At 36.3% G+C, this 118,087-nt stretch overlaps 4 protein-coding genes across 4 annotated transcripts; 1 reads left to right on the top strand and 3 right to left on the bottom strand.

The window, feature by feature from the left end:
* Positions 1-222: 222 nt before the first annotated feature.
* On the bottom strand, positions 223-12,630 carry LOC140165926 (proteasome subunit alpha type-1-like). The gene is made up of 9 exons (XM_072189269.1): positions 12,496-12,630; positions 8,126-8,272; positions 7,459-7,562; positions 6,457-6,545; positions 5,221-5,291; positions 4,712-4,841; positions 2,875-2,954; positions 1,739-1,810; positions 223-1,044 (listed from the first exon to the last, which is right to left on the bottom strand). Exons 1-9 carry the CDS (start codon positions 12,496-12,498, stop codon positions 877-879), a joined length of 864 nt encoding a protein of 287 aa, XP_072045370.1. The 5' UTR covers positions 12,499-12,630; the 3' UTR covers positions 223-876.
* Positions 12,631-16,163: 3,533 nt separating this feature from the next.
* LOC140165924 (small ribosomal subunit protein mS35-like) lies at positions 16,164-39,992 on the top strand. The gene is given in 10 exon segments (XM_072189268.1): positions 16,164-16,357; positions 21,461-21,531; positions 22,624-22,744; positions 22,747-22,790; positions 23,384-23,444; positions 24,667-24,806; positions 25,733-25,842; positions 26,923-26,992; positions 35,371-35,484; positions 37,634-39,992. Coding segments are annotated over 10 exon segments (1,092 nt in total). The 5' UTR covers positions 16,164-16,182; the 3' UTR covers positions 37,820-39,992.
* A 192-nt stretch (positions 39,993-40,184) lies between these two features.
* On the bottom strand, positions 40,185-70,616 carry LOC140165923 (sodium/glucose cotransporter 4-like). Its single transcript, XM_072189267.1, has 14 exons — positions 70,269-70,616; positions 68,553-68,624; positions 65,841-65,945; positions 64,698-64,862; positions 60,391-60,496; positions 58,014-58,094; positions 56,710-56,933; positions 54,463-54,598; positions 50,353-50,460; positions 48,200-48,398; positions 46,765-46,936; positions 44,266-44,487; positions 41,244-42,862; positions 40,185-40,949 (listed from the first exon to the last, which is right to left on the bottom strand). Exons 1-13 carry the CDS (start codon positions 70,353-70,355, stop codon positions 42,572-42,574), a joined length of 1,968 nt encoding a protein of 655 aa, XP_072045368.1. The 5' UTR covers positions 70,356-70,616; the 3' UTR covers positions 40,185-40,949; positions 41,244-42,571.
* A 14,352-nt stretch (positions 70,617-84,968) lies between these two features.
* On the bottom strand, positions 84,969-109,296 carry LOC140166694 (sodium/mannose cotransporter SLC5A10-like). Its single transcript, XM_072190193.1, has 14 exons — positions 109,035-109,296; positions 106,471-106,568; positions 101,097-101,168; positions 100,226-100,330; positions 99,313-99,477; positions 98,545-98,650; positions 97,342-97,422; positions 96,482-96,687; positions 94,838-94,973; positions 93,852-93,959; positions 91,953-92,148; positions 89,470-89,641; positions 88,425-88,646; positions 84,969-87,537 (listed from the first exon to the last, which is right to left on the bottom strand). Exons 1-14 carry the CDS (start codon positions 109,294-109,296, stop codon positions 86,944-86,946), a joined length of 2,523 nt encoding a protein of 840 aa, XP_072046294.1. The 3' UTR covers positions 84,969-86,943.
* Positions 109,297-118,087: the final 8,791 nt, after the last annotated feature.

The following is a 118,087-nucleotide window of genomic DNA, read 5'->3' as shown; positions in this document are numbered from 1 at the left end:
CTAGCATGATGAATCCCCTTCAATGGCACTGTCTCTGGGAATGGTCTTTCTTTGAAGCCTTCTTGTATCCTCATACCCATGATTTCCCCAATGCCTAATCTGAGCTGCTATGCACTCAAAATAACTGAACATTCCCATGTGGTATTTTGCTCTAGAGTCAGTGACATCAGCACTTTACTAATTGCCAGAAAAATATACTTGTATTGTTTCCCCCAAAAAAACTTGTTAAAATTATAATTTCTTTTTATTTAAAGCAGACATTTTGTTTGCACATTTTGGACTTTCAGCTGTACAATCTTTGAATTTACCTTACAATTAAAGTACTAAACACCCTCATTTAACTCAATAATCAGTTTGTAAACCCCATGTTTAGAACTATCTTTTTTATTGAACCAGTCTTCGAAAGACCCCTTCTGTTCTAAATCAGTTATCTCTTTGTTTAGTTTGTATTTTGTAAGTCCAAAATGGTTCCCTATGATGCCACTTAAGTTCCAAATTGGTTCATATGACCACATTCCAAAATCAGTTCCCAAGGAATCGCCATCCAGTAATTTTTTTTATAGATTCAGTTCCCTCAAGACCCTTTCTGTTCCCCAAGAGCCACATTTTGGGCTTTTAGGCTGCTTATCCCACATATCCAAAATGAGAGGCCTTCCCCTACAATTTATAAATGTGGGAGATTATTCCCCCCCCCCATCCCTTTCCACCCAGAATTTTTTTTTCCTGATGCCGCCAGCCCGCCACTGCAGACAGCATGTTATTCCACATACTGATGTCCCTGACTCAAGCTATTTATATTCAAGTGAAATATTGACAACGCAATAAACCGGCGTCTGTACACAACTAAATCCTTCCCTATTTGACAGTAGTCTATGGTCATTGCTGATCCATGGGCTGTTCAACCTGGGGCTCTGCTGGGGCTGGATCTGGTGCTGCTGCTGGGGCGGCATCAGCGGCCTCTGTGTCCATGGGAGCTGGTGCCCCACCTTCGGCTGGTGGTGGTCCTCCTCGTCGGCTTCTTGGCACTGACTCGATACCAGCCAGCTGTGTGACGGTACGTTAAGGAAACTACTACTTATGATCAGTGTTTTAAATATGCCTTAAAAAGTTACCGGCCAGCCGGGCCGGCAACTAGATGCCAGTCAGAAAAGTTACCGCCAGGCCAAAAGTTACAGGCCAATGGCCGGCTGACCGGCCCTATTTCGAACGCTGCTTATGATACCGATTTTTTCTAATACCAAAATATCATCCTTGTGGTTGTGTATCCACCAGCAATGGACAGAAATACAAAATGGGCTATTCTCGTTGAAATCATGGAAGACATAACCTTCAAATTCCACTCAGGGACTGTGAATTTCAAAGGGAGTCACCCATTCAGGTAACCCCATTTGAAATTTACACTCCATATGTGGAAGATCAAGGTCATGTCTTCCATAGAGGGGGTGTGGATTTCAATTTGAATAGACCAAGTGTGGTTTTTATGCTCAGTGCATACATAATCATGATAATACTTATTTGCGTACAAGTACTCTTTCAAAATACAGGTGAAATTTACTCGCAGTCTATTCAGCCATTGTTTACAATTGGGAGTAATTGATGATCGGATCGGCTGATCAAATTGGCCAATTCAGAACTTGACCTGACCGGTCAGATACTAGTGTTTACAAACACAACCAGGGCCGTACACACCAAACACTCACCCATCAGGTAATAATATGAAGCGAATAGAAAAGGATACAAATTTGGCAACATCTTCATCTTCAAAGACGGTGAACTTGTCGTCTTTTCCAACGATGCCTACTGAGCAATTCTGTCACAAATAAAAGACACAATAGACACTTGGTTAAATGTGTGGTTCCAATAATTGTTTCAAACCCAAAAAAGTTTGGCATGTCTGTGTTGAGCTCTTAGACAAGGAACTGTATAATTATAGAATACCTACCGCACCTGGTCTGCTTAGGTTTAAGGTTTTTGGTTTAGGGGTTAGGGTTCGATTTAGATTTGGTGTGGTAGGTATTCTATAGTTATTCCCAAGGAACTTAATATTACATGCTTCTCTCCACTCTTTGATTTATAGAATAACAATTTTATTGAGGGTTAATTTCAGGTTTGTAGGGCCAAATCATACTTTGCCCTTGTATTCTTGGAACCCTATGAACCATTTCAGAAAAAACACTGATCATGCGCCATCATCAAAACATTTTCAACCAATCAAATACTAGTGATTTGAATGTGCATTCTCTCACATATTCAATATGCTGTGTCAAGGAAGAGCAAGGAAGAGATTATTGTGAACAATTATACCAATTTGTTTACCACCGCAACATCTTTCCGAGCAAATTTCTGACGATTTCAAAACAGATGCTGAAAAGGTCAATTCCCAGGACAAACATACACTCACACACACTTATAATTGAGCCCCGCCCCCAGCACACAATTACCAGAAAAGGCAGTCTGATAAGCAGAGTGTGCAGGTTTTGCCACAGATGAAAAAAAATATGTGGTTTTAACCGTGGTTTTAAATGCTTGGCAAAACAGTTTTTGGCAAAAACTAAATAAGTGATAAATAGTTCACTTTTTTCATCTCAAAACAAATTATTAAGTTACAAAAATACTTTCCTGAGTGTAACAAGGCCAGATTTTGTAATTATATATTGAGAAATAAAAAAAATATGCTGAATGATTCATTGAAAGTTGTGTGTGACAGATTATGTGCTTTTCTGTGTTACTTTTTAATATTTGACTAACTATATGCAAGATCTTGCCAGTTTTCGCCAAACAGGTTTCTGCCTGTTTTTGCCACTTTGCCTGCAAAAACAGGTTTTTGCCGGCAAAAACCAAACCCTGCTCATAAGTCACTATCCTTATTCCTACCTTTGTGGTGAGTTCTGTTTCATTTGGTAGAGTATCCCTGAGAGCTCTTAAACCATGTTTTACCAACTCTTCCATCGTACCTAAAAAATAATCAACACAGATGGATTAGGCATGGCAATCATTTGCTACATTTCTCATCACATATTTCATTATCTTATGGATCTCTAATCTGGCCATTCTCTCGGTCGGGGCTGTTCCATCTATTGCACTTACCCACTTCTCACGTTTTTGTTTGTACAGGGGCTTTCAATTCAAGTCAATTTTCTCAGCACAGAAAATACCAATTTGCTTTTTCTGTGGTAATTATTTAAAGTTGATTTCCCTGATAAGAAATCAAACTTTTGGAACTGTGTCATCAAGAGGCATTTATTTTATGACATGTTTTGTGATTTCCCCTATTGAGTGCAATGGTAAGTGTCCCCTTCGTGTCCGAGGGGGCGAGATGGAACAGCCAAATATCTGCAAAAGCAACCAATAGGAAGATGCAATGTATCGCAAGTGATGTCATGCAGACTGACAGAATGGGATTTACATGGGCTTGATACTTTGACAGCTTAGTTTATTTATTATTTATTTATTTATTTATTTATTTATTCTTTCTTTATTGAGGGTAATACTGCTTCAGTGACAAGTACTGCTTTTCAAGCAGGCCCTCATTGTATACATGTTATAGCAACAAAATATATTACGATACACAATATTTACAAAAATAGCATACAGTATTAACAATGTATTTACAATATACTAGTATTACAAATAAGTATAATGGTATCATCAACTACAAGATACTTATAAAAAGTTTCACGCATTGAAGCATTTGACAGGACAAATTTATGTTGCATACAGCACTCAAATACCATAACTCATATTGAGTCATCTTTCTTGTCCCATTCACAGCACTTCAGATATTCAATGCAGAATTACACATAATTTACATATCTTGAATTGTCACTTATTCTGCCAGTGCTTGGCCCCTTGGCCAAATAAAAAGGTTGGACTGTGTTCCTGAAAGAACTGTTTCATCGGAAAATTGTTTGGGTATTTTAACGCACAAACCACACATAACTAAATAACTGATGTGATTGAGGAATATATCAGCTATCACATACTTATTTTGACAATTGACAGCTCCGTTTTTGAAATAAAAGAATTTTACGAAACTACCTCATTTTCTGCCCGTTCTTCGGTGTCAAATATCTAATGACAATAGACGCCTCATGCGCTGATGATGTGCAGTGATTAGTTCTCCAAATACAGATCATCGATTGATATTTGAATCCGTGGAAAGGTTTGAAAATGAGGGAGTTTCGTAAAATTCTTATTATTAACGAAAGGGGTGGTCAATTGTCAAAATTCAAAATGTATGTGATAGCTGATTTATTCCTCAACCGCACCAGTTATTTATTTGTGGCGTTAAAATACCCAAACAATTAAGTTTCCGACGATACAGTTCTTTCAGGAACACCCTGTATTGACCCTTTACACGGCCATCTCAAAACAAGGGCCAACCCGTAAAGTGCATTTTGTGTGTGCATACGCCTGTCAAACACATGCTTTAATTACCGTGTACGCTTTGCAAAAGCCTTCTGGCGCATTGCTAGAAAAGCACGAGAAACAAAAATGCACTTTTTACGCATGCATTTGCAGGGAGGATCCCGTTTTGGTAGCGAGATGACATATCCTTACAAAGAGCGAATAGGATGCATCAAATCTATCTTACATTAACTCCTCCATTCAATTTGAAACACAATATGTAGTTTGGGGGCTATTAATAAAACTTTGTTTAACAGAAATGTTACCACGCTCAAAATGTGATTTGTGTCAATGTCCGACTTACTCTCTGAGAATTCATTCATGTGTTTCTCCAAGTAGGTCCTGGCTGATTGCGAACGTGCTCCTATGGCCATACACTTGCAGTCAAAGAAGTTGGATGACGGACATGTCTGGTAAATATGGGGTCCCATCTCCTGTATAAATATGGATGAAACAAATATGTCTGCATTACTTTTCAAAAACTTTCATTCATACTAGTTCATTTAAATTTATGAAATAGCCAACCAATTTATTCAATATGCAATTACTATGAACTATAACTTAAATCATCATGTTTTTAGGTTTTATCATTGAGAATACATTCACAGGAAAATACAAACAAGCAATAAACCTCCTTCCGGTACCCTTAATTTTGCCTTGGTGGGTTAAAATTACTTTCCTATAAAAAATAAATTAAAGGGGTATTTTGTGATTTTAGCATCCTCTTTTATGAGCTCTCCCAGGAAAACTAAATGGAAAAGGTTAATCAAAACTAAAAAATTAAAACATACTTTAGAAAGTTTTTATACTTACATCAAAACCTGCAACTAAAAGCCCGATACCAAATGGTCGTCTACCATATCGCTGTGTATTGATTTGAGATTCTGAAGTATTCCGTTAAGAAAAAGAATTTCTATTTTATTTTACTAAATCTTATTCAACTGCTCTAAAGCAAGCCATCTAATCTGCTTTTATCTGCAACCAAAATTTTCTCCAACGCAACATAATAACTTTTGTGAAAAACCTTTTAAACATATGCTGTGCAACGTAGCAAAGTTGCAAAAAGTAAGTTCCAGTATTAGATTTATTTCCAGAACTCTATTATGCTGTGCAACCACTTTACAGGTGTAATTAGTGAGAGCATGATTTCACTCTATGTCTTATATACTAACACTTTAGTTCTAATTTCAGTCAGAATGCATAAACTTGTACTAAGGCTGGGATTTTCCGGTTATTTTGTGCTATATGCAATTTACAGGCTGGTACCCGGATCCCCAGAGACCAAGTCAAAGTGGAGTGCACGGCTTATATAAGGTAGAAATTATGTGGCTTTTGTTACTGCGCGAGTCAATATAGTCACAACTCACGCTCACATAAATTCACATAAGCGTGCACCAGTCACGCATTACGCAACGCACAACTAGCGTAAGCATTGCGCCCAGCTGCATGCATGCCATTCTATATCAATACAGTCTTATATGAGTCATATTTTCCCGCTTTATATAAACCGAACAACTTTAGCAATGATATTTATTGAAAATATATACCAGCAAAATATTTAATGCAACAAGTTAAACAACAGCTTCGTTTGACATACTCTTGTAATTGACCTTTTCGGTAAATCCCATAAGCCTCTGCGAGTAAACCTGAGGTGTCATCATCTGACGTCACACCGACTTGCAATGCGCAGTAACTATGTTCACTAAACAATTGGCATGACGCTGCACTGACGCCAAATGACGACATCTCAGGTCTACTCAAAAGGCTTATGGGATTTACGAAAAAGGTCAATTGGGTTTTGTGGATAGATACCAAGTTTATCAACTCACCAATGCCATTGAACTTTTCAGTTCAATTTCTGTTCTTTTACACAAATTTGGCCAGGGCGAGGCTTGTAAATATAGTAAATAATGACCATTGGGTAGCCCGGGCCAGAAATCCCAACCTGGGTACCATAGTGATGGGTGGGTACCAAAATATCCCAGTCTTAATTTTAAATGCTGTAGATCAAACAATACCATAAATCAATCATTTATCAAAAAAGGATACTGCTTCCAATACTTGCTACCAGCCTGGTGACAGGTAGTGCTGTGTCGTAGGCGTAACGAGAGTTGAGACATTCAGTACGCATGAATTTACTGCAAGAAAAACAAATGTGATGAGACATGTTACTTTAAGTAATATTACCGTATGCTGGCAAACTTGAAATACTTAAAAGAGATCGCTGCAACACTATCCAGTTTCTCATGGCAGAACCAGTTTCTATGGTGTATTTGACATGTGCTCAGGGAGGAGAGATTCTTGGTAGATTCTAGGCACTGATGTTGCTATCAACCCTGGATCACAACTGGTGCGAAGTTGTTGCAGGCTTAATCTTGCTATCTACTGAAGATAGCATCAGTAGTACTATATAATTGAAGACACAATTAAAAAGACTAGTTTGGGTCTGATGTCAGGGTAAATTCCCAGCATGATTGGTTGCTGACCTGCACAGTACGGCATTTTTGGTCTGGTTAACAGGACGTCATACGCAAACTAATCTTTTTAATTCGGTCTTCAATTATAATTCCTATTCAAACAAAATCAGAGAATCAATCAATTTTTGTGATGATAATGCAAGAGTCAATATTGCTTCCCATAAAACCAAGCACGTTATTTTACACACATTCTTGCCAGAATCAATTGTTTTTGGAAAATACTGTCAATTTCAGCCCCATCAGCAACAATGGGTTATTCTATTTAAAATCCTCACTTTCTGTGGAAGATTTTGGAAATATCTTCCACAGTGGGAGTATGAATTTCAAATGGAATAAACACATTAGCAGCTCCAGTTGAAACACACTCTCCCTCAGTGGAAGATTCAGGTTGAATCTTTCTCAGAGGGTGTATGAAATTCAAATAGAGCTGGTTATGTGTTCATTCCATTTGAAATTCATACTCCCCCTGTGGAACATATTTTCAAAATCTTCCACAGACGTAGTGTGGATTTTAAATGGAACAGCCCAATACCTAATGTGATGTGATGCTGAAAGTCTCAAAAAATTTGCTTACCTTAAAAGTCTTGCGTCTGAAGTGAGTCCTGCTATTGATATGCCGACATGGTCGTCAATGGGAATGATCTTTTTCTGATGAGCTGACAGCTCTGATGAAGCTCTCTGCACAAAGACAGGTCAAATGTAATAGGAAATTATCAATCATATATTTAGTTACCAAGACTTTGTGATATCCACGACTGAACAAGCACACCAAACTTGAAACGTATGGCATCATAGAATGCTAAAATTGCTGCAAAATATGGCGTATGTGCAAACCACATGCATGTGAAGCAACAACTCTGTGAGCTAGTACTCTGGCATATTGCCATCCCGGGATTGCCATAGGACACCCATATTGATCTCTCAGGGTTAAAATTATGCTGCGTAATGAAGACCTGGTTTTGATTTTTTTTCAAAGGAACTTTGCAGGAATCAATTGATTCTTGCTTCTTCTCTATAAAACTTCACTTTGAAACAAGTTCTATGATTTCTCCAAAACTGTTGACAAGAATGTTATAAAAATCTTTTTTGGATCCTCACCAGAATTCATAGTTGATACTCAACAGTAAACTGTATTATACCATACCAGAAAGAAGAAAAATGGCTTGTATACCTGCAAAACCTACAAAATGTATTAATTATCATTTTAAACACTACCCTAGTGTTAATGTTTGTTCACTCACCTTCAATGCAACAAGCACAGCATGTGTTTTGGATTTGAGACCTACAGTAGCTGAGCCCTGCTTCACTGCTTCCATAGCATACTCAATTTGATGTATCCTACCCTGGGGGCTCCATACCGTCACATCGTTGTCATACTGGTTACGAAACTAGAATAATAAAAACATTTTGCATAAATGAAACAAATGTTAATAAAATTCAGTCATTTTATTTCAGCTAGTAATTCAATAAATCAACATGCAGTAGGCCCTACCTTTTGAGAGGCCTCAGCAAGAACAATTTCAGAGGTGAAACAGAAGAGTGATTGTCAGTTTGTGACCCACACAGGGTAGGAGGAGTGTTGAATCTATGTTGAATACAGGGACGTGCCACCCAATTGGTCTATTTGACCCTGGAACTTATTTGACCACTTCCAGTTAATATTAAGTACCGGTACTGCACCTCTTTAAAATTAATCGATTTATTTAATTTAGGGTTTATATAATCATCAAATTCATGAGCATTGTTCCAACTCTTGTGGTCGAAGTCGTGGTTGATAAGTCTATAGTAAGACAATCTAAGGCTGGCTCGGTGACACAGGACGGTGTTGTTGTGGCATTAATCAGAAATGATGAACAGATCTTGTCTTCACCTATCTCAGATTCTATTTCAGACCATTGCTTTTTTATTACGCAATTGAATCGGGTGCACGTTGCGGAATAAGTGGTCTGGAACATGTTCACTTTGTAGTTTTGATGCAACTCTTTCATTCACAATTAGTGGGTTTTTAGCGGGTTCGCCGTCGGACAAGTTTATTCATTCACATTAAAGTTATGAGCTGTTTGGTCTGTTACCACAAAATCAATTTTCTCAAAAAGTGATCTTTATTCTTAAATCTAAACCACTAGCTGATGCAAGCATATTCAGCACAGTTATTTTTTAAGTCTGCTAGTTTCTGTTGTCAGTCGCTTTTGGTTTTCAGTGGTAAAATCTTTAGGGGTTATCCACAGGGTGGTTAGGGGCCCTAAATATAGAGATACCCCTAACTTAGGGGTATCTCTATATTTTGCGCTGGGGGGTAAAAATTGTACTTGCAACTTTGTAAAATAACATCCCCTGTTAAGAATCGAGCAAGCTGGCTGGCTTAGCAATTGTCCAATTACCATAGTTTTTTTTAACCAATCAGGTTAGACGTACTTCGCTTTTCGTGGTTGGGTATATACTACCGAAGAAGGCCGTCGCATTCATTGATTGGCTTACGATTGCGGAGAATGGTAAATGCAACCAATAACAAAACACAATATTTTGTTAATAAAATTGGTACCGTACTGTGTACCCTGAACCAGATAGGCCTAGGCATCTCAGACCTGCGTACGGAGAGTCAGTGGAAATCATAGGGACGGAGGTGTGAGTACCTTGGGTAGGCATGTCCACATTGCTTATTATAGAGGGCGACATTCAACTCAAAAAGTTGCGACCACAGTAAATGGCTTAACTGTGTAAATCCCCATCTAGGGAAATACAAAATTTGAACACCAGAAACTTGGAGACATAGTCTTAAAAAGTGCTGGTACTTTATCCTTGATACAAAAGTCATCATGCAGTGATAGTTAGATTTCATAAAATAAATTGCCTAGGCTTTGTGTAAAACGGATCGCCGTATTGAAAAATGATGCATTACTTGCTTTTTTGTACAGAAAGTCATTGTAAGGTATTGCAAATGATGGCCGCAGAAAAATGCAGAATTTTAAAAACAGATATTTGCCCATAACTTTGCTGATTTTTGTCTTTTTTTGACCTACAGTACAAATCTATATGGTTGACACATAAATATACCTGGTCTCATGTACCCATACCTAGTGTATGGGTACATGGTATAACCAGGCATTCAAACAGGCACGGAGAGAGCTGTCAAAGAGTGTATATTTCAAAACATGATAACTGCACCAGTTATAAAAATTCCCACACACATACCACTTTCAAAATGCACTCAAAGTCCTTATTCCATATCTGAAAAATATGATCCCCAATTTGTACTTACTTTATTGATAAAAGTCTAAATATCCACATGACAAATTCAGCTGTACATGTCCATTGTATATGTTCACAACATGACCCAAAATCATAACCTTTCAGACCTTAGACACATGCACAAGGCCTTGATAGCACTGCCATGTGTAGTCAATAGCCCAATTCATGCTGAACAAGAGACTGGTTGAGAGTCCACATGTTCATTCACCTGCACTGGCTGCACATGGTCAGCACATGCTGATGTGTCATATTTAGCAAGTCATGATATCAACCTCATAGTCACAGTCTCTGTTCTGTGGGGTATTGGTAGAATAACACATGTCTTTATGAAAGGTCAAAAGTTAGGGATTGTTTTGTCAGACATTTTGAGAGGCAAGAGAGCCAGATTTGATCAACACCATTTGAAGCTAGTCACTAACTATAGAAGCCATTTTCCGAGGCGCGGAAAGACACAAAATTTGTGTCGTATGACCTATGACCCTGATAAACAACACGAATTACTCCATGTGGAAGTTGTTGAGATTGCTTGTGAGTTTTGTTAATGAAATTCCTATTTTGTAACAACATGTAACACACCAAAACATAAAGATCGACTATCTAATGACTTCATAGTCTACAATGATCCTAAATTTACCATTATCTGCGGAATCCTTTCTGTTCAAAGACTAATTTGTAGTTTCATATTTTTGCCGTGATCGCAGTGTTCGCGAAGCTGCCAAATAATTCAACACTGATGGTCATGTGATGACCTTCTTCAATCCGGGTCTCTGTGGACCCTACCACTTCTTAATAGGTATGCTACATGCTTTTGCGGCAATGGGGGCTGGCTGCGATTTTCTAACAGATCTTTTAATTTTGAAAATTTTTGCTCGATTAAGGAAAAATTGAGCTATTTTCCGAAAAAAATTGAGAAAATTTTGAAAAAAGGACCCATTTATATACCAAAATAGGCTTTGAAAAAGGGGTCATTGATATACCAAAAGGCTGAAAATGCTACCCATATTTATGCACGCCCCCGTATGGCATTTGTACTGAGAACCCCCGGTGTCAAATATTTCGGATCCCAATTTGCAAACCTGAAAATATTCTCGATAGACCTATTATAGGCTACATCTTGCGAGCAGGAAAATCTGTATAATTGGGACGCGCCTCACGCCTGCCTGGGTGATTTGTCAATCAAGTCAATTAAATCCCCTACAGACAAGTGGAATTAGTAATATCATGAATATGCTAATTCTGACCTGTTGTGACCTCCCCCTCCTTCCCATATTGCATTGCGCGATAAACATGGACGATCATGAGTGAAAAATTCGAGCGTGCTCACCGATTTCATGCCTAAAATGTGTAAGAAATAATCATCTGATTTCAATATGGAATCAACAAGAAGAAACCGTAATCACCTCATATACGACTAGAGACAATTTCAGTACAATAGTAAGTGTGCGTAATTGCTAACGAAGATGAATTAAAAACCGGTAACCAACACGTTAAGGATGCACCTCCGTGTACATTACATAACCACTCAGTCTCTCCCTGATAGTCATATAACGACCAAATGATAAATGACGACTATCATGGAAGACTGAGTTCCGCAGTCTAATTTGAAGCATGGTGTAGCTTACAAGCAGGACACATAATTTCAGGATTACATGTATTGACTACAAATTTGGACCAATAAATTTCCAGAGACATAATACAACCAAGGAAGCTTACTTCAAAGATGTTTAGGGCAACAGTGACATGGTAAGTGAAATAGTTAGGGAAGAATACCTTGGTGTACATTTGAAATGTAATTCTGGTCTTTGTACATGGACTTCATGTCTCCCTATTTAACACATTAACACATAGTGACAATAAAAACATTCAGTACTCAACACACAATATTCAAAATTCCCGGCGCCGAAATTGTTGTGTGCAATGATGTCCCAGTAATACAATGAAGGCTGACGACAATTGAGCACAAACAACCATTATGACGTCATTGCACTTGACTTAGCATGCTTAGTCTAGTCAATTTCAGCGCTGGAATTTTGAATGAATGTCGCCTGTTGAGAATCGACTATTTTATTCGTTGGTCAATTGATATGAGTTTGTTTTATTTACAACCATGTGATTTGTGCTTGATAATTATTTTTCTAACATAATGTTATGATTGCCGGAGAACCCCTTTAATTTTTAGAAACTGCAAAATAGTATAGTTTATGAATCATAGTTAAGCTTAAATTTTGAATCAAAGTTTTTAATTCATGAATTATAACAAAAATTAAAATAAAGATTGTTCATACTATGACGTGTCCCTAATAATCAGAGATTCTCAGTCTTTAGGTAGATACGATGCTCATTTATTTTTAAGAATACTTACCATCTTTGATGCTTAGAAAATTGGCACAAAAGACAAATTACAGGTCGCATTCACTTGCCATAGAAAAACACACACACATATGAACTCAGCAGAAAATGTGTATCCAATAGAGTTGAGCGGTATATTAGATATCTATTTTCGATACTTCCGTCGGTACATTAAATGTAAAGCCCTTGTGGGCGCACACCACTAAATCGCTCCGCTCAGGGCACCGATTCCGCTCGCGATCGGGGTACTTTAAGGGGGCTGGTATTTCCTTCGGAAGGGGGTGGGGTCATACATTTTTGGAAAGAAAAACATGGGGGGGGGGGGGAGGTCATGTGTTTATTTTATTCAAAAAGACTGATTTCAATACAATTTTAGCCAAATGTGTATCGGTGGTAGTGATAGTGGTGGTGGTGTGTGTGTGTGGGGGGGGGGGGGGGGGTGTCATAAAATTTCTGTTGCCAAAATATGGGGTCGCAATTTTGTTGACGCCGACTTTTTGTAAATTTGGGACCCATATCAATTTGTAAGCACTCTTTAGCAAATTGAATTTATAACCGATATGACAGGTGAAAATATTTTGTACAAGATTTGCAATTTAAAGAGAATTGGCCATTACTCATTCTAATGACGCTAGTATATTGACAATATAAGTGTGCTTTTTCATTCCATGACTTAAAATTTGAAAAATATTGTAAGGAACACTTGAGGTTTTGACCGTTAAAACCTACATTTTGGTCAAAAATGTGCTTGGATGGGTAGTTTTCAACATATTTACCATGCTATAACATTGAATTGCGGTATCTGTTGACCTAGTGACGAAAAGTGTTTTTAGGGGGAAGTGTTATAGCTTTCGCTTGATATAAAAAAATTCTGATTGGATGAAGGAAACACTTGAGGTTTCGACAAAAACCAATCACAGAGGCCCATTTTTCAGCTATAGAAGCTCCACAGCTCTGTTGATCATGCATGCATTCAATAGTGTAATCAAAGACTGTGATGAGACAATTCACTGCTTGCTGTTCTCTGCTTGGAAGCTCTTGGACGAAAATGTGTGCTCAGGTGTATCGAGGTTATCTACTTTGCGTAGATGGTTTATTTAAAGAGAATCGTTTTTGTATAGAAACATGTCCATATGCCCCCCCCCCCGAAGAAAATGCCAGCCCCTTAGATTAGATTACAGGGTTACTATGGTGTTGATTAAATCGAAATAGGCCTATTACAAACGTTAAAATAATAAAATGGCTGTGGTCATTACTGGTCAACATAAAGGTTTATCAATCATCTCGGCCCACTTCATGTGACCCGACGTCCTGGCATTATTGGTTTAAAATACAATTTTGATGGGTAAAAAACAATTTCACACTGCTATTTTAAAGAAATTTTGTCAAGCTTTAGCAATCCAAAGGCTATCAGGTCGATTCGGACCTAAACCAACTCGGCTACATGGCACACACCGACATCGCTTGGCTAATAATTATTTGGTGCATCAGAGACACTAAAATGAATACACGGGATCGATACACGTGAATTGCTATGCACGATTTTGATATCAGACGAAAATCTTCGGATACCGGGTTAGAAAATGATGAATATCTCCCGTAAATGATTTTTTATCAAGAAACCAGATGTGGTCTCATACACTTGAAAATACGTGTTGAACAGATATGAAAGTCGTTAGTTTGCGCTTTGACAAACGGCCATGCATCTTGACCTCAAAATCTGACCAAAATTCTAATTTTATATTGCGTTGGTCCTGTATGGACTACAGCGTGTAGTACAGCTGCACTCACTACTAGGCAGTATAAAAGTCGATGACCATTGACCTCAATGGGGTATACAAGCTTATTCACGCACAACCAAGATCAATTGCCCGGCTATTGTGAGTAGCCTTAGTCATGTCCCTCGACTAATTATTCGTCTCAAAGAGCTTCAAAGGTCTGAACCAAATGGCCAATCGTGGCTGTGGATTCAACCTACCATGGCGATTTCTGCCATGAAGATATAGGGTCGATGACACTGTGTGGCATTCGGTAGTTCATCAATTACTGCTCATATCAAGTAATTAATCAATGCTCTACATTGTATGCAGACTGATAGCAAGTAGTTCATCAATCGCCATCTCAGTACTGCTGATAGCAACTTGAGTAGTTCATCAATGAGCTATCTACTGCTGATAGCAAGTAGTTTTTCACTGCGCCATCTACTGCTGATATAAACTTGAGAAGTTCATCAATGCGCCATATACTGCTGATAGCAAGAAATTCGTCAATGCCCTATCTACTGCTGATAGCAAGTAGTTCATCAATCGCCTTCTACAGCTGATAGCAAGACTTATATAGTAATAGTTCATTGAGCATCTACCATACTGCTGATAACATATTTAGTTCTTCACTGTGCCATCTACTGCATGCTTTCGAATACCTACTATGCTGTTATCATCCCAGCAAACACAAAACGTTTTCGACATCATTCGCAAAAGGTTATAAAAGGTTGTCAGAAAACGTTTAAATGTCGGGTTATATAAAGGGTATATTAAGAGTATAAAACGTTTTCATAACCTTAAAAAACATTTTTGATAATCTACTGCTCAGCAAATAAAAAGTTTTACAGAAAACGTTTAAATGTCGGGTTATATAAAGGGTATAAAAACGTTTTAATAACATTCCAAAAACATTCTTGAAAACGTGATACAAAACATTCTAAACAAAATGTTATTTTGGGGTTGAAAAAATATTTTGCGAAAAATGTTTGCCCAAAATATTTTCAATAACGTTTTAAAAACGTTGTCATGACCTTTATATAACTCGACATTTAAATGTTATTAAAAGGTTTTGAAATAAACATTTTAAGAACATTTCTGTTTTTGCTGTGTTCAAATATTTTAACATAATGTTATTTAAGTATTGACACAATATTTGTCAAAAATGTTTGCGAAAATAGTTTACAATAACATTTTTTGAAAACATTTAAAAATATTATTGTAGTGTGTTTTCATACAAAACGTTTTAAAACGTTATCATGACCTTTATATAACCCGACATTTTAATGTTATTAAAACGTTTTTACCTAAACCAAAAGCCAAAATATAACTTATTTAAAACGTTTTTAAAACGTTTTTGTGTTTGCTGGGATCTGATCTCCGTTAAAAAATTGATGATGCTGCCCTCTATTATGTACAGCATTGATCCCTTGTTCTCAAATTCAAAAGTAATGCATGCGTAAAATGAATTTACCAAAAGACGAGTCCGGATTCGACCGTCTGCCGAATTCATAACGATATGTAGCCTGAATTAAAGTTTTTAAACTTTGTGTACTTTAAAAAAGACTTACACACTATGCAATTGGATCGCCAAAAAAATTGCATGACTTTTGACACAATTCTTGAAAAAGTACTCGGATTGAAAAAGGACCTGAAATGAAATGGTTGTCAGTGTAGATAACATGTCTGAAATAGTGAAGGCGCTGTTTAAACGCCCATATCTCGAAATTTGAAGACTATCCGTACATTGAAACATATATTAAATTTGTATCGATTTGTAAACAATTTGTTGCCGAAAAGAAAAAACGCATTTTCACTTGTGTTTCAATGGGACGCTTATTTGGTGGTGTGCGCCCTTGTGGATATACTGAACTTCGATACTTGAAGCAATAATTGATTTATCATTATCGCCCATCACTAAATTAATTGGACATGTGAAAATGGCTGCCGAATTAGGAAGGCTTCGCTCAACTTGTGCCGTTTGTCGTCAATTATTTTTTAGAAAAAGGTTGTTTCCCGAGTTCAATGGGGCTATTTCCAGATGTTACAGTAGTAGTCCTGAGTATGGCTCACTTGTGTCAACTTCATTACCTGATGTAGAATCTGAAATTGAAAGTGAGTTGTTAAGCTTACCTAGTCTAGACCTAGTCCTAGACAGTCCACCGTCGTAGTCGTTCGGGCCGGGCACTGCCTATTTATTATTTAATTAAAGGAAATCTGTACCATAAACTAATCAATGGCTATATAGTTGCAGTAATAATAAAAACGACAAACAGTAAAAGTCCCAAGCTTATATACGTCCAAATAAAGGAGAAATTCTTAATTCCTTACGACAATCAGCGATCACTAGTTTATCAGTTTGTAATCCATGGTGGCGGACATATTGATACCCGATGTATTTTATTACGCTGTAACGGTACCCCGATTTTGAAACCAGCGAAATCCGTGCCACCAGCCTCGTCCCTCGTGAACTTTGGTGACACGGCTTAATACTACCGAAGTTCAGATTCAACATTCGTTCAAAAGAAAACGCGACAATTTTTACCCATAAAACTACAGAAAAAAAAAAAAAATGTATTTTAAGTAATATTTATGATCAACAATGTCTTTTGAGAACGAAAAGTAAAAACAGCACTAAAAACCAAAATTAAGCTGTGGGGGTCGCGAATGCCATAGCAACTACTACGCCGCTGGTCTGTGTGAAAGGTTACACTACCGCTTGTGGCAGAAAGGATTCGCAAGCTTTGCAGCTATCATGGCGGCTTCCATGAATCGCAGAAACGAAGGATTAAAAGTGCTTTTTTCTTTGTTAGGAATATTCCGAAATTCATATCTAGACCGTCTGGTATGTTTAATTTAGGGATATAACTATATAGCCATTGATTAGTTTATGGTACAGATTTCCTTTAAGTAAATTTTTTCTTACTTCCGTGGTACAAGCTGTGCGCCAAGCGTAGACGAGCGTTCACACAGAAAAAATAAACAATCATGCTGATGCCGGTTGACCCATTGGTCGTCGGCGCGGCGCGTAGTAAGCGACCTTGTCACTTCTAGTTCTACGTGATCGCAATTCACCAGCGTGTACCCGGACCACGGAAGTAATAACAAATTTACTTTAGTCCGAATAATTAGACCTATAACAAAATATTAATTTCTGACATGATCGTGTTCTGGGTCTGAACTGCACTGTTTCCATTCCAAATTCGAAAAAGAAGCACATGGTCCTGGTCCTACTTCACAGTTTTTTAATCCCCTATTCATGTTGCGTGAATCACTCTATTGTATTGTGGACCATCCTTTTGATACTTGAGTATTTGGACAAGCGGAACAGTTTTGACAGGCCTTTGTCTACCTCTCTGTTTGTAAACAAACGAGGAGGTCGAAATTGTCCTCCTCGCCGAATCACGAAAGTCAGCGTAATAGTACAGCACTAGGCACTGCCTAGTCCAAATCATGGAATAATCTATGCCAGGTGAATTTAAATTTGCCATCAAACTGCATCATCAAATTAAAGCCCTTGAGTAAAGAAAGCCACAACTGAAAACCTTTTTGTCATAGCACAATCCGTGGCAAAGTTATGTCTTTTCAAAGATCGACTTTCATCAAAAAGATTCTGCTAGCAAAATTCCCCAAAACAGCATTACGGGGTGTTTCTAGATCTTAGTCTCATGATGATAGCAGCTTTTTTTAATGGAACTGCTATCAAAATCCCTCTAAAATTCCATGTGTGAGTGTCTCATCACCAGGGCATGAATTTTAAAAAACAGCAGGTGTGCTACAAATCGCACTCCTGGAAATAGTCAGGCGAGCTACAGGTGTGCTGTTAATTGCACTCGGTGAGGATTTTAGGTGTGCTATCATTTGCACTCGGTAAGAAGTTTAGGTTGGCTATTTGAATTATTGCACTTGATATTCAGATAAGAAGCATTGGTGTTGAATGTGGGACTACAATGTACAGAAAGACAGGGAAGGGAGAAAGAAAGAAAAGAAAGAAAAAAGAAAAGGAGAAAAAAAGGGAAGGAGAAAGAAAAGGAATAAAAGGAAAAAAAAAACCAAGGGCCTAAATAAAACATAAATACACTGCTTAAATACATAAAATTATTTATTATTTCAGACATAATCATAAACCCCATAGCCCTCCCCCAACAATTACTATGCAAACCACGCCCAGTAAAACAAGTTTACTATATTCACCCATTGCAAAAGTCGCCAAATTCAGTATTACACAAAGTGCCACTTCACTCACTTTTTATGCAAGGCACCCCTCCAATCTCATCTAACCAAACATTTTTATGTACAAAAAACTACATTTATTCACCGTGTGCACAATTTAACTCACCGTTAAACTCTGTTAGTTAGATATTTGGAGAGTAGTTTCGAAAAATCAGTTCGAAATCGCCACTTTCAAATTCACTAGAAAGTCGTCAAAATTTGCCGCGAACAAGTGCCAATCATGTGTGTTGGTACCATGCGCAATGGAGCTTCAGTTTTCACTAGACTTGGAAACCTACGGCATGGAAACACCGTGGTTATCAGCGAATCGCAAATTGCCCTTTTCATTGTTGACCTGCTTGTGAACTACGACCTGACAGTAAAACATGTGACTTTTTTTAATTACGTTATAGGAACACGGTCATCAGTACTATTTTCGTTACATATTTTATGCATGTGAAGAATATTACGGGGATGAATTTGAAGGCTGAATTTGAAGGCTGCAACTTTGGAAACTCCTTCAGGTGACTTCGACAAGGTGCGCTTATAAATCGCACTCGGTAAAGTGATTTAAGGTGGGCTCTATGCGCGCGATCGCACTCGCGCGCCTTAAAATGCATGGCCTGCATCACCATAAAAAATCATATATTTGGGTCAAGTGAAGTATAGCAAACATATTTATGTAGGTTTCCTTTCAAGACCGACCTGTTCTTGAAAAAAAATTGAAATTTCTATGTAAATATGTATTGTGTTTGGTCCCCGGTCTAGGCGAATTTCGCTGACTAGCAAATGTGTTAACTAAGATTTGCCTGGCATACCTAAATAATCAATCCCAGGCTAACAAAATATTAATTTCTAACATGATCCTGCCATTAAAGAAATGGAGCTCAGACAAACTGGCATTATAAAGGGAGAGAAAAAATCAGAACCGTTCGGATTCGAACCAGCGTGCACAGAAGATTACATGTCGATCAGCTCACCACCACACGCCACAACAGCTCATGGCGGATCTACCGGCGAATAGAACATGTAATGATTTTATACTCTCGTAAATGTCGCACGGCCAATGTAAATTAATTATAATTAGAGAGGGCGGCCTATCTGCTGTGTCCTGGCAGAACATCAGTCAATATGAGACATTAAATATTAAATGCGAGGATCCAGAGGATACATGCCTGAGAAAATATATAATAATTAAAGAAATGGAGCTCAGACAAACTGGCATTATAATAAAGGAGAGAAAAAATCAGAACCGTTCGGATTCCTCTCTAATTATAATTAATTTACATTGGCCGTGGGACATTTACGAGAGAATAAAATCATTACATGTTCTATTCGCCGGTAGATCCGCCATGAGCTGTTGTGGCGTGTGGTGGTGAGCTGATCGACATGTAATCGTCAGTGTACGCTGGTTCGAATCCGAACGGTTCTGATTTTTCAAATTTTGTTATCTTTAGCCTGCACCCCCTACTACTCACACACAAAAGAAAGAGCCAATTCCAACTTGTTCAACTGAGTTACAGGTCTTCAAAAATGAACGAACTTAATTTTGGCCCTAAATAGACCCCCCTGAAAGTCCGCATCAGACACCTCGAACCAACTTCTGCTTGATATATGTTTGAGATATATGCCATACAATGTAGCCCGAGAAGTTTCAATCTGGTTTCTCGATTCCTTCACTCTGAATCAACGGCATCCTTATTCCCATTGCTCTCTATTGTGAAAAGTGCGTTGACCCCATTTACTTAACTGTTGAAGTCTATGATGAGAATAATACCAGTGATTCATAGTGAAGGAATTGAGAAACCAAAATGCCTCTTTCAAGGCTTAGTTATATGGCATGTAGCTCAAACATATCTCCAAGAGAAGTTGGTTCGAGGTGTCTGATGTGGATTTCCAGGGGGGTCAATTTAGGGCCAAAATTTGTTTTGTTCATTTTTGAAGGCCTGTAACTCAGTTGAACAATTTGGAATTGGCCCCTTCTTTTGTGTTAGAGTAGTAGGGGGGTGCAGGCTAAAGATGACAAAATTTGAACCCTAATAATATTTGGGGTTTTGGTGATACGACCCCCCTGAAGTGGGTCCAGCTTTGATTTTTGGCTATGTTTAGACCATCATATCTTTAATATGGTATATCCTATGAACTTCTAAGTTGCATATTTGGATTCTACACAAAAAGTTAGCCCAGAATACAAATTATCAGGGGTGTGGGATATATAAATTACACCACCTTGAAAATCAAAGTAGACCTCGCGACGCGTTGTTTTCGCGTGGCCCCCCTAAATTTCAAATTGTTGTAGCGCGGAAACGAAAGGGAGTAACGACCTCAAATTTTCAGGTTTTTCATTTCTCAATAATATCTACCAGCACACAAAATAAGAAAAAAATCCATGAGTATGGGTTAACTTTCATGTTGAGTTGGCATGGAATGACTCACATCAAGAGTTGAAATAAACATCTAAGTTCCCAACAACAACTTTGTCATTCCCAAAACAACATATAACTTCATTAATAAAAAATTGAAATCCTACTATTTCAAGTTATTGAAAATTTTGTTTTAAAATACACATTGTACATGTATGTCAACCAAAATGAAATTTTCAAACCGCTTATCTAGCAAGTAGAACACACGAGCAAGTATCACGCATGCGCACCATGACGTCAGTATCAAGCTGCTCATTAAATATTTATGAACCCGATCACATGGTCTCAATCGGTAGATTCTAGTGGTTGGAATTGTCGCGATGTGCTTACAGGGGTCAGAGATATGTATTCATGTTTTTCATGGCGTTCAATGGCTACTGGCTAAACCAGCCGGCACTAAAATTTGGCTAGCTACAACCCTGATCGTAAGTTATCAGTGGCCTGGATTGAGGATAGACTTTTCGATCAACATTGTGATTGGATCACACTTGCTGCGTATTAAATGAATGAGGTTGTGAATAATGTGTAAATATCCCAAATAGTGTGGTCTCAATGTTACACATGTTTCTTTTAATTTTTTCAGATGTTTCTCTTCATTCTGCACGTGGTAAAGCTATGAGAAATCTCCAGGAACGCTTAAAAAGGCATAGACCGGTAAGAAAGATGGAAGTAGACATCACCTTCTTTTCTGCATGATATTTGGACATATAATTTACCATACTGTCTGAAATTTAAATCGTAATCCTTGTGTTATATTAAATCTTTCTAAAGAGCTACCATACCAGATCTACAGCAGTCATCATGTGGCCCGCTCTAACAAAACCACGCAGGAACAAGTCAGGTTTTTTACTATTTTATGATTTGAATATTTATGGAAGCACTAGACAATAAGCTTAACAAAATTATACGAACAGCATGATACCTTGAGATTTTTGCATCATTGCTATTTTGAGAAATGGGCCAGTAAATGCATTAGTTTTCAGCTATACACAAAATTAAATGGGTGGATCAACATAAACAGTTAATTATGATTAAGTAAATGAAAGTCCCAGTTAAACACCATGAAATTAAGAATTTGAAATTTTTTATTTTTTATGGGAATGTCATCTGTAATGTTGGGCGACTAAGTCAAAGTCGTGACTGGTTAGTGATAACAACAGTCGGCGACCCAACTTCTGCTATCGTCAAAGTCGACTTTTTCCCAGCTTATAAAATGCCTATTTTATGCCATAAAAATCTCCATTGCCTTGAAAAAGAAAAATGTTCAAATCATCTAACTATGCCTACAGTAGAATTTGTTTAAAGTTTATCATACATGAACAATTAGTGATACATGTAAACCTTGGTGCATAAATTGTTTTTTATGGAAATACATATTTACAAAAATCCAACTGAATATGCTACTTTCAAGCTACATACTAGTCGACTCCAGGAAAGTGCATGACGCCTAGCACTTAATAAGTCAAAACATGTATGTTGACTTTTTCCGAGTGGGTCATATTTGTAGATAAATATTCATGTTTGTTTGTTGTGCTAAGTACATGGATGAGAAGGAAGGGCTTCACAGTCAATGGATTATTGTCTAAATATGAGAAAACTAAATTTGTCAAGTTACTGCTTTTAGTGTTAAATTTTTTTTTTTTTTTTTTGTGGTGGTCTCAAAACTTGAGAACCTGGGTATTCAAGTTGTTTAATATCAAGTCTGTGCATGTATGTCTCAATCACATTACATTGTATCATCTACAGGGGAACCCTCCTAGAGAATTCAAAATGAAAGAAGATCAGGACTGGAGTACTGTATACCCGACGGCAGCAACCTTCAAGTGGAGCGCTGTTCCCTTGCCAGTTCGTATGGGGCTACCGGCTAAAAGGGTCTACCACCACACAAATATGGCAATCTGGAATTACTCAAGGTTGGTATTATGGAAAAAGCAGGGACTGCCTTTTGAAGAGAGCGAGAGCAATCACTCTCTACTGCTCTCCTTAAATCTGATATAGGAGAGTGATTTTTAGCTCTCCTTAGTTAACCATTCCCTCCTTACATTCTATTGTAAATGCTCTAAACAGCTATCCTTGAAAGCTCCAGAAGAGCTATTTAATGCTCTCCTGCAAATTCCAAAAGACAGTCCCTGAAAAGGGGGTAAACATCATTTAGCATTTGAAAGCAGATTTCAAGCCAATAAATGTTACAATATACAATATACAATGGCATGATTAGATTAAGCAATACTTCTGAAAACTTTGCACAAAAAAATCACACAAAACCCCGAGGCTTAGGCAAGATTCATTGGGATGTAAAGTGGTCCTTTTTTCTCAAGTCTGCACTACCAATTTTCTGTTTGCAGATGTTTACAACATAAAGCTTTAGAAACCCCCAGTTACTATGATCAAAATTGACAGGTCAACTGCATTTTGTAGTTTCTGGTGTCTGAAGGTCTTTTTGTTTAGTATTTTATATCTGATGTATGGGTTGGTATCTTACTATGTGATTCATTTTTTATTTCAGATCCCAAATTTCTTGCATCTAACACCACCAGCTATAAAGAAGCAATGTGCAGCACTGAAAGGTAAGGGTTAATTCATCTGAATTGATTGTGTGCATGATTGTTAATCAGTTTAGTTCATTTCAGTTCAGTTCAGTTTTATTTCATCCTAATACAAACTTTATTGCAAAAATATATGATACAACATAGTGAGAAACATGATTAAAATATGACCAAGTATATATGAGGAGCAGTGGCACACGATCTGGTTCACAGAGGCCAAAGGTGGCAAATTTGAAATGGAGATAAAGGCAAAAATATGGAGTAAAAAACAATAAAATACATAAGAAAATAGACATCACAGAGCTTCAAAACTTTAGAACCAAGTAGAATAGACCTTTGGTGTTTTCAGTATATGATACATGTAGCTTAAATGTTTGTATAAGATAATAATTATAGTAACTCAATTTTCAAAAATGCCTCCTTTGGCCTCCATGAACCGGATTGTGTCACATATATAGTTTAAGTAAAATACAATTATACTAAATTAAGCAAAAAGAAGACATGTGTAATTTACTACATACCATAATAAGGAAAACAAGTCTTGTAAGTTGAAAATACAACATTTATAATAATTGTAAGATTCAACAAAAATATACAGTTGCATACAATATTAAACATTTTTATAGCCAGTTGGCTTTGATATGAACGTTTTTTTCCCATACTTAACTAATAATACCAAGGTAACTCTTTGTGAGTTTAAGTAAATTGGCCATGAACTATGAACTATACTGCTTGTCAGCTTGAGATGGATAGTGATATAAAAATTTGTTTCTGTGTGTAGGAGGGCATTGCAATTGTGCCGCCTGTACATGCATGCATATTATGCTGTGATTTAGAGAACAGTGCACACATTTCAAGGTTATCCAACCTAAAGCATGCTGTGGCATCACTGCCAATCTCGATGAGACAAGCAGTATAGTTATATTCAGGTCATGGGTCATCTTACTGAGTGCTCTGTATGTTACTGTTGATCCCATACCGTGGAAGGTAAACATGTTGCCTATGGGGGTCGATGATAACTAGGGGTGTATTAGCGAACTCAAAAATAGCGCAAAAGAGAGTTTGCGTGTACAAGTTGAGTGCTGTACGCGATGTCACCAGGTCCGAACACTGTTCCAGCTTCAGCTGAATTCAAGTACACTTAAAAGGCAGAGGCATGGAATATTCATATCTATGTGTTATTAATCTATGGTTGATCCATCATTGATGCATCATTACTTCTAATGCTTCTGTCTCCTTTCAGAACTGTGTACTGAGTGGCCAGAAGGTCTCGAGACTGATGAGCAGTGTGAGAAGCATTTCCCTTTTGAAGTTGAATCCTCTGACTACTTATTCTCAGGCCCTTCTATGAGGCATCCAGATGCCAGGGTGGTAACTATTAGGGTAAGTCTACAAGATGGAATAGCATCAAATTAGGAAGGTAGAGAGCTTAGACTAGGAAAGTTGATATTTTGCCCTGGGGATGGGTGCTCAACTTTGGTTTGGGTAGGGATGTGCTGCTGAGAATTTGAAAGTGGACCCATCCATATACAAATTTTCCAAGAAATTTGGACCCATCGCTATACGAAAAGTCAAAATTTTCGGCCAAAATTAATGCAAATTACCAAAATATTTTGGCAAATTTGAACAATTTTAGTTAGAGTTAAGCAAAATTGGGCTTTTTTGTGGGGAAAAATTGGGAAAATGTTAACAATGACCCTCCATATATATATTAAAATATTGGCCTAAGAAAAAGGAGGTCATTGATATACCAAATAGTGGGAAAATGTGACCTATGTATGTGGCACATCTTATAGCTAGGGTTCAACATTTTGCACTGAAAAAAGGGATTTGTGTTGAGGCTTGGCAGATTACTGATAACAGGAAATTTTGGTGAGGTTTTCATTTTTACAGTTTTTGTGCTTGATTTCAGAACTCGGCGAAAAGCCAGCGAAAATATTTTTGACACATTAAATGTATACAGTGGGAATTCCAATTGAATGAACACAGCTTTCAACAGCTGTATTCGATCCAACCGCGATTGTATTTTGCGTATTTCAAACTACAACGTGAACACACGATACAATACAATACCTTGGATACAATACTAACCAATCACAAGTGTGTTGGCATGGTTGGATTGGATTGTGGATTGGTTGGCGTACATCACGCAGTGTACACAAAAATCGTCACAATGCTTTACAGTAGATGGAACTGCATTGAAAAGTTGAGCAAATTTCTTTGGAAAATGGCATTTTCTGCAGAATTAAGCAATGAAATCGTCTGCTTGAATTGTAAAAAGAACCACTGTTTATTTTCTTGGTATGCAGGTCAAATTAAGCAGTCTTGAATTAGACAAGCATGCAAGATGGAAATTGATACAGCTACTTGGAGGAAGATATGACAAACAAACAGACATGATCGCCATAACAACAGACAGGTAAGTGGTTGAGAATCAATTCACCTTTTTCGGTAAATCCCATAAGCCTTTGCGAGTACACCCGAGATGACGTCATTTGAAGTCATGCTGATCTGCGCCGATGTGCACATCGTTTATTGAACATCGTAACTGCGCATTGGAAGTCGGTGTGACGTAAAATGACGAGTTCTCAGGTGTATTCGCAAAGGCTTATGGGATTTGCTTAAAAGGTAAATCCCGTTGCGCACATTGTTATTATGCAGTGTTACTATACAGTATACAATTCACAGTGGTGGAATGCACAGTTCCGATGTTCGCTAGTGATATGTGCAGTCAGTTGAGGACATCAGGGGTCCAAATATACAAAGGCTTATGGGATATACCCAAAATTAAAATCTCAGTTGGATATTCTATTAAAAATTCACACTCCCACCGTGGAAAATGTAGCTATTTTTTCAGAGGGAGTATATGTTTCAATTAGAATAGACAGTTAGGTAACTTCCATTATAAATACTTCAGTTGTGGAAGATAAGGTAAAGCCAGATGTGGCAGTGACGTCAGTAAGCATTTCGCTCAAAGTGCTGGCATACACATGCACACGCTTAAAGATGCCACGTAGATGCGTGCGTGAAACAGCTGCCTCAACGCTTTGATGTCACTGCCACATCAGGGTGGAAAATGCTTTAGTCATGATTTCATACTCTCATACTATGTCTTAGCAACTAATTATTAAATAATGGGAGCAATTACTGAATAGGGTGCAACTCTGCTAATCTTATTACAAGACTACCCTATCCCAACCCTAAACCCTAACCCTAAACTACGTAAACGAGGACTGGACTCAAGTCTAGCTAGTTGCACCCTATTTGGTAATTGTACCAAATAAAGAAGAAAGGAGGCCTTCACCCTAGCAGGGCGTAAGACAATGCGAGACACAAAATAAATGAAAGAGAGATGTCGAGTTGTATTCTTTTCCATGGATACAAACACTTGGTTATTACAACTGAACTCACAATTCACATATTGATAGTAGACAGTAATATTTTTAAGACTCGTTATTTACAAAAATTTTAATTTGTACTGTACTGCTTATTTTCATAGATGTCCTGTGAGGAGGCAGAATTACGATTATGCTGTGTATCTACTAACAGTTCTTTTCCATGAATCATGGGTACGTATGTAATTTTAAAACATCACCATATTGAGGGCTCGGAAACACAAGGCCGCATGAGTTATATTGCTGATAGCGATCGATGGGCAAACGTGGTGCATGTTGGGAATGAAAATGCTCAAAAGCTATAGAATTTGTTACCTGAGATCGCGAATTTGAGCCAGTTTCCTTCCCAGCATGCATCACTTTTGCCTATTGATCGCTATCAGCAATATACCTTATGAGATTTTGGTATCAAAAATCTTTCCAGTAACACAAAGCCTCATCGCCATGACATCTTTTAATAAGTCAGTATAAGAAGTTCTCATCATGCAGTTAAACAGATAAACCAAATCTTCAAGCACCTTTTTCTCAAAATGGTCAAACTGGACGTGGGGCTGTGTGTTTCTGAACCCTTGGTTTTATAAATGCTACATAAAAAAGAAAGTCCATACTTCACAGAGTGGTCATAATTAAAAATGTTTGATTACAAAGATTGAAATTGGTTAGAAGTATTTGACAAGTTGCAGTCTGATACATCCCTTGGGTAAAAGGAATTTCAAATTGTCCAGGTTTTAAATAATATGATTTTTGTGTTACATTGCTGCGATTTGAAACTTGCAACATCTACTGCTGTGTACAAGGCTTTGTTTTATGGGGGAATCAACCACACACAAATGCTCTGCAAATTAAAAAGAATGCTTTGACGGCAAGTAGAACAGGCAAGTAGAACATCTCAGGCTAAGCAGTTATACACCATGCAGTGTTGCCAAAACTTTTCAGTGTCAAGGCGCGGCGCATTGACTCGCCAGGCCGCGGTAAAGGATTCTGAAGTAGCCCAATTTTTTAAGCTTCCAAAAAAGCGCCCAATACCGGATATTTGGGCGGATTTACCTGAATTTAGAATGCAAAACACCCAATTGGGCGTAAAAGCACTTGACTTTAAAACTTCCTGTACTTACTGGGAAGTTACTGACCGATCAATAAATGGTCACAAAACCCATTGTAATTTCAATTTGGAGCTTCAAAGACTCAAAACCTTTACAAATCGGGTAAATTGAAAGGAAAATACATCAAATTACTGCCGCGGCCTGAGACTGGCAAAAGTAGCCCAATTTTAGACAAGTTGCGGCATGCAGTTTTGAGTAGTGGCAAGTGATCGCCAAGTAGCCCAATTGTGTGCCTAAGGCGTGGCGTTGGCATCACTGACACCATGTGATCTGATTGTATTGGCAACTTCTCAAGTCGCACCAATATTCACAAAATCAGTAAAATCGGGAGATTTGAAATTCAAAATAATATACAAGAACAGTAGTAAACTGAAGCTGACAAAATTCTCAACACGTTCAAATCAATGTCAATGTTATTAATCATTCATGACCAGGGACAGGCGATTTGCACGGAACTTTTTTTCCGCGCAATTCTGCGCAATTGGCCATTTTTTTTCCTATGGGCAGGTATACATGATTTTCACTGAAAAATGAGTTCGCGCAATTTGCTATTTTTTTCCGCGCAAATCGCCTGTCCCTGTTCATGACCTCATGATTATATGTGATGCAGGTGATTATTAGCCCAATCACAAACGCGAGGTGCGATTACTAATAAACAACAGTGTACCTCTGTGTAGCATTGATGAAATATAATGACTTTCACACAAGTGTGTCCTATGCAAATGAACAATTTACGCACACACAATTACTTGAACATGGCGACATTAAGACCGTTCAGCCATTTGATTTAAGGGAAAACAAAAGTTAGTTAAAATTGTACTTTGTTTTCCAAAAAAATTATGATAATATTATACAGATGGAATCAAATAAATTAAAAAGTGACGGTTTCGAATGAGGTTAATGACTTTGCATTAGTTATTTTACAGGTATTGTGAATTGCTTTGACCTCGGAATATTCTTTGGTTGCAAAGTAAAATGTTTAGATTTTTCACAATGCCCTCAAAACAACTGATGCCCAGTCATTAACCTCTAAATCAAGTTAATAATAAATATAACCACTGACTTTATGTGTGCACTTTTTGTTGTTGCTGAATAGCGTCGCTATTTGGTAAAAAAGCCATTTATGGTACTGTACCACAAGTTGTTGACAGAATCTGTTATATGCATTACTACCATTTGGACAATACTAACTGCGCGCTATCTGTTTTGAGGACTCATTGTGTGAAATTGGAGGGGCTTGTTTTGGGCCCAGGTATTTTCTGAGAGAGATACCGAGACCCTCCTGGGGGCCGAAAACAAACCTCAACGATTTCACGCAATGACTGTAAATCAGATGGCGCAAAGTTATTATTGTCATTCATTACCGCCATTTTACAAATTTGTTTCAAGAAAATAACTTAATCTTTTGCTTAAAAGACTATTGAGAATGTATCTTCCATTCTCTGTTTTAATGCGCATTTAATAAGCGATCAACAAGTATGTATGCTTACTCATGATGATTATGTGTGCTTATTTAAATATGATTGGATCACACTTATTGCTTATATTCATGAATATACATCAAAATGTTTGCATCACAATCAGTAACAAACATTCTTGTGTATGTGCCATTATATAACCCTTACATAATTGTTTATATTTAGCTGCATAAAACTGAAGATAATTTCCTTTATTTGAGAAAATTAAATCTCTGCTGTACATCGGCTCCTGTGACTGTTTGAATTATATTTACAGTTTTGTTTACAGTTTGAAACATGACCACTTTTGATAATGGTCAGACTTTCAACTGTCAGTTCACAAAGTCAATGATTTGTTTGCATAGACAAGCACCCTACCATCACATGCCACTAGTAGTTTACAGTTATCTTTTGCAATGGTCACAGCCCGTGGTCTATTTCTAACAGCAATAGACCCCAGGTATTCAGCAGACACAGAGAAGCATGAGATCTCATGAGTGTTACTCCTATCACTGTTGCAAACAAATATGATGTCATTATAGCAGCACACTCCATAAGGAGACCAGAATGACACCGGTCTATTGGTGTTGAGAGTATGCAACACTTGTCCTGTGTTGTCTACTATCTCTACAGTGTTAATCCTATCACTGATGACAATTGTGTCATGAGATGTAGCAGCCAGGTAGTAGGGTTGAATGTTTACCTTGATACTGGCAATGTAAGATCTATCTTGTCTGTGTTTGCTGATATACGTATTAGGCAACTCTACTTGGCCTACTAGCAGCTGACCATTACTATCTATTGTCAGACCACGTAGCCTTGTGTCCTCAGAGTCAGAGGGTTTGTTATCAGGAGACATGGCTACCCATCTACCTTTATACACACTTTGTGCAGTATACATGAGTACATAACAACTACAAGTCACATAGATGATACCATCAGCATTGACAGTGATATTCCAAGGAAGTGGTGTCTCTCCAGGATTCATCCCTTGCTGGAGGTCCAGATGAGATTTGTATAACCCTCCATTACTATACCTACATACTCTATGGCCGCTGTGGGACACTACCATAATATCTGCATTGGGACAGACTGCAATATCTATTGCACTTTGCAACCTACCATCTTGATGACCAAATTCATTCTCAAGCTCCCAGGGACCAGCAATGACTTGTAACTGTTCAGCAGATGCCAGCTAAAAGAGAAGGAAATAAAATTAAGGGTGGGAAAAAAATTTCACTGTCACTTTTGTTAATTTAATTGTGAACAGTAACAACCAATAGAATAACTATAGATTTTTATCATATATCCCTTATCAATTTGTGCAGCTCCATGCAGCAGCTAGATAGGCACACTGATCTTAACTACAGTGCAACCTCATTGGGCAATCATATTGACATGTAATTTTGAGTGTCAATATGTGCAGTTAATTTTATCTTTGCTAATTTTTTTTTTATGTATGTTGTATGGCATCACCATTTAGTTCTTAATTATTCACACCATTATAATAATAATAATAACAACAAAAAAGCGCAGTGATTTATAGTGCGCTACGCACAGGCACAATGCCTAGACATTGATCCACGAGCCTCAGCACACCATTCAGTGTTCTAAATCACTACCGTATTTCGTCAAATAGTCGCCCCCTCAAATAAACGCCCCCACCACTTTTTTCAACCAAGATGTTTCAAAAATTCAGATATTTCTATGCTATCTTGTGTAGTAAGCTTACCAAGTTGCTCACACGGTCGGTAATAGCAGCAATAAATGGCGAAAATCTGCATCAGAAACCCGGAAGTGAACCAAAAGTCAGTGTCAAAAGTTCATAGTTCGTCATTTTAGCGTGACTTTTAAGCTTACCTAATGATTTTAACGGGAATTGTCGTGCTAAAATGACCTCTAATAAACGCCCCCCCTTGGGAAAATGTAACGCCCCCAGGGGCGTTTATTTGACGAAATACGGTAATTAGGTTCACAACATATTTGTATTGCCCAAACTTTCAGGGTGTGGGTTTTCTATAATTAATCGTGCAAGACCTGTGTAAATCTGTTACCCACATAGGAATGTAACTTGGTCAACACATAATAACTTGGAGAAAGATGCAAATTCAGTATGGAGGGGGATGGGGAGAATGTGATGCCTAAACTTTTGAGCAAGTTCCCTCCAAATTTGGAGTGTGTATGGTATATTTATGAAACCTTGTGGAAGGAGGATATCCATGTGACTCACATCTGACTCTAGATATGCAAAGTCAGCAGATAATTTGCATAATTTATGCAAATGTCCTTGCAACTTTACGATATCAAACCATTGTGATGAGTTGCATCCGGAATTCAGCTTGGCAGGTTAAAAATAAATAATGAAAAATCCCACATACTAATATCTGAATACCACTTTATATGATGTAGAATGTTCTATTTGCAGTATCTGTTTGAACTATCACTAACACATATTTACCTGGGGCCACTCAACCATAATAGCGTACACACGTAATGTGACAAACAGTTTACTGGTTTTTTTTAAATACCCCCAAAGTCATATATATGCTTGGTTTGTTGGCCGGGCCAGCGAAACACCTGTGGCTACTGGTCGCTGATGGTGTGCTTGGCACCCAAAGGGTCTGGGGTTTGAATACAAAGGGAAACAAACAACTTCTTTACTCATTTTCTTCCTTTATTTCCTTTCTCAGCACCAAAGAGCCCTGTCAGTGTTAGGGTTAAAATGGTTGAGAACATTATTTTTTACCTGCTAATACAAGTTTTGATGATTTAGCATAATTTTGGACCAAATTTTCCCCCAAACAAATTTGAACCAAAATATGACTGCCAGTCAGCTGATGAAACACTTAAACCAATATCATGTCAGATACTTTCTGAAATTCAACATGGTTTCCGGAGAAGGTGACCTTGCGACAGTCAATTCATCTTATTAAAAACATTCCATGATTTTGCTCATCATCACGCAACCTCCTAGTAAAGCTCCCAAGGGGAAGATTCAGGAGGAAACCAGCCAAGTACAAAGTACGACCACATAAAAGAGGTTTACATGTACAACTTGTAACATGTAGCTTAAAAAACACAACCTTTCCTTGAAAATGGATGTTTGAAGAACCCTTTCACAAAAACAAACAAACAAACTAGAAAACCATTCCTTTTAACATCTATTTTTGGTCATACATGTGTAGCAATATAGCTGAGTGCCCTGGGTATATTTGCTAGGTTTTGTGCATCTAAAGTTAAACCAAAGCAGTAAAGGAAGGTTTTATTTCAAACTCTAATGGTGACCCGCAGGTCAAATTGCTTAGAATTTTACATTAAATACAACTAAACAGACACAATGCAATTTGCAGGCAGCAGCTTAATCAGCGCCAATATTGTAACATTGAAACAAACAACTATACAAACATCCAATCCAACCCAACTCCACCCCATCCCCCAGTAGGCAATGAGGATAAAGTGCCTTGCCCAAGGACACAACACGTTGGCACGAGCGGGGCTCGAACTCGCAACCTATGGATTATGAGTCGGGCGCCTTATCCACTCGGCCACACATGCTACCTGAACAACTTGGACATTTTAAAAACGTTTATGCTGTCATTACATCCCTAAATGGTAATTTGAAATGAGCAGACAACTGGCTTTCTATATCCCTGGCTAAGTGGTATTCATAGAATTGGGCTCTTGAGCCATTTATCCAAAAGTATGAACTTTTATGGCCAAGTGTGCATTTAAACCTATGTCCCTAATTTGTAGGAATGATCTTTTTTTAGTTTTATTTTTAGATTATCTCATGATATTTCCCTTTATATTCACGTAAGCTTAAAACAATAAAATTAAAATCATCTCACCATCAACATCACTTGCTCCATACTTGGTCTTTTCTTCCAATCAATTTCCCAGCATTGTTTCATCAAATCAGCAATCGGCTTGGGGCAGTTAGGGGGCATTGGGGGTCGTTCGTTGTTGTTACATATCCTCCAAATAAGATGTGCAGGTACATCGTTATCTTCAAACGGAATATCTGTCGTCCAAAGTTCCCAAACTACCACTCCGTATGCATAGATATCATATGTAGGGGAAAGGGTGTTTTCTCGCAAAAGTTCTGGAGCCATCCATGGATAGGATGCAGATTCTGTTGCACTGGTTATAGTAACATCTAGCTCTTTGGCCAAGCCAAAATCGCACAACTTCAAGATGTTGCCATTTGTGATCAAGTAGTTCGGCGATTTAATGTCTTTATGCACGACACGCATCGTCTTAAGGTACGCAATCGGTCTTCCCGCTTGCTTTGCCCAGTCATAAAACCGAGGACCTAAGTGCTTACCGCGATGTGCATTGAGATATGATCGAAGTGACCCACCAGCACAGAGCTCAAGAACTATGTAGAAATCCACATCATCATCAACAGAACCAAGTAGCTTCACAATATGTGGATGGTCCAGTTCGGAGAGAAATCTCAGCTCGCGTTGTCCTTCTTCTAATTCAACTCTTTTAACCGCGACCTCTTGGTTTGACCATAATGCTCTGTATACAGTACCAAAGCTTCCTTGTGCAATCCGTTTCACAAGTTTCAGTTTATCTCTTGGTATTGACGCATATGCCATGATGCAGTCTCATATATTGGCAAAGTAACTGTAGTTTAAAGTTTTAAAATCAGTTTGGGTCTGTCCAAAAGGGGACAAACAGATTGTGCTCTTTTATGTTTTGAATCATACCCTGTGAAAAGATTTACTGGTTGATCTGCAAAAACATCACATGATTCAGTCAAATATATTATGCATTTGTACAGCTTGTGACGCAGCTCAAACCTTATCGCAACTGTTTACCCATTATTAATATGAAATTTGCCATTATGTTTACTTACATATAGATATTGTAGTATTTTGTGTCCTTTGTACCCTTGTGTATACTACATGTCTGGTGCAAAGAAGGAAAATCTTTTGATTGATCTGCTAAATCAGTTGATAAGCAAATTATTTTAGTTCACTGACGTGTAGACCAATTTGTTTAGATTGGAAGCGGCAATTGATTCATTGGCTGATTAATTGAGGACCCTGGATCTGAAAGGGGTTTAAGGGTATACGATGTATTGTTGGTCGAAGCAGCAAAAAAAAACCCACAAAGTTCACAGCATCTTGCGAATGGTAGTGAGCTTTAGCAAAATTACATAGCATAATTCATAGCGAGCGTGTAGAAGAATTCAAATATCACAGATATACTTTTTGTAGGTCCTGTGGTTCTTGAGTTATATTGTAAAGAGGGCTGAAACAACAGCACTTTTGTAAAATGTACATAACTCATTAACAACAATAAATTAAGCAAGTTTTCAAAGTACATGATTTGAAGAATGAACTTTTTCAATAATATATTGATTCAGATAATGAAAATCGATTTTTTTTTTGGGCTGCTTAGACCATCAATACCTCGTATACCCTTAAGTCACAAAATCCTGAATAATAAGTTTTCGTTACAAGGGGGTTCTCTACATCCTCTATATGCAAGTTTTATAGTGAAGTAATGTGGTACATGTGTGGAGAGAGTCAACAGGTGAAGAGTTCAAACAGTGCATGGTGTTGGTGGGGGATCAGAGGGGGGCAACATGCCCCGGGCGCCACCCTTAGGGGGGCGCCAAATTGACCAATTCAGCATCGATCCACCATTCTGAACTCAAACAACTGCACACTATCTTAGCCGATAAACAATTCTCCTTTGGAGGTCTGTTAGGGCACTCATTTAGCTACAAACTGACACCAAACACACTACAATACCTTTTGTTTAAGCAGAGATATAACAATTTGAACGAGTCTCGATTTGGAAAAGCGTAACAAAACCACCATTTTTGGGTGGTGAGTTCAAAACGCATGGCCATAAGGCTTTGTTGATCTTTTGGTGTGATCCATTATATTGGCCATGATATATTTAGATCCTTTTGTGTTGGTGTGAATCTCTTACTTAACACTTGTACCACTTCATTGACTCTACCCATTATTAGGTGACAGAGCCGTGGGAAGCAAGCATCACCGAAGCAGATATGGAGTATTTTGTATGGGACTTAAACCAATCCAAGACAAATGTGTTAAAAACAATTGCTAGAATGGAAAACAAGGTGAGCAACTTACTATTATATACCGTCGTCATATCGGCAAACTGACAAGTGCCATATTGGGCAGTTCCAGTTAAAAATCACACCCCACTGTCAAAGATTTTGGAATTCCGACAGAATGCAATAATTATAATTATTCTAGATCTAATCCACAGGCATGAGAATTTTCAGTTTTAAAACTGAATTTTTTATTCAAAATTTCCGCAACTTTATTTAATTTCAGTCTGTTTTTGGTACTTTTTGCCAAATTTCATGCGCATTTTCAGTTTTTTGGGAAAGTACAATCCCATGCCTGTAATCATTTTCATCCATAAAAGTCGAAAAGGTGCGTAAGATTTTGAAATTCCAAACAAAATTGAACAAATTTTAATCTTTCCCCAGAGTAGGCCAGTGCACATAAACGTTGAAAAAACAAACAAAAACCAGTGCATCCGGCCGGATTCTAACCGGCGACCTTTGTATTGCTAGCACGACGCTCTAACCAACTGAGCTAAAGAGGCACGTTGGAGAAGAGCGGACGATATAAAGGTATTAGGTTCGAATGGAAACAAAATTGTCTAATTTTAGGCCTAAAATTCAGCTGAAATTCATATAAAACTAGCACATATTTCCAGCTGGATTGACTGTAAAAGTACAAATGGAATTATACTGAAATCTTCCACAGGGGGTGTGTGGATTCTAAATGGAACAGCCATTACTGTAAACCGCTTGCCCTTTTCTGCAAGCGGAGTGACACGCTACTGAGTGGCAGCTGCATGACTATGAAATCCAATGTTGCCACTCAGCGCCACCCTGTGCTCATTGGCCAAAAATTGTATCCTGTTCTTATACATCAGAGTGGAGCCACTCCCGAGTTGACTTGAATTCAACTCGTAGCATATCTGCCGCTTTGGGCAAAGCGGTGGAGTGATCGATATAATCGGCTTGCCGCTGGTCACCGCTAGCGAAGGAAATTCTTCATCAGAGCAGCAAAGTTGCAGGAAATATGAAACCAGTATAATGTGAAGTGAGCTATTTGAGGTTTTGAGTATGTGAAAAACATGATTATTGGCATCACTCAGATGATCAGACATAACTAGAAATTAGAGTGCACCATGTTTGTGTGCCACTCATGATAGTGAAAATATTGTACCTAAGGATTGTTTTGACAAGCACCTGGCAAACTTTGATTTAGGGAACAAACCAAAATTTTGATGATGTCCTACAAATCAAAAAGTCTGATTTTGTTGGTAAAAAACAAGTTGAAATATTGTTTGAGATTGGAATTTTCAATATTTCACGCTTATCATACAGGGAGGGAGGGAGGGAGGGAGGGGGTCAGCCTTGTAATGAAAGCACCTTCATTTATAGGACATTATCAAACTTTTGGGTTGTTCCCTTAAATGCTGGATTCATACTTTCATGTTGCTTGCCGCTCAGCGGCATGATGTATGAGCAGTGCAGCTAAATGGACACAATCAAGGCTTATGATTGGCTGATACGTCATGCCGCTTGCCGCAGTGGCATGCAAGTATGACAGGGGCATTAAAGTTTGTGCGTGTATACCTTCTCCTGTAATATACGGCGTATATATTGTTCCAATATCATTCACTTCCAAGCTTTACATGCCCAAACCCTTGTAACATCCAAGCTTCAAAGTGCCAATTATTATGCCATATAGTTTAAATTTACATTATTTTGGTCAGTCTGGGCTCTTTAACTCTCTTTGGATATAACTTCAACTGAGTTTAATAGCAGTCTTGCATGAATTCAGTCCTTTGTTATGAGCGTGTTCTCTATGTATTACATACCAATATGTGACACAATCTGGTCCATGGGGGCCAAAGGAGGTATTTTTGAAAATTAAGTTACTAATACTATTATTATTACCTTACACAAACATTAGGCTATCATATAACGAAAACACAAAAGGCCTAGCATACTTAGTTCTAAAGTTCTGAAGTTTTGTAATGTGTATTTTTGTATGTATTTTATTGTTTTTTACTCCATATGTTGCCTTTATCTCAATTTCAAATTTGCCGCCTTTGGCCCCTATGGACCAGATCGTGTCACATATGAACATTTTGTCATAGGGTCAGACATGGCTGTATACAAATTCTGTCATGCAACATAAGCTGTTACTTAATGATTTTTGTTCCATTCTGCTTTGCAGGAAAATGGGTCTGCAGAACTCAGTACAGAAGAAGAATCAGAGATTCTAAAGAGGCCAGAAGTTGAAGAATTCAAACAAGTAGTCACCAAGTTAAGAAATGAAGAGGAAAATATTGAACTTTTAGAGCAATATAAGCAGGCAGTCTTGAACATTGTAAATAAAAATGTTGAGCCTCTGAAGGCATAACATACAATAAGCTGCTACCTTAATTCTGTCCAGAAAGATTTGAAAACCAAGCAACTGTTACATGAAGCCCCCGTAACTGAGAGACGAAAACAAGAAGGCCTATGACATAAACTACAATGGTTCTGATCAGGTGCTTACTCCTCCCAGTCAATGTTGAATCCTACAATTTTGCACCTAGTGGCACCCCACAATGGGTGCTGGGGGTAGAGGAAGTGTTGGAGTGTAATGGCTAATTGACACCAAATAAAACACCATTTCATCATATTAAAATAACGCACATAATGCTGGTTTCATACTTCAGCGGCATGATGCATGAGCATTGCAGCCAATCGGACACAATCAAGGCTTATCATTGGCGGATACGTCACAGCATGCAAGTATGCAAGTATTTACAGGGGCATAAGATGATGATATATTGCATGTTTTCCATAGGTGTCCCAACAATTTTGACGAACATGGGGTTATTCTAGTTGAAATCCATACATCCCATAATTATGTAAGACATGAACTCAATCTTCCCCACAGGGGGTGTAGATTTCAAATGGGGTTACTTGAATGGGTGACTCCATTTATAATCTACACCCAGGGTTCGAACTCGTTAAAAAAGTTTGTGTAGCAGTTTTTGGCTAATTCATCATAATCGGGATACTTTCATATGTGACCATCCAGCACAACTGAGCCCTGAAGTCGCCAATCATCATTTTTGAGATATTCAACCAAAATATTCTGCTTGAAATTAGCTTTAAAATGATGTATATCATGTCTATAGTACTTGACATTTAAGTAGTGAAAAATCAATAAAACAGTCAATAAATCCTTTGTTTCCTATTGTTTATTGTTAAGTTCAATGGAGCATATCTCAATAGTGGCACCGGCGACATCCGGGCTCAGTTGTGGAGGATGGTCACATATACTAAAGCACTGTAAAAAGTGCTATACAAATGCAACATTGGGTAGCAGTTACTTCAAAATGTGGAGCAAACTGCTATGCGATACAGACGAATTCGAACCCTGTCTACAGTACTCTACACCCCCTGTGTGGGAGATTTAGGTCATGTCTTCCATAGTTGTGTATGAATTTTATAACTGGAATAGCATATTGCAGGTGATTCATGTCCACTGCAGAAACTCATCTGGTGTCAGTGGTTAAAGGTTGAATTAAGAATGATGAGTGAAAAGCTGCTTTTGGACAAATCAAGTCGTTTACATGGAGTCATTTATGCTCAAATCTGGGAGGACTTACGAGCAGCGATTTTACACACTATACCAATACCTGTCTTTATCTATACAGTGGTGTTATTCTTCATGTATGTCACAGGGGTTCTAAATGTCTATAGAAGCCCAAGTTCAAAACATGCTGTGTTCAGAAGTTGAAGAAATAGGGCAAGAGGCCAGTTTTCAAATTTAAAGACCCATTCAGTGATCCCAGCGCAAGTGTAAAAGTGAAGGACAAGTCATTCAAATTGTCATTTGGTATTTTGAAATTACAAATTTGGCAAAAAAACGAAGAAAACAGCAGTACTGATGAAGTTGAAGCCCCATTCAAATACACATAGCTAATTTAGATACTGTCAGTATCTAAATTACAGATTCGTGTAAAATGTCTTATTTTGTCTTAAATACACTGCTTTTGGCTGAACCACTCACAGGCTATGATAGCACATCTATGAAAATGACAAAGGTACCAAAATCTGAATTTTGATGATTTTTACGATCGTCCGGATGAGCAAATCACAGAATGGGCTTTTAAGTTGTAAATCCTTATGTTGATGGCTGCCATGTGAATGATTGCGTCTATAACTAAAAGATCCATAAAAAAGAGTTCCGGATGAGGGAGGTTTGACTGTAATAGACAGGATTAGATTTTCATACATGAACACCCGTAAATAAATGGGTGTGGCTGATGGTTAAAATATTATCCAGATTTTATGTATTTATAAAAGATTTGTTATGCTTGTTTTGCCACTGATATTGTTATCACTCAGTACAATAACAAGTGTAAATTAGTTTTTGCTGTCTCAGTGTGTGCGCTACTCAAAATATGAATTACAATTATTGTAATGAATAATGTTGGTCTTTGTATACCATTCCTATAATTGGCACTTTCCTGCTGTTGATGGGGTGAAATCGATATAAAAGCGGGGTCAAAAATGGCATCACATGTTTATAAAATAACCTTGCTCTCCTTATTGTTGTAGAATATGTGCTATTGATTGATATTGAAGTTCACCCCAATGGCAGGAAAGTGCCAATTATAGGAATGGTCTATTGATCATTGTAAATTTGATACTAGGAACAAAATAAATTTGAACTTGAAATGATAAGAAACTAATCCAGTTCTGTTATCTACTTGTTTTATTTCATTTTGCGTATAAACTTGCACATAATTATTAAATATTGTATATACATTTTGGGAGAGTAAATAATGTAATATACACAGAAATATATATTGCACAATAGACTTTAACACTTTTACAACAGTTATTTACAAACAAACTGAGGGTTTCAACAGGATCGCCGTCGGACAAGCATAAAACTGTCAAGCTTTCACCAGGTTTAGCTCCGACTTCTTACAGACAAAAAAGATGTCTTACCTTTCTCAGAATCCATTGCAACATGATACATCCCTTCAATTCATCAAATTACACTTTCATTACTTTTCTTTGTACAGGTTCTCTTTGTTTATTTTGAGAATAGACTGGCTAAACATGGGTTGATAGTCAAGAAATAAACATATTTTACAAGATCTGGATGTGCTCTGTTCAGTGAGGCACATTTTGTCGCTATTGACCGATGTTGCACCAGATGACAAATCGGTTCAGAAAATTGAAATGGGAAATGCATTATGGGAAGTGTAAGATATTTTCTCTGGGACAAACCTATTGGAGGAGTTCTGCATGTAGACTACCTTTTGTCTACAGTGCATCATGACAGACAAGGGGATGTCTACATGCAGGACTACTAGTTTTGCCCCGAAGAAGTCGGGGGAAATTGTGATGCAAGCTTGACAGTTTTGTACTTGTCTGATGGTGAACCTTTTTAAACCCTTAATTATAAACAAATGTAAGGGACTGGTCTATCGAGAACTTGGGGGAACAGCATGTGACCACTTTATTTATTTTACAATAGCCTTAGACCGTATGCAGAGTCCGAGTATTAGACATATAATATTTGATGTAACATATCTATGTTATTTAATCTAGTCCCATTCTATTTCCAGTAACTTAAAAGTTTTAACAAATGTTTGATGACGTAAAATCGATAATATGTTATGTATAATATCTGGTAGAAATATATTATCGATTTTACATCATCAAACATTCGTTAGAACTTAAACATTACTGGAAATAGAATGGCAATAGATTAAATAACGTAGATATGTTACATCAAATATTTTATGTCTAATAAAAATCTGCATACTGACCTTATTGCTCTTTATCTGATTAGGCCTGAATTTTAACAGCACAGTCTTCAACAAACCGGATGTACACTTATACTTCCAAGCAAAGAACAATGATAACTGCCAATCAATTGGGATGAAATCAAAACTTGACCGCTGATTGGCCGCCAGTTACTGGCAGTTGAAATGCGTTTCATTGTTTAGAGCAATAGAAACTGGCTCCAACCGGACGGAACTGGTGGTCGACGGCTGGTCGAGTTTTGATTTCACCCCTTATTTAGTATAACAATACATGTAGTATTTTTTAGTATGCTGCTAGCAATTATAAAATTCATACTTTTTCCCACAAGTCAATACCTTGGTAAGTCACCACTGCCCAGGATCATAAAGAGCTCAGATGCATAAAGGCCATTTTTAAACACTTTGCCCTATATGCTGGCGAAGTTATGTAATAATCGGATTTACTACCATAGCAATAGGTGAAAACAATTTTTGAATATACCGCGCTGCAGTGGTACGTTCACATGGTACCTCTGCTTTGAACCATATCATGCTGATCACTTGTACCTGTAAGATTAGATCTTTGAAAAGCCCGGTATTGTATTCAATCTATGATTGCAGACATGCACACAGGTGATAATTGCAACCTGCTTGTAGTGCTGCGCGATATATTCAAAATTATTTTCACCTATTGCTATGGTAGTTAATCTGATTTATTACATAACTTAGCCGTCATATAATGCTAATTTAAACTATTGACACCCTACTTTAAACAATTCATTGTTTATTTTTGAAACTGATCAAACACAGCACGTATATTCTTAATATGCATATATCTTGGAAGAAAAAATGGATATTATGTGACCTGCTCCCACAAAAGAGCGTAAAATCACAAGTTGGTAGTTTCGAGACACCTGGCTGCCGAATCTTTGTATGATGCCCACCTGTACATGCCCACCTGCCTTTGCGAATGGTGCACAACATGCACAATATGGCATTCACAAAGGAAAGGACATCCTACCGGCTTGTACACATGTGCATCAAACAAAGAACAGTCAGGTCTTGAAACTATTAATTTGCCACTTTACGCTCATTTTGTGGGAGCACATCACATACCGATGTTTGCATCTGAATTCTGCATATGCACCTGTGGCGATTACTCTATACCATGCTCTCCCCTTAGGCATACCATATTAACATGGCCAGATATGCCACTGCAAGTGGTATCATATTCACACTGATAGTAATCATTGCATGCTTTGTCATGTCCAGTTTCTTCTGCATCCTCTTCTCCCAAGTGTCCTCATCCTCATCATCAAGTCCAATTTCTTCCCCCTCCATCGTGGACATTCCTAGAAACCAATAGCAAAATTTCTTCCATTTTGATGGTGGGGTTGTGCCTTGATTCTGATCCACCTGTGGTGATGAAGCCGTCTTCGTAATTGTCGCACTACCGTGTTGAGTTTGGGGGCATTTTTATCAACAAGATGCAGATTTTCATTGCTTTCATTTGAAAATTTAGTTTCTTGAGTTTGATCCGAGTCCATACGTTGATATTGTTCAGGATGTCTATCGGCTTTGATGACTTCTGGTGAAACTCTTTTTTCGGTGCTATTCCGTGACCACCAGGTCAATCGATAGAGCTAAAGAAAAAAATGGTGACATAGATAAAGCTTAAAACATGTGCTAAAGATTGAATAACTTGGGCAGGCCTTCACAACTAACTTACTTGAACATGTTGAAGTACCACTGTATAATTTTAGCAACCCTAGAAGCATCACTATTCACTATCCTTGAGAGTGGAATGACTAATGGGTGGGGCCCTACTCCAGGGGCAACATCCAATTGGGGGTTCAAGGTATGCCAAGAGTGATACAGTTCATCTGACATGACACAGTTCTTCAACCCCAATACATTTGTACATTCCTAGGATGACCTGTCAATGTGTCGGGTACAAAGACTCATACGCCACTTTAATATGAAATGTCAAAATTTGAGTCCATGCTATTGGAAATGATACCATTTTGGCTCAATATTTGAGGCATTTGTCAGGTGTAAGTCAATTTGAGATTTTAAATACAATTTTCTAGATGAATCAAGGAATATTTTGATACAAACATGTAGCGGGTCATTGCATTATTTTCTATTAAAGCAGGCATGAGAATTTTTCTGCTTTTGCAGGATTTCCTGCTTTTTTGTGGTCCAAATTTCTGCACTTTCTTTTAATTTCAGCCTGTTTCTGGCGTTTTTAGCCTCTTTTGATGCGCTTTTTCATACTTTTCAGGTTTTTTCATGGATGATCATTCTCATGCCTGTTAAAGGTACATGGCCAGATTGACAGCCTCCCCCCACAAAATCAGCCTAATATTTGGTCAAATAGGATTGCTGATACTCTTACTTTTCACTTAAAAAATAAACACTTTCAACTTATGTCACCAAAAGTGGTTCATTTTAACATCAGTTTTGTTTTGAAATAAAATGGAATAACTTGAAATAAAAATAGCAACTTTATATCAGGAAATTGCAACATCTATTGGCAAATCCAGACAGAGTACTTGGTACTGATGTAACATTGTCATTATTTCTGAATTCTGTCTTTCACCCGTTTCTGAGCGGCACTCTGCCCGCCCACTACCTCTCAGTTTAATCCCCTACCCACACTCAAAATCATGGTTTTAAGGTGGTACTACACCCCCTGATAAATTTTGTGACTAAATTTTGCATTTTTTTTCAAAAAGTAACTAAACACTGGTAACAAAAGCTATGTATATTATAGGGGCGAGAAATCCAATTACTTAAATTAATTCAAGACAAGTGGTTCATTATATATGTTAAGAAATGAGGTACATTCTAGCAGTACCTCTTTTCTTATCATAAATAATGTACCGCTTGTCTTGAGTCACTGAAATTCCAGTGTAGTAACTGGATTCCTCGTCCCTATTATATACATAACTTTTGTTACCAGTATGTTATTATTTTTTGAGAAAAATGCAAAAATAGTCACAAATTTATCAAGGGGTATAGTACCACCTTAATAGAAACTTACCCCATTTTCTGGGATTGGTGATGTGCAGAAACTAATTCCTACTATGATAACAACAGCTATGAAAAAGTTTATGGCTGAGAAGTACATGTAATGAATCATGATGGCTTGGATAAACGGCGGCCGTGTGTCGAGTTCAATGCACTTTGGGTTTGGATAGGTGTAGTCTAGTATGGTCCGTATAAAACTGAGAATAAAACATATGATGAGGCTCCAAAATGCACCCTGTGGAAAAGGATAAAACAATAACTTGTTACTGCACACATTTAGTTTAAGTCTCAACTTATGCTAGTGTAAATTCTTATACGCTGGCGAAGTGATGTAATAAATCGGATTAAATACCATAGCAATAGGTGAAAACAATTTTGAATATATTGTGCTGCACTACAAGCAGGTTGCACTCATCACCTGTTTATGTCTGCAATCACCGGTCTTTTCAAAAATATTAATCTTACAGGTGTGAGTGATCATCATGATATGGTTCAATGCAGAGGTTCCATGTGAACGTACCAGTGCAGTGCGGTATATTAAAAAATTGTTTTTCACCTATTGCTATGGTAGTTAATCCGATTATTACGTAACTATGCCAGTGTATAGAGGTTGTGTGTGAAATTATTGATTGGCTCCAAACAAAGGATTTGAACCGGTGTCCTTCACCGTAATCATGGCGCAGTGCAGTCCATTCAATCAAATGTTGTCATCAACCTATTTGATCGTAGTGCATTTGTTATGTGTATGAGATAAACTGTCGCGGTAGTTTGCAATCATGCTTTTGTTGAATGCATTTGTGAAGTCCGCCATATTTACAGTATGATACGTCATATGCACAACCTCTATAATCTTGAAACTATACAAGTCTCTGGTTACACCAAACCTGGATTATACTATGCGAGCATGTAGTCCGCCCAAGGAAAAGAACTAAAAGGTCTTCGAAAAAGTTCATCCCGAACATCCAGCATCTTACATATGAGGAGAACCTGGAGAAGCTGTATCTTAATGCCACAATGGAAAAAAGAAGAGAAAGAGTGGACTTCATCCCAACATACAGAATACAAATGTTGTCATCAACCTATTTGATCGTAGTGCATTTGTTATGTGTTTGAGACGAACTGTCGCGGAAGATGCAATCATGCTTTTGTTGAATGCATTTGAGTAGTCTGCCATATTTACGGTATGATACGTCATATGCACAACCTCTATAAGCATGGGCATGGGCTAGTCATGCATTACATAATGCGCAACTAGCATAGGTACTTTGCTTTATCGTCTATTGTCTCTATTCAAGACTGAACATCAGTTGCTTTGAGAGTATTGTGAATAGTCTTAACATTTTGCTTAGACCTAGGAATATCCTTCGGTTTCAGAAGAAAAATGTTCAGATTTTTATACCCTCAAAATTACTAATGTGAGGTCATTAACCTCCAATTACATTGTAGTTTAAAGTATATGCAAAGAAGAAAGCATTATCATAAGAAATCAAAATCACTGAATTGGGCTATTCTAGTTAAAATCCATACACATGGAAAACATGACTTTAATCTCCCCCACATGGAGTGTGAATTGCAAATGGGGTTATGACTGAATGGGTGACTCCATTTGAAATCTACACCCCATGTATGAGCTTGTATGGAAGATTAAGGTCATGTCCGGGGGTCATGTCTTCCACACACCTTTGTTTCATAACCACTAAGGTATAGGAGATTTTTGTTTTAGCTATAGCCCCCTCTTCAGAAGTATTTAATTATATTTGTACTTGCTCAAGTATCATTTTATGCAAATTTTATTACACAATTTGTTGCCGTTCTTTTTTATGAGTATTTAAGGGGGTACTACACCCCTGCCCAATTTTGTGCCTATTTTTGCATTTTTCTCAAAAATTATAGCGCATTGATGACAAGTAAGATATGTATATTATAGGGGCAAGGACTACAACTACTGCACTGGAAATTTTATTTCAGCAAAGACAACAGTTGTGGAGTTACAGTCAAAAATGAGGGAAAACCAATATTTGATCAATAAATCAATAACTACTTGCCTTGAGTTGCTGAATTTTCAGTGCAGTAGTTGTAGTCTTTGCCCCTATAATATACATATCTTACCTGTCACCAATGCGCTATAATTTTTGAGAAAAATGCAAAAATAGGCACAAAATTGGCCAGGGGTGTAGTACCCCCTTAAGTGCCTAAAACGGCCTAAAATGAGGCTATAGCACCCTTTCCAGGCTTGTCTAATAAATCTCCATAGACTTTACATGTAAAATGAAAATGTCCATAAAAAAAGAACGGCAACAAATTGTGTAATAAAATTTGCACAAAATGCTAATTGAGCAAGTACGTATGCAATGCACTAGTTTTTGTGAGGGGGCTATACGAAATATTTTTTTATGTATTGTATGTATGGTCTTTTCAAAAAATAAAATGTCCATCTGAAACATAGGTGCACAGGGGGTGTATGGATTTCAATGGGAATAGCCCATATTTTTTAGAGAAACATCATACCTACCTTCTCAGTCGTTTTAGGCCACAGCACCGCCAATAAGAAGACAGCGAATATAGGTGATGTCATGACGTTAGATATGCTATTAATATATGTAAACAATTGACCATTGTTTCCTCCTTGTTCAACAATAGGTATCCATAGGATAGATGCTATCAGCATTAGAATAACAAAGCCCCTGCAAAAAATATAAAAAGATGAACATGAAATTAGGAACTATATTTGATTTTGAAGAAGAGCATTCAATGTTGTAGGCTATACATTTTGTGACATTCAGAAGTATCAACAGCGCATGACACACAGGGGCGTAGCAAGAGCATCAGGGGCCCATGGACAAAGAGCAGTACGGGCTCTTTTAACTAGGGCGGGATTTACCTTTTTGAGGGCCCTGGGCCAGACCAAAATTTTGAGGCCCGAACTCACATGCCGAGGACTGAAGTCAGTGCCAAATTTTAGTTTATGTATAATGCGGATGCATTAAAATATAGAGGGGGACTGACATATTTTTTTCCCATGTTACTAGGACATTTGCGCGCAAAGCACGTGAAAAAATCAATTTCAGACTACTTTAGCCCCAAATCAACATGAATGTTGTTATTTGAATGTGCGCGAAGCGTGGAAAATTTTACAATTTGCCCTATTTTGGCCAAAAAATGCTGTTATTGGGGTTAAAAGAAAGATGCATAGGGCAATATTAACATCTCCATTATCACCCCTTATTTAATTTTTGCTTTAGTGCTCGGGCCCGAGCCCTCGGGACCATGGACTTTGTCCACCCAGTCCCCCCGCTTGCTACGCCCCGTATGACACAAAGGGTTTCTGATGGCACCAAAATAGTGTTAAAATGTCTACAACCCAGGATTTTTAATTGGAAGGGTCATCCCCTGGCTATGCCCTTGACCCTGGTCATACATGTATACCAGATAGGCCAGGATCACATATAAGAATGTCAAAGTATAAGTTTCTTCACACATGATCATGTTGCAAGGAAAAACCATGGATATCAATGGGGGGGGGGCATTCCCCCATGTTTTTAGATGGGAGGAAACACAATAAATTTAAAACTGCTCCAATTGGACCTTCATTTTGAACATTTATTCAATTTTATCAAATTAAAAGGCTTCAATTTGGCACTCATTGTGTAAAATTGTCCAACTTCAATGGAGGCACATCCCTCTCAGATACCCCCTCCATTGCTCAAGCAGGCTGCAAAGCCCGGGATGCAAGTAATATTTCAAACTTTCACATATTGTGCCCCCCATGATCAACTTCGGATTACGTAATTTTGAGGGGTTTGCCTCAAAAATGGGGGGGGGACTGGGGCGGAAGAAAAATATTGGGGGGGGAATGCCCCCTTGCCCCCCCATAGCACCGCCACTGTCTGTGTTATGCTCATGCAGTAAAATAACTTCTAATCTTAATTTTTAATCTTCATACTCACCTCCCAACAATCATAAGTTCCCTTTCATTTTTACGAAGCTGTTCATGTGACAGATGTCGCGTAATGTGATCGTGTGTCGGTATATCACGTATCTTTGTCCAGATATCCAAGGTGAATATGGTACTGGCACTGTTGAAGGCTGAGGCTAACGAACTCATCAAGGCTGATAACATTACTGCTGTGAGGATTCCACGAAGGCCTGGGATGGAAAACAATAAGTGTACAATTAGCATATTCATATCATCCTCTCAGAGCCAATACTAGGCATATTTGAGGTAATAGTGCAAACATGCCTAATTCCAATGTCATAAAATACATAATTTACTAAATTTTTAATGAACAAAAAACCTGTCACCAGATGAGCCTCAGCTCAATCATGAACCTTTACACTGGGTTTCAGAGCAGAACAGCAGTCCCTTGCTCAGATTGATGCACACGCCCTGTTAATGAGCAACATATGCAGAGTTTTATGTTCCCTTCAAGGGCGTCAATCTGCGTCGAGCAACATTTTGACGCACAATCGGCCAATCATATTATCGGTCTGTTGCTATGATTGTCAGAGGATTGATTCAGCCAATCAAAACTCCACTTCTGTGTTTACGCTCTGCACGCTCTCAAAATGTAAACAACTGCTGTTCTTCTTGGACAAAAACTGTAGTTTAACCTAACTTGAAATACAATTTAAATTCTCCTATATTTGGTTTTTCATATACTAGACTTGTACAAGAATGTCAGCATAATGTAGTCTGAATTTTGGTAAATAAATGCAATATGTTAATTCTCTATGCCTGGGTATGGGGAACTCTGTACAAATCCAGTAGGGGATCTGATTTCAAAGACAGATGTAACCTTTCAAGTGTCTTCATATTTTGTCAATATTTCTGAAAAGAAATGGTTTAAGGGTATTTTGCTGATTTTAACCATTTTTAAGGGCTGGGGTATGAACGTTTGGACAGTATTTATTTTGGGACATTAGAACACATCAGACATATCGAATTGCATTCTGAATATGAAGAATGTCATTCTGATATCAAATAATTTTATTTTTGAAATTTGCAATTTAATACACATTTTATGGCAAATCATTAAAATTGATATTTTTGATATTTAACAGTACTCAAGTAAACTTTATAAATCTGATGATTTATACTTAAAGTGTATGTAGGTGGGATGAAAAGCCGACGATCAATTGAAAATTTGGACCTTTCGAATTGAATATATGGATTTTTTTCCAAAACACCCAAAAAATTAGGTCTTTTTGGGAAAAAATCCATATCTTCAATATGAAAGGTCAAAATTTTCAATTGACCGTCGGCTTTTCCTGCCAGCTACATACACTTTAAGAATATATCATTATATTTATATAATTTACTTCGAGGACTGTTATATATCAAAATTTGAAAAATATCAAATTTTTATAATTTGTCATAAAATTTGTATTATATCGTGATTTTCAAAAATGAAAATTATTTGATATCAGAAAGACATGCTTCAGATTCAGAATGCAATTCGATAGGTCTGAGGTGCTCTCATGTCCCACAAATAATACTGTCGAAACGCAATAAACGGTCATTCTAGATCCCTTAAGCAACTTCAAAATTTTTTACAGATTTGTTTGGTCCTTGACAGATCTGTGAAAGTCCCTCTCCATGCGGGTGTCAACAGCAGATGACAAGTTTCAATTTTTTTTAGAAAATTAAAAAATGTCAGAATTGTAAATTTGCATGACCATATTTGCAATCAGCATGAAAAATGCATTAAAATGAGTACAAACAAGCCTGGTATTGGTTCAGTGGTTCTTGAGATTTATGAAAAAATATCTCAAAATTTGGGACTTTTTATGTTGAAGTCAATGGCAAGCACCCAGAGCATTTGGTAAGAGTCTAATCACCATGAGTGGGATGCAATATTATACTATTCAGCCAATTCCTTCAGTGGTGTCTGTCTGCTGCATCTGATTATCGTGTAAAAAGAACAAGGGCACACGATGCTACGCAGCTTGACCAGCAAATGAGCTGCTGGTGTGATGGTGACATGATGACATGATTCAATTAGCCAATCAGAACGAACCCCACTTCCGTATATGCCATAAACTGCGCCAAATTGGCAGACGGCTGAAGAACCATGCTGAAAACTATAGTAGGCCTACTCACCATTTGGTAAGAGCCTAACCACCATGAGCGGGTAGGCAATATTAGTACATCCATCAGGATTATCGCATACACGTCGACATGCCTCAGCTCCCACACAAGCTACTTCATCTAAAAATAAACAGAATAGGCTAATTAAATTTTAATATTCAAGCACAGTAGTAGGCGCCTATTACTGTTATGCATGGCCAATCATCAGGATTGTACATGTAAAATAGTGACAAATATGCAGGTACTATTATAAATATACTGTAAAGCTTAAAATGTTTGCATGACAATTGGGCTATTCCATATTCCTGTGGAAGATTTTGGAAATATCTTCTACAGGGGGAGTATGAGTTTCAAATGGAATGAACACATTAGGCAGATCCATTTGAATTTCATATACACCCTCTGAGAAAGATTCAGCCCGCATCTTCCACAGAGGGAGGGTGAGTTTCAAATGGAGCTGCCAAATGTGTTAATTCCATTTGAAATTCATACTCCCCCCGTGGGAGATATTTGCAAAATCTTCCACAGGGGGAGGGTGAGTTTCAAATGGAGCAGCTCATGTGTTTATTCCATTTGATATTCATACTCCCCCCGTGGGAGATATTTCCAAAATCTTCCACAGGGGTAGTGTGGATTTCAAATGGAACAGCCCATTTCATGAATTTTGTGAGTCCAGTTGATTCACAAAATTTTTCATGCACACAAATATTTTTTCTTCCTAGAACTTGACGAAAATGTACAAATTGAGCGGTATCATGTTAAATATAGATATTTTACAATTACAGATAACCTGTTTTATTTGCCGTATGATGCTACGCCACTAATGGCCTCAGAAATCCCAAAGATAAATCATAGCTATTCCTAAACCCTAATCCAAACCATATGTGATGCGATCAAGCAAAATGAGTCTGATGTCGATCAAAATTAAAATTCAGTTTTCAATCTCATAATATGAGCTATACTCAGAGCTTTATTTTGCTGAAAACCCCATTATAATTAGACTTATGGTTCCAGAGATATAGCCATTTTAGAGTTGATCAAAACAATAAAATACAAAGGAAGTTGAATAATATTATTGATCATATCTCAAAATCAATATTCCCGACATCCGACTCATTTTGCTTGATGTACTAATATATATGATCCTAAACCTTGAAATCAAAGGAGATAAAGAAATTAATTGAACTCAAAACGTGTAACCATGTGCACTATTTCGGAGACAGTGCACAATCTGAGCGTGTAGTATTTCCAGGGTGCATCTTGTTCAAATTGTAGCACACACACAAAAAAAATCCCCTACACCTCGATAAAGAAAGATTACTATCTATCTAACAAGTATCTAATTCCCAGTCATTTTTCCTGAGTTTGTTACACTAACCAAGAATGACGGTGTGAAAAGAAACAAAAATTAACGCTGCACAGATTAATTTGTGCAGTAATTCCAATGATTTGCAAATGAGTTTTTCAAATTATCCTTTCCTGAGAAATTGAACTACATTATTACTTTTATGAACCTTTTTTGCAAGCCCCATTAATTTGGTGTCATAACCTTGTGGTCACAACACACCAGGTGGTGATCATTATAATTTCTGAATGTTTACAAATTATTGTTTAATGTGAAATTGAAATAGGTTATCATAATTATTGGCTATTATTACTTTCAGAGAAATTTTATTTGTTGATGAAATATCTTTTTGTTAAGCCCCATTAACTTTGTGTCACAACATACAAGTATGACTGTTGTGATTTGCTGTATTGTACATGTATTTTCACACAATCATTTCATGATTACATGCCAAATTGAACCTACTGTCTGTTCAATTAGCTTAGATTCTTGAATTTTTAAGATATTTGAAAAAATAAAAAATTGTGGTCAAAGTCATCAAAGAAAAGTGTTAGCACAGCCTTAGACCTAACGTGATTTATACTTTTCAAATTCTAAAGTTCAATTTAAAACCCCATTTCTTTTCAATTTTGGTCTTTTCCGCGATATTTTTATAAAAAGCCGTAGAACGTCGGGTACCATAAACTTTTTGGAATCAATCCATTTAGAGAAATGGGGACGAATGTCACAATGCGCAGAGATGGTATTTATTCGACCATCCGCATCAGGAAGTATTGTCCAGCTGTCGAAACATTACGTTATTATTTACGGAACTAAGGTTTTCTAAAATAGGTTTAGCTTATATAAATACATTCCTTATGTATGTATTTATTTATTTATTTATTTATTTATTTATTTATTTATTTATTTATTTATTTATTTATTTATTTATTTATTTATTTATTTATTTATTTATTTATTTATTTATTTATTTATTTATTTATTTATTTATTTATTTATTTATTTATTTATTTATTTATTTATTTATTTTGCGTAATGGTTCTGAGAATGGGTCTGAGAAGGTGTAGGCCTATAGGCCTATTATAAAAGTACACATTTATTTTCAATTTGTTATTTCGTTTTGTTTGTTGAATAGGCCTACAAACTGAAAAAAACTGTGAAACAACAGAACTTTTATACAAGAAAATATTATTTAAAACAATCAGGTTACAGAAAACATTTCTTGTAAAGTTACTGTATCTGAAAATTTCAAGCGAATGCTGATATGCTTGGGAAGGAATGGTGGTATTAAACAAAACTCAATTTACATTGTAAACCAGTTGAAATGAGAACGAAATCCATAATTTTAATGTCCTTGTTTAGGAAAAAATAATGCTCAGAATAATATTATGCATAAAACGTAATCGCGCCATATAATTTCGTGTAACAAAAACCGGTGGACCATCATCACCTATAGAACCTATCCAATAACCGGAACGGTATAACAATTGAAATGGCAGGACAGATTGGTGGACAGATTGTTTTGCTAAATTGGATACGGTCTATGCCCTTAGTTGAGAATGGACCGTCCCACTCGATTTGTAAAAAGGTCGCGAACCCTTTCGGTGGACCCAAGTAACTGCCCAAAATGAGGCAAAATTGAAAAGAAATGGGGTTTTAAATTGAACTTGGGAATTTGAAAAGTATAAATCACGTTAGGTCTAAAGCTGTGCTAACACTTTTCTTTGATGACTTTGGTCAAAAGTTTTTATTTTTTCAAATATCTTAAAAATTCAAGAATCTAAGCTAATTGAACAGACAGTAACATATAAATGATGCTTGAACTTCTTGCTCCCTCTGAAGAGTTAGGCTTTCCTTTTTTATGGAGGTGCAATTTATAGTGAATTTTAACTTTAATAGTAATGCTATCTACTGAAGATAACTTTATGTAACATTTATAATAATGCTATCTACTGAAAATAACTTTTTATAGTAATGTTATCTACTGAAAATAACTTTAATGTCACCCCCTGACGATTACTTTGTACTATACAGTAATGTTATCTACTGAAGATAACTTTTTATAGCACTACTATCTATTGCAGATAGCATAATGCTATCCACTGAAGATAGCGTTGATATTAATGCTATCTACTGAAGACAGCTTTTATAGTACTGTATCTCCTGAAGATAACTGTAATGATAATGCTATCTACTGAAGATAACTTTTCATAGCACTATCTACTGAAGATAACTTTTATAATAAATGCTATCTACTGAAGATAGATTTGATAGTAATGCTAGATACCAAAGATAGCTTTGATAATAATGTTATCTACTGAAGATAGACTTTCATAGTAATGATATCTACTGAAGATAACTTTTTATAGTACTACTATCTCTGAAGATAACTTTTATAATAATACTATCTACTGAAGATAACTTTAATAATAATAATGCTATCTACTGAAGACAGCTTTATAGTACTGCTATCTACTGAAGATAACATGTATAGTACTGTTATCTACTATGCTATCTACTGAAGATAGCTTTGATAGTAATGTTATCTACTGAAGATAACCTTTTATATTACTGCTATCTACTGAAGATAACTTTTATAATAATGCTATCTACTGAAGTTAGCTTTGACAGTAATGTTATCTACTGAAGATGACCTTTTATATTATTGCTATCTATTGAAGATAACTTTAACAATAATGCTATCTACTGAAGATAACTTATAATAGCACTACTATTTACTGAAGATAACTTTTATAATAATGCTATCTATGCTTCACCTGTGTATAGAATCCTACTGATCATGCCTGGCATTGCCATCAAAAACATTGGTGTTAGTTTCAGCCATGTTGCCATGATTAGACCACCTTGTCCATGAGCCAAGTTCTTGGCGGCTAGAACACGCTGCACTTGGACCTGTATGGAAAAGATAGGGCAAGCATATGTTCAGATGATTTTGCTTGTTTTTTTGTTTGCTCTTAATACTTGATTTTAATGCAAAGTTGGCAAAGAAGCAATTTTGTGTCTGTAGTATAAGCCTAGAGTCAATTCACTAACTTTTACAATGCTTCATACGCCTCGAAATTCAAGTAACTACACATCGTAAAATCTATTTCACTAAAATGATTTACGATTGGTACTCTCTTAAATTGGCTGATTGAAATATGTCAATATTTTAACGATTGATGATAGGAATCAATCTAAATAGATTGAAAAATAGATTGAAATGCTTTTTTGTTTTCACTCTAACTTTCTTTGTAGACTGGTTCCACTATCTAATCAAGTGTTACTCCTAATGTTCTGCCAAATGACATGTGTTGCATATGTTTAGTTAGAGTGAACATTTTCAATCTTTTTTCAACTGGAAAGGACTTGTCCCTAATTTAAGATGGCAAAAGATTGAAAAACAATGAAAATCAATCCTTTCTACTGAAAATTCAATCGAAAAAGATTTGCCCCTATCTTTAATCTCTAAAAGATTGTAAAAGATTGAGAATCACTCCTTTTGATTGAAAAAAAGTGTGAAAAATTCAAATCACCCGACTGAATATACAGTCGAAACGATTTGTCCCTAATTGGATTGGCGAGATTGAAAATTCAATCTTTTGATTGAATATTCAATCGGGCAATTAAGAGAGTACCTTTGTATGTAAAAGGGATTTACTACAGGGGACCCTCCATAAAGTTATGTCTAGTAGAAGACATACGTTGCTTGAGTTATGAAGGGCTAAAAGTTAAGTGAAGTACACCCCTGGTGAAGTAGTCAATATAAGTGTCACCAATAATGGTTCATACTGACATACATCAACACCCAGCCTCTTGTGCATGCAATTTGACTGTTTCATTGACTGTACGGTATTCGAACATATCTCTGTGCATTATCAAAGACAAAATAAGTCACATTCACATTTTTGCTATGGTCCGTTTGGCTTCCTTGAGATTACAAATTTAGCCAGGATTTTTTGTGGGGGGTGCTGATTTTGAAAAAGTGGACTTTTCCAAGGGGGGCAATTCTGTGAAAAGTGGACTTTCTTCCCCAAATTTGGACCTTTTTTTGACCAAAAAAGCTTACATAAATCAAATTTATTTGGCTCGCTACGCTCGTGAATTCTTAAATTTTTGGACTTTTTGTATACTTAAATTGCAAATTTGAGGGAAATAGAAACACTATCACAATCATATCAGAAAAAAAAACCCATTTGGTGCAGGGGTTCAAATACCCCTCAGCCCCCTAATAGTTCCAGGCGAAATAAAAAAAATGATCAGATTCAGGAAAAATTGCAGTTTTTGATTTATTTTTTGCCATATTTTCTGACTCGGAGAGATGAATCTCTCTCAGCACCCCTAATGTTGATAACCTTCCGAAGCCACTGATAAGGACAATTTGCACAAAGTGCACAAAGTATGGAAATGGCAAATGTGAAAGCAGTAAAGACAAACCAGATGTTGTATGTTCTCAAAACTTCCCATACCTGCCCATTTTATGTTCAGATTTATGCTTCAGCATAAACAAAATCATGTTTGTTTGCAGTAATCTAACTAAGTCTCAAAGTTAAAGGGGCATTTTGTTAACCACAGCCTCATCCCCCACTTTTCTCAAAAAAAGTTGAGATTTTTATACCACTGGAAAATGTTAATGTACAAACAATTTCTTGCAGATTAATTCATTTAGCAAAAATATATCACAAATTTGATTTACGTTCTGGTACACCAGAAATTACAAGACAGTGGCCTGTGGAGCAGTGTAATGCACATAATCATGCATAACTCACAAACACAAAATCAGAATTAACTAAAATTTTGGGAATAAGTTTTTTACAAATATCTACTGCAAAAATATCACAAAAAGTGGATGCTATGATCACAAAATACTCCTTTAAAAGGAAGAATATATTTTATTTTTGTACTTCTTTGGAAATCTGATTTTTGAGTAATGCTTACTACTTTGTTCTTATAAATGTCCAATAGCAACCCCAAAGAAACAAACAATTTTGTTTAAGGGTTTAAGACCACCCTTAAGGCCTTACCTGGTCTGTAGCCCAATAGTAAGTTGCTGCAAAGTACTGTCCAGTAAAGAAGCCCAATGCCGTCAGCTCATCCCCAACTCCACGGAATAGATGCAGAGAGTTTGATGGAGGAGAGCGGCATGGGCTATCTATAGGAATGCTGTCATTGACGCTGGAGGCGTTTACGTATTTGGCATCTAGAAACGCTTCTCCTAGGTTTCCATAGCCACCAATTTCATTAAAACCTAATTACAAGAACAGATTTGTGAAATTTTATAAAACAAAAGAATTTTTATTTGCATGGATGCCAGAATTGTAAGTAGACTCTTAAGGGGCAGGCAGGGTCACTCTAAGTGGGAAATTTTTGACAGTGTTTTGTATTTTATCTTTGAAAGTAATGATGATAAGTGCATAAACGTATATATTTTCAGAAAGGAAATGATGCAAAGAATCCATTTAGTACAGCAGATTTCTGCAAAAATAAGCAGCTTTTGAGAAAAGCACCAAATTTGATTTTCCATTCCAATTTTTTTTTGTCCACCATAACAACTTACCTTAGGCCTAAATCTCTAAATCCATGAAAACTGCATATTTATGTTCTTTTAAAAGACACAAAACTGTAAAATAGAACCTTATAGGGCCTACTATTTTTTATATTTTAAATCCCAAAAGTTAGTCAAAGTTGAACAAAATAAGTCAAATTTTGATTGTTTTGACCCATATTTTTAAAACGAAGAAACATTTCTAGATTTGACAAGAATATGCAATTCATTTTAAAAGTTAGTTACTACATTATAGTAATATTCAGAAAGTGCAAAAAAAAAAAAGATGTGTGGAGACAGGCCTGTACTTGCAGGATTTTTTTGGGGGTTCAGACTTTGAAAAAGTGGACCTTTTCTCAGGGGGCAATTTTGTGAAAAGTGGACCTTTTCCCAAAATTTGGAACTTTTTTGATCAAACAAGCATAAGAAACCTGCTTTATTTCACTAGCTATACTTGCAAATTGGAATTTTTGGGGACTTAAATTTACACTTTTATACAAATGTGCGTGTTGTGTATGGTGTGTTGTGTGTGTGTGTGGGGGGGGGGGGTGTGCATCAGGGGTGCATCCCATACGGTATATTGTTGATCCATTGATTATCCTTTTCTGGTGCATTGTGGGATAGAAAAGGGGCATATTAGCGATATCAATTTGCCCCTTTTCTATCCCACAATGCACCAGAAAAGGATAATCAATGGATCAGCAATATAGCCTATGCATATGTAGTGTGTGACTGACAGGTCCCTTTAATTATTTATTGAAATAATATGAGATGAAAATTTACCTATGATCGTCAAGGTAACAGATCCTGCAATCATGACAAAGGTTTGGAGAGTCTCTGTGTAGACAACAGCTGCCAAACCACCTGGAATTATAACAGTTATTTATCCATTATCATGAAATAAATGTTAGGCACTGATACAGTCATGGCAGTGGTATTCTGCCTAAAATTTTATATGTAGCTAATACTAACTTTATGTGACATGTCGTGTCAAAGACAGCAGCGAGTGCCTTTTGGAATTTGCAGGAGAGCATTAAATAGCTCTTCTGGAACCTTCAAGGAGAGCTTTTAGAACATTTACATTAGAAGGGTTTACGGCCCGGGGGGTTCACTCCCATTGTGGCCTGTACACCATCCGCGATAATCAACTTTTGAAAAGCAACCTAAACAAGGATTTAACCCTTGGTTAAAACGATACCCTAAGCGCCTGATTTAACACCCTAAACAGGGATTTCATTCCTTGCATCAAATTTCATACCCTAAATTTCATTTCCGCGTATTAGCAATAGAGGCCGTCAGCGTGACGTCATATGCCGCCATCTTGTGGGTACACACTGCGATGGTCGTTCGATCTCCATGCGTGAACAGCAAAATCACCGCGTTGATGCGTGATAACAGCTGCGTGGCAAGCTGCGCCCTGCGCGTAGTGTCCGACGCATGAACACGCAGATCATTTGTACCCACAAGATGGCGAAAGGCTGACAGCCTCTATTGCAATTTTGCTACCCTTTTTCCAATTTTTCATGTTTTTGACACCCACGAAAAACTACCCTTTTTATGTGTTTTCATTATCGCGGATGGTGTACAGGCCATAATGGGAGTGCCCCCCCCCCCCCGGGTTTAAGGAGAGAATGATCCACTAAGAAGAGCTAAAAATCACTCTCCAATATCAGATATAAGGAGAGCATCAACTAGCAGTGGAGAGCGATTGCTCTTGCTATCCTCAAAAGGCAGTTCCTGAGACAGACACTTTGGGGCAGGTTATCAATTTTGAGATTTTTACATGTCTTAAAAGGGCATTTCGTGATCCACAGCCTCGTTCCCCCACTTTTCTCAAAAAAAGTTTTTATACCACTGGATACCTCTAGCTACATAGTGTTTGTGTACAAAATATTTCTTGCAGACTAATTCATTTCGCAAAATTATCGTCAAATTTGAATTTCGTTCTGGTATACCAGAACGAAATTACAACACATTGTCTATGGAGCAGTGTAATACACATAATCATGCATAACTCATAAGTAGTTTAATATTGGAATCAACTGAAATTTTGGGAATAAGCTTTTTTCGTGTATATCTACTGAAAAATGTCATAAAAAGAGGATGTTAGGATCACAAAATACTCCTTTAAATAAAGAGATATTTTGCTCCACAACACCATTTTCCCCAATAAAATCGGACATTCCTAAGCGAAGATATTGAGTTCGTAAGTTATGGTATTATAAAATTGGAAATTGAGATATTGGCCTTTGAAAATATTAGTGACAATGTTGAGAGTAGGAATGACGCTGAAAAATGTCTAAAAAAAATACATGATGCCAGTTATATTCCTGTCTGAAACTATCAGATAATATTTTAAACATTAATAACATCACAAATTTGGAAATTTGAAAAAAACCCAAATTGTGAAAAAATCACCCCGGGCAGACTTTTGGCTATTTCTCCATTTACGATCCTGCCCAAAAAAGTGTCTGCTTTCGATATACCATGTCACATATATGACAGGCACTGCCTGTTTGATCTGTAACGCCTGGTATTAACCAAATCCAATTTTATATCACAAGATATTTTTTTACACAATTAGTACATGTACTTAAATATGTGTGTTCTTTCAGTTGATAAAGAATAATTTCTAAGTATTATTTTTCCTGCTTCTGCATTTTGTTTAGCTTTTTGAGGGGGTGTGGAAATACTCAATAGAGTTACAACAAAGTGGCGGGATATGCACGAAAATGAAATATTGCGCTGACACCTGCGAATTCCATTGCGTGACGCTGCGCAAACATGTGTATAATCGAACCGTATTGTTGCTAAGTCGTAACACCAACAAACGTGATGAAAATGAAAACCCAAACGTTGCTTAGAAAAGTTTTTGTAAAACGTGTGGTGAAAAAATTATATCAGCTTTGCAAGCTGGCCATAGGCTTCAACATAAAAAGTCCAAGTATCAAGATATTTTCTCAAAATATCAAGAGTTATCTCAAGTACCTTTGAACCAATACTAGGTTTGTTTGTACTCATTTTAATGCATTTTCAGGCTGGTTTCAAATATGTTCATGAATAATTCTGAACATTTTCAATTTTTAAAGAAAATTTGAAACTTGTCGTCTGCAGTGGACAACCACATGGAGAGGATTAAGTGTGACAGTTAGTCTCTTACCAGCCATGGTGTATAACGCTGTAATAAGAAGCAGCACCCCAACTGCTGGGTAGAGTTTCCATTTGAGTATAGTCTCAATAAATACAGCTCCAGCAAACAAATCAACCTGCAAATCAGTACAATTACAAAATCAGTATAATAAAAGATATAACAATGTCTTGATTCTCGCGATTTACAATGTGTTGTGCCCAGGCCCGTAGCCAGGGGGGTGCAACACACCCCCACAAAAATGCCAATGGCCCAAAAAGTCGCATTTGCGAACGTAGCGAGCGAAAAAATAGAGGGTTTTTTAATGTCTTTTTGGTCCAAAAATGTCCAAATCCGCCCCTCCTAGTCCAAAAAGGTCCACATTTTGAACAGACCACTATGAGGAGGGGGAGGGAGGGAGTGAGCATCACCGGGCCCTAGGGGCACCCAAGCACTTTTTCTGCAATTTTCCTCTGAGATTTTCTAAATTTTCAAATTGATTGACAGGAGACATGGCCTTTCAGCCCCCCACACCCCTGCACCCCCCCCCCCCCCCCGCCCCTATGATGATACACCACTAGCACTGGCCATGTATTTTCTCTTCATTTGCTTATGCAATTTGCCTATCTTCATGTTTGCTTGCTCTTATTTAGAGAGATTGAAATGGCAAATCGAGAAATTAGTTAACTCTCATTGCTATCAGCAGTAGATAGCAAAAAATTCTAAAAATAGTACCATGTAAATTAGCTATTTTGCATAGTAAAATCTCCTTCAAACTGAAAGAAATCAGTCTAATTAAGTTTACCAATATCCAAATTTATGATATATTATATAAACATAATTTCATAGAAATTCTTTATGTACGTACAATTTTGACCTTTTGACCTCTCTCTAAATGTTTTTGCCACTTTCAAAATTTTTATCGATAAAATCCTTCACAGCTAAGTTACTAATGACTGTGTAGCATATCAATTAGATGGTTTCTAGATATTTAGCAATCAAACTGCAGATTTTCGACTATTGAAGGAGTATAGGGGCCTAAAAGTAAGATTTGTGTACAAATAGGGCATAAATGCATACTCAGATCACTGATAGCTTTGCAAGACGAATGTACATGCATGATAATGCATTGCACGACTTCCAAATTTGGCACTGCTTGTGTGCTCTAGCATAGAACTGCAAAAGCATGAGATATCCTATGTGGTGGCACAGACCACTATGGGGGAGGGAGGGAGTGAGCATCACCGGGCCCTAGGGGCACCCAAGCACTTTTTCTGCAATTTTCCTCTGGGATTTTCTAAATTTTCAAATCGATTGACAGGATACATGGCCTTTCAGCCCCCCCCCAACACCCCTTCAACCCCACCCCCCTCCGCCCCTATGATGATACACCACTGGCTATGTATATTCTCCTCATTTGCTAATGTAATTTGCTTATCTTCATGTTTGCTTGCTCTTATTTAGAAAGATTAAAATGGCAAATCGAGAAATTAGTTAACTCTAATTTTGTCATTGCTATCAGCAGTAGATAGCAAAAAATTCTAAAAATAGTACCATATACCGGTAAATTAGCTAATTTGCACAGTAAAAGTCCCTTCAAACTGAAAGAAATCAGTCTGATTATGTTTACCAATATCCAAATTTATGATATATTATATAAACATCATTTCATAAAATTTTTTTAGAGTGCACACCAGTAAAAACAAGTCTCCTACACCCTGGGAGGAAAAAATCAGTGTTTCAAACAAGGAAACATGCAACACGACTTAATTTAATACATTAGAAAAGGCTTACAACCCAACTATTAGGTCCTGATTCATATTTAATCCTCATATAGGCCTAGAAAATAGATTGTCTGTGTAAAATGAGCAGGATCCGACTTTTTATGACAATTTGTCTAAACTTTCAAAATGGGTTACATTTTAGAAACACCAAGCTATTTGCGAGGCATTTTTTGGAAAAAATGCTGGACTTTGTATATAATTTCTACAATGGATGTCTTCATCTGACCTTCGACTTGCAGAAAGGGTAAGTTTTGAAGAACTGAATGTGCACCCATTTTACATAATTTTCATTGGTATTGTGCGTGGAATTCCAAACATTTATTGCATCATGTTTTCACGTGGGGGGCATCTTTTATCTGGAAAAGCCCACTTGGAATAGCCCACTTGGGCCGGGCTATGTATGGCAGGGGCAGATTTAGAGGGGGGCGCACCCGGCTCGTGCCCCCTCTATTTTTGCAGATCGGCACCCGACTCTGTGTATTTTTGCAGAGCGACGCATGACTTTGTGTGGGGGCCGAGCCGAGGCGCCAGTGGCTCGGCACCCGCCCTATTGAAAATTCCTGGATCTGCCCCTGATGGTACTAACTATGCTGCTGAATCAGGCCTTTATTATCTACAAAATCATCTCTAAAGCTCCGTAATACAGAAAAATACAACATTAATATTTTTGGATTACAAAAAAGGGGCAAAAACCTACAATGTTTTTTCATCATCACATTCACAAAAAATTACTATTTTATGATAATTTTTTAGTGATTGGTTATAAATAATATTTAAATGCATTTACTAAAAAATAGAGTTCATATACTGATACTAGACTTTGTACAAGGCTTGATTGTCAGTTTGTCACGTCATACAACACCATAAATTTCCAAAAATTGGCCAAAAATTAAAATTGGACTTTTAGAGCCAGTTAAGTTAGGTTCAACTAAAGAATTAGGCATGAGCTATATTTTATTTGGCAAAACAGAATAATATAATTTTGTATTAATCCCACAAAGTTAGTATTGTAATTTTCTGTAATTGAGAGTAATTAATGCATGATAGGTCATGATTGATAGTTTTATCGATAAGGTAATATAGAGCGCTTCCTGTTGTGTTGTTAAAAGCGCTCTACTGTATTGGCCAAAATGTCAATTGCATGTTGGTCAGCAGCTGAGTGTAATTTCAGGTAAAGTCCTCATACAGCAAGCCACTCCTGGGGGCCATTGTTGCTGTTTGTTGTTTTACTTAAGGCAAAATGTTTAGTTTTTTCACAATGCCTTCCAAATACCCAATGCGCTGTTATTAACCTCTTTAAAAGTAAAGCTAACATTTTATGGAAAAGAAACACTAATCTATTCATATGGAAACCTTTTTAGTGAAAAGGGCCCTATCAAAATTGGCTTGAACGCACAGGTCACGCATAGTGAACACAGATCGATACTGTCAACGAAGCACTGAAACCTATGATACTATCGGTCGAATTTTTTATTATGACATACGACTCGTTTATCGCTATTTTAACCACTTTATTTTGTGTTTTATTGCAAACAAATACACACCTTTATTCTGTATTACTTATTTTACAATACTGTGGTTACAGAATAATAAAAAAAAAAAATAGGGCCTATTTAATTACAATTTGGCCACAAATACGATAGAATCTACACGAACTTTGCGAAGAATCTTGTCCACGTTATGCACAATAGCTCACTTAACCTCTTCAGCGGGTTGTTTGTTTACTTTCTGATCGATTGGCTTTGCGCATTCAGTGCGTCGAAATGTTTAGGTCTGTGCAAAAGACTAGGATATGACGGCCTGATGACTAGATTTCAGTCAGACTTTGAATTCACGATGTTTTCTTTCTTGAACACATGATGAGTCTTAATCTGAAGCCACCAAAATGAATGTTACATCAATGGAAAGCGGTCACTTTGAAGAAATTTTACTCAAGAGATCCAAGTGATTAGATGGCGCTGTTTATTTTTCTGGTGAATAGAAGCTGACTAGAAGCTCCTGGTTTTTCAAGAAACGCGAAATTTACACTGAAATTTTCGCGATTTTTGACTAAAAATAAAAGGTTTACCCCTAGCTACGCGAGTCTAAACAAGTTTCGTGCCTGTTTATTTTTTAAAAAATCAAACGATCACAGTATTTGCTCCATGTAACTAACAGATCCAGGTTATATCACTACAAATTATGTTTCGGTGGCAAGAGATGTAAAAAAAAGACCTGATTTTAGCCCGTGTTTCTATAGCAGTTCAAGCGTGGAATAGCTCGGAAAATCTTAGTTCCCCAAAGGTTTCGATATGTTTTATGGAAATGTTACAATATGGCTTAAAAAAGGTGTGTTCTTCATCTATGAATAAAGTGAAATATAAATAAGTGCACTAAATAATATTCTAATGTTGGAAAACAAGAATACGTAAACATTACTTATTTTTCTTCTTGATTTTGTCGCATATGCTTCTGTCAAAAAGGAGTTTGGAATACTGCAGAATATATTGTAGATTGAATTGAAAAGATTAAATTGCATTGTGAAGAATAGTTGGTTTACGACTGAAATAAACTTACCGATATTTTGGTTAGGATATAGTAGACGAGTGAGAACACTGCAATAAATGTTCTGACGCGTTTGCCGCCAAATCGTTTACCCAGGTATTCAGGCATAGTAAAAATTGCACTGGAAAAATACACTGGGAGGAATATGTACATCAGGGGTACGATTGAGAAAATAGCCTGAAAGAAAAGAAAACAAGATATTTTATTTTATATTATTATTAATATCATTTATTTTATTATATATTTTAAATTATAGAGGCCTTGCATGTGACGTATAATCCCGTAAATATGGCGGACTACTCAAATGCATTCAACAAAAGCATGATTGCAATCTACCGTGACAGTTCGTCTCACACACATAACCCTGCACTACGATCAAATAGGCTGATGACAACATTTGATTGAATGGACTGCACTGGCTGTGTATGACAAGTAGGACCTGATCGATCAAGAAAGATTGACCGTGAAAGTCCACTACCTACCCGTCCCTTTTCCTGCGGCGCCGTCACTGGACTTTCACGATTCGTCTTTCTTACGCCATATGAGACAGTGCAGTGATCATAGTCTTAGCTGGAGTGCCATGGGACAGGCCTGGGGCATTCAATGTAATGTGGTACAAGTATTATATATGTGGCGGTCAAGGGTCCCTTTATCAGGCTCTCTGGCAGCTCCAAAGACAAACATTTTTTTAGCCTCATCTTTAGCCCTCTCCACGCGGGTGTCGACTGCAGACGACATGTTTCAAATTTTTTTTAAAAATTCAAAAATGTCAGAAATGTAAATTTTCATGACCATATTTGGAATCAGCATGAAAGATGCATTAAAATGAGTACAAGCAAGCCTAGTATTGGTTCAGTAGTTCTTAAAAGATAGCTCTTGATATTTTGAGAAAATATTTCAAAACTTGAACTTTTTCCGTTGAAGCGCATGGCTAGCACGCAGAGCATTAATAATTTGGAAAAAGTTGAAACTTTGTAGATCCACAGCTTGAAATTTCAATTCTGATGCCCCCATTTTGCCCGAAAATAAGTTCTTAGTTCCCAAAGCTTGGCTCTGCAACACACAACCCTACCAAAATTTAAGTTGGAGGGGGTACAGGGGGCAGAATGCTTCCCTGACCTTCTATTTCAATATTTCATAAGAAAAGGCACTTACCAGCCATTCATATAAAGCCACAGCATAGCCGGATGCTGCTGCTGTTCCTGCGATCCCTATAAAATGCTGAGAACCGATATTACTGGCAAACACTGATGCACCAACCTATGTAGGATATAAAAGACAACATTGTTAATTAGCCTTAGGGGCTGTGCAATAATTATGTGTACCCCGGGGTGGTGAATTCTCAAAGTGGTCTACCAAAATTGCCCCCCCCCCTTTTCATGTACCATAAAACCTTTGCCCCCTTTACACACTAAGATTTGGGGAAACCTGAATTTAAAACCTTAAATTGTAATAATGCGAGCGCAGGGAGCAGGAAATTTTGCATATTTGAATGTGTTCCTAATGTTTTCCTAAAAAATTCCTGCTCGATGGGCTTGCGTCACATGATTAGAATTTGTTTTGCATTTCGGCATGTCAAAGGGGGGGCCAAAGATTGTTTGGAATGTCGAAAGGGAAGCAAACAATTTTTTTTCTTTTCTTGTGGGGAATTTTTGGCAGATCATTTTAACAATTCACCCTATACACATAAGGCTGATTTTCAAAGAAATTTTAAAATTTTCCACCCCTATTATTGTACCTAACAATCAGGGGCGTAGCAAGAGCACCAGGGGCCCATGGACAAGAAGCAGTTCGGGCCCTTTTAACCAGGGTGGGATTTACCTTATGGGGGCCCTGGGCCAGGCCAAAATTTGGAGGCCCCGAACTCGCATGCCGAGGAAGGCATGTGCACTCAAAGTCAGTGGCCAAGTTTTGGCTTACGTATAATATAGACATGATAGAGGGGACTAACATATTGTTCTGATATTACCAGGACATTTGCGCATAAGCACTCGAAAAAAGTCAATTTCAGACTATTTCAGGCCCAGATCAACATGAATTTTGCTATTTTAAGGGATCTAAAATGAGCGTTTACTGCGTTTCGACAGTATTTTTTGTGGGACATGAGAGCACCTCAGACCTATCGAATTGCATTCTGAATACGAAGCATGTCTTTCTGATATCAAATAATTTTCATTTTTTGAAAATCACAATATAATACAAATTTTATGACAAATTATAAAAATTTGATATTTTTCAAATTTTGATATATAACAGTACTGAAGTAAATTATATAAATCTAATGACATATTCTTAAAGTGTATGTAGCAGGGAGGAAAAGCCGACGGTCAATTGAAAATTTTGACCTTTCATATTGAAGATATGGATTTTTTTCCCTAAAAGACCAAATTTTTTTGGATGTTTTGGGAAAAAAATCCATATCTTCAATACGAAAGGTCAAAATTTTCAATTGATCGTCGGCTTTTCATCCCATCTACATACACTTTAAGTATAAATCATCAGATTTATAAAGTTTACTTCAAGTACTGTTAAATATCAAAAATATCAATTTTAATGATTTGCCATAAAATGTGTATTAAATTGCGAATTTCAAAAAATCAAAATTATTTGATATCAGAAGGACATTCTTCGTATTCAGAATGCAATTCGATATGTCTGATGTGCTCTAATGTCCCACAATAAATACTGTCCAAACGCTCATACTCCAGCCCTTAATGCACTCAAGCGCGGAATATGTTACAATTTTGCCCTATTTTGGCAAAAAAAACATGCTGTTTTGGGGGTTAAAAGAAATAAACAAATGACAATTTGGGGGCCCCCAAATTTTTGGGGCCCTGGACCCGGGCCCATCTGGCCCAAGGGTAAATCCGGCCCTGCTCTCCATTATCAGCCCTTATTTTCACTTTTGTGCTCGGGCCCCTGAACCCTCGAGCCCATGGACTTCGTCTACCCTGCCCCCCGCTTGCTACGCCCCTGCTAACAATTTAGTTTCTGTAGCTTCATAGCATCACAAATATTCATGTATAAAAATAAAATTTATAGCATTTTTTATTTTGTGGATTCATAAATATTAGATCTACAATATAGTTGTTTGCATCATTTTTTCCCTGTGAACATGTGTAGCTCACACATTCTGATCAATACTTTTCTTCAGTTGATATAGTTAACAGGTACTTTGGAACTCAAATTAACATAATTTGTTTACAAATATAAAACTACCAATAATTGCAAAATATTGCAGTATAATTATGATCCATGTAGGTATTATAAATAGTTGCAGTATTTAAAATATAATTAGTGAATTGCATAATTTGAATAGAAAGTTGATTAATAATTAAAATTAATTATTAATGATTTTTAAATCAACATCAAATGCCTTTTGATGTTTTAACACATTCTGTTGAAAGTACTGACTTTCATGGAAAATTTTTATGTTAAAATAATTGTGAATATAAAAATGTTTATTTTATTGCCTTACTTGGAAGGCCGATATAAAAGCAACTTAAGGAAAAAACAACAATATATTTTTGAATGAGTAACATTTTGTTGTCACAAAAAAGGTTTTTTTTTGTTGCAATTTTCTCCAAAATTGTTGGTTTTACACCACATCTGAGCATGACAATGTTATGATAATTCCAAAAATGTATACATTTGTTCAGCATGCTTTTGAATAATTAAGAAATTATGGTACTTTTACTACATGCATTTCGGTCAAAAATGTGTAACAAAAAATATTTTACAATAATAGTTTGGCAACAATCTGAACATGTTGCTGTACTGTTTGTTCACATAAAATGTTTTAAAAACATTTTCACGACCTTTATATTATATAAAAAGAAGAAAAATATTGTTTGTTGCAATACTCACCTGGTACCATGGTACAGTACTACTTGCCAGGAAATAGCCCTGGGATCCTCCTCTGCTGGGTCGGAATAAAGACTGAAAAAAATTGTGAAAAATGATGAAAATGTGCAAAGTTACAGCAATTTGTATTAGCTGGCATAGTGCACATTAGAATATGACCGTTGCTAGGTCAACTGGCTCACGCTTTCTTTGTTACAAACCACTGATCGAAATGATCACAACATAAAGCCTATGGCATATTAAAATTCAAAACAGGTGTCGGAGGATGAGCCCAAGCTTGAACCAGTAACCAATGGTTTCCTAACAAGCACTACAGCAGCGAATTGTGTGACTCAACTGTGAGGTCACTGATTTATATATTTTAGTGAACTAACACCCAGCAAACACGAAACGTTTTCAATATCATTCGCAAAAGGTTATAAAAGAGGTTGTCAGAAAACGTTTAAATGTCGGGTTATATAAAGGGTACATTAATGGTATAACGTTATCATAACATTAAAAAACATTTGTTGATAATCTACTGCCCAACAAATACAAATGTTTTACAGAAAACGTTTAAATGTCGGGTTATATAAAGGGTATAAAAACGTTTTAATAACATTCCAAAAACATTTTTGAAAACTTGATACAAAACATTCTAAACAAAATGTTATTTTAGGGTTGAAAAAATATTTTGCAGACATGTTTTCCCAAAATATTTGCAATAATGTTTTAAAAACGTTTTCATTACCTTTATATAACCCGACATTTAAATGTTATTAAAACGTTTTGAAAAAAAATATTTTAAAAACATTTCTGTGTTTGCTGGGTGCAAACATTTTAAAATAATGTTATTGAAGTGTTGACAAAATATTTGGCAAAAATAGTTTATACAATAACAATTCGAAAACATTTTAAAAATATTGTTGTAGTGTGTTTCATATAAAATGTTTTAAAACGTTTTCATGACCTTTATATAACCCGACATTTTAATGTTATTAAAACGTTTTTATCTAAACCAAAACCCAAAATATAACTTATTTAAAACGTTTTTAAAACGTTTTTGTGTTTGCTGGGACTCTTGGTTTTAAAATAATTTTCAAGTTCTTGCTTTTTCAAATTATTGATATCAAAATCCAATGGCATATACATCTTAAGATACCACAAAACAAAAATGCTTTCAATGATTGGGCCCAGCAATTATTTTAGCAAAGGAAATGTATATACATAAAAATCTATAGGCAAGGTGTTGCCATTCTCCATAAATTTGAATAAAGCTTGCATTGTGTTATGATTTTATCTTTTTTATTTGAAAAAAAAAGCTGTCCAAATGGAAAAAACAAACCAATTTTTAAATTTCTGTACATTTCACATGCTAGGATTTCACCCCAATCTGCATAAAGGGGTTTTGCTTATGGACCTCACCCCTCGACCCTTTAAAATGGGATTTAAAATTAATTTACATGTAGCTTCTTTTAAAATGCTGCTGTACTGTGTACAAATCCATGTTAATGCATTAAACTATTAAAGTCTGTTGTTAATGGCATTTTTTTATTTACTATTTACTCAGAGCTTAATGTACTACACACAGAATTACAAGCAAATACTCGACAGCTAGAACCAGTACCAAATAACAATTGTGAGATCCGCTACTAATACTATTTTAAGCTATTTTACCACCGCTGCCATGGGTCCAAAAAAATAATTACATTACAAATAGAATAATATATTAATACTTACCAATATTCCAACAGCTAGGACCAGTATCAAATATATAACAACAAGTGTGAGATCCGCAACTGTAAGCTCCCCTACCACCACGGCCATGATTGCAAATATTAGTAGGCTAGTAGTGTATACCAGGTACAGGTTAACCTAACACTAATAATAGAGTTTGTATCAGAGCTAAATAGACCGTGTTTTGGAAATATTTCATGGTTCGTAAACTAGTGTCAAAAGCATCCACATGCAGTCTGCTCCAAAATACAGGTGAGGTCAAGGTTGTATATGTGTGTAATGCTTCACTGCATTCATTCGGCTAATCAAAGTTGATGTGATATTTTTTTGCCGAGGCGACTCTTTCATTAATATTCATCAATTTTTTAACATTAATTATTTATATCATATAGAGCTTTTTAATATAAATGGTAACCAACAAACCATTAAAAGCAAGAAAAAGGTTAATATATGCTTTGTTTAGCATGTGTTTTTTAATATCTTTACCTCTATGCACTATTTGCAGGAGATTTTTTTTGCACAAAAGAACTATCAAAAGTAGATAAAAGATCAAAATGGCAAAATAATGAATGTTTTTTTTTTTGCAAAATGATTTTCTGGCATAAAAAAAGTTGATGTATCGGGGATGGGGTGGGGTCACTCAACACAAATGACCATACAGGTATGCTCCCTGGAAAGGCCCCCCTTTTTGAATTTCGCAGCTGCAAAAGACCCCCAAAATTTGACCAAAAAGCTCTGGAAGACCCTTGATTTTGATAATTTCAGCCCTAAAAGACCCCTAAATTGCTCATTCCTCACATTTCTGTTTTTGTCGGGTGATTTTCAACCAGAAAGCCAAGAAAGACCCAATTTTGCTTGTTCGCAGCTCCAAAAGACCACCCTTCTACCGGTATGCAGTCAGCTCCCAAAGACCTCAAAATTCTGGGGGAGCATACCTACCAAAAATTTATGATGTGTCCCCCCGGGTGACCGTGACCTAGGCGACAGGAAACTCACAATCAACTTTCATTAGCCATAAGTGCGTTATTCCGAGTCCGATTCCGAGGTAGCAAATTTACCGTCAGGTATACATAAAAATGACAGAATGGCAGCATGCGAATATAACACAATATTACAGGCCTATTATAATCAGACTGTAATATATATCCTTGAAGCTACTTCTGTTATATACATTACAATTAGTAATTGCTACTTCTTGTGATCACTACTAATTGATGTATTTTGCCTCAACAATAGGTCTAGCGATTGAACACAAAATAATCATAGATTGCTATATAATTGTAGTACTCCCTGCACGGTGTATGCATGTTCTACCCAGCTGGTCTTAAACATATACCAATCTATTTCTGGACTAATAATTATTATTCAAGTTAAAAATATGCATATTACAATAAAATGAAAATAATATACCAAAATGCATTTGACAGATGGGCAGGATTTATGTCACTTATAATTACAACTATTTTTTGTATAGCCATCTATTTTCATGATTAGGGATCAAACAGTATTAAGCAGTGGACACATTTAGGAGAAGTATAACATTTTAAATACAAATGTAGATATTTGTTGGAAATATAAAAAAATATGATATTGGAATAATTTTTGTGTGTATGAATACATGGAAAATGTGAAATTTCACATCCGAAAATGTTGAATTTCCCGTAAGGTATATTGCTAATTATCGGCAAATGTCAACTCACGCTCAAGCATGCTGGGATACAAATATAGGAACAAGCATTAATGAATATATAAACAGGCGGTGCACCAATGAGGATGATCTGATATATATTTGAATATAAAATATGAATTCGATTAAAATTAAGAGCAATTCTTTTACTTTTTTGATGACTTTAGGCTGAGAATTGTTAGAGAAAAACTATTTATAATGGTTTATTACTGAAACTTAACAAAATTTGCTTGAAGTGTACACAATTTGACCTAAAATGAGTCAATTTTGAGTGAAATTCAAAATCTTCCACATCGTTTCCACCATTTATGGATAGTAATGGCCCCAAAAATGGTTGGATCTGGAATAATTTAACTCTTGATTTTGGTTGGAATTCCAAAGCCAGCTTTTGATAAATATTTCCCGGTTGCATCATTTTGATCCGGTATTATCTGTTGGATATATATGTGATCCCAAAAAGGGATTTATTGTACACATAGTGGACAAAAATTGTCATTGTATTTTGCACTATTTTGGCCCATGATCAGGGTGAATTTTACAGCATTTCTTTTCTTATGCCTGATTTTCTCGTTCATTTGATGTCGGGGGCACTTTTTTCTTTTTCGTTAGCCCCATTGGCTATGTACTGGGAATAGCCCAATGCCAGCATCAATCAGTGGCAGTGCTGGGGGGGGGGGGGTTATGGGAGAAATGCCTCCCTCAGAACTCTTGCTGCAGTAAAACCCAAAATTATGAAAATGTCCACTTTTTTGTGCACAAATTTGTTGATTTCGCCCCCTGAAATTCACTTCGCCCCCATGCCCCCCCCAAAAAATTCCTGGCACCACCACACTGGCATCAATGCTTCGGACGAAACCTACATGTATTCATATTGTAGACCATAGGCTGCTGGGAAAGGGAGGGGCAATTCAAGCTCTGTCTGCCTCACAGATGTAATTTTTATCTCTATTATAAATATATTGAGTTAGAATTTTACAACCTTTGCAATAAAAATAATCTCATCATGCGATAAATTTATTCCATGTTGAATTTGGTTTAAAGCCATTATGTATGATTGCCATTAAATTTGTTATTCTTTGCTCAAAATGCTGAAACAATATTAGTAATAACTGTCAGGATAGGTTTCTGTCTATCCAGGCGCGTCGCAAGTGGGGTGCCCGGGGTGCCCATGGGTGCCCCACTTGTTTGCACTTTGTGCAATTTTTGCACTTTTTTGAACATTTTTGCAGCTTTTTTTCAGCTTCGCGTAACTTTGGGCACCCCACTTTTTGTCACCTTGCTATGTACCTGTGTCTTTTTAAAGCCAAAATAACAAATTAAAGTGAGCTAGCTATTTTGGCTGTTTGTGTAGTTCTATATAGGGGTACTTAAAGGAGTATTTCATGATCCTAGCATAAAGTAGTAGATATCCACGAAAAACCTTATTCCAAAAATTTCAGTTGATTCCGATATTGCGTTTGCGAGTTATGCATGATTATGTGTATTACACTGCTCCATAGACAATGTGTTGTAATTTTTAAGTGGGGGGGTGAAACTGTGGATCACGAAATGCCCTTTTAATGTCTGAATATGACATTATGTCAAAATTGCTCTGTTGACCTGATAAACACAACAAATTTGACTGATTCCATAGGTACAAGTTGGGAAATGTGTAAACATTACAAATATGCCAAAAATCAGGGTTGAAAAATATATAAAAAATTTACACTATAAGAAAACCATATGCATACATTATGCATATCAGCACCTTTTGGTACATTTTTTGTTGAAAATCCAATCAGGTTGAGAACCTCTGGCCCTGCTAGGCTTCTACCACCAAGTTACATCACTGAAATGCATACGGATCTCCAGATATTGGGAAAAATTAAAAACCTAACCAAAAGGGAACACACACCACTACTTGCAAAATGTGTGAATCGGGGACAGCCATCCAACCACAACTATGCTATGTTGGGGTGCATGTGTGGATATATCCCCACTTTGCTGGAAAAAATGATGTGTGTGTATCCCCCGTTAGATAGTATGGAATCAGGTATGGGTATATCGTCTGATTCAGTACTATGCAATAGGGGATCTCACCCCCATCAATGCCTTGAGCACCCTCTAGGGAGGTTATATAGCCCCATTAGCATTGTAAGAAAATCGGGGATATCCTCGTTTGTAGGCATATCCACAGTTTATAGGGATGAAATGCAAATGTATCCCTGTTTCACACATATTACAAACGCATACATACACCCCACATGACTTGTGATGCAATACGATCTTTTCCTTTGGACGACCTAAAAATAGTGACTGCATAGTCTCTTTCTGAACAAGTTCAGGCAAGACAAAAATAACTTTAAAATTGAACATATTTTATAATTTAATATGAGATGCAATTAATTTATTACAAATTAAAACAATCATACAATGATTTGTTAAGGTGTGAAGATATTCAAAATGGGGGCTATTCTAGTTGAAATCCATACACCCTCTGCAGAAAACATGACCTTAATCTTCCACAAAGGGAGTGTGAATTTCAAATGAGGCTACCTGAATGGGTAACACCATTTAAAATCTACACACCCTGTGTGGAAGATTAAAGTTATGTATTCCATAGGGGGTGTATGGATTTCAACTGGAATAGCCCATTTATATTTGAGAGGGCAGACAGACCCCCAGACAGACAGACAGGACATGTTTATATTTCAGGAAGGACTTCGTTTGCTCACATTTTTAACAAAATAATTATGTATTGTTAACATTTATATTATATTAGTGGTAAAAATACAATAATAATGATAATAATTTTTGGAATTAAAGCCATATTGTAACATTTGCTGAGGAGGATGCACTCAATATTTTTCTATTTTTTACACAATTGTAATGTAATTTATTAAACTTAAATTCCCTGCAAAAATCTAGACTTTAGGTGCTGTAGTTGAGTGAGTTGCAAATTTATTTCTAGTGGGCACTAGCTTTAATTCCAAAAATGGTGTTTTGAACTACTGGATAAGTAAGTAATCTATTCTATACCAAGATATGTTCATGAACCCTTTCAGCCATTTTAGGTCATTAACAGCATTATTGGAAAACACAATAAAGTATAAAAGAAATCAATAAAAACTCTGTATGTTCTTACAAATACAAATTACTGTATAATACATAATATTGCAATTTTCAATCATACCATTTATGGGACAAGTACAAGATGGCACAGTATTAAAAAGTACAGATACAAACTTCAAAAATTACAACAAGTTTACACAAATTACAAAAGTAAGATACTACATATATGTACTGATAGAAAGCCCACAAGTTTCTTGAAGATGGACTTGTAAATATACAACTTGTGACCATAATGACATCAAGGAAGAGGAGAACCAACAAAGATTGATAAAGCCTTACAATGTATATGAAGTCTTGTAATCCTATATAGGCTCTTACAAAGCTGACCCCTCCTCCTTCCTCATCTGAAATGCAACTTGAAGAGGAACATGTAACCTCTAGACCCTTCCCTGTCAAACCTCCTTTTGCTCATCAATCTTCTGGTTTGTTCCCTTAAGGCCAGAGTAATGGGAGAGAACATGGACCTTTTCGAGCATCATTATTTCTGAATTGTATGTCCAAAGTATATAAACCTATACATTTTTGGAAAGGAAATGAGTCAAGGAATCCCATGGTGACGTCAGATTTGTTCAAAAATCTCGAGTTTTTGACAAAATCACAAAAATTCAAAAAAATTTTGTGACAAAAGTAAAAAAAATCAGTTAGCTTTTCATGAAGAGCGTGAACTTAGGGAAGGTTTTTTAAATTTTTTTGGAAATTTGTCTCTTTTTTGAAATATTGAAAAAAGCAATTTTGTCACTCTATTAAACTAAAAATCGCACATAATGGTGTATATTTTTGTTTAAAACAAATATTTTGAAGAAATGAGAAAACCTTCCCTAGATGTTGATGTACTCTAAACGATAGTGCAAAACAGTTTACCTTTTGCTTGCATATTTTTCGAGTTATCTTGTCACAAAAATCGTGCAATATTGTCAAAAGTGAACTCTGAGAAATCGATGTTTTAGTAAAAAAATGTTAAAATTATGCACAAAATATTATTTATATTTTAAAACGGTAAGTTTTTCACGCTTGTAAAAGCTGTATCTAGTGCATGGTCTAAATATGCATCTTTTTGCACCAATGAATCTATAATGTCTGCTTTTAGTGCACCAAAATTCAAAATTTATAATTGAAAAATGTAAGTGGCATTTTGACTGCAAATTTTTGTTTTGTTTACACCACATTTGCTGGCGTCAACAAGATACCGAATGCGCCTTGACTGAGTTGGACGCAGAGTTGCGCCGCGTCACGCAATGCGAATCGCGCACGTAATCACAATATTTTGCATTCGCACATTTCTGACTTATTATTTCCTGCCAATTTACTAAGCTGTCTTGAGCCATGTGACTTTTTAGAGTTGAAAAGAGTGAAATAAATCAAGCAAAAATATGAGTAAATATTAGCAAGTTGTATTTTATCAGTTTCAAGTGAAAGAATACATCTTAGTGTTGATAAATATCAAGAAATCTCAAATTCGGGCGTGGACGAATGTGTCTTCCATTACTCTGGCCTTAAAGCCATATTATAACATTTGCTGAGGAGGATGCCCTCAATATTTTTCAAAATTCTGTTTTTTACACGATTATATTGTACTTTATTAAACCAAGATACCCTGCAAAAATCAAGACCCTAGGTGCTGTAGTTTTGTCAAAATGCGAGATTTTAAATAAAACGTAGGAACCATCGTTTTATTATTACGATGGAAATATTAGTCGAACGCATACGCGTGTGGGATGGTGATCTACAAAACAAAGGATCGTACCACAACACAACCGAAAGAGTGATGCGTATTTGCGACATCGGCGCTGGTAGTAAATTCCAATTTTCTTTCCTTTGACGTAGTTGTTTGGCTCAAAATTAAAAGGGGATATATCTGACAGTAAAAGCTAACATATTATGGCAAAGAAATACGAATCTATTTTGTATGAAAATGTTATAATATGGCTTTAAGTTTAATAGCATATTTGTATGGACTTATTAGAAAATGTATTGCAACCAGATGCAAGAACATCATATGTGGCGAAGAAGGTAAATGTGATCAAATGTATGTAATTTAGCCAGAAATAGACACTACTGCGATATTGACAAGAAAATGTTGTTTTTGAGGAACAATTTGATGACAACATGTTCAAATAATGTTGTCCCAAAACACTAGGATAGGGAACATAGTTTACAAATACTTCTAAATATATAATTTTCTCTATACATTATTTTTCAACAGACTTTCTTAAAAGAAACTATAATACTCAACAGCTATTAACATAACCGTTTAAAGTTATAATACAGACCTTTTCAACATGTACAATCAAAGTTTAGCTTCTGTCAAAGACATCAATTTTGTTTATAGTTCAAGTTCAAGTTATTTTATTGACATCACCAAACAAATAGGTACAGTCAAGTTATACAAAAGATACACATAAAGAAAATATAAAAGAGAATAAGTAAATTATAAAACTAAACTATTAAACATCTAGGTTACTACGTGCTTATAGCAAAAACACATGTGGCAATTTTCCATGCAGTTGCTTGCTGCAGACCACCTCAGAGCACCTTGCAACAGAATTGCTCCAAGTACTTTGAACTTGCACCATGCAAAAAAAGTCGAGACATTCTCAAATTTTGGAGGTCACACCTTGCAATTCTATGTTAATTATTATTGTAATGTGAATGATAGTTCAAGTGATTGTGCTGTTTATGTATATGGGTATCAACATAACTAACCCACCAATTAATGCTTTGCGTGCTAGCCATAGGTTTCAACATAAAAAGTCCAAGTTATGAGATAATTTCTCAAAATATCAAGATCTATCTTAAGAACTACTGAACCAATACCAGGCTTGTTTGTACTCATTTTAATGCATGTTTCATGCTGATTCCAAATATAGTCATGCAAGTGTACACTTCTGAAATTTTTGAATATTTCGAGAAAATTTGAAACTTGTCGTCTGCAGTTGACTCCTGCGTGCATAGAGTTAATGGACCCTACAATTGAAATTGCCTCCTGTATTTTGGCCATTATACCATGCAGGAACACACTACCTATCCACAATGACAGGTGAATTGGTGGCTAGCTAAGACACTGAGAGAGATCCTAACTGCTATGGCTACATATAGGATCCACAACTTATAAGTTCCCGCTAAATACTTTTTAAAATAAATTGAAAAATATTTGACGAAATGCAAATGTGTAAACAGGTATGGGTAGCCTTATTTGTTTTACACATAGGACCAAATTACAGCGTCACACATCATTGCGTTCAGTCACAATGGTTTATTATGTTAAAAAAGATACCGTTTTAAACAGTGTTAAAAGTTGCATCTGAGTCCATAGGAATCAGCTCTCAAACAATACAGTAGGCCAGGTCTATTCATGTGTTTGTTAAACAAAACCTGACTGCTCTGGACTCAGGTGCAACTTGTAAAATGGTCTCTTTTCTTACACAATTAGCCATTGTGACTGAACGCAATGGCGTGTGACTCTATAAATTGGTCCACATGTGTAAAACAAAGAAACAAACAAACTATACATACCTTTTTACAATTCACAAAATATTTTTGGACTTATTTTAAAAAGTATTAGGGGGGAACTTATAAGTTGTGGACCCTATATCTTCATTGGGCGAGTCCATTTGAAATACTACCCCTGTGGAAGATTTAGCTAAAATATTCCACAGAGGCAGTATGAGTTTTGACTAGAATAGACAATTGGGTAACTTCCACTTGAAATACTCACTCCATTTGTTGAAGATATAGGTAAAGCCATAATACAGGGGAGTATGGGTTCCAAAATGATTAACTCTGACCAATTACATTTGAAAAACATACTCCCCCTGTGGGAGATATTTCCAAAATCTTCAACAGGGGTAGTGTGGATTTTAAATGGAATAGCCCATTAGACCAAACAAATTGTTTGCTTTTCCTCACTCAACCAATTCTAATCTTAAAACCCAGAGGAAAAACAGTTTTATAGTACAAAAGAATAACATGTACTCCAGAATTCCAGACAAAGTGTGTTTTTCAGAACTTTGACATCTTGAAGTTTTTAAACAGCTTCTTTGCATTCCTAAACTGTTTTATCAATATAAATGAAGTGATACAGCAGAAAAATTTGGCCTATCGACACCAAGTTAAAGGGGCATTTCGTGATCCACAGCCTCATCCCCCCAAAAAAAAAAAAAAAAGTTGAGATTTTTACACCACTGGATACCTCTGGCTACATAATGTTTATGTACAAAATATTTCTTGCAGATTAATTCGTTTTGCAAAGATATCAGTGAAATTTGAATTTCGTTCTGGTGCACCAGAACAAAATTACAACGTATTGTCTATGGAGCAGTGTAATACACATAATCATGCATAACGCAAACGCAAAATCGGAATCAACTGAAATTTTGGAAATAAGCTTTTTTCGTGGATATCTACTGAAAAATGTCATAAAAGAGGATGCTAGGATCACAAAATCCTCCTTTAAGCCTTTTTTATTACGCTACTTAGATATACATGATTTGGCTATGATCTTTAAAAAAAACCTATTGACCCACCCTGTCTTCTGCAGAGAGAACAAGCGAACAATTTTTTTAGATTTAGGTTCAGTACAAGGTTATTTAGTTTCCTAATTATGATTATATTTTATCAAAATGCTGCATATGGATGATCAAGGTATCAGAACACAAAGACAAGTGATAATGTGACTACAATAGTTGAAAGAACAGTTTGTATTTACATAATTGCTATATATTACGCCAAGTAAAATAAATAACATGTATATCATCCCCACCCTCACTGATTTTTGGAGATCTTTAAATATATTAATTTGTTCATTTTTCTTATTTGCACCCTTACTTTGTTTCGAAAATTGCTGTAATGAAAAGACATGTTAAGAAGTTCTTGGTTATCATTTGTTGCAAACACTTTCTTCAAGCTATGGGTAGGACTTTGGGGAAATAACAAAAATATTAGGGGCCTCCCTGTCCGGGCCTCCCGTTCTTATGATGTGTTAACAAAGCCTTTGCAATTGCAATTTTACACAGAAATGAATACCGGTAGTAAATTTGTAACAAATTAACAAATAATAATCCCTCACCAAATTTTGAGAAAGTCCAGATGATATACATGTTATTTACTTTACTTGGCCTTACAAACAACGGTTTACATCAATGATTAATTTTGTATGTCCATGTATGGATTCTACACTGAAAACTCACAAATCCCAGTAACATTCTACTTGACTTGGGATGTATGTCAATATGCCCACCCCTAATCTTAAATAATTGCATAGACATCATATACAAATAACTAGATCAATAACAGCCCTGAATTTTGACGAGCTGGCTGGAGGAATATGCAAATCAGGAGATTGATATTTACATCTTTGTCATCATTTTTGCCAAAATTCTTTGTACCAAAATAAGATGAATATTTGCACTTTTCTTTCCATTACTGTTATATTGTGAAGAACCATATAGCTAGAGCTTTAGTCCAATATGTTTGGAAAATATTTCTGCTGATGAACCCATGTTGACATTGGTTAGATAAGCTGTATTTTCATTTAAAAGGTACAAGTTGGTGACCATTTTGAGTCCAAATTGACATTTTGACTGTGTTTGTTATTGAACATGTATTTTTTAGAACTAGATCAGAGCATGATCTTGTCACAATGGCATGGGCACCAATAGCCAGTCGCACTATGGTGCAAAAACAAAGTCGCACGGAAATATTTTCATGAGTCTGACACGATCTGAGCAATAAGATTCTCAGGCGTCACTAAATGCAAAAACACAAATGCATTTTTTTGCGATATCTGTATTTTTCTGATTGCTGACTCTGTGATGCCTAAAAACTGGAGGCATAATGGGTTATTCCATTTAAAATCCACACTACCTTTGTGGAAGATTTGGTTAAAGTCTTCCACAGAGGGAGTATGAGCTTCAAATAGAATAGACAGTTGCATAACTTCCATTTGAAATACTCCCTCCAGTTGCGGAAGATATAAGGTAAAACAATGATACAGGGGAGTTTGGGTTTCAAAATGATTAACCCTGACCAATTACATTTGAAAAACATACTCCCCCTGTGGAAGATATTTCCAAAATCTTCCACAGGGGTAGTGTGGATTTTAAATAGAATAGCCAAATGACATGGAGCACTAGTTGTCAATGGGTGGTACTTTCATAGTTCATGCATAGTATTGCACTTATTAACACATTTTATAATATATTACAGAAAATTTATATCAAATTTTGGTATCATACCAGTTTACAAACACCAACAGTAATATACAATTATAAAATTGAACCTGCTATTACAATAAATATATCCTATATAATAATCAACATGTTATTAAACACAATTTGAGTACATTTGACAAAAACTTCAATAAAAGAGATTAGATCCACAAAATACCGACTCCAAACCGCCCCTTGCATAATGGTATGCAGGGTTCTCGCACCTTGAAGCCTTTAAAATTCAAGGACATTTCAAGGTCCAAAAGCATGATTTTCAAGGACTTACCACAACACAAATATCATGATGCGGCTCTCCATGCGGCACACATTAATGAAAGTGACAGCTCCTCTCTACTCCCCAAATTTTGTCAAAATTATACTTTAGGACAGCGTTCAAGCTTTGACTTACGTTTGGCGGACAGAATGGTGGAAACTTAAAGTGAAAGATATCCTACTTAAAGGAACATTTTCTAGGGTGAAATGTTGTGTAGAAACTGAATCTGACATAAAAAATGCACAATTATCAACTTGAAAATTTTTCCCATAGCACTGTACAGGCATATTTCTGCCTGAAGTCTTCAAATTTGAGCGAAAATTGGTGCAAAAAAAATAAGTCCTTCAAAATGGGGATACTAAGGGCTAAACAAAAAACATGTTGCTTTAGAGGGAGGCATTGGTAAGGGCAACATGTCTTTTGTTTAGCCTCAAACCTCCCAGTTTTGAAGGACTTATTTTTTTTGCAAAATCCTTGACTTTTTTCACGACCTCAAAATCCTTAGGGGTGGGGGTAGCATTTTGTAAGTTATTTTCATTTCTGTATATCTAGATTACTTCTTTGTTATATCACCATTTAGCTATTGAAATACTGAGCAAATAAACACTTAAAGCATCCCTATAGCTCATACCATTGTGGAGATATGGCCTTTTCAAATCGAAAATGATGCGAATATTGTATTTTTTCGAAATCAATTGTCACCCGAACCCTGAAGTTTCTACCCCTGCTACAAAAATAAAGAAATGTATAGATCCCATTCAATGCTTTTAATATCACAATTGTACCCTTGTTACACATTTAGCATAGAAAATTAGGCACTATTTGATAGTTTTCTTGTTCATACACTCACAGGAAATCTGCAAGTCAAAATTTTTGTCACCCCAAAACGGCTATTTTTGGCCAAAATCGGACATAAAATTTAATTTTTCTTGAAATCTATAAAAGATAGGGAGTTTTAAGTGCCAAAATCTGAAACTAGATGATATTTTACCCTTGGAAACATATAAACAATCAAGAATTTTATTGTTTTCACCCCTAAATACTTTTTTTACACTCTTTTCCGCCAAACGTAAGTCAAAGCTTGAACGCTGTCTTAGGTAAAATTCCTATTTTCAAGTACATTGTGCAAATTTCCAGGACTTTCAAGGCCTTGAAAAGATGTTTTCAAATTCAAGGACTTTCAAGGATTTTCAAGGACTGCAGGAACCCTGGGTATGGTAAATACGCCATCTTGGTTGGTCACACATGGAGAAAAAATATTGAATGATAACATGCAGAGGTTGTTTAAATGTAAGCCCAGAATACATTGCAGCCACTGACAGCATGTTTGAGAAACACATGGTTATTTTCAGAAAATATCACACTGGGCTCCTGCTGTGCATGGTCAAGGTTGTTATACAACAAGATAAGTTATGCGTCTGCATGCATGCATGTGCAAGAAAACTTTGCTGGTTCCACCTTCTTTTCCCAAGCATTTAAAATATCTAAAATTATTTCAAAAACACACAACTTTTTAACTTTCTTGGTAGCAATGTATCCACAAACATTACCCGTACCCAATTATCAATTCAAAACATAAAAGTCGCGATGAATATTCCATCAAAACTACTGGTTCTTATTTTGTACATAAATTTGAATGTAAAATGGTGTTGAAATGGCTCCTTTATTACATTGCACATAATAACATACTGCATGCTGGGATTACATTGAATCAACCTCTGGATAACATGTGTCTTCAAGCTTAAGCTATAAAAGTTTGAGGGCAATGCAGTTGGCACATTTTAGTGGCGCAATCCATTATTCGTAGAACAAAAACAAGCCCACACTTTAAATAAAAGTCCAATAAATAGATATTACATTATTATTCTTAATGTGACTATTTTAAAGGTTGATAGAATCCTTGTAAGTCTTCATGTAACCTTAAATCTTTTTAATTCTTTATGTAACCTTTTAAGGTTGAAAAACAAATCTTAGCCATTCTTTATGTGATCTTTTAAGGTTGATAGAAACCTTTAGTATGCCTTTATGTAACCTTTTAAGGGCTGGGGTATGAACGTTTGGACAGTATTTATTTTGGGACATGAGAGCACATCAGACATATCAATTGCATTCTGAATCTGAAGAATGTCATTCTGATATCAAATAATTTTCATTTTTGAAATTAGCAATTTAATACACATTTTATGGCAAATCATTAAAAATTGATATTTTAATATTTAACAGTACTTGAAGTAAACTTTATAAATCTGATGATTTATACTTAAAGTGTATGTAGGTGGGATGAAAAGCCGACGATCAATTGAAAATTTTGACCTTCGTATTGAAGATATGGATTTTTTTCCCAAAACACCAAAAAAAAATAGGTCTTTTGGGAAAAAATCCATATCTTCAATATGAAAGGTCAAAATTTTCAATTGACCGTCGCTTTTCCTCCCTGCTACATACACTTTAAGAATATATCATTAGATTTATAAAATTTACTTTCGAGGACTGTTATATATCAAAAATTTGAAAAATATCAAATTTTTATAATTTGTTATAAAATTTGTATTATATTGTGATTTTCAAAAATGAAAATTATTTGATATCAGAAAGACATGCTTCAGATTCAGAATGCAATTCGATAGGTCTGAGGTGCTCTCATGTCCTACAAAAAATACTGTCGAAACGCAATAAACGCTCATTTTAGATCCCTTAAGGTTGAAAGAAATCCTACTAATTCTTCATGTGATCTTTTAAGGTTGATAGAAATCTTAGTCATTCTTTGGTTATTTGGCTTTTTAAGGTTTATATGTACTAAAAAAAACTAACAGTAAACTTAATTACAAATTTCAGTTTTAAATATATAAGTACTTTTTATAGTGTGTTTCAACAAATCAAAGGTTGAACCCAGAGGATGATTTGCATGTATCCCTACAGGCAATGTGGTTCTACAGTGCAGAACCACATTGCAGAATCTGCGCCATATCCCTAAAAGCATTCAGCAAACACATGGTTCCAGGTCAGCCACAGCTTCCATTGGTTTGTGTGCAAAAAAATTGAATCATTTTTCTGAATCATGCCATGATAATACTACCAAAATGTGGATTCTTATGCATAATTAGGTATACACATTACGAATTTCATATGTCCAGAAGTAAATTTATTTGCAAGAGATGCTTTTCTTTTCACTCCATGAGAAGTTCCAAAATAAGGCCAAAAATAATAATAAAAGTTTGTCTCAAAGCTCACAAGTGGTTTGAAAACAAATGCGAAATGCGATTTTTTTTTATTCCTGACTTGGTATTTTTATGGTATTTTAAGACAAAAATTGATTTTCACCGAATTTTTCTGGAAAAAATAAAATTTGTTTTTTTTTTAAATAAAAAAAATTCTGCATTTTTTTTTTTAAATCGATGCGATTTTAGAAATGCGCATCACGAGCTTTAAAATAAAACTTTTTTTGCCTAACAATTCAATGGGTGAGTAAGGACTCATATTAAAATTCCCTTACACAGGAAGGTGTGCGCCATCCTGCAGCTTTCCTGTGCTAGCCTTCTTTTGTTAAAATCCTGGGCAGGGTGTATCACTGATTTATATAATCCTTTATGACCGAGCTTTCCTGAGACGCGCGCTTAGCGAGGGGAATCCTGCCTTCTTTCTGTGTGAAAACGTGGTAGGGTATTTCAATATGAGCCCTAAGTGCTACTGCATGGGTTCATTGTGGCTCAAATTTTCCAACCAAAGTGCATGTAGGGAAGTATGCAATTCATCTGGGTTGAGTTGAAAAAATTACCTGAAACAATCCACCACACTTTTGTTACATATTGTTACAAATGGGTTATTCCATTTAAAATCCGCACTCTCCCTGTGGAAGATTTTGGGAAATATCTTCCACAGGGGGAATATGAATTTCAAATGGAATGAACACATTAGCAGCTCCATTTGTAACCCATCCTCCCTAAGTGGAAGGTTCAGGATAAATCTTTCCCAGAGAGTGTATGATATTCAAATAAAGCAGCCTAATGAGTTCATTCCAAATGAAATTCATACTCCCTCTGGGAAGATATTTTCAAAATCTTTTAAAAGGATTTTAAATGGAATAGCCCAAAATATTTTTGAGACTCTGAATGTCTTTCCCCAGAAAGACCGACACACAAATGCTTAGAAGATAAGCCATTACTCATATTCATGATTAAAATGCCTTGACATTATTAGTACGTTACCATGGTAACACAGACACAAAGATTACAAATACACATAATTACAACCTGCTTAGTATTACACATAGCACCTCTTGGATCATTATTGCTTTTCATAAATTATTATTCTATTCTCAATCAATCCCCATAATCGTTGGGCAGGAAAAATCTCTTATGTTCTTTTGGCCCCTGAACATGTTTAAAACAAAACTGTTAACAGGTTACATAACAGATTTTGCTTTAAACATGTTCAGGGGCCAATGACACAATAGGAGTTTTTCCTCCCAACAACAGGTGATACAATGGACTATTCCAGTTGAAATCCATACACCCCCTATGGATGACTTGACCTTAATCTTCCACACATGGAGTGTGAATTTGGAGTTACCTGAATGGGTGACTCCATTTGAAATCTACACACCCTGTGTAGGAGAGTAAGGTAAAGCCAAGAATTCTCCAAGAAATCGCGGAATTCGGAGGTAAAGCGGAAAACGTATTTCTGAGAAAAAATAAAAAAAATAAGCAAAAATGATCTAGAAAAAGAAAAATACAATTTTCACAGCTTGAGTATCCCACAATCCTTTGCGCGCCTGACTAAAATAGCTCTTGGGGCTTTCCCGACCTTTTGAACGTGTTTCAACATGACTCAGACACGTGCATTGCGCTGCTACTCGCTGGATTCTTGTGAAATTTTATTATGTCAGAAATGTGCTAAAATTACAAAGCGGAGAAAAGCGGAATTTAGCATTTGTAAAGCAGAAAATTCTTGGCTTTAGAGTAAGGTCATGTCTTCCATATGCGGTGTATGGATTTTAACTGGAATAGCCCCAAAAAACAGTTCCTTATCATACAAAACACATCAAATTTGAGTTGATCATTCCTGGTACCATTATAACAAGTCATGAGTCATGAGACCAATAAACTAAACGGCTTGACTCATTTAACTCAAATTGATTTGGCTCGACCAGAAATTTACTTGATCAAGATCACAGCCCAAACATGACAGTAAAAAAATAAATATTTCGCCATGTTACGCCAATCAAACAATGTATTTTTTTGTGCTTTATGTAAAGATTCAATAATTCATATATGTACTTCAGCCCATCAAAGATTTATATTTATACATAAGTTAAAACATAAAACAGACATCTTTGGATGTTTTGTTAAATTTGGCAGCATGCAATATGGTCTAAATTTACTGAATTTCATCACTGAAACTTTACCAATACAATGCATACAAAAATAAATGCGCTGTAATTACTAAACCCCAGTTAAACATGATGAATACTTTTGAACAGGAAGACACCACAAGTTTTTTCTGCATTTCTAGTTCTCTCTCCTCTTGTGTTTCCATGGCAACAGGCTTCCCATCAAATGTAGAAACGCCCAGAAACCAGTGCATGACACGCTTCAACTTCACATGCTTTTCGGGCTTCTTGAAGTTCAGACTTTCTTCCGACCCTTCGTAAATCTTGAACCGATGTTTGGTTGAGGAAGGTTTTAAGTCTGACGTGGGTATTAATTGTTCTGTGTCATTAATCTCTTCTTCCGAGTCGTTATCGAGTAAGAATCCATCCTCTATGTTCTCCTCTTTGCGACCATTAGCTTGAGGCATGACTGATGGACCTGCATCATCATCACCTTCATCTTTCCGGTCTTGGACAAGAGGAGCTTCTTGGCTGCTTTCAGCATTTTCTGCCGCTGTGTTAGCAGGCTCTTCAACTGACGGAGATATTTCCGAAATATCAGTTGGAATTACTTCTGAGTGTCTGGGCTCCTTGCTATACCTAGTCCAGTATGTTAGACGGTGCAGCTGAAATAGAAGGAAACAATATACACACAAAAAACAAACCAGGAGAGAATGAAATTGGGAAACTAACAAAAGATCTTTTTTACACATTTACATTTAAGTTTGAACAAGCTCCCAGCATGCAATTTGTTTTATGAAAACATTAAGGTAACATTAAATTGAAAGTTTGTCCACAGCTCCCATGCATATTAGTATATTTGTGACCATCAGTCATGCCTAAATTGCAAAAAAAACACACCCCTTTTTATTATTTGTTTATTTTCCTCATTTAAAACATGGAAGAAGGCAGTTTGGCTGTCTCACGATATAATTTTCCGAAACTTCCTTCACAGTGTCTTATACATAATAAAGTTTGTCACCTGTACAGGTAATCTCCGATTTAATTTATTGTGGCTTAAAGCATACACAATATAAACATGTAAATATGTCACTGTAAATGTGCTTGGTAATGAGTTTTTATTTTAATCTGAAGAGGACTCTGCAATGATTAAAATACTATTTCAATATGAACAAAATGAAAAAATAAATAAATGCATACCACATTAGATTTACAACATTGGAGGAGCTTTGAGACACATTTTAATATAATTTAGCTTAATCATGATCCTGACCTATTAATGATCACTGAACAATTCTCGCATCAGTCACATTTAAACAAAAAAATCTGAAAATTTTTTGAAATAAAAAAATTGTTTTCTGCCTCTTTAAAAAGGTACAGTGTAAATAAATAAATAGCCGATTAGTCTAAAGGGTCATTAGGGATCAAAAAAGGGTCGAAGTTAGGGTAAGGGCATTATTCAATTTAGGGTAATATTCAAATTTAGGATTAGAGTCAGGGTCAAGTTCAGGGTTAGGATTAGGGCCAAATGATCTGTAACCTTCATACTTACACATGATTCTGGTACTGGTTTTGTGCAGCAACTGATCAACAAAGCTACAAATATGGTGATGACAAAATTAAGAGCAGCATAATACAAGTAATTAAACATCACCGCTTGTATGAATGTTGGTCTCGTGTCCGGCTCACCACATCGTGGATTGGGAAAGAAGATCTCCATGATGATTCGGAACACAGCTAGACACAGGCCAAGCATCAGGCTCCAGAAAGCTCCCTATGGACAAAAACAAATCCAAGATAAGACCCCAGGATAAGACTGAAAAAATACAAGTTTGTTTCCTCTTGGCCATGCACATTATAATTTCTGGATCAATTTGACTGCATTTTTTTTATTTGAGAAAAATTTCTTGTACGTTTTGTTTAACAAACAATATTTCTAAAAGTTGGTCAAAGTTAAAAAATTAGAAAATAAAAAAATGCCCAGTTAGAACTTCCTGTCTTGTTTAGAACATTACTAAAGAAAATAAAATTACTGAAGAAATATTTTTTATGTTGTCCACAAAATAGTTCAGGTCAAACGATGCATTTTATGATCTCCTCCAAAACCAGAGCATTTTGACATAAATCTGACATCCCGCCAATTGGAGTCATCTTTCTAATTATACATACTTTTATATACTTTAGACCAACAATTTTGAGGCCCAAAAGTCTGCATATTTTGGGATAACACCATCCTTAAGCAACCAAAACTTTCAGGTGAGCAGCTTTTATGCATATCAACAAAAATGCAATTACTAATATAGAATAAAATATCTCAAATTGATACCAGGGTTCCCTCGGTCCTTGAAAGTCCTTGAATTTGAAAACACCTTTTCAAGGCCTCATGAAAGTCCTGGAAATTTGTACAAGGTCCTTGAAAGTCCTTGAAAATTTGGAATTTTACCTAAAGTATAATTTTGACAAAATTTGGTGAGTGGAGAGGAGCTGTCACTTTCATTAATACGCAGCTTTTTGTGCTTTTGGACCTTGAAAGTCCTTTAAGGTGCAGGAACCCTGTGATACACAAAACAAATTACATCCAATAAAATATCACTTACCGCTTCGGATGTCCTATGCCAAAATAAACCAAGTAAAAAATTGGCAATCAATGGTGAAGCTAGAGCACCTCCAATGGCTGCCATGTAGGTAAATATTTGCCCATTATTGCCCCCTTGTTGTATTATAGGTGTCCACAGTGAACCGAAAACCATCAAGAATACCATCACTAGTCTTGATTGGGATAGAAAAATAAGAAAACATGGAACTATAAAAGAAGCAAATAATTCAAATGGATGAACTGGTTGAATGAAATGACATGGTCAGAAATGATGTGGTCAGAAATGATTTGGTCAGAAATAACATGGTCAGAAATGATGTGGTCAGAAATGATGTGGTCAGAAATAACATGGTCAGAAATGATGTGGTCAGAAATGATGTGGTCAGAATGATGTGGTCAGAAATGATATGGTTAGAAATTATGTCAGAAATGATGTGGTCAGAAACGATGTGGTCAGAAATGATGTGGTCAGAAATGATGTGGTCAGAAACGATGTGGTCAGAAATGATGTGGTCAGAAATGATGTGGTCAGAAATCAGAATCGATGTGGTCAGAAACGATGTGGTCAGAAACGATGTTGTCATCTGATTTGCTGAGTTATAGTTTATTTTATATCACATTATTTGTACATCTTAGCATTGCCTGTTTTTCTAACTAATATAGCATAGTATATTTCAACTTCACATTGCAGCAAAGAACTTAACCTACATGATTTTTACATTTACTTTAATTCTTATAAAAAACATCAACAAACAAAAGTAACTGCACACTAGAAACATTTAAAACAGATAAATAATAATTCTACTGAACAGACTTGCTGCTATAAATAGATTATAATGATATATTTGAGATGAGTTATTAAAAAAATGCTAATATGGCGGGTGGGGATAGAAATAACTCTGAACAGACCAGCTGCTAGCTGCAACAACAGATGTTAATGTTTGATCAATTGTACCAAATGGATTCTATGTAAAAAAATAAAAAGATGCAACTGCAAACCAATTTGTTACAGCTGTGGTGGAATCTAACCCTATGAGAACTACCTGCCGATTGGCCAAAATGAATATTGTGTCTAATTTTAAACCAATCAAGAAGGGTATTAATAAGATCCTCTGCAAATGCAAGTTTGACCATAATTTAAAGTCTATATAATTGGCAATTAAAATGAGTTTTTCTAGGTATCAACCAATCAGAACTGCTGTTAGATGACCAGTAGTATCCAAGGGGTTAATGACTTGCACTCTTGTTATCGTTTTATAACTGAGTTGCTCTGTGCATTTATTGTCATTTCTTTGATAAAATAATCCTTCATGGTTAAGGTTATTAATTATTTTAAACTGTTGTGATTTGGTAGTTCACAGCATCTTCTACGAATGGTAGTGAGCTTTGGCAAAATTGCATTGCTCAATTCATAGCGAAGCGTATAGAAGAATTAAAATATCACAGATATACTTTTATAGGTGCTGCGGTTCTTGAGTTACGTTGTGAAGAGGGCTGAAACAACAACACTTTTGTAAAACGTACATAACTCATCAACAACAATAAATTAAGCAAGTTTGCAAAGTATACGATTTGTAGAATGAACATTTGCAAAACATCAAGGTGTTAATTTTCAATAATATATTGATCTAGATAATGAAAATCGATTTTTAGGTTGCTTCGACCAACAATACCTCGTCTACCCTTAAACTGCTTATAATAGTTCCTTTGTTATTAATTTATGCATGTTTATATTACATCGTTATCACTATTTCATGTTACTGTTTGTCTGTCTGTACTTGTACTATTTTAACTACTGTCAGGTTTACTGGTTCACAGCACTTTCTATTTGATCAATTCATTATTTTGGCAAACCTTCAAAATATAAACAAACAAAAATTCACAATAAATGACAAATAAAATTTTAATTAAGAAATGCATTAAGAAAAATAATAGAATGATTCTTAAGGTCCGTTCATACCAGTTACATTATAACTTGGAAATGCGACAAATTGCATCAAAAAGTAATTGATATATCGGCAATGCAATGCACTGCAATGCAAGTCCAGTGAAGCATGAATGGACCTTTAGACAATCAACTGATCAATCGATCAATCAAATGATCAATCAATAATGATGTGTGCCTTAAAAAAGTTCACGGCCGAACTCTGTTTCTACTCATTCATCGTCCTGTGTCACTTTGGAAATTCCATCATCCAGAAAATGAGCCGGGGACAAAACATTCTCCATTAACAGTTTCAAAATCCAGCTCATATCTCACCTTGGGTACACCCCGTCAGTCCGAAACCCTATTAATCTGATCCACCGCTAGTCCGAATTTTAAGCTTACCTAACGCTAACCCTAACCCTAAACCTATCCCTAACTCTAACCTTAAAAATTCGGACTAGCGATAGTTCGGCCTGGCGGTGTTTCGGACTGAATGGGAGACCCCTCTCATCTTCATCTGCAGTAACCTTTTTTTTTTCCAGAATCTGCCTACTTACCTTCCAACAAGCATGACTTCAAATTCATTTCTCCTTTTCTGTTCAGCTGTCAATTTATTCATCCTCCAATCTAGAGGAATCTTGCGAATTTTGACCCAGAGGTCAAGAGTAAATATGGTACTAGCGCTGTTGAATGCCGAGGCTAGTGAACTCATCAAGGCCGACAACATTACAGCTACTAGAAGTCCTTTTAAACCTAGAAAAGAAACAAAATGCTTTATTAGAACTAGCTTCCAGCTATAGATGAGTTAACAGTGATGTTTATAAACAAATGCAAGGGTCTGGTGTATAGAGGTTGTGCATGAAATTATTGATTGACTCCAAACAAAGGATTTGAACTGGTGTCCTTCACTGTAATCATAGCGCAGTGCAGTCCATTCAATCAAATGTTGTCATCAACTTATTTAATCGTAGTGGATTTGTTATGTGTGTGAGACAAACTGTCGCGGTAGATTGCAATCATGCTTTTGTTAAATGCATTTGAGTAGTCCGCAATATTTACAGTACGATACGTCATATTCTATTCTATTCTATTCTATACAAGCATTTATAAGCGCTCTACAAAGAACACAGCGCTTTACAATGAGAAACATATAAATACTACAGGAAAAATACAAATCAAAGCACAAAATGAAAAAGTGAGCAACAAAAAACTCAACATGGGAATAAAAATGTTTTCAATATACGCTTGAAGCAAGACACAGACTCCGCTTCACGGATCTCCATAGGCACGTTATTCCAAATACGAGGAGCACCGACAGCAAAAGAAGAATCACCCGCCTTTTTGTGAGATCTCAGAGTGGACAGACGGGTGCAGTCGGCGTGTGAGTGGAGTCGGCGTCTAGCACCAAGGGGATCGTTACTTCTTTGTAAACAAATAAGCTCTTCCAAATAAGAAGGAGCTTCACCATGGAGACATTTGTAAATATACAACAGGATCTTATACAGAATTCGCTCATTAACGGGGAGCCAATGTAATTCCTGCAACAAGCCGGCAGAGGGCTGGTCTCGGCCACAACTAAACACTAACCGTGCAGCCTTGTTTTGGAGCCGCTGCAAACGCTTAAGGTCTACTGCATGTGTGCCCAGCAACAGAGAGTTTGCGTAATCAAGGCGCGAGAGGACCAACCCCCTGACAGCATTGCACAACCTCTATCAATTATGCTACATGGAAGAGCATGCAACAACTTCACTTTTCAATAGCATTTTTGACCTTGGTCGGATTTGGCGCAAGTTTTAAAAGCAAAGAACAAAACAAACCACCGGCGAAATGTTTGGTATGACATCACCCATCTATAGAAATTTTGATATCATCAAATCATTTATGCATATTATTAAGTGTGCCAATGGTACTGTGATTCATACAAATTACAAGGCTTCTATTCAACCAGTATACAAATGTTTCTATATGTGACACGATCTGGTCCATGGAGGCCAAAGGCGGCAAATTTGAAATTGAGATAAAGATATAAAAAAAAATATTGAGTAAAATACAATAAAATACATAAAGAAATAGACATCACAAAACTGTATAACTTTATAACTAAGTATGCTACACCTTTGGTGTCTTCAGTATATGATATCTTAATGTTTGTATAAGATAATAATTGTAGTAACTCAATTTTCAAAAATGCCTCCTTTGGCCTCCATGGACTAGATCGAGTGACATATTAGGTTGAACTACCCATTGGGCCTTGGCTGTCCCTTATCTGTCTTGCAAGCAAAGCATAATGTAAACAGATAGGTCCAAATTTTCTTAAAAATTAGTATATAGATGGGTCCACTTTCAAATTCTTGATCAGTGGCACATCCCTACCCAATTAAACTTGATGAGTACCCCTGGACATTCCCCATTTCATCTGCTTAGTCCAATCACATTTGAATAAGATACATACATACCTGCAGGCAGAACTGTTATTACGAGGAGTGGGTATGCTATGTTTGTACAACCATTTGGATTCTGACAAATCTCTGTACATATTGCTGGGTCTGAACAACCAATTTTGTCTAGAGAACGAATCATATAAAACATAATTATTAATTTCAAATTACAAACTATGATAGTACTAATTTAATAGAAGATTCTGCTTACCTACCAAAACCAAATATTTGTTGGTTATAATATGGTAGAAGATATCATAAACATTTGGTAAGTTGGTGTTTTGAATGAACCAGGGAAGTTTAACAAGGAGAAAATGACAAATTCCTTCTTAACTTTTAACACACATATGAATAGGAACTCTATTTGGTGGTGTGCACCCTGTAGATTTCACACCACCAAGGTAAATGGCTCGTCAAAAAATCAGTGTATTCATTCTGAGAACACACCGGGGTTGGTTTAATTGAAAAAGTATGACAAGAAGGCTGCTGTGCCTATTTCTTTTTGTGATAGCTGTATTTTGTGGATGGGTTTCTCAACATCTAAGGATAAAAAGATTATATTTGTTACAAGTCTGAAATTTGAGGCACGTTTTTTGTTCTTCTTCACCAGATGACATCATACATAGAGGCAGTGTGCTGTAAGATTGACAGGATTTACATAGTTTTCAATGCATCACTGCGAAAAATCGAGCTGCTTACCTACCAAACATTTGTTGGTTATATGGTACAATATATCATAAACAGGTAAAAGGGTGTTTTGAATGAACCTTTTAACACACAAACGAATAGGAACTCTATTTGGTGGTGTGCTCCCTTCAAGGATTTTTTCTATTATTTAGGGGTACTGTAATCTTTTCCCTGCATTTTGTCTTGTCCAGTTCACCTCCTAGTGGATATATGTGGTGCATTTTAAGTCCATTGATTGACTGACTGACTGACTGATTGATTGATTGGGCTATACTGACTGACTGATTGATTGATATTGATTGATTGATTATATTTACCTGGATTAAGAATTCTGCTGATCATCCCAGGCATGACCATAAGAAACATAGGAGTCAATTTCAGCCAAGTTGTCAGAACTAGTCCACCTTGTCCATGGGCCAGGTTTTTTGTAGCTAAAGATCGTTGTACTGTTATCTACATTGAAGAACAAAATGTACGAAAGGTTTAATAAAGATTCAAGATAACTAATCAATCTGAAATAAATAAAATCAAATAAATTTCGGTTTTTATATAGCGCCTTTTTACCAGATCTTGGAGGATTCAAAGCGCTGTAATTTCGCTGTCATGGTGAATCATCACAATCAGATTGCATCAACTAAGCATCGTGCAGCTGGACCTGGTGCAAATTAACCTATCCGCACTTAAATTGTAACATCAAAAACTTCCCTCACCCAATGGAATTTGGGGAGCTGCACTGATAATTATCAGTGCAGCTCCCCAAATTCCATTGGGTGAGCTGCACTGATAATTATCAGTGCAGCTCCCCAAATTCCATTGGGTGAGGGAAGTTTTTGATAACCAAACTACTAAACACTGATTTTGAAAACAAGAGGAAACGGGAGATCCCAGAGAAAACCTGCCAGAGCAAGCATGGATCAGGATAAACCAAGTGCACATACAATCCTTGGGCATGGCCAGGGCTGGAACCTGAGACCTCAGTGATACAAGGTGAAGGAACAACCGTTGCACCAACTCGCTCTCCCAATCTTGTCAATCCGCCCATTGACCGATTTTGTAGAATTCCTTACTTTGACTTGATGTTGTGGCACATACCTAATTTAAAAGTATCAAATGAAAGATGCCTGACATGACATAATTATTCTGACAAAACAACATGTTTTGCAAAAAAAACCTTGTATGTCATAGGGTTTGGCTTATTTTATATGATAATACGTACAGCAGGGGTTTTGGAAGGCACTACCAACCATGTGACATGCCAAATTGTGTTCTTTTTTTCTCTCACCCTTTGAAACTTATATAAAATGAGTATATTTTATGCAGGGGAGCTTCATTTTAGTGCAATGTACTCTCCCAGTGACAATCTAGCATGATACATGTAAATCAGAAAAACATTGCATTATAAGCATTAAAATGTGTTGTAAAGTTGACCCATGGTCCCAAAGTTATAGGTTATAATACGTCACTAAGCCAAAAAAGAAACTTTTCACAAGGTCATATCTTAAAATCCTGTCCATCAAAATGAACCAAAATTACACATAAGATTACTTCAATACTCTACTCAAAACACATGTCAGTATCCAAGCAGTTGTCCAACTGACACAGCAGCAAAATGCACTGACATTGAACAGCTTCCTGGACCACATTCACAGTCCAATAATTGGCACCCAGTACAAGAAATTTGTGAGAATGTGAACAAGGCCCTTGCACAGATGGTAATTCCCAAAGAGTAAGTGGAATAGTTTGGAACAAGACCTGTTTCTTAAAGAAAGTGTGTGAAAAGCAGAAAGCAGCACTGTTTTGTAAATTATCATCTGTTCAACGATTCTCGCCGATTAAAGATTGACTGCATAGCTTAATTTCCAATAGATTTTAAAAACAAATTTTAGGGTAAACATTTGGCACCACCCTATATGCTTCTGATCGTATCCATGAGTTTACATGAGGATATTTTTGACACTCACCTGTGTTGCAGCCCAGTAATTCAGCCCCATAACCATTAAACCAGTACACATGCCTAGTGTCGGCAGGTCGTCATGTACTCCTCGGTACAGATGCATGGAATCGCTGGGTGGTATCCCACAACTATTGTTAGACATCAAGCTGTCGTTACTGATGGCATTCAAAAATTTCTCACCAAGTTGATCATAACCTCCAATTTCTTGAAACCCTAAAAACAATAATTCAAAGTAAAAAAGAATGAGGAATGAGGATTGACCTCTACATGTATAAGCACCATAAAGAACACTCAGAAAACTACTGTATTGTCCTAATAAATGCCCTCGTTCTTATAAACACCCCCATAATTTTTTCGTTGAAAAAGTGATTGAAATGAAGAAATTTCCATACCATATCATATGAGTAAGCTTAAACTGGAATTGTTGCATGTCCGATATCATGAAATTGCATGGACAAAACCTAAACGGTCATCTACTTAATTGCCAAATTGCTGTAGAATTCTCAAATAAAGAACCATTTTTGCATGAAAGCATACTTACAAAATGCAATTTTGGATTGATGTTTCAAATTCTACCAATAAATCATACATTATTCTTGAAGAGCTTATACCATTGTACTTCTTATTTACTATTCTATAAATTATTCGGCAAATAAATCCGATTATGAAATTTATAAGGTATGTACTGCTTAATTCATACCACTATGTATTTATTAACTCTTGTACATTACACTGTTTACCTACCACTCCTCCCCCTCATACATATAATATTGCTTACCTAATATGGTTTGTACTCCTTCTCCTCATACATATTCATAATTTACCTAATATGGTTACAATTCCTCCTCATACATATTCATTACTTACCTAATATGGTTACTACCACTCCTCCTCCAACAATAATAGCAGTTTGCAATGTTTCTGTATAAACAACAGCTGCCAAACCACCTGAAACAAAAATATCACTGTTGCAAGAAACTAATCAAAAATGTTTTTTTATCTTTAAATTGCACACAAAATTAATTATACTTATAACGAGTGGAATGGCAGGAGATTCAGCCTTTAACTAAAAACTGCAGTGTACTTCTTCATATTAATACATTGAAATGAGTCAGGGAAGCTAATAATCACATTTATATTTCCATAGGTCTTGCAGTTCTTGAGTTAAGTCCACTATTATATCAAAACAAATGTTTGGGCGTTTCCCCTCTCCGGAGTAAAATGCACATGGGGAAGAAGTGGCACCCCTTATATCAAGCCTTAGGATCGCTTTATAGATCTCATATCATTCCCCTCTTGTGTGTCCCCTTTATTTATCTTAATATATGAGCGCAAACACTGTAAGGTCATACTCCCTCTCCAACCCACCTTAAAGAGAGTCAACTTTGGGGAGATATCAACAATTTTCACAACTGGATCTGTTCTTTGTCCATTCACTGTCTTTCACTGTCCAAAAAGTTAGAGAAATGTGTTGGTTTGTAGGAAAAAAACCTGAGGGATTCATTTTAGGGTTGCTTCTAATTGCTTGCACATAAACAGAAACATGGACCATCCATGCTTAACTCTTGCATTCAACTTGTATGTTAAACCATAGTCATCTGCCATTGTTGCTGCTTCATACAAAGTTTTAATTTTGCTACCGCTTATGCATCTTGAGCTTGGAACGGTCCATGGATTTCCCATGGATTAGCATGTGTCCCTCACGGACCAACCTGGGTAAACAAAAAAACAAACAATCTTCTACTGCAGATAGAAGTGTGCATCTGCACTTGAAGATGATTACCAGCCTCATCAGTGGCAGTTGAGATTGGATTAAGCACTTCCTTTCTCTTGACCCAAAGGCTGACAGTAAAATTGTTAACTTGATTGTTGGGAGTAGCCTTCTTTTCCTTTGTTCTTTGTCTTCAAATCTGTTTCTCACTTCTCTTTCCATACAGGCCAGCATGCTTACATAGGCTTTTCCATCTGGACCCAAGCGTGTCTCCACATGGAGCCACCGTTTAAACAAACAAACAAACACACCCCTCTCCCGCACACACACCCCCACACCCCTACACACATGGGTTTTACCTGCTATTGTATATACGCTTGTGATGGCAAGAAGTAACAAAACGGCAGGAATAAGATTCCATTTCAGTATGGTTTGCAAAAACACAGCTCCTGAGAACAAATCAACCTGAAAATGATAGCAGAAAATAATGTAATATATCGTACTGAAAAGGGATGTTGTAATTCATTGTAATCTTAGGACATGTATGGCAATCCTTTAATTAGGGGTTAATGATCAGTTTCTTTGAGGTTATTCGTCTACTGCATGGTTCCACTATATGTGGGGAGAGTCTCGAACTGGCAGCATGCATGAATGGGACGTAAAGTTATGTAATACTTCCTTTCATGTCTATTGCCAGTTTGAGGCTCTCCCCGCATATGGTGGAACTGTGCAATATAGGCTAATTGTGTAAAATCTAAACATTTTGCTTTGGAATCGAGGAATATCCTGAGGGTGGCAGACCTAAAAATATTGTTAACCTCATTCATAACCGTCACTTCTATTTATTGTTATTCCTCTTTATCATTATTTCTTCTTTTAGACTTGAAAACAAAATAAACTTTAACTTCATTTTTTGATATCTTATAAAATAATGGAATAGCTGACGACCAAATTACACCTGAGTATTTTTGGGCCTTCCAAGTTTGAGATTATACCTGTCTCAAACATGGGAAGATGGATGCTGGCTGTCTAAGCCCTTTATGCAGGAAGAGTGGTTTTGAATAGTAGGACAGGCATAAGCATGAGAGATTAAGAAATTTAAACCTCCCAAATATTAGTATACTTACTGGAATATTCATTATCGTAAGAAATACAAGACTGAGCACAGAGAAGTAGTTGCGTATCTGATTACTCTCAAATCGTCTGCCCAGGTATTCTGGCATAGTGAATACTGCACTGGATAAATACACCGGCAAGAATATATAGGCCATTGCCATTATACACCATATTGACTGGAGTAAGAAAACAATAGAAATGCATTAAAAACAAAACAAAACAAAACAAAACAGCAACACTATTGCACTGTTGATCATCAGACTACAAAAATGTGGAAGTGAAAAAACAGGAAGGAAAGAAGGAAGGAAGGAAAGAGAGAAAGAAAAATGAGAGAGAAGGATAAAGAGAGGAAGGGGGAAGAGAGTGGAGGAAAGAGAGGGAGACTCTAGGGGAGTAATTATTTCAATTGGAGTCACCCATTCAGGTAGTCCCATTCAGTGGCGTAGATTTCTTTTTGACATTGAGGGGATGGGGTTGGAAAAAATTCTTGAAGTATAGTGAATCCAGCACCTTTTGGTGACATATTAAGTTTATTGTACAAATGGGTGCGAAGCGCACAAATTTTTTTTGCTATTTTGAAGCTAAACTGATGAAATATGGTGAAAAAGTGGAATAAATGAGCGTGAAAATTTGCACTTTGGGGGCTAAAATGGGCAAATATGAGGTTAATATATTGCGGGGGATTTATTACCCCCCCTGACAAAATTTTTTTAATGATACGGCGACCCCGGGATCTACACCTATGGTCCTATTTGAAATTCACACTCTCTGTGTGGAAGATTAAGATCATTTCTTCCATATGGACAAACTGGAATAATCCATTGTTCCACAGAGACTAATAAACAAGTAAACAAATAAACAAACTAATAAATAAATACATGAAGAGAACAGACAAAAAAAAAACAAACAAATTCAAGAGCTTACCAGCCATTCAAATAAAACAATAGCATATCCAGATGCAGCACCTGTACCAGCTAAGCCAACAAAATGATGACTACCAATATTACTGGCAAAGACGGAGGCACCAACCTGAAAAAACATTCAACAATGTTTAAGAGACAAGAGGCAGACACTCTCAACAAAAACGTTATTTGGAGTTTGAACAACTATATTACTGATAAAGGCGGCTGTACAAACATGTATATTTGTAAGACCAATCTATTGCAATGTTTTTGAGAAGGGTATTGGCCTTTCATATCTTTCGTTAAAAAAACCCCTCGTTTAGAGGCATATATGCTTCTAGACAGAATTCTACGGTAATTATTCTTTGGTATTACATTTGAACCTATAACTTTTTCTGATCATATTATAATTATACTTCCTGTATTTTTAAATGATATGAAGTTATTAGTTTCTGAGAATGATACATTTCTGAGAATAAGAGCAATGAATTTCACCAACTTAATCCTGGCTCAGCGGTTACAATTCTCTCCTTTGGTGCATGAGGTCCTGGGTTTGATTCCTGGCAGTCAGAAATGTGTTGGGATATTGACTTTTGGAAAAAAAACCTGAATGTATGCTGTATTAGGATCACTTTGAAAACTGTAAGATGGGTCATCGCACCTTTCGGTCCGATTTCTCGAAGCTTGGCTAGTGGTCAGGCTTCCAAAGCCAGCAGACTAGCCCTACCTATGTAGATCCATTTTATTGATTCATATGTCTGAGGTGATGTAAGATGTGAAATTGTAAGTCCAGGTATCTAGGACTAATTGGGCTTAACCCTGTTGGCTTAAGAAGCCTGACCACTAGCCATGCTTCATGAAACCAGCCCTTAAAGACTTGTAAGACTACTAACCTGATACCATGGTACTGTTTTCCCAGCAAGAAAATATCCTTCTGCCCCAGCTCTATTCTTCCTCAGCATGGACTAAAATATGGCAAAAATAACAACAAATATTATGTCAAAACATGTGCTAAATTCATGGTACCGTACTGACGCGAGTATTAGTCCCACCCCGTTTTTGGTTGAACATTTTTCAAAATTGGGGTGGGACTATACTCAATTAAAAAAAAAAAAAATTATTTTTTATTTTTTAAGTTATTTAATTTTTGCTTTGGAGTGTCCCTGGACCTAGACCTAAATGCTAGGATCATTCATGGTTGATTAAAAAAAAAATATATTGTAGGCCTATGTGTTTTGAATAAATTTGTACTCATGTCATACTCTATTAATAATTTCAAAATGCATTGAATTTGTATGCATTTTGAAATCATTAATAGAGTATGACATGAGTACAAATTTATTCAAAACACATGAACATGGGCCTACAATATTTTTTTTTTTTTTAATCAACCATGAATGATCATAGTAATTAGGTCTAGGTCCAGGACACTCCAAAGTCGAAAAAAACAACAACTTTATTTTGGGGGTGGGACTTTACTCGAAAGTGGGACTATTCTCGAGTCAGTACGGTAATATAAGATTCATTCACCAGTACATTTTGTATTAGCTGCTGATGGTATTGAAACAAACATATTGGGAAATTGATCATATGTGACCATCCATCTCAAACCGCTCGTAAAGTCGGCAAATTGTATTTCGAGTTACAGTCCCAAATGTGCATCAAGCTTGTATTCATAATGTACCCAATAATTGTCCTACAAGTTTCTCATTTCAGTCCAGTCCGCACATCAATCTTTAATCCTATTGTTGAAGAGGATAATAAGCTTATACTTATAGTAAATAGCTTTAGTCTTTTGTTTGCTATGGCTAAATCCTGTTCAAGTGGTGGGTTAACCAACAATTAACAATGAGAGGACATTCCTGAACCTCGTTGACTTGGGGATGATTTGAAGTGACCGCCAATTATCACAATTTGATATTTAATACCAGCAATTTAGAAAAAGAGAAATATTGTAGCACCAAAATAATGTACCCTTTTACTGAAGGAGCAAAGTTGAACAAGCCATAACTCCGCTTCTGGATATCGTTTGAAGTCAAATGATATATCATTGTAAAGCTTATGATATACATTTTCTAAACACGGAAGAAAACAAAATTGACCAGGGGCCGACTTTACGAGCGTTTTGATGTGGATAGTCACATATGTATACTACAGCTATATCTATGGTTTTACAAGACTGGTCAAGGCAGCATAAATATCTACAATTTTGGCTACATCTCAATATCTACACACAAAAGTGTGCAAAATATACAGTGACTGGAGTGAAGTTTAGATGCTTGCAGAGGTGGAATGTCTGGCTGTACATGGACATGCCAGAACTTTTGATATCACATGCATGATGTGAAATATGCTGTGCATGTCTATATAGAAAATCATGGCTTTTCGCTGTCGAAGTGATGATGTAACAGGATTAATTACCATAGCAATAGATGAATACAATTTTGAATAGATTGCCCTGCACTATAATGTTCACACTGTACCTATGCATTGAACCATAAATGTCAAAGCAATGCTGATCACTCACACCTGCAAGATTAGAATCTTTGAAAAGAGCGGTATTGTATTCAATCTATGATTGCAGACATACACAGGTGATGAGTGCAACCTGCTTGAAGTGCAGGGCAATCTGTTGCTATGATAGTTAATCCAATTATTACATAACTTTGACAGTGAATAGACATTTTAGCATGAATAGTAATATCCATTTTTTATACCGTATTTTCATCAATGGGCTATCTCAGATGAAACCCATATACCCCTCACAGTGTCAACAGCCAGTGTTATAAATATAAACTTAATACTCCGTTGGTGAGCGACAGGCGATTGGTATTTCACGAACGCAAGAAAAGGAGGCCTACCGTATCTGATTGGCTAGAAATCGATCGCTTGATCGCTCAGAGGTGTAGTACAAACTCAAAATGGAGACATGTATTCAATTTGATTGAAATCGATATTCTATTATTGACGCAGATAAAGAAAGTCGATAATGTACATTGAATTATAGATACAGCAGCTGGATCTTACACGGGTTCCTTTGTATAATTCATTTCTCAAATAGTTGAATATATCACAATTTTTACTTTGGATTTCATAATCTTTACTTATAAAATGCAGTAAAATATATCCACAGCAAACAGCAAGGCCCCGCTAATTAGTGTATTGCTTTTCGAGTTAGTGTACTGGAAACAAAACCTGCGTTTTACCTGACAACAAATCAAATTTTCTATAATGGTAATGGCAACACCACATGTGGTACTGATCATGCACAAATCGTAGAATAGAAACTATGCGGCAGCCTCTGTGTGATATCTCATATCATGTAAATGGTATGCTTAGCCTGAGTCGCTCGGCCTATCTCGAACAAAATCGCCATGCGTAGCTTTTGAAGAACGAGAGGATTCGCCGTACTATCACAGCAATTTTTGACACGAAGATATAGGGATGATGACGATGTGCCCCTATGACCTTAACGCGGCTGTGTACTCTAGCCATTGTTTCTTTCTCAAAATTGAGTTTTTATGATATGTTTGTACCTTGTTATGTTTTTTATAATACAAGGAATGAAAATCCAGATTTGTAAACTCCAACTGCAATATTTTAAGGATTTTATTTCACTATTCCACTCGTGTTTGAAATTGAAAAGGAAAGAAAATCTTTGTTGTACCAGCAAGGTACACGCGGCGCAACAACTCATCGCGTTGCGTATCGCGCAATTTGTTAACGCACAAATACGCTTGACGCACTGCTGTGACGCTTATCTGCATCTTGTGGCGCATCTTATGGAAACACCACGGAAGCACTGATTTCACAAAAACCTAGTGGTCAAATGGCTCCGTTTTAGCTGATAAAATGTGGGTTTTTCAAGTTCTTTCCCCGATTTAAATATCAAGTTATGAATGGATTTCGCTCAAACTTCTCAAGGGGCTGTGGATTTACCCGATGTTCACGTAATATAAGTTACAAAAGCGAAAACTGTCGCATTCTCCTGTGAGATTCGATGAAAGTGCAAAATGTGACCACTTTCAACTTCAACGGCCATTATTTCAATGTTCATTTTCTCGGTAAAATGACGATTTAGGTACACGATAACTCAATAAATACAGCATCTATAGGTAAGCAAATATGATCATCGTAAAAAGCATGATCGACTCAAGAAACGGTTTTCTCATTTTTTTATATTTTGGTCTATTTCCGATTTTGGGCATCATTTTGGGCAAATAGGCGTTTTTGAATTTTAAAAAGTTCATTTTGATGCCTTATATTAGGGATAACCATCAAAATTTCATGTTGACCCTATTGCTACAAAAGATTGTTTTCTGAGTAGAACTAATCAACAGAAGTATTTTGGTGGTTAAATGGTCAAAATCGGTCAAAAACTTTTCGAATTATGAATTATCGAAGTTTCCCATTCTGACCGGTCATTGGAACGAAATAAAATGACAAGGTCCAAAAATAGCAGTTGGGAGCAAAATTGGCATAAGCATATATTTACCTTTATATATTTCTTTATTTTAACATATTTGCAAACATGAAACAAGCATATTGTGAAAGTATCAAAGGGTTTCTTATGAAATGGCACTTAACTAGTCACTGGCATAACTTATTTTTTCAAACCAAGGCATTGAAATCATGCATTTAGAGGACATTTGCCAAAAATCATCCAAGATAGCCGATATGGCACAAAATCAAAATTGCACTAAGTAGGTGAACTTTTTTTCACAACCAAGAATTTCAATGTTATTGGGTTTAATATGACCAATTAGTAGGTGTATGTAAACAAAATCTTAAGTTTTGAAGGTCATTGACTCATTCACAACAATAGAGATTATCCTCATCATGCTCATGTGTATTCCTGTAGTATTCCTCATTCAAACCAAAGTAGCACTCAATACATTATGAGTATCTTTGTTCAAACCAATTCAATGCTTGACCTCGGAGTTACCTGCATGACTATCGCGGGCTATTTTGAAACAGTTATGGTTGCACATTCAGGTACTTCTTTTGAAAGTCCTAAACAAGGTATAGCCAGCAGCAAGTTGTAGATGTTATAGGCCTAAATATAAGAAAAGCGTTTAGGGTTAAGATCAGGTGAACAATACATCGAATGAGCACGAAACTTCACATTTATGTTCAGAAAGGTGTCTTCTTAACATGATTTGAAAGGAATATAAAAATTCCAAAGGGAAGCTGGTGATTTAATTTGTAACTCGAGATCTACTTGTTCAATTTTTTAACCTTTTTACAGAGGGTATGATAGAGGTATTACTGGCAACTCTACCAAATTACAGCTCAGTAGGCTACGTTTTTCACCTGATCTTACTGATTTGAATATTTTGTGCCATTCTTGAGCAGTGCTAAACTCAGCCACTGGCAATTAAGCGCACTGTGGCGATGGACCAATTTTGACTCGCACTTACAGAAAAACAAAATAAGTTATGTTGCTGTAATTTGCAAGATAGTTACAAAATATAATTGGCAGTAACTTCCCAAATTTTACAGAAAAATATTGAAAAATAAAAGAATGAGATCAATTTAGAAATGTATGTGCAAGCAGTGCACAGTTGAGCTCCCTGCATGTCTATGGGAGTGTTCTAATCAAGTTGATGGTTCATTGGTCATCCCTACTTATATGGTCAATATCTCAAAAAATAAGGCCAATATCAAAAAAAATAAAAAAAAACGTTTTTGGAATGGAGCCTCAAGATTGAGCTAAAAACAAAATAAAATATTTTGGAAAGAGTGTTTTTTTGTTATGATGTACCTAACAAATATTGCCAAAAACTCACTTTTTTGTGATTTTCTTCAAAATTGTTGTTTTTACCCCAAATCTGTATTTATATTAAGATTTATTGATGTCTTGCCTTCATAAAAATGTATACTTTTATATGTTTTGCACGAATAATTACAAAGTTATTGCACTTTTACTACATGCATGTCTGAGAGTACACAGCCACCTTAATCTCCCACACAGGTGGTATGAATTTCAAATGGAGTCACCCATTCAGGTAACCCAATTTGAAATTCACACTCCCTGTGTAGGAGATTAATGTCATATCTTCCATACAGGGTGTATGGATTTCAACTATAATAGTCAATGTACATGTAGGTCCATGTTCAGTCCTAATTATACAGTAAATGGTGAAACAAATAAGGTACTGTACCAAAATCCATTTTCACATGGAAAAAGTTCAAAAGCTGCAAATTGGAACATCCACCTTTAATTAGACAGACAGACAAACAAGCAAACAAACATTGTGTACTTACAGCTAGCCCAACCAACAAGATGACTATGAGATAGCATCCTATGACTGCCAAGTCAGTCTGTGATAATCTACCTAGTTCTACCATGATGATGTGATAGCCTGTAACAGCAAAATGAAAAATATGATATGGATTAAACAGATTTTCTTTATCAATTACAGTAGGAAAAATGTTATTAATAGATTTTTATGTGAGATTTAATGGCATGACTGGTACATGTACTGGTAGGTTGGCATGCACCATATATCATAGTCTGGCTGGGCTGTCAAACTATTATTTTATCATTTACGATGGTTTTGCTAGTGTTTTTGTTTGCTGATTATTATTCTGTAAGTGGTATGAGATTATGGGATGTAGAATTGTCACCCCTGGGTAATTCAAGATTTTCAAGGTCAAAGTTTACACAGTGGTCAAAATTAAAAACTGGTCAATATTTTTGAAGCCCATACTAAAATGTTCCTCTGAACAGAAATGTTAAAAAAAGCATAGTTTGATCTACCTCTGACTTATGGTTCCAGAGTTATTAGCCAAAAAGTCAAAGGTTAAATTTGAAGATCCACTGGGCTAAAATAGATCAAATGCTCCCAATTTGGATGAAAATGGTCTCAAATTGTTGGTACTATTCTTAATGCTAATAAAAATAGTTTAACATACCTGCAACAACTCATTACCTAGGTAACCATATGGAAATACCGGCTAGGTCATCATCAATAGGACTAAATTAGCAATGACCTATTTTGCTGTGTTATTGGATAACAAACTAATTCAAGGGTGGTCCAATCTACTCTTTAATTAGAATTGTTATTGCAGAAAGACCAATTCAATCATGCTCATCAAAATTGGAGAATATTTCTATTTTATCCCCCTGTAGAGTTTCCTATTTAAATCTTTTTGCTCATAACTCCACAATGATAAGTCATACACAGGTGAAGCTGTATTTTCTGAATCCTATATGCAGAGAGGAGTAATCTGGCAAAGATTTATACAAAATTAGACCAGTTTTTAATTGCGGCCCCTGTACAAACTTGGACTATTTTGGTATAAACTTTCGTATTTCAAATTACCCAGGTGGACAATTTTATACCCCTCGGAATCTCTAGCCTATCTTGCTCTACTACCAGACTATATATAGACACACCTTAGATGCCACATCTTCACCTTCTTCTGAGATGATGATCAGGGTCAAAATTGCCCTGTGCATCTTCCTTAGCCCCAAAACACCATATTTTGGGCCCAAATAGGGCAAAATTGCGTGCAAATGTCCTAGTAAAAACTATGATTGTCTCCCTTCTTAATTGTAATGCACCTGCCGACAAATTTTGGCCTGGCCCAGGGCTCCCAAAAAGGTAAATCTAGCCTTGATGATGATAGTGTGGCAGGGTTTGAGGGGCTTTTTTGCCCATTTAAAACCCCAGGGGGGGGGGGGTACTTAGTACAAATGACCATACGGGAACGTGCCGCTAATATGGGTAGCATTTTCGGCCTTCTGGTATATCAATGACCCCTTTTCTAAGCCAATTTTGGTATATGAATGGGTTCTTTTTTCAAAACTTTTTAAATTTTTCAGAAAAATAGCCTAATTTTGCCTCAATCTAGCCAAAATTTTGAAAATTTCCCAAAAAAATTAGGAAAATTGATAAAACCTAAGACAATTTGGGTTAAATTTGGCTGAAATTTTTGACTTTTGGTATATCAATGGGTCCAAATCTCTTGAAAAATTTGTATATTTATGGGTCCACTTTCAAATTCTCAGCGGCACGTCCCTACCAAAATCAAACTTGAGTACCCCTGGGTTTAAAACCCAATTTGCTTAGTTCCTGCTTAAAGCAGAGAAGTGTGGGCGATTGGATAGCTTTCTGGCAACTATAGTTCCAATTTTGCACCACTCTTTGGCTGTAGAAGTCTTGGTCTTGCCAGAGTATCCTCTGGTGCCCTTAGTAGTCAGCTTTCTGGAAAAGAGTGTCTGGATTGATTCTGTTGATTTGGTTCATAATTCTGTATGTTGGGATGAAGTCCCCTCTTTCTCTTCTTTTTTCCATTGTGGCATTAAAATACAGCTTCTCCAGGTGCTCCTCATATGTAAGGCCGAATAAAATTAATGTTTTGGTTCTCGCCCCCCTCCCTCCTCAAATTTCTGGGATTTGTCAGATTTTTTTTTTTAGACTCTGGAATGATTTATGAGAGAATAATGATCACTTCCAAGTCTTTTTGTGGTACTCTAGGGGGTTTATCCCTCAAAATCTCACATTTGAAAAAAAAAAAGGCCTCATCGTTTCATCAAACACTGTTGGAAAAGCACGAAAACTAGGCCTACTGACAATGCTAATTTTACATTGAAAAAACTAACAAAAATACAACACCTCCCTCCCTCATCAATTTATGAAAATCCTCTGGACGAGAACCAAAACATTAATTTTATACGGCCTAAGATGCTGGATGTTGGGGATGAACTTTTTTGATGTTCTCTTTTCCATGGGCGGACTACATGCTTGCATAGTATAATCCAGGTTGGGTCACGGGTGTAACCAGAGACTTAATTGTAAAGTTTCAGGATTATATCGCCATACTTCCATAGTGAAAAGTTCCTTTTGATGAGACCCAATTCTCTATCTTGGCTGTAGTAGCACATTGTGAGCAGACCTTCAATGTATTGCTTATCAGTACTCCTATAAATCCTTCTCTTCTTATGTTTCTTTCAGCTGTTTTTCCCATTTTATATGTGTGGTGCTGGTTCAGATGTCCAAAGTGCATAACAGCACATTTGTCTGCATTGTACCTCATCTGCCATCTATCAGCCCAGTCTTGCAGGTGGTTTATGTCATCTTGCATAGTCTTGATGTCATCATCTGTTGCCACTGGATTTACTAGCTTTTTTCATCAGCAAACTTGCTTACTGTAGCTGTTACACTTATTATGTGTCCCATGTCACTCATAGATCGGGAAGCATAGGGGTCCTAACACCAATCCTTGAACCACTGAACTTGTCACCACTTTCCATCCCGACTCTGCTCTGATCTGTTTTCGTTCTGCCAACCATGCTCAAATCTAATGAAACAGCTTGTTTTCAATGTAATGAGCTTTAATACTTGCTACTAGTCTTCTGTAAAGTGTGCTGAGGCTATTAATCAACGTCTAGGCGTTGTGCCTGTGCGTAGCGCACTATAAATCAATGCGCTTTTTTTTCTATGTGGTACCATGTCAAAAGCCTAGGATCACCTCCGGAGTTATCCAAAAAGGTTTCACTTTTCCTGATCCAGCTTGCATGTAGGTAGATAAAGTCACCAATAATCACAATCTTCTCTCATCAGTATTGTACTTCCTATGATAAAGTAGTATGCCACCTTTGTGATATTGAATGGTAATCCACAAAGGTTTTAGACAAAGATGATGGGGAGTACAACCGTTCAGTGAGGAAGACCATCCAAATCAAGAAAAAATCAAAATAAATAAATCATGATCAAAGACTGGAGTTGCCATCCTTATACAATGCCCTCATTAGAAGCAAAAGTCGTCAAATGTCAACAAAAAGGGCAAGTCCAACACAACATCATAGGACTTCTTCTGATGAAGAAGTGTGTCACACATCAAAATTCAAGGTTAGTTGAATTTGTTGAAAGTCAGTTTAAACTTTTAAGATAATATGGTTCTTGTTGTCTTGCTGCCCTACTTGTCTTCACATGAGGAGGGAGGGATGGCTATCACTATTTTCACCTCACTATCCTCAAGGGTTTTTTCACTCTAAACGTTGTGCTGCTTGAGTTCTTGACATAGCTCTCTTTTTTCCTCTGTTCCAGTGGCGTAGATTTCTTTTTGACATTGGGGGGGATGGTGTTGAAAAGTATTCTTGAAGAATAGTTAATCCAGCACCTTTTGGCGACAGAATAAGTTGATGTTACAAATGCGCGCGAAACGCGCGAAAAATTTTGCTATTTTGAAGCTAAACTGATGAAATATGGTGCAAAAGTGGAATAAATGCGCTGAAGCCTTAAAATTTGCACTTTTGGGGCTAAAATGGGCAAATATGAGATAAATTTGGTCAGAAACCTATATTCAGGCATCAACTTTGGGGGATGATTGTATGGAGCATCCCCCCTGGCAAAATCTTGGAGGGGATAAATCCCCCCCGGGATCTACGCCTATGCTCTGTTCGTACATCAGGTCTGGTTTCAAGTACACATCATTGTACACTTCATCATTGTGCAGATTCATGTAATTTCTAAGCACAGCATGCTTTGCCGTTTTGTTTTTCATTTGCACTTTTATGAGGTAGCCTTTATCAGTGGATAACACATATGTCATTCAGCTTTTTGAGTTCTTGGCATGGTAAGTGTGCACTGTGGTCTGCGGCAGTTGTCTGTGAATAGATGAGACTTGACTATTGATAAAGATTGGCATTTTTTTAAGGGGGGGGGGGTACATTGCACCCTGCACCCCTGGCTTTGGGCCTGATTCTACCCCTCCCTTCCTATCCTATTTTTTTCACAGTATTTCACAGATCTTCTCTGGTTTGTTCCCTTTATTAGCAGTAAACAATATATGGACTTGTTAGAAAATGTATTACAGTAACAGGCAAATATAAGAACATTGTACATGTATGTAGCAATGAAGGTAAATGACACAATGCATGTAAATACTGTGATGTTGATATGAAAATGTTCTTTATGATTCCTTACATGTACTACCATGACAAAGTATCTTCATTTATAGGCAAAAAAACTATAAAAAAGAGGAAAGCACATTGTTAGCTATATTTTCTACACAAAAGGTGAATATTTTTCTAGAAGTAACAGCCAGAAAATCACCCTTAAGGTGGCTGTATCGGCTACGGTGTCATGCTCAGAACTCCTTGAAAATGATATAGGATGTGTGTATTGATGAGAAAACCTTACTTGCCAAGTTTTAATTTTTTCCAAAAAAGCGTTTTTGATTTATGCAACTTTTGTCATCTCAAAATCCCATTGAATTACTACAGGAAGGGCTTTTGGCACTTTGCCAATTTCTCAAAATAGCCACATTTTTGAAAACAAAGATTTTATTAAAACTGATTTTTCTCTCCTTTATAGCAGTTGTATATAAAAGTTTTAAGTTTCATTTTGCTGCCAATATATCACAGAATAATACAAACCAAGTTTATTTTCTAACTTAGTGTTACTTAAGTATATTTAAAAGGAATGTTGGTACTTTTTTATGATTTTTTCTAGAAACACTAAATTACCTAAATTCTAGGATTTTTTTAGCCAACAGGGAAGGGTGCTATGGTTACCAAACTTTCAGGGATGGTAAATAAGATTAATATCTAAATTCTCTCGTCAGCTTTTTCCAATTAAGTGTTTCTATTTTAAGCTACAGTGTTTCTAACTTTCCCTAAAATAAAAAATGGAAAAAATAGTTTTTTTCAAAAAGTAAACACTTTATCCACAAAACCTGACGAGAGAATTTAGATATTAAGCTTATTTACCATCCCTGAAAGTTTGGTAACCATAGCACCTTCCTAAGTGGGCAAAAAAAATCAAAAACTGTCAAAATTAAGGGAATTTTCAAAAAATAAAGAAAAACATAAGAATTGCCACAATTCTTATAAGACTCTTAAAATAGGTGGGGAAAATACTTTTCTTTGTTATGATTTAAATGAATAGACCTGATTGATCTGACACAGGAGCTATTTTTCTGCAAGGGTGTTGTATCCGAGGCAGCTACCTTAATTCTAGGGTTTTCTCAATTTTTTCCCTACATAATCATTGTTTATCCACTCAACCCCAAAAAAATGCAGACCCAAGATTTTGCAACAATCGGGTCGGCTGGGTAAGGGTAACACAATAATTTTTTTTGCCCCAGGTTCAGTACAAGGTTATTATTACCGTAACCACCCAGGTATAAGCCCACCTTCGGCTGTAAGCCCACCCCCTATTTTTTAAATCATTATGAGAACAAGGGTGCACTCAGGTATAAGCCCAGTACTAAATTTTGGCCAAGTTCTTAAGCATGTTACGAACAAATATAAAAAATTTCAGTTGATAATTAATATTCCACACTTATAATTTTAAGAAATTGACAGAATAGAAATAAATATAGAAATTACTGGTACCTTGGGCATATAAAAATGGGGGTGATTGTTCTTATTTTTAAATTCAAGCACTAGCCCTTCCCCGGTTATAAGCCCACCCCCATTTTTGAAGTGAAATCTGCCACCTAGGGGGGTGGGCTTATACCCGAGTGGTTACGGTAGTTTCACAATGAAAATATTTAATCAAAATGCTGCATATTGATTGTCAAAGTATCTCAAAAACTGTAAATTTGTGCAGGAATCAGTTATGCTAGTAGGATTCCTTGCATTATTTCCTTTCTGAAAATGTATACTTTATATACTTTCATCACCTCTCATTACATTTAGAGATACAATAAAAAACAGTATCTAAATTACTGTGTTGAGAAAGGTATACACGCTATACAACATTAGAAAGAATAGTTTGCATTGTTGGACACAATTACCAAATATTAAGAAGAAACAGTCTGCTTTACTAAATATTACAAAGAACAGTTTGCATTGTTTTACGCAATAACTAAATATTACGAACAACAGTTTACATCAGGGATTCTCAATTGGTAGCCTGGAGGCCATATCTGGTTCACAGGCCAATCGTGTTTGGTCTGTGAGCAGCTTTGTGATGTCAGTAAACATAACATGATGAGGTGTATTTGTGATGAGGTGTATTTGGCTATCAACACAGACGAGAAAGAAACAGACCATGTGCAACCAGTCAAAGTTTCAGCATCACCCGATAATGAGGGCCAATTAAAAGAGCAATTACCGCATATTTTGACAGTTTATCGAGTAATCGCGAAAGCTTGCAATGCTCTATCGCGTATACACGAAGGCACGCAGCGCTGGCGTGATTGTTAGACACGGCATGATCGAACAATCGGCCCTCATGAATATGCGAGAACTCACCGCATATAATACATGGGGACTTTGACTGGTTACACACGGTCTGTTTCTCTCTTGTCTGTGGCTATCAAACACAGATCTTTGAAATTTAAGCAAATGTAATTAATAAACCTTTTTCAGGAGGATTTTTTTTACAAAAAACTGTGCAACCACAGCAAAAACACCACAACCAATCACAAATGGGCAACAGCATGTTCGATGAGTGTGTGCCATGGTATGCTTGTTCATACCAATCAATGCTTGATCAAACACGCCTGACAGAAATTGATTGCTTGAATATGCTTGGCATGCGACATCTTTTTGAAGTAAGATCCATTCTCCGATCAGCTGCTAAAAATGTCCCATTGAGAATCCATGTTTCACAAGATTCTTTGATACTGCTACATGACCATTTGATATATTACTTGACATAATTGGATCATTCTAAAAATTCGACCCCCATGTGACCTTGATTGACCCCTCCCGGAATGCCCGGAAGTTTCAGGAGGTGAGCCCAAGCTAAATTTATTCAGAATCAATCAAAGATCCCAAAATGATTCTCAAACTTTTGTTCTATGATTTGGTCACAGAGTCTACAGGCTGGTCCTGTACTATATATCCTCTCATGATCGAGAATTAGATATTTTGCCTATAGTTTGACATTTAAAAAAGTCTTTTAAAAGTCTTTTTGTACATTTCAGTTCCAGGTTTGTCAAACAGTCACATTTTCATATAAGCACAAATATATACATATTTCCGTAGAAAATTTTTAACATGAAATAGAATTTAATATACACAATAATTATACATACATGTAGCAACTAATACACTTTTAAATTATTAAATCATGAAAAGCAAGATTTCAGATAATATTATGTGCAAGATATGCTTGCAAAGTATAGCATAAAATTGTTTAAATGATATTTGTAATACCCCAGCAAACACAAAACTTTTTATAGAAAACGTTTCAATATCAGGTTATATTTGAGGACAAAATGTTTTAATAACATTCATCAAAACATTTGTGAAAATTTGATGCAAAACATTATAACATAAAAATATTTTGCAAATGTGTTTGCCCAAAAATATTTTGCAATAAGGCGATAAAAAAACCACCGTTTTACTGGCGGATTGACCTTTCAATTAATTTTTTGCAAATGACCTTAAAAATCACTCAAATCTGTAAATATTTGCAATATTTTGAAATACAAAAAAAAATCCTGAATTTTTTTAAAAATTGGGCCAGTATTTATTTGTACAGGAATTATTTTTCCCCAAGCTTTAGTAATAAATGATTAATTTACAGGTTATGGCTATCTTTGGGGACAACTTATGACCTTAGCCATCCAGTAGTTGTAAATAAATAAAAAGTTGGTAATTCTGTCGGTCGGACATCCGGGCTATCTCTAGTCTCGGGCCCAAGCTGCATGTGGCTCACGGTTTGTTATGAACGACAGAAACCGGCTGTGAAGGAGGCTACATAGCGATGTTGCTGGAGTGGCATTCAATTTCGGAAAAAACGACACTCGACCATGGAATTTAATTTTAAGTTTGTCAGTATATAAACGGTAAATCAAGTAAGTTTCTTTCACTCTGAAGACTTAGAAACGGTTGTTTGATTCCACTGACTATTTGCGATCGAAATTTACATAACACCAATGACAGAAATCATCAACAAAAATCGAATTAGGGACTTGTTTTCACTCGAACATCATCAACCGGAAGTGACGTGACACGGACCGACAGAATAAATCTAACAATGGAAATTACTTTGTGTAACTTTGCATCTATCGTGTGACCAGCTCAGCGGGTCAGTTGCCTGATGAAGTCTGGTGGTTCCGGACGCAAGATAACAAAGTTGCATAAAGTAAGTTCCAGTATTAGATTTTATTTCAAAAGGTGTATTTATTGATCACAATTGGTGATAAGACTTGAATTTATGATCACAACAGGAAAAGTTTGGTCACAAATTTTACCGATTATTTGTGATTGATTTTGTCGAAACGTACAGCCCTAAAAGTATGAGTTGGTTTATATAATGCTATAGTTGTGATTTTGTTAAACATTGAGTATAACATAAAAAAGTGTTCAATATGAAAATTGAAATAATATTGCACTTTTTCAGTAAATTGTGTTTATACCATTTTCACCCTAATATGTGGCAGTGACGTCAACACGTTGAGGTAGTGGTTTTGCGCATGCAACTATGCAGCGTCTTTAACAGCATACATGTGTACACCAACACTTTTAGCAAGAACTGGTGATTTGAAGCTGCCCTCAATGAAATGCGCAGTCATCACTGCCACATCAGGGTGTATGTCAATATATGCCCATCCCTAATCTTAAAAGTCATAATGTACGATTTGCTCAAGGCGACACCCTCAACTTTTCTTGAATATATTATACTTTTTGATGGTAATCCTCAATGATGTACTTTAAAAGTACATTGTGAAAGACTAAGCATGCAGTACTTTAATTATAGTAAAATTAGGAGCTTTTATAATAATAAAACCGGCCACTGATACATGCAGTGGACAACATAGGCCCTGGAATGAAATAGCAATTTTTTCTGTTTTACCTCAGTTATTCGGCCCGAAATCAAAAAAAGGACATCCTGATAGTGAAAACCAACAATATTTGTAACCAGATCTGATCCAATCAGGCTTAAGTCGGCAATAATGAAGCTGAGATACAGGCAAAAAGTGACCAGAAAAAACCCAATAAAAACATAAGAAAATTGACATACAAAAGGTTCATAACTAAGTTAGTGATAGTAGTAACTCAATTTCCAAAATTTCTGACTTTGGCCTGAGTGGATAGATCAGGTCACATATTGGGAAAAAATAAAAATCAATTTTTAATGCAAATCGCACATTATTATTTAAAATAATTGTCAAGGGGTGATACTTTCATATTTCATGCACAGTATTGCACTTATTAACACATGTATGATACATGTATATTACAGAAAACGACATCAAACTATGCCATCATACTTATTACATACACCGAGTTGTAAATCAAAGTTGTATAATCAAAAATTAAACCAGCTATTATGATAAATATATATCAAAATCTGAAAATCAACATGTTATTAAACATGATTTGAGAAGAATCTCAACCACAAAGATTGATCTACCGATAAATATCTTATATATACTTTGATCAGCTCGCAATCGGCGGGCCTTATAACATTGCGGATTAATATCATTATTATGTTTTCAGGGTTATTAGGAGTTAAGAAAACCTAATAATGATAATATTGGATGGCTTATTTCGCATGATACCATAACATATCGGATTCGTCATACAAATATCGAACTCGCCGTTGGCTTGTCCGATATTTTTATGACTCATCCGATATGTTATGGTATCATGCTCAGCCATCCAATATTATATCAATATATTTTACTTCCAGAATTGTCTTGTGACATCTCGCCAGAGGTATCACAAATTTTTACTTCAAGCCCTATACTTTGTCTAGTTTATTTAACATGCATAATATTGACCAGACAGGTCAACTATATCACTCTAAACGTGGGTCCACTTTTCAGTGTAGTGGTAAAAGCCTAATATTTCCTGTCGATTTGAGCTGATCAAAGTATAAGTAATTCTTTATGTGACCTTTTACAGTTAATAGAAACATTTATGATTCTCTAATAATAATGTGACCTTTTAAGGTTGATATAAACTTGTGATTTTTTAATTATGTGACCTTTTAAGGTTGATAGAAATCTTATTCATTCTTGGAATGACATTTTAAGGTTAATAGAAATCTTAATAAGTGACCTTTCAAGGTTGATAGAAACCCTGGATAGAAACCTCAGTAATTCTTAAATTATGTGACCATATAAGGTTTATATGTACTTTTTACACAAATTTCAGTTTTAAATATATATATATTCCACAAGTTCTTTTTATAGTATATCCCAAAACATCCTAGGTTGAGCCCGAAGGATGATATGCATGTATCCCTACAGGCAATGTGGTTCTGTACCTTATCTCTTAGCGCTCAGCAAACATGGATCAAGATCAGCACGTCTTCCATTGGTTTGTGTGGAAAAAATCTGAATTCTTTTCCAGAATTATGCCATGATTATGCTAAATGTGGATTCTTTTGAATAAAACATTATATATATAGGCACAATATAACTTCCATCTGTCCAGAAATCAATTTGTTTGCATAGGAATTGCCTTTTTATGCCATGAGAGCAGTTTCAAAATAACAATTTTCATGTACAATTCAATGGGTGGGTGAGTAAGTGCTGCTCATGGGCTCATATTAGGTCAAATTTCCCCAATATAGTGCATGTAGGGAAGTACATGTCGAGGGTTGACAAACAGAAGGCCTTAAGAGAAAAATGAGTAAAATAATATTTTTGCATTGAAATGTGACCAAGTATTATTGTGCTATAGATGCAATAGGAAGTTGATTGAGTCAAGGCTTATGATTTTAAGAATCTGTGGGTATTACAGATTATTTTGGTACCAAAATCTCAAAATGGCCAAAAGTGAGTTAAGGCCTTCTGTTTGTCAACCCTCGATGTATGCAATTCATCCTCTGGGATCTGCTGAAAAAATACCACAAATAATCCCCAATGCTTTTGTTACATATTTTTATAAACATCTTTTCTGAGACTCTTTTAAAGTCTTTCACCAGAAAGAGTGATGTACAAATGCATAGAAAATAAAACC

The sequence above is a fragment of the Amphiura filiformis genome, chromosome 12 (assembly GCF_039555335.1).
Source record: "Amphiura filiformis chromosome 12, Afil_fr2py, whole genome shotgun sequence".
NCBI lineage: Eukaryota > Metazoa > Echinodermata > Ophiuroidea > Amphilepidida > Amphiuridae > Amphiura > Amphiura filiformis.
The sequence above is the reverse complement of the archived record's forward strand: the minus strand, read 5'-3'. Positions and strand labels throughout refer to the sequence as shown.

What these genes read in the sequence shown, in the direction of transcription:
- LOC140165923 (XM_072189267.1), bottom strand. Translation starts at nt 70,355, where the DNA reads ATGGCCGTGGTGGTAGGGGAGCTTACAGTTGCGGATCTCACACTTGTT. An exon ending in TCCTAGCTGTTGGAATATTG is followed by an intron (nt 68,625 to 70,268) that starts GTAAGTATTAAT and finishes AATTTTTTTCAG; the next exon opens with TCTTTATTCCGACCCAGCAG. An exon ending in ACTATTGGGCTACAGACCAG is followed by an intron (nt 54,599 to 56,709) that starts GTAAGGCCTTAA and finishes TTTTCCATACAG; the next exon opens with GTCCAAGTGCAGCGTGTTCT.
- LOC140165926 (XM_072189269.1), bottom strand. An exon ending in TCAGACGCAAGACTTTTAAG is followed by an intron (nt 6,546 to 7,458) that starts GTAAGCAAATTT and finishes TTTTTCTTGCAG; the next exon opens with TAAATTCATGCGTACTGAAT. An exon ending in AAACAGAACTCACCACAAAG is followed by an intron (nt 1,811 to 2,874) that starts GTAGGAATAAGG and finishes TATTTGTGACAG; the next exon opens with AATTGCTCAGTAGGCATCGT.
- LOC140166694 (XM_072190193.1), bottom strand. Translation starts at nt 109,296, where the DNA reads ATGCAAGATGACATAAACCACCTGCAAGACTGGGCTGATAGATGGCAG. An exon ending in TTGTTTTATTTGAATGGCTG is followed by an intron (nt 99,478 to 100,225) that starts GTAAGCTCTTGA and finishes TTCTTACTCCAG; the next exon opens with TCAATATGGTGTATAATGGC. An exon ending in AATAACAGTTCTGCCTGCAG is followed by an intron (nt 92,149 to 93,851) that starts GTATGTATGTAT and finishes TTTCTTTTCTAG; the next exon opens with GTTTAAAAGGACTTCTAGTA.